Here is a 144179-nt window from a genome sequence, read left to right on the forward strand (position 1 = left end):
AGACATTCTAGTAATGGAATCAGCTTCACTCAAACAGTTTGTAAATATTAAAACTTTCTTTCAAAAGCAATCTGGAAGTTAAATCTTACACAACTGCTTAGCAAAACATTTTTGCCTTTAGCCTTTTAGACTGAGAATACAATATTAGATTTCTGCACATGAAATGTTGCTTATAAACTTTCCAAGTTTGGATATATTAGCTGTTGCTGGGAGCTTCTAGTGTTTTCTCTACCTTATCTTTTGGATCAACCATGGTATCTTGGGATTCTTTGCAGAGATGAAGAATATTCTCACTCTAAGTTTTAGCTTTTTGTTAAATCACGTGTGGATAAATTAAACAACTCTTCAGCTTTTGCCCTAGTCCATCTATACTGATGACTCCAAAAAACTCATTTATTACAATGTGTTGAAGTAGGATTTTTTTTATGGTCCAAATAAAATTGTTTTCAAGCTTCTATGGTAATGTGTCATCTTTGTCTATGCTACTCTTGCTTTTCAATCAAAATTATTACATCTCCAGGGACAAATAAATTTTTTGTCTCTTGGATACTTCTGGCTTTAATTTTTAGTTCAGTGATTCTTTTATTGTTTTGTTTTGCCAATAAATTTTAAGAAACAGAAGACTTAGATTGATATTCAAGCTAATTCACAACAGTCCGTGTATTGGGTTCAAACCTTCTTTACAAAGCTTCAGAAAGCTTACCAAATGAAGCTACAATACTATTTGCTAAAATAATAATTATATTCTAAATGTATGAAATGAAACAATAATTTATCAAATGGATAGTAACTGATATATAACATGTTTTGCTTCATTGTTGGGACCAATGAGTTGAAAGATGATTTGAATTTTGGGTGAGTTTCAAAGATGGAGAACACTGAATGAACAGGGATCATGCTTTACTGTTGGATTCAAAGAGATTGACCATGATTTTCCTCTTTAAACAATGATGAACTCAGTTTAAACATCCTGATGTTATCAAATCTATTTTTTCTCTCACTCTCTTTTTTCATCAAAGTTAAAAAAGTAGACTTTTTCCAGTGTATCCAAAATGTAAATTAATGCATAATGCACTTGATATCTGCTTTGAGTGTGCAGAAATGGAAGACAACTCAAAAATCTGTGATGAGAGAATTTTGGAAGATGACATTCCATTTCCTACAACCGAAACATAATGTAAGATGGCGATAGACTGAATTTCACAGTTTATAATACAATTTTCACTTTATTTTAAACATAGTTTGCATGTTATAAAAATACTGATCACAGTGAGCTTTACCAATTGTTATTGCTATAAAAATGAATGCAGGAACAATATTTTTAGTGGAAATAAATTATATAGTCATTCTTTTTTTTTCTTTCTTTTCTTTTTAAATCACAAGAGTAAAACCTCGGCTGTCTGTCACTGGTAGAAAAGCAGTCTTTGAAGAAGCCTTTTCACACGAGCACCAGTCCTTTCCTGCAGCTCTCCACACGGTTCAGGAAACACAGACTTGGGCCTCTGTTACCATGGCCCCACAGAGTCTTTCTGTGCATCAACAGTTCTATCGTGGCAACAGTTTTTCAAGACAGTAAAATGATGAACTGAAAATTGGTATGATCTTAGTTCATATGTGGTCTTTTCCAATATGATGGGACACAGCGACATACTTCTTCACTAAATGACATTCCCGGATCACAGTGCTTCTGTCGATTTGTACAGGGTCGTCTGTAACAACTAGAAAAACAGAGAGAAACACATATGGTGAAGACCAAGGTAGAGAGTCATGATGCTAAAAATCAGCTTTTATGTTTTTCTTAAGTTTAAACCCAGAAAAATTACTAACTTTATTAAAATGTGTTTGTAGCTTTATAAATGTTTAAGTGTGTGCTTATGCTTACGGAACTGTAGGAGAATGGAAAAGCCTTTAAAAACATGTCTCAGTTGCTGACATAAGAATGGAAAGATGAGCTATTGTGAGCAGTAGTTCTTTTGAAGTACTCTCTGCTTTGTGGATTAAAGTAACATAAAACAGAAATTGTGAAAGTGAATATTTAAGGTCTGCTGATTTCCTGTGATCACATAAACATGGCAACGTTCACAGAAGTCTGGGATGTGCATGGGACCCAGACTTCCAGGCAATTAAACCCAGTCATCTTGGCAGGACCATAGTCTTTGGAAAGCAGCCCCATCCACACTCTTGTGCTTTTACTCAGCAGCTGGCTGGGTAAGGGTGGGTAACTCTTCCTTCCCCACCTGTACTCCGGATGGGTTAGGGCCTTCTCCATCCACACTAGACTTCCAGATGATGGTAGTGGTGAAAAGACAAATTTCCCATCATTTGATTTTTGGAAGTTCTGCTTGCTATAGTGAATTTATTCTAGCTTTGTAGAATATGGAAGATGAGCAAGCCTCACTGTGTAATGGGTTAGACAGAAAAAGTGAAAGTGAACTAAAGAGATCAGTAAACCCTTCAAATTTAATCTCATTAGATATTGAAAGGAAAGCTTAGCCAATAATTTTTTTATATATTTTAAATTCTTAATGTTTTTCATTTTATCTTTGACAGTTTCTGTATATAATGTCTCCTGATAACTTTTTCTCATCTCCCTGCCACACCTATCAACTTCTAATCCTCTCTACTAGTCCCTCTCACACATTCCTGAGCCATTCAACCATTCATTTTAACCACGGCCAACTGAGTGATTACTAGTTTGGAAGTATCCAGTAGAGTAGGGGGAAGGATCGGTGAGAGGTGGGTATATAACTAATGGCAATAAGTCCTCTCTTCCTGAATCATCAGGAACAAAGAACTCGGCAGCAAGGGGCTGTGTCCTCCTAGCCCTTCCTCCATCCTTGCCCCACAAAGGTCCATTCTTGTGGAGCCAGTACGAGCATCTATAACCACAAAGAGCTCATGACTGTAATGGCTGTGCCTTTCCCAGGAGTCTGCAGCTCTTTGCTCTATCTTCCTAGCTCTTACATCCTTTCAGTCTTCATTTCTAGAATGTTCTTAGAGCCTTAGAGGAGGATAGTTTAAATGTCTTGTTAAGAACTTTTAAAATATCCATAATTATATAACGAATGCAATTTATTTATCAAAAAAGCATGCAGTTTTTAAAGGTCACTGACAGCTGATGATTAAAGCAGTAAAATGAAAATACATTCTGCCTTTCTTCACCGAAATAAATATTAAGAGAAATGTGTGTGTATATACTTTACAATTTTCTCTTTTGCTCCATCTATTTGATACCATAACCTATGGAACTTAGTGTGGTAAGAAAACTGGGCATACAAAGAGTTACAATATGTATAATAAGTCAGCCTAGGGATATAGTTCAGGACTGAGAGAATTGTTCTGTGGCCACTTGACCAGGACAACCAACTTCAACCTAAAGTAGCAGAAAAACAGGAAAAGAATTTAAGAAAGACGTGTCTTGCTTGTTCAGCAAAATATATGATATAGATATAGTCTACTCAGCAGCTAATTTTCTGTAGAAAATTTAGATGTCTGGCTAGTTAAAATTCAGTCTCAAAATATTCAAATTTGTTAATATGTACTAAATTCATTGAAAAAAGATTCAATGTGAAACATGGCTTAATGAGGTTTGCTGAAATATAATAGCTGTATTCTTTTGGATATAATACTGAATTTTGAATCTACCTTTTGGTAAGTATAGTAAAATTGGAAAATGTGTATTATTCAATTTTTTTTCCAAAAATAAGTATTAAGATTTATATAAGGAACTCTTCAACAATACAGGAAGAAAAAATTATCATCAATGAAAAACCTGGATTTAGTGGTGACCCATTATGCAGCAACTACAAATGACAGATCTTCAGAATTAAAAGTTAAAATAAGAACACAAACTCCTGAGACTCAAAGATTGTCTCTACTTAATGGGCACAAGGTTAATGATAAAGAGTCACAAGGATACAATACTAAAAAGAAAAAGAAAACAGCTTTTATCTTAGATGTTGAAAGGGTATTGTTTGCCCATGTCTAATTTGTGGATGGAAGAAGATATTCAACGAAAGAGAAAATTTATTGAAAATGAGGGCACTTAAATCTCATGTGCTATGAGAAAAGAATAAAACCAGAAAAATGGTGACATTAAACACACTGGTAGTTCTCAACCCATGGGTGATGGCGTCTATGGGGAGTCGACTGACTCTTTCACAGGGGTTACATATCAGATATCCTATATATCAAATATTTACATTATGGTTCATAACAATAGCTAAATTACAGTTATAAAATACAAAAAAAGCCAATTTTATAGATGGGGAGCACCACAACATGAGGAACTGTATTAATGGTTCCAGCATTAGCAAGGTTGAGAATCACTGTTCTAGATACATATGACAATCTTTACTGGATCTAGCAACTCAGATGCTTAAACACAGCTTAATACAGAGTCCTCTGCCAGGCTGTGGTCCCTTGTTAGACTGGAGATTGAAGAGAAGAGAAAACCAATGACATAGAAAGAGGAGCGACTCTGAGAAACAGTACGAAGTGCTCTCCGCATCAAAGTAAGAAATCTGTAATCTTCATAAACTGAGGGAGCAGGAAGCTGAGCTGAAGATACTGAGGTAATTTAAGCAGAGGCAAGGCTGCTGGGCCAATATCGAAGGAAAACAACGAAAACATGGCAAAGAGAGGTCTAGAAAACATGGCAAAGAGAGGTCTAGAAAACATGGCAAAGAGAGGTCTATATTAAACAGTAGTCATTGTATCTTCTGAGATGTCAGAGATACAAATTCAGACACAAATATAGAAAGTCTTTGAATCCAAGAACCTCATTGATGTTTCTTAATGAAAAATAGTAGAAAGCCATGCTGTAAAATAAAAATAAATGACAGATGTTGCAGCCAGTAACGACAGAGCCTTTTAAGGACATTTCAAGAGGTTTTCTTTTCCCACAGTCTTTTTTTTTTCTTCTTATTTTTTTGCATTGGGGGTTGTAAGAGAATGTGTATCATGTTTTGTTTGCTTCAGTGACTTTAAGACAAATGAAAAGTCCTAAACTCTTAAAACAGAAGTGAGTGATGGAACAGAAGAGATGACTGTGGTTATCTCTAAGTGGTTAAGTATTTGCTGCTCCTACACAGGGCACAGGATCAGCGTCCAGAACCCAGATAACTGACTTATAACTGTCTAACTCTAGTGCCAGAGATCCAGTGTCCTCCGTGGGCACCAGGCACATCTGTGGGGCACAGAACAGACATGCATGATGGTAAAATACCCATACAGGTAAAATAAAATACCATTTCAAAAGTGAATCTTGAGTAATTTTCAGTAATTTTGTTTTTAATTTGTCATTATGTATTTAGGTCTGTGTTTGTCTCTGAGTATATGTATGTGACCACAGATGCCAGAAGAGGGTGTTGGCTCCTCCTGTAACTGAAGTTAAAGGCAGTTGCGATCTGTTTGAGTACCATGTGCTCTCGGCCACGGAGTCATTTCTCCAGTTGTTCGAGTAACCTTTAACACGGCACAAATCTAGAGGCTTCTGAGAACATAGTAAACCTCAACTAAGGAACTGATTAGATCAGACTGGCCTATGTCCATGTCTGTGAGGCATTTTCTTAATGGTTAACTGATATAGAGCCAGCCCACTGTGGATGGTACCATCCCTAGACAGGTAGGCTTTGATCCTACAAGGAAGCCTAGGAGCAAGCCAATATAAAGTGTTCCTCAAGGTTTCCTCCAGTTCTTGCCTTCAGTTTCTGCCTTAGCTTCTTTGGTGATAGACTGCAACCTGGAAGTAAAATAAGCCCATTTTTCCCCACGTTGCTTTTGGGTATGGTATTTTATCACAGCAAAAGAAAGCAAGCTAGAGCATTTATCTAGTTCTCATTAAGAATTCAGTGTAAATATTTCATTTTCAGATAAAATTCTTCAGAAAATGGTGCTGTTGTGTTTTATTTTTAAGCTTTAAAATAATTCACTGGGTCGGATGGTGGTAGTGCATGCCTTTGATTCCATCACTTGGGAGATAGAGACAGGTGGATCTCTGTGAGTTCAAGGACAGCCTGGTCTACAGAGCTAGTTCTAGGACAGGCACCAAAGCTACAAAGAAACCCTGTCAAAAAAAAAAAAAAGATTCATTTGAAACATCTGGTCCTAAATTACATCTGAAAGTAAAATTTTTGAAGGCATCAGACATAGATTGCTGAATGCATTTCTAAAATATCTATCCTTTACTCATATAGGGGTCTGCTACATTAGTCTCTTGGACAAAGAATTAGTTTTGGGTATATTCTAGATTTGGTTTTGTGCCTTGATGTTTCTTTGTTGCCTTTGATATTACTCAACTCTCAGAGACCAAATGTACTTATGTAATCCTAGAATCCGTCCACTTATGAAACCAAGGCAGGAGAATGCTAAGTTCTAAGTCAGCCTGGCTATATAGCAAGTCTGACTCAAAGAAGCTAGAAACCCCACAAAAAGTCTAGTGTTAAGAAAGAATAGCACTGATTTAAGTAACTACATTTTTCCCCCTCTGAGGGTTTATAGTCTTCATTCAAATTAGCAGCTGCTAGATTGGGTTGAGATAAACAGCTCCTGGTTGAGAACACTGCATGTTCTAGAAGGGAATTAGGGTTGTTTACCTAGACTCCTTACCTGCATGTTTGATGGTGGAATTTCTTCCCTTTTAGGAAGCACTTCTGTGTGTTTTCTGTACATTCACAGGCACATTTCCCAGGATTCAGGGGTTGATTTCTCGGACAGGTTCTTTTACATACACACTGGCATGTGTTTTCATCAAATTCTCTGTTGGCTCCACATGAGTTGGGCAAAAGTTTGTTTTTACAGACACACTGGCACGAGTTTCTGTCTAGTTCTTTGTGGGGTCCACAGCTGGATGGTCGAAGCCCACCTTTGCAGACACACTGACAGGTATCTTCATCCAGCTCCTTGTTGGGTCCACAGACATCATGGAATCCATTGGTTGAGTCTAGAAAAACACACAACATATTTACTGGACCTTAGTAGTTCAGGATGTGGTATTACATACATGCATGCAAAACACCCTCCTTTTACGTTTTTCAATAAAGTAATGTATGTAAACACACTTTAAACAGAAGTTGAAAGTAATAGCAAAGGAAGTAGTTAATATCCTATTTTGAACTCATTTCAGTAAGTGATGTGCAGAATATTGTGAGCATTTAATATGAAAGTATGTTAATCAAAATACAGATCAGAGACAGACTGAAGTGTTTTTTTACTTACCATCCTCAGCATTTGAATAAAAGATAAAATCCTGCTGGGCCAGGCATCGGCACATGTAGCTATTCCACACATAGTTTGCTGGACAAGTTTTGTTGACTGCTTGACACCTTGGGGGAAGACAAATTAAACAGGAGCTAAAGAACAGTGTAACTAGCATGGAGAAGGATCATTTCTTTGCATGTACATGTTACAAGTCAAAACATGGTTACAGCAAAGCTTGAAAATACACAATAGAGGAGACAAACTATTAGTGTCTCCCCTAAAACTACCTCCACCTCACCTGCTTCACGCTTCAATCTGAGGTTACCCTTATAAGTTATAAGGCCTAAGAGGACTCTGGGCTTAACCTTTGTAAAGGCAAGTAGGCTTCTTTGTGTAATGACATACTGTTTTAATTTTATCAAAAATGCAATGATGCCTTCTATATTACTGTGCAATTTCCTTTACCAAATAAAGTACATATTTCAGGCAACTCTAGAGGTCATTTGATGATTTTTCTCTGGAGGACTTTTAGTTACATACAAAATTTCATGAAAACATGTAATATAGTTTAATTCTTATTATAATAGTTTAGGTGGCTTTCAGCTATTGCCTCACTAAAGAACTGCAGCTATGGTGATATTCTCATACAAACATTTACTGTTTTATTTCTGAAGTCTAGATCCTATATCTCTAATATCACTTGATTAATGTATAATTCCCACTTTCCATTCCACCATAAATATCCAAGAACACATTTGGGTTTTTTTTTGGTATGACTATCTCCTTCCTTCTTTTCTTTCTTCTTACCATCTTTTCTTTCCTTTGTCCCTACCTCCTTTCAATATTCAATATTTGTTTTAGAAAACATTATGAACAAATTGTCTTCATCATCGTCATCATCATCATCATCACTACTACTACTACTACTACTTTGGAAAATGACATTTAGAATCTATCATTTGGGTTTAATCATGTTCTGTGCCATTATATTCAATTTCTTCTAGATCCTTTGAGTCAAATGCAGATACACTCTGCATCCTCTTCTCCTGGTTAATGTTATCCAGAAGACACCTTTCCTTTCAATATTCTAACAGAGAGAGCATTCATGAACCTTTACTACTTATCACGGACACTGGTGTGTACATCAAAAGCAAATATTTACTTAGATATCACAAATCATTCATTTTAAAGCAATATTATAAACAACAGTATGTGGTGAAGAATGCTCCAAAATAACACAACACAGAAACGATCTGCAGACACCCTGAAATGTTCTCCAAATGAAGAAAAAACAGGCCGTGCTTTGGATGTTGCTAAGAAAAGTTACATAGATTATTCAAGGTGATGAAACACTGTTTCAAAAACATCTAAGAAGTACTATGAAACCACACAAAGAATTTGTTTTGGGCTTTCTTTTACAGAAAAAGCAATTCCAAATTGTGTGTGCTTGGAAGAAAGCCCTCACTATATAGTATACGGCTGGCTTTGGACTTCTGACCCTTGGCCTCCCCAGTGCTGGGATCACAGACTCACATCTCTATGCTTATCTTCTAAATCTGTACATTATAACCATGTGTACTGTCATTTTGAACATCACCTCTGATAATTTATCAGTGTTTTCCTTTCCAGCAGTCTACAGCAATTCCAAGGAAGGGTTCATTCATCCTTTTCAACACGGCAGCTTGTCTAAAGCTTCCCATATGTTTCAGTCTACTTAGGGAGTCCATCACAGAGAGTTTCTTGATTTAGTTTAAGTCTGACCTGTTAATCGCTATATTATTTGGTACATCATGGAAACTACAGTCTCTTGTAGAGCATGCAAATAGTCTAGATGATAACCAAAAAGCAAGTATATATAAAAGCAGTGATAATTGCTAGATGAATATAAACCTTTTTAACCGTCTTGGATGCTTTCAAAATGTGTCTTTTGGAGATACTATGATTCATGATAATTCATCAGAAATAAGCTGGGTTTGAGAACTAATTACAATTCACTGTATTTTTTTTCTATTTAAAATAAAATTAAACATGGTTTGCCACAGATATTTTCTGCAATAAGTATGAAATTTTAAGGGAGATAAGCATGTACACACTTTTAGGCAAAAAGAAGATAAGTTATGTCCAAAACCAACACAAGATAGCTAGGACTTTCAGTCCATATGTTTGACTTCATCCTAACAAATTCCAGTAAAATACTTGGGCTCCAACAATCTTTATACAAATAGTTGCTTGCTTTATCCTGTGTACACTACATACCTCTTGTTTTTAATATTAAAACTAAAACATATTTACTTATGTGCTAATGAGTTAAGACTATGAGAAGTGTGCTCATTCTGATCCATACCCCAGGGTGCCATTACTTTTCTATTATTTTTGTTTATATATTTCAGTATTTCTTCCTGGAAAACGACCCACCAAAAGTCAACAACAGGGCAACATGTTTAAACTTTGTTTGTTCACTTAGTATTTCTCGGAACATGCCAGACTATCCTAAAAAAAAAAAAGAAAAATCCACTTAATCCTAAGGGAAAATCTCTACGCACTCCATTATTTTGTCACTGTAGTGGTTTGAAGGAGGGGCTTCCTATAAGTCACAGATCCCTGGATATGCGGTCTCCATCTGGTAGATGCTTGTGGTTTCTAGAAGGAGTGCCATTGACAGCAGGTCCTGATATTTAAAAAAACTGATGCATTTTGAGTCAGGGTTCTAATTTCTGCATGTGGATCAAGTTCTTAGCTATTGCTCCAGAACCACACACTCCCATGATTCTCACTAGGATAGTAATGGGCTATTATCCTTGGGCACCGGAAACCCTCAAAGAAACTCTTTCTTTTTTAAATTGTTATCTTGGTTATGGTATTTTATCATAGCAATAGAAAAGAAAATAATAAGTCATTATTTTATATTTTAGTTTAATCATGAATATGCGTTGTTCCTGATAACTTTAGAGTATTTATCAATTTTATAAACAAATATCAATAATTTTGTATAGATATTCTATCCAAACTTTAGCTTTCTACCACAAAATAACCTTTAGTATCTTCTACACGTGGTGACAGGGCATATCATTTATAGGTGGACACATATGACAGTGATGACAAAAGAAAACATTCCTTTTTCATTTTGGTAAAATGTAATTCATCCTATACTTCTCTGATGTGGTATTTCACTACTCATTGGTTAGCTCTTATGTGGAACATAAAGCCAATTAAAGAGTCAAAATACACATTTTAATCCCAGCATGGTGGCATATGAAATGAATTCCAGCATCTGAAATTCTCAGGGAGATACATCAGGAGTTTAAGATTATCCTCCTGGACTATACAATAAGCTTGAGGCTAGCCTGTGCTATGTAAGAAAGCTTCTCAAACACACACACACACACACACACACACACACACACACACACACACACAAAATCAAAATAAAGTCAAAGCCATACATTCCTAGTGTGATGGAATGGCATGCAATAACACAGCCTATCAGACTTGAGTGTGGTAAAGATGGATTTCTACAGCTTTCTTTCAGTTACACACAGACACAAGCACGCACTAACATGCTCATACAAGGTCTCAGACACGGGTCCCCTCTCCCATTTATTTGGTTGCAGTTATCCTTTTTTATTTCAGTATAATATTTTGACAAACAGAGATCCAAGCTATATAAATGGCAGAGTCCCAGTAGTCCTCTCAGTTTCTAGCCCTGCACATAATGAAGGGTCTTCCCTTTTTGGGGAGCTTTGTAAGGTTTACGCCTCCATTTAAATATGTCCACCCAGGTGGATTTCTACCCTTAGTAGCCAAGAAAACAGAACCATTTCTTTCTTTTACATAGAGCTTTCCATTTTATGACAGAGCATTTTAAAAAATATAAATTTTAGCATATGAACTCCTTGTGTAGACACAATTGCAGAAATTTACTTTGTGAATGTTATACAAACATCCAGATATGGATTTTCATACTTAGAAAATACAGAGTCCACATACTCTGGTTGTGCCACCTCTTCTTCTTTTTCATGCTCATGTTGAACAAGAACAGAGGTTTTGGCAAACACTTTCAATTATATTATACTGGAATATTCTTGACAAAACAAACTTTGGAATAGTAACAGTTTGCTTAAAGGTAAATAAATATTTTGAATTCTATTAGTTTTAAAACCCAATTTAAATTTCTAAAATATATAAGAAGCTTCACACAGATAAGAAAATATTACTCATCATAAACATATTTTAATGTTGAAATCTGAAATTATGCTAGATATTACTGAATTAAAGAAACCAATATTTGGAGAAATATATTTTTATAACTCCTAAATGACACTCTCTCCTTCAGGTGTAAGAAGCAACAGCTTAGGATTTATAGCATACTATCCTAAAAAACGAGACAGAAACAAAAGTTTTAAATGTTATTATATTATAATGAAAAGAAGATATAGAATAGATAGAAGGATTACGATAAAGTGCTTATTGCCTTTATGTTTCAATCTTCAAGGCATTTTCATGCTGTTGAAATCGATATTCAAAAGTAATGAATGATTAATGTGCACATATACATTTTTATAAATAAGACATTTCATGTGCTTCATTTGCAAAACATATTACTTGAAGCGTACACTTTCTGCAAGGCATAAAATAATTTTTCATGTAGATCTATGTTGGGAAAAATGAGAGCAAATAAACCTTACTTTCTCATTTAAACAGAACTTGTAATTTTTATGAAGAATAAAGTTACTTTTTTAAGAATTATTTCATTATTTGTAAACTTCTGGTCATGAATTCGAGGATTTATGCATTTCTCAATGAGAAAAAATGGTGTATTCAATGCTAAAATCAATTTTATTAGTACATTTATATCTCTGAAATTTAGAAAAAATGTGTGCATTCTGGGTAGAGTAAATTCTAAATGTTGGGTCACAATTACTACTCCCTACACTTTGAATCTTATGTCATGCTGCCTCATGCGTGCATATTTGTGACTCATTTTCTCTATATTTTCGCACTGAGGTTTTGTGCACTAAGAGATCCTTGACTCTCCAAATCTATGCAAAATTAACTAAAATACACTACCACTTCTATTGGTATTTGATAGAAATGAACTGAAATGTTATGATTATTCAATAAACCAGGTGATTCAGCTACTACATAGTATTTTGCTAGGAAAAAAATAATACTTCATGGTTTAAACAATACTTCTCTTGACTGAATTTTACGGGTAGATCCATTCATGTCAAGAGGTCCTAAACTGAGCAAGTTAGACTATATATATTCTATAGCTACACAAACATATGTTCATAAATATTTTATAACTATGTTTCTATACGTGTAGGTATATATATTCTATATCCTTATATATAAACACAGCACTCAGGAGGCAAGGCAGGAGGATCTCTGTGAGTTCGAGGCCAGCCTAACCTACAAGAGCTAGTTCCAGGGCAGGCAACAAAGTGACACAGAAAAACCTTGTCTCAAAAAAAAAAAAACAAATCAAAGAAAAAATTAAAAAATAAAAAATAAGCACATATATATGTTCTATTTCTATATACAGAGAGAATACTGTAGAAAATGATAAACAGACATATACATTAAAATTTCAAAAAATAATGACCTATGTATATGAGGATTTTAAATTTGCAAAGAGAACATTTCTAGAACTTTCTAAAATGATTTCTTTTGAATTCTGATGAAAAATTTTTCTGATTAAATGGTTTAAGATTATGTCTTAATCAATTTAATGGGAGTATCCAATGTCTACTCTTTTATAAATGTTAGTAAATTATTTTTCTGCTTTTCTGTTTATTTATATTTAAAGGAAAGAAACAATGCATGACACTCAAGAATTCAAAGAAAAACTGGGCAATTAGAGCTGGAAAAAGAAAACATACTAGCTTTTGAGCTTTTAAGCAATGGGGTTGAAGATCTATTACAGATTAATGGACTAAAGACATTGCGTTCTCATGTCTTAAGTAAAAAGTTCCCTGGACTATGTATCCTCTGTTCTCTTTAGCAAAAATAAGAGTCCTCACAATAATGAAACTCTTAAATCCCAATAAATGCAATTTATTGCTATCAAACATATTTAGTGTTTTAGGGCCAACATTTTATAATAATTCAGGATCAAATAAAAGATGAATTATAACCTGTACTAAAATTTTCTATTTTACAATCCCCTTTTATCTTTCTTTTAAATTGGGCACTACCTCAAAAACTGCCATAATAAGATGATTGATTTCAAATAATAATTTGCAGTCATTTTATGATGCATAAATTACAATTCAAGATGCTTTGACTATATTAAACCTTTACATAACATTTATCAATAAAACTTCATATTCTATTTTCATATTTTTAGAAAAACATGAGAATTCATAGATAGGTGTTCACTGCTTCAAAATCACAGCCTTAGTCTTTTGATTATTTAATAGCATATTAATTTCATGGCTTAAAATCTAATTAAATCATCCCAATTTTGCTACTAGACTTAAATTTCCTTACATCTTCGTGCACAGTGCAGGCATTAACCAATTAAGCAATAAATTCACCACTAGTAACTTTAAGATACTTGTGCCTTTCCAGTCAGTGGTGACTCACACCTTTAATTCCAGTACTCAGTAGGCAGAGGCAGGCACATCTCTGTGAGTTCAAGGCCAGCCTGGTTTACAAAATGAGTTCCAGGATATCCAAGGCTATACAGAGAAACCCTGTCTCAAAAAACCAAAATACGTGTGTCTTTATATAATATTAAATTCTCTCTCTCCCTCCTTCCCTCCTTCTCTCTCTCTCTCTCTCTCTCTCTCTCTCTCTCTCTCTCTCTCTCTCTCTCTCTGTGTGTGTGTGTGTCTTTTTCTACCCTTCAAAGATTATACCCATCTATTTCTATTTTGTAGTACATTGATTTTCCTGTAGTATTTGCCATGGAAACATAATCAGTTTTCAATTTAACAGAATATAGTAGCTACGAAATAAGCAAGCTACATGTACATGTAGTAACACGATTACATCTCTAAAGCCATAATGTTAAGAGCACAAAGCAAATATGCTATCAAATTAACACAGAAGCAATGCTGACTGTGGTATTTGATGAGACAAATGCAGGGGAAAGGCTTTCATCTGAGCTCTAGGAAATGAATGTGGCCTTTGAAAGGAAGAAAAGAAAGAACTTACTTCAAGCTAAAGTCATAATAGAAACAAAATACAGAGTAGAGAAAGACCTTGTGATCAGGGAATTGGACTTTTTAAAATAATGACAAGAAAGATGACAAAGAGGAAGAATGGTAAGAAACTTGTGCACAATTCTTTGAGCAATAGAAAAGCACTATTCTTGCTTGGATAAATCAAACGATGTCTTTTGAAGCTTATTTACAATAGTGTGCAGGAATGAGGGAAAGAGTTGATATTAAGAGGCCAGTTTGTTGCTGATGTGCTAAATCCGATGTCCACACAGACTAGAGTGGATGAATGGAAGTGATGAGAATTAAATGGAGGTTGAAGATGGATCTCCCTATTCTCCAAGATAGTGAATCATAGTAGTGTGATAACTGCAAATTCTAAATTTCAAAAGAATATGAGGACTTTGTGATATGAAATACGGAGAAATGGAAGGGACTGAACTAATCTTTGGGTCTAAGACAGGGCTAACATAATTATATGGAAATAAGATAAGTGTAGAAAATTATTACAAAGCAAATACATGATCAGATCTTCAAATAAAATTTTGGAAACCATGAACAAAGAGATGATACCTAAAGTTCTCAGAACAGATGCTTTGTCTATGGAAATAGGGTCAAGAAATAAACAGTCCTCCAGGGGCTGCATGAATGAGATGAGAGATGGGCCCTGATGGTTAAGGTGGGTCACTTTCCTTGTATTACTATGGTTTTCTTCAGCGATATCTGCAAGATCTTTTCTTTTTCAAGCAAAGGAGGACAGATTTGTACTAATATCAGGCTATCACTGAGTTCCCCTAAGATGTCCCAAAGAGAGCCACTTTTCTGCCAAATTAAGTAGAGCAGTGCAGGAGAATTGTCTGTATTCTGTCAATCATGGGAAGACCACTCTTAATGTTGTACATTTTCTGTTGAGGCCCTGAAGGTGAGCATATTTCTTAATATTCTGTAGTCCAGCTCATCCATTTACCTGTGGTGCTGTAGTAAGTGTTAGAATATCATATTATTCCCTTGTATGTACCTACTACATCCACGAGGAATGATAAAGAACACTGAACTGCATCTCTGTTTGGGAGACTAAAGTTCCTAGGACTGAAATGACATAAGAAATATTCCAATGTAAGTTATTCAGTGTCCGAATTGATACTCTGCCCTTCCCTTTGATCAAATGATACTCTCTGCTATATTAAAAGACAAGAAAACAACTTGAGTGTTAAATGATAGTTTGGATATTATTTCAAGTAATATGAAGAGAAAATCCAAATAATCAGTAAGATTTCAATAGTCAATCTTTGCTGAAACAAGAAATAGGAAGTATGTTTCAACTTACATTTTAGTATATCATCATAATATGAATAGTTAATATTTGTTTTAAACTTAAATCATTAAGAATTAAATTTTTAAGCTTTAGAATAATTTCCAAGTGAATACTCAAGTTCACAGACATTAAATCAGTGTGGCTACTTCACTAGTTGTGTGAATGGCGGTGGGTTGTGCACCATTCTATAGGCTGTCTGTTTATGCTGTGAACGACCCTGTCCATACAATGGGTAGTTCAGTATAAATCTACTTTTATTGGATAATGTTTTATGTTTTGTATTTGATGATAAATAGAACAGTGTTTATAAAACTTCCTTAAATAAACTTGGATTTATTTGAAGATAATTTTAACTTAGGAAAAGGTGTAGAAAGACAGACTTAATTCATACTCACTGTGATAATGTTGCTGGCAGAGAACGTCTAATAATTGAATGAACTTGTCTGTAAACATCCAGTTTAGACATGCATCGGCAGGAAGTATGATTGGCAAAACTGATTGTGACTGGTTTGGGGCCTTGAGAGAGAGGCACTGTAATTTCAAACAACTACAAAGGGACAAAAAAGAAAAAAAATATTATATACATGCTACTAAGGACTTCTATGGTAAATGTTGGAGTCCACAAGAGTGCATGAAATTAGCTTGTTATGACTTGGTACTATGTAATATTGGCAGAGCTTCCTTAATGCTTTTAAAATGATAACAAAGTAAAAAAAAGTTTGCTCCTAAATACTGTCTTCCATCAGAATAATAAATATTTCAGATGTTTACACCAAATCACCAGCTATGGAGCATATTAAAAATATGATGACCAACTAATGATATAGTACAGGGGAGTGACAGACCAGTAAGTTCAAGGAAAAAGAATTGTTTCAGAGTCCAAGATTACTCAGTATCAAGGTCTTAAAAGCCTAGGAATTTAAAATGCAACACAAATTATCTGTAGTAAATATCTTCCTGACTTATGAGCAAAGCTACTGTCCACACAGCCTAGAAATGCTTAGTTAAGTCCTATTTTATGTCAACCACATCCATAGACATAAATTACAGTTATAAAACTCATTTCCATTCCAAAGGAAATTTCTTCTTGAAAGTTTTACACATCTCAGATCTCAAGAACTTACATTTAAAATAAAAACAAGCAATCCATTATTTTGACAAACAAAGCTGTGTTATTGCAATCTTGACAGACCTTATAAAAATGGAGCTGAAAATAAAGGAGGGTATGTTATGTGTTGTTGGACCAGAGTCTGAAGATGAGGTGCAACTAAGGTGTTTTCTGCATTCCTAGTTGATGGAGAACTATAGTTATCACAAAGGGATGGGGGCAAGTGTAACACATAAACTAAGCGGATTTTGGTTCTAAGGTTCATAAGCCAGCTTATTACTAGAAAGAATGGTAAAAGCAAAAGCCTACCCATTAGCTGCTCGCCTGTAAGACCTACTTATAGTAAAACAATGAAAGTTGGACTTTGTGTTAGTCTGTATTGCTTTAGCAGTCTGAGAAGTGCTTCAAAGGGAGAAATACCTCAGAGCTGTGGAATTACCCTCTGTTCCCTGGTTGTAATTTCACACCATCACATCACAATTACTGACAGTGGTGAGGGGTTAAACTACATTTGACAGCTTGGGTCACACATTAGGAAGACATTTTCACTGAATTTTCAAGTAAAAAAGTTATTTATGACATCATGGCTGAACCTGAATGAAGATCGTGTAAGGTGAAACAAGCCAGACCCAGAAATACAAGTACTACATTGTCTAATATGTACATGGAAAATAAAGTAACCAATGTCATTGAAATTAAGAGTAGAAATGACGGTTTTCAGAAAATGGGGAGGAATGATAAGCAAGGCTTCAGTTAGGAGGTAGTAAGACACTCTGGGGTACCATTTCACAGCGAGGGGACCACTTATAGTCATTGTGTATTGCATATCTCAAAAAGCAAGAAGTATCTTCAGTATTTTTGCAGAAATAACTTATAAATATTTGAGCACATAGGCTCTTAACCGGATTACACAATGCATACATATTTAAATATATAGTATACTATCAATATGAAATTCCGTTTTTAATGTAGCTATCAAAATAAACCTAAACTGAAGAAAAAGGATGTGTATTTTCTTTACTTGAAGGGTACATATACATTCAAAAATTCAACTATTTTCTAGAAAAACATAAGATATTTTTCTTAGTTTCCATATTCAAAAACTACATGTGTTTAGAAAGGTAGCTCAGCTTTTCCAAGAAATATAGTTTGTTTTTAATAATCAGTTAACCAAAGATATTGACTAATGTATTACTTCACAAGATTGCTATGAAAATTATGTAAAACAGTGTGCATGAATATGATTACGGATACAATTTGCTATAGAGATGCTATTATTGGCATAAATGCTCAAGGCTATGTTTTTTCCAGAATACTATGTATTTTTTCATAGATAATATATGATTACAACATGGCCAGAATTATGATTTTGAGCAGCTGTTCTCTGAGCATGCAATTGCTTATGTTTCTGGGATGAAACTTCTCATTTGATCTATAGATAGCTGTTTTAAGAAAGAATTTGATAGGTCTACATAAGTAACAGCTTATCTGTATTTTAGGACTTGCACTAAGCCTACAATAACAGTAATCAGTATAGAAGATGCCTAGGTTGTGCATCAAAATAGAAATTTTAATATACTTATAAATTACTTCTTTAATTTATGTGATATTGGGGACAGAATCTGGGCACCTGCATATGATCTGACACTGAATTGTGCTCCAGTTCTTAATATTTTTATAGTTACGTATGATTTTAATTGCATATTTTAATGCATCTTACATTTTAGAATGATGCAAACGATAGCAAGATCTATAAGTTAGCGATAAAGGTGCAATAATGGCTATAATAAGCAGATAAATACTTGTGTCTAGAGCTGTAGGAGAGATTTCAGTATGAAAGTTGTGAAATAAAGCGTGGCATTGCTGTGAAATGCAGTGAGATCATTGAGAATGGAAAGAGGACGAATGTAATAACAGGAACATTAATAGAGGAGGCAGAGACACGTAAATATCTTGTGAAAAGATAGACTAAGTAGGGGGAAAGCCAAAAGGGAATGAATATGCAATGGAAGCTGAGTCAAAGAAAGAAAGAAGAACTTGAAAAGGGTGCCTTTGGTTAAGTGTTGGGCAAGTATCTCCTAACCAGAGTGGTAGGGAATGGGTGGAGACTAGGAGCTCTGCAAACAGCTCTGCACGCAGGGGTTGGGCAGAAGCTGTATGAGAGGAGCAGAAAAGAGAACTGGGACGGGGGACAGGAAGAAAAACCAGTATGGCTGGAAAATGACTCGGGGGGGGGGAGCAGACCACTGTAGGATCTGTTGTTATTGGTTGCCTATTGCAAACGTTGACATTGCCTTACATGATGAGGCAGCACAGAATCCCACAGTGATGGAGAAGATATTTTGGAGATAACAGCTACATCAAAGGGTTGAATTGCCCTGCTCCCAAGCCTTGGCAGCAATATCTCTATCTATGATAGAGCTCCATCCACCCTGTTATCAAAGGGGGAAAGGGACCAGAAGGCCACAGTGGAAAGCCTCAGTAATCATGGTACCATTATTTCAACCACATAGATAATATTCACTATCAGCATCTCTCACATGTCTGGGTTGTATTTAGTAGCGAGAGCTTTGAAGAATGTTCTGGTAAGATGGAGGGCTGTTGAACTGTGAATTAATAAAGCACAGCCTTAGAAAAATAACATGGCTGTAAGCTTTGGAAGGTAGGAAGAGATATATAATGAGTATGTAGAGGTAGCAGGAGAAGAGGCTGGAGATCCTAACACTACAGAGTTGACTCTGCTTTAGGCTGAGGAGCTGTAATAAGTGGCCACAGGGGTGCTTTCGGGGTTAACTAAACACAAGGTGAACAATATCACAATGAACATTTTCACAATTCACTATGGCTAAGTAGGGAATGGGGAAGCTGAACTGAGTCCATTCAACCAATGGGGACAATTACGATGAAACAAGAAACTTGCATTCCAAAGACAAGTTTTTCAGGGGGCTTTATTCATTATGTAGTTGATTATATCAGTGACAGGAGAGGGATCCCAAGAAAGATTTGACTAACATGCCAAGTAGAAGGATTCTTAATACTTAAGTTTTATCCATCTATCAACCTCAAAAACATTGCCAATTATATGTGTGTATTAAGGCTAACTGTAACCATGCCAACTTTTGCTGTATACTCAAGAGGCTTCTCTAGTTTCCAATTTCCTTCTCTATTGCCCTGTGTGTGTATGTTGATGGAAATCTGTCTTACATTGTAACTTATTGTAAACGTGCCTATTTGCATGTTAATTTGTGATTTTTCAATAATTGATGAACTCGATATTACTTAGAGCGAATACATAGGCCTCTTTTCCTAATCAGATGATATGTGCTTTCAAAGCAGAAACTTTAAAAAACAAGTAGATAATCACTACACGTACATTTTAAAGATGCATGTGCCACTCTCTAATTAAATATATACACTCTTCAAATAGTTGGTTGCTTTTGTCTTTAGTCAATCCCTAGTATACAACAACAACCAAGAGCTTGAAGTTTTAAGGAATACCAGACATTGGGTAGAGTCTTGGAATTGCCATGTGTGAGTATAGCTTAGGAACAGTGATTTTAATCCTAAGCATCCATTCCATTATGTATAATATTATGGTGATAATAGTGATGACTAGTGATGAGTTTGGATTCTGTCTTCTCCCTGCTCCTTTTTAAAAAAACCATAATAAGAGATTAATGTAAAACTTTGTTGAATGGATTCTGATGTTTATTTTTCTTTATTTCTGCTTAAATTATTTTCCTTATTCCGATCATCAATAATTATTGATTGAGTATCTCTAAACTGGAAAGGTCCTAAGTGGAATTCCCAGATGATAGTCATCAATCACAATGCTCACAGTTAATGGTATTATTACTAAGAGTGAATGATGGCACACGTGTGTGCATGTACAGATACCATGGGAGAATTTTTAAGGTACCACATAGTTTCTAACAAATGCTCTTAGTAAGCAAAAAACTGCAGTGTAAACTTCATGTAAAGTTTCTCTGTCCATGAGAAATCTGAACAATTAACTACAATCATCTGTCAGTAGAGTCATGACCTATATAAAAATATTGATGTTTGAAATAGTAAGTGGACTCTATCATGCTTTAACACTATTCTCACGCTGGTGTCACGTTAATTTGCATTTTAATCCGTACCTAGCAGCATTTTTTATTCACTTCAAGTCCAAAGTAAAAAATTCAGTCATGGTGTGCAGAATTAAATAAGAGTCCCTATCTAGTGCGTCTATTTAGTAGGTACTAAAAGATAGCACAATCTACCTAAAAATGTAATGAATTACAGTCTAATATAAATAAATAAAACAGTTTTATGCTACAAAGAAAGTACTTCCAGAATAACACATAATATTAATTTATATCTGATTTAATATTTAAGAGATAAAAATATTTTTATGAACAGATGTTATATATGTTTACATGTTTGGTTTGGCTTTGGGATAGATCTTAAAAGGCATACATATTAAGAAGGTTTTCCTTAATGTCTGAAAATTGAAAAACTCCTGATTTTATATTCTGCCAATACGTGCTAAGTAAAGAGAAATGGGAAATATTTCTGACGTTACGTTCCCTGGTGTTATCTACTGGCATTCTTTAATAAGAATATGTAATGGCCAACTCTCACCAACAAGAATGGACTTCAAGTAAAGCACACTTTGGAACAATAGTGTTTACTCAGCATAGCAACTGCTGCAGATCAGCACTACCCATGTCCATACATCTTACAGGCTGGCCAAGAGAACGTGCAGAACTTCTTCGCTGGGAATAAGCTGGGCTACAGTGCATTACTAAACTCAACAGGAATATTTCTGGACAGAAATATAATCACAAATTGAAACTTTACAACCATCTTCATATCTAAAATATAATTCGCTTTTCCTCTAACTATCCTAACTTTTAGCACACTCAACATAAAAAAAAAAGGCTGTGTGGCTGGAGGCTGTAATAGCAATAGTAAAATCAGACTTAATATTACAAAACATTTAATTCCTAAAAAGGGGAAGAGATGAAAGTTCAAAGTTGAGGTTAGTGGTTATTCTTAGTGTTCCATTCAAAGACTGCGGAACATAGATGTTTCTGGAAGGAAAAGCAGAGAGAAGACAGAGTTTCTCAACAGACTGTCATGCATGAAATGCACACACTGGGTTACAAATAAACCCCAAATTAGGAGTTTTCAGATTACATGATAACATTTTAACAAAGCGATATTATTATTTGACCAAAGTAGTATTTTTTTCACAGATGTCTTTATTATTCTCTTCAAGAAAATAGAATTATTGCAAAACTTCCTGAAACTCTTTCTGGCCGAGAGCCTTTTCTTCCCATCAAGATAAAACCTGTTTTCTAACAACTGTACTTGCCAAATACTACCATGCTAAAGATACAAGACAAATAATATTTTAGTTATCAAATTCACAAATATACATGAGTTGAATAAATTAATCTTTCATATTACTGCAGCATGCTGGGAAGAAATGTTTCTAACTACAGTGCAAAAACAATAGTGCCCACTTTTATTATAAAGTTCAATTTTATACTAAGGTAGAAATGTAATGCTACAAAGCGATTATGATATCTTTTCTTTAAATATAAACTACAAAGGAATAATTTTGTCAACACCTATGCTTATATGGTTTCTTTTTTTCTTTTTTTTAACTTGTTTTTTCAAGACAGGGCTTCTCCATGTAAAAGTCCTAGTTGTACTGGAACTAACTTTAGTAGACCAGGCTGGCCTAGAACCCACAGAGATCTGCCTGTCTCTGCCTCCTGAGTGCTGGGATTAAAGTCGTGACCTTATATGATTGCTATAAAAATACTAAACATAAATTGAGAATTTTTTGATATGGAAATACAGTATTTTAAATAATGCTCAAAATTAACTCCTGTGGCCAGGCAGGTAGCTCTGGCTTAATAGTATCGATTATACAAAAAAGGCCGTTTCTTGAACGCAAAAGTCAGGCCTTTCAGTGAGATCCGTGGTCCTAGTTACTTTCTTTCACATATTCCCATCTTTAAAATAACATTTTGGGCAAATAGGAACATTCAGGAGTTTTTTACACCAAGCAACTGGCTTCAAAGCACCCACACTTCTTCTGTCTCTACTTTCATCTCTAAATAACTTTTACTTCCAGCACAAATTGCTATAGCTTTTGGTTTTATCGCCTAAATATACAACTTCACAGGAGAAAACACACTTGGAGAATGTTTCTGCAGGAGTTTAAGATGGCATCCGATCTGTATGTTTTTATGTTTCTATGTGTTTAACGGGGAAGCCTCTGAAACAGTTGGTATTGATTACTTCAGGTTGGAATGCTCAGCCCATGTGGTTTTACTTTGCAACTAGAAACTGGCTTCCTCATGCATTCTGATAACCTGCCCTTCACAGAGACCTATAAAAAAATTCTGTTTTTCCATTATAAAAAAATAAGCAACCAGAGCACAACACCTGAAGCCCCAGTAGTCTTAAAGTCTATATGACTCACACAGGTGACCTTGACTGCTCAAATATGTGTCTGAAATTTAACAAAACAAAAACTTGGGGTTTTTTGTTTGTTTTCTTTTATTCTAAAGAAATTTAGCAGTAAAAAGCTTTTTTTTAAGTTGGAGAGAAATCTTTACACATGCTCATGTCTAAATTGGTGAGGTTTTTTTTTTCGGAAACATTTTTTAAGTAGACGATTTAACAAACTGTATTAAAAAGCAAAATACATTGAGCCTTCCATGTTGCTCTTGGGAGTTTTATGCTTTATCCACTTGGGATGGCTCATCGAATGCACTTCCATAAACCTGTGCAGTCCTCATTCCTAACACTTGTACTGCTTTTAATGACTTTATGAATGTTTTATATTACAAGGTTAGTTTTAATTATCTGTACGTGTGTGTGTCTGGGGAGGCCTGTATATTAGAGAAGTTGGATCCCCTGAACCTGAAGTTGTAGGTCTTTGTGAACCACCAAATCTTGGTGCTGGGAATTGAATTCTGGTCCTGTATAAGATCAGCACTCTGAGTTATCTCTCTAGTCTCAGATACTAATAATCCTGGCCATATATGAAATCTCACCTGAACAGGATGTATATGTCACAACTTCCTGTAAAACACAATGGGATGCCACTCATTTATGTGAATTTAGGTCAAACTCATTGTTTTAGCCTAAGAAAAGCATAGTTTTACAAAATAAGAAGTCGTGGCTGAGACACACAATGAATGCTGATTTTACGTTGGTATTTGTTTTTCTCTTCTGAAAAATTAATTAGCTACTAAAAAGCACATTAGGCTTCACTTCAAATAAAAATTAGCAGCATGATGCTTTCTCACAAATCAAAAGCAACAGACCCACTAGACTTCACTAGAGAGAGTTCTGGTGCAACATGATTCTAATTATCTGCACCTTTTAGTGCTTTCAAATTCCTGAAACCAGCATGCCGCAAACTCGACCTCTGACCTGGAAGTAACATCCTTTCGCTCAATTATTCATTCTACTCAGCCAAGTGCTTATTAGCACGTGCCAAAGACTGCACTGTATTTTCTAGGTTAATAAACACACAGGTTTTGTTTTCCTGGAATTAAGGGAAAAGAATTAAAAAAAAAAAAAAACAAAACAAGAAGTAAACATATGGCAAATACGGCAGAGGATGTGATGACAGAAAAGGTCAGGTAACGAAAAAGCTATGGAATAACACAGCGCGATGTCAGGGAAATGAGGAGCCGGCTTCTCTGAGTGACTCTAAGGGCAAGCAGAGCCTCCTCGCAGGATGAATGGAGACTTGGGGAAGAACCCCTAAGGAGACGTTTCTGACGTGGTGCACAACGCTGAAATGACTGGCAGGTGAGCAGCCACGTGACCTGAGTGAGAGGAATACAAGTAGTAGAGAAGAGCAGCTCTTGAGGGCAGAAGCAATGAGAGATGGGAGCGGAGAGTGAGGGATTATGGTGGGCTTGGCAAATCACGTCTTAATGAAGGGAATGATAAAAGCAGTCAGCTTGCATTCTTTGTAAGGCAAGAAGACATGCTTCTCTGAGTAAAGAAAGAGGCCAACACGAGCCAATCAGTACACTGGGTAGATGCTGGCACGGACTCAAGAATACAGGGCTACTGAAAAGAGTTTCCCTCACTACATAATGTTGCAAGTATCTTGGAAGGAACTAAACATGGATGTGGGACAGCAGCTATTGGATTCATGTTTTTTGGTCCTAGTGAGAGAGAGATGTGGGCTACATCAGAGTGAAGACATAATCGGGGTTCCGGAGGTACTTGGAAGCTAAGTTTATTCGTGGAACTGTTGATTAAACTCTTCGTTAAAAGAATATTTGGCTTCACCAAACTGATGAGAGTGTGACAATAAAAACAGAAGGAAATGGGGGAGAGTGAGATTGACTTAGTTGCTTCACAGGCAGTCACGGGCATACTGCCAGACTTTCTAGGAGGAAGCCGAGCCACAACTTTAAGTATGGCTTATGGAAATCAGGAGAGATTTGGAATGAATCACTGTGAAAAGCAAACCCAGTAGATAGGAGACCATGAGTGTGCAGCTGGATAAGAGGGGTCTTTAGACAAATGTTAACTGATTCCCTACTATCTTAAATCGCCATGTTTCCACTATCATTGCACATCAAGATGCCTTTGCTGCTCTTCCCAGTTAGTGCGAAGGTATCTTTTCTGCTTTCCATACTTTAGTTTCCTCTCTTCCACATTTATCCGGTATCACGTTTATACCAGCATGTTATTATAAAAAACACGTCTAATGTAGTCATTCTCCAACTTAAAGGTCGTTCACTGAGCCCCATTGGTTTTAGAATTACATTATCAGATTCATGACTACCCTGTAATTTACCCTTTAGAATCTCCTACTCTAGTATTTTCTGACCATTTTGGTATGACCAATGTTCTAGGCTCTCTTCAATTCTTAAGGATCACCTAATCCCCTCTGTTCTAGTAATTTCACATATAACTTTTAGTTAGATTTAAAGATTAGCTTTGAACTGGAATGACCAGTATCAATTGAGGGAATAGTTTTACTTTCTACCACCAATGAGATTATCCTAAAATAGCTGGTATTGTTGGTCAGCTAAAGTGTGTATTCAATTAAACCATCAATTCGATGCAATTTTACATCAAGCATATCAAATCACAGTTTAAATTTTTGATAGTACCACTGAAAGTGATTATTTAACTTTGTATTTTGAGAACATATTTTGCTACATTTTTAAAGCCAGAGGCTTTAAACATTTAAAAGTGCTTGGTCAGTAAATGAAAATGGTTATTCTCTCTATTTTTATCTCTCTATGTATATATATATATATATATATATATATATATATATATACATGGTGTGTGTGTGTATGTGTGTGTGTGCAAGTGCGTGTACATATGACAGACATAGGTCAACCTCAGTCTGATCATAGGTCAACATAATACCTCCGAAGCCACTTACTGTGTTACTAGAGACAGTGTCTCTCACAGAGACCTGGGACTTACTAAGTTATCCTGGCTGGCTACTGAGCCTATCTCTCACTCCTTAGCAAAGGCAATATAAACCCATGTCACTGGTACTGGAGACTGAAATTAGAAATTACGCTTCCAAATTAAGCAATGTAACAACTGAGTTATCCCTCTAGTCCCCGATGATGGGTATTCTTAAAGTTCACCACAAACACGGCTATGAATAAATGTATACACAGTGCAAGTAGACATACATGTCCTAAATGCAGCACATATGCATATGATTGTACTGTCATGCATACTGTTTTCTTGACAAGACTTTACTATATGAGCAGAATTTATAATATCTGAATTTCTTCCCTTGTGAAATTGCAGCACCAAAACGATGCTCATTACATCTACTTCATTATCATGATGAAGATGATCATTACATTTACTTCATTTTCCAAATAAAACGTAAGAACCGTTCTACAGGAAGTAAGTCACTGCAATGGGATCAGAGGTCTATGCTCCTATTCCCCGGATCACTTAGAGGGTTCTATAGTAGAACTGAGGTAAGAAATACCTACCGTCTTGCTGAGGTAACCTGTGCTGGTGTTCATGCATTGCAGCCCCTCGCTGTTGCAGCAGCCCCCACATCTGTAGACGGACACACATGGAGGTTTAAAGAAGGTGTTTGTGGCTGCTCCAAACTCCTTCCCCACATCTATACACACCTCACGTGGCATGCATTGAGTCTTTCTCCACTCATTATCAATACCTGTCGAGTCATAGGGAAGTCCATAAGTTACACAGAAGCCACCAAGGGAGAAACAAAGCCTACAGCATTGGGAACTTACTCATATTTGACTTCAGATTTTAATATTTTGTATAAAAAGTTACAAAAACAACTGACTGGATCCTATGTGTCCCTGGGAATCGGAACGGACGGCAAGATTTAGCAGAATAGGGGAAGTTTCCTTCTAAAATGATTTCTTCAGGGAGGTAACAAAAATGAATTAAATTGAGGATTTAAAAAAATCACACCACTATCATAACACATATCTTTGGTTCTCCTTGCTTAAAAAAGGGAAATTTAAAGTATGGAGGCTTACAAGTTGTGCAGAAACTAAGCCGCGCTCTTTGCCTGGCATGTGGAACTTCTGTGGTCATGAAGCAAATGCAAACAACATGTTTTTGCTTTTCTTTTTAAACTGGCATGTAAATGAAAAGGAAACTATGGTCTTGGTGTCAATTCAAAGCTCATTTTCAGACACACTTTCCAACAATTATGAATAATGTCATGACAGTAGCTATGTGCAAGGCAAAGTTATTTTCTTCCTATGATGACTTGTAACCTAAACTGACTCTTCTTAGGAAAATCAGAGTTCTTAGCCCCTTCATGCTTTCCTTTGGACCTCTGCTTCCAATAAGATGTTGGCTTACCTGTGACATTATTGACTCTGTATTATATTACAAATGATGCCGTTCCTGAGTGTTGTAGTTTATTACTTCCATATTTTCTCTAAACATTTTCAAGGATAATAAATTATGGGTTATCCCACCATGATTCCCATTAATTTGTTTGGTTTTGCTTTAAACATACTTTGCAAATTGTATGTGTGTGGTAGGGTGCATGCCATGCACAGGCTAGAGAGAGATGTTGGGATATCTTCCGTTCTCTACCTTATTATCTTGAGATAGGTTTCCTCAGTGAATCAGAAACTCTGTTTAGGCTAGGCTGGCTGGCCTCTTAGTTCACAGGACTTCCCATTGTCTGTTCTCTACAATGCTGAGGTTTTAACTATACATACATTTACATAAGTGTTGGGCATTCAAATTCAGGTCTTTATGCTTGTAAAGCCAACTCTCTTACTCCCTGAGTTATCTCCTTGACCCTAATATCAAATGTTAAAACAGAGTAATATTTAAAACTAAAGAAAGCTTTTACTTAATTGGCCTGCCAACTCATATTATGTCATTTTATACAACATAATTTTGTGAGATATTATGGTAGATATTCATCTACTTCATAAAGGGAAACTCTGAGTCAGTTATCTCTGAGGTGAGAAGACAGCATGTAGTTTTCGGAAGGTGATGTGGATAAGCAACTACTTTCCTTTCATTGTTTCCAAGTGTGTGTGTGTGTGTGCGCGCGCGCGCGCATGCATGTGTGTCTGTCTGCCTGCCTGTCTGTGAAAATAGTGCCCTGCATCTTATGCACAATGGCTAAATGTTCTAATGTTCTAGCACAAAAGTTAAATTAAGCATATCCCAAAAAAGAAGGAAATTCATGCACTGCTTTTTCCTAAAATACAAATTTTCTTGAGATACAAACATTTAAACTAACCTAAGTTACAAAAATAAATTAAAACAGTGTAGAAAATTTAAGTATTTTCAAATGTTTGCAGTGAACTATTGTCTCAGTTCCCAAAATAAATATTTGTTGATATGTATGTGTCTTCTAGCTGTGAATTTCAAGAAAGCATCTAACTATGTAAAAAGATTTCCCAACGTGTTTTATTAAAAGTAATTCCACTAATTTTTATTTTTCATTATTGGGGGGGTTAAAGTATATTGAGCTGGAAGCAAAGGCCCAAACCATCATCATCACTGATGAAAGCACAAGGCTCTTCTTGCACTTTGTTGCCCATACTTACTTTTCAAGATCTCTGTGTTATAATGTGCAGCAGCAAATTTGACAGTGTCCCCTGTCCTTGTGTTGAGGGTAGGCTGCTGCCAGCCGCCTTTCCTCAGCTGGCACTTGTACATTTTCCAGTAGTCTGGGTACAGGACTGACATGAGTTCATCTACACTGGATACTGCCCGCAACTGCTCCTCCAGGTCTTTGCCTGCGAAAGCCTGTCAAGGAAAAGCACATAATCAAGACTTCACCAGGCTGAGAATTTAGGAAGACAAACTCAAAACCCGTCTGCTTTAATATGATAGACACTGAATCTGCTAATAAAAGTCTTATCAACGAATGCTGACTTGCTGAAATTTTTATGGTAAAACAGTTTATATTAATATTCAATGTCTCTGAATCAGCACAGTTAATCTGTATTTGGTTTTAAGACAAATATTGTGAATATGATTTTTAAAATGATTTTAATTTTTCTGTTGTATCACAGCTCTTTTGCACATTGACAAATTTGTTGGTTTACAAACTTACTCATGATCTTGATGATCATGATGGAGAAAACTACAAATAAAGCTCATGGAAACTTATGAACACCAGACTGACAGTGGTGGAGCCCCCATGGGACTGAAATCAGCCCTTCATATATGGGAGATAGTGGTGAAGCTTGGAATATATGATACCCGGAAATAGGACCGGGATCCATCCCTAGTGCATGAACTAGCTGATTGGTGCCCATTCCCTATGGTGGGATGCCATGCTCAGCCTTAATGTAGTGGGGCGGGGCTTGGTCCTGCTCCAACTTAATGTGTCAGATTTTGTTGACTCTCCATAGATGCTCTTACCCGTTTGGAGGAGTGGATGGGGGGGTGGACTGGAGTGGAGGTGGGGGAGAAGAGAAGGAGTGGGGGGAACTGTGAATGGAATATAAAATGAAATTAAAAAATAAAGTAAAATAAAAATTACTCACGTATATATTGCCCATCTACTATATATAAACAAAATGAGATAACTTTCTTCTAAAGCTATACACCAGCATCTATACAACTAGTCTTTAAAAATGTAGTCTTTAAAATATGTACCTATTAATTTTAATTAAAATATTAATTACATAACAGATTCTTGAAAGTTGGATTGAAGGCTGCATGACTGGTGTAGTGATAGATCACTTGCTTAGAATGGTCAAAGCTCTCGACTTGATTCCTAGCACTAAGAGAAAGGGAAACAGCTGGACCAGTTATGGCAGCATGACATAAATATTTGATGTTGAAGAGATCTTAGCATCACTGAAAAGTGACACAATATCGTATATAGTTTATGTACATGCTATATTTGTTTGAGGAAAACCTCACATATGACACAAAACTCAAGAATCAAAAGTTTGGAGATACAAAATGTTTACTGAGGGAGACAACAGTTATTAAGACAAAATGACTGAAGGAAGCTCATTCTATGAGATGACATCTGTGACAATAGCTTCTGAGAATATGAAAATACCAAGAGTATGTATGTCAAGACATAATGCTCGACCGCGGGCCGGGGCAGGCGGTGAGAGCAAAGGGGCGGGAGTCCCTTTGACTGATAGCCGGCCTGCAGCAGCTAAGACCGCAGGCAGGGACTCTTCTGACCAGCAAGGGGCTCTGATCCTGTGCAGGGGTAAGTGTGTGGACCGGTGAGGAGACACACAATATTCCCGCCATCCTTATCTCCCTGGCTACTCCAAAGGGGCAGCTTCCCCCAGCTAATCCCTCTCTCCTGCTACGCCATCCCAGCTTTTGGCCTCGAACCCTTCCCCTCCCCTCTCCCTTTTTCAGGGCTTAAATTCCTCCATCTCAGCCAGGGTGGGCACCACGGGTCTGGATAGGTGGTGAGTGCAAAGGGAAGGAAGTCCCTTTGTTCTAATAGCCTGCCTGCAGCTAGCTAAGACTGCAGGCAAAGTGATTCCTGGATAGCAAGGGACACTAATCCAGTAGAAGAAGACCCAGCGGAGGGAAGAGCCATTGGAGAGCATCTGAAGGAAGAGATGGGCAGGCGCCAAGGCAAGAATTCCTCCAACAATCTGAAAAACAACATGAAATCACCAGATCCCAGCGATCTTACGACAGAAGGACTTGAACGCCCTATTCCGGAAGAAGTGGAAAACAGTGTCATTATGAAAGCACTAGAGTCTCTAAAACAGGGTATGAATAACTCACTTAAAGAAATAGAAGAGAAATATAACAAAAAAATGGAAGAAATGAGTAAAGAAATGGAAGACAAATATAACAAAAAGTTTGAAGAAATGAGTAAATTCGTAAATGATACCCTGGGAAACCAAGAAAAAGCAATCAAACAGGTAATGGAATCAGTGCAAGAATTGAAAACTGAAATGGAGGCAGTGAAGAAAACACAAACCGAGGGCCGCCTGGATATGGAAAATCTAGGTAAACGAATGGAGACTACAGAATCAAGCTTAACCAATAGAATACAAGAGATAGAAGAACGAATCTCAGATTATGAAGACACCATAGAGAAAATAAACGCCCTGACCAAAGAAAACAGCAAATCCAACAAATTCTCATCACAAAACATTCAGGAAATATGGGACATAATAAAAAAACCAAATCTAAGAATAATAGGAGTAGAAGAAGGAGAAGAATTGCAGATCAAAGGTCCAGAAGATATATTCAACAAAATTATAGAAGAAAACTTTCCCAACCTAAAGAGGGATATTCCTATGAAGGTGCAAGAAGCATACAGAACACCGAATAGACTGGATCAGAAAAAAACGTCCCCTCGCCATATAATAATCAAAACACAAAGCAGTCAGATTAAAGAAAGGATATTAAGAGCTGCAAAGGAAAAAGGTCAAGTAACCTATAAAGGTAAACCTATCAGACTTACACCAGACTTCTCTATAGAAACCATGAAAGCCAGAAGGTCCTGGATAGAGGTACTGCAGAAATTAAGGGATCATGGATGCAAGCCCAGACTACTTTACCCAGCCAAGCTTTCGTTCACTATCAACGGAGAAAACAAAATATTCCAGGATAAAAACAAATTTAAACAATATGTAACTACTAATCCAGCCTTACAGAGAATACTAGAAGGAAAATTACATCCCAAGGAATCCAACACTGCCAACACTGGCTACAATAATTCAGACATCTAGCGACCCTTCACTAGCACAATTCAAAGAAGGAAAACACATACACTCTATTACCACCAAAAAAATGACTGGAGTCAACAACCAATGGTCATTAATATCTCTTAATATCAATGGACTCAATTCACCTATAAAGAGGCACAGACTTAGAGATTGGATACGAAAACAGGATCCAACATTCTGCTGTTTACAAGAAACACACCTCAACCACAAAGACAGCCACCTACTCAGAGTAAAGGGTTGGGAAAAGGTCTTCCAAGCAAATGGACCTAAGAAACAAGCGGGTGTGGCCATTCTAATATCTAACAAAATCGACTTCAAACTAAAATCAATCAGAAGAGATGGAGATGGACATTTCATACTCATAACAGGAACAACTCATCAGGAAGAAGTCTCAATCCTGAATATCTATGCCCCTAATGTAAAGGCACCCACATATGTAAAAGAAACTCTTCTAGAACTCAAGGCAGTCATCAAACCACACACGCTAATAGTAGGAGACTTCAACACTCCTCTCTCACCGATGGACAGGTCAATCAGACAGAAACCAAACAGAGAATTAAGAGATTTATTGCAGGTATTGAATCAAATGGACTTAACAGACATCTATAGAACACTCCAACCAAATAGGAAAGAATATACCTTCTTCTCTGCAGTTCATGGAACCTTCTCGAAGATTGACCACATACTCGGCAACAAAGCAAACTCCCACGGATACAAAAAAATATTAGTAACCACCTGTGTCTTGTCAGATCACCATGGATTAAAATTAGAATTCAACAACAATGCTACTTCCAGGAAGTCAACAAACTCATGGAAGTTGAACAGTCAACTACTAAATCACCCCTGGGTCAAGGACGAAATTAAGAAAGAAATTAAAGTCTTCCTTGAATTTAATGAAAACAAAGACACAACATACTCAAACCTATGGGACACTATGAAAGCAGTGCTAAGAGGAAAGTTCATAGCAATAGGTGCCCAAATAAAGAAAACGGAGAAAGCACACATTGGAGACCTAACAGCACACTTGAAAGCTCTAGAAAAAAAAAGAAGCTGATTCACCCAGGAGGTCTAGAAGACTGGAAATAATCAAACTGAGGGCTGAAATCAACAAAATAGAAACAGAGAAAACAATCCAAATAATCAATGAATCAAAAAGCTGGTTCTTGGAGAAAATCAACAAGATTGACAAACCCCTATCCAAACTAATCAAACGGCAGAGAGAGCACATGCAAATTAATAGGATCAGAAATGAAAAGGGGGATATAACCACAGACTCAGAGGAAATTCAGAGAATCATTAGATCTTACTACGAAAGTTTATATGCCACAAAGTTGGAAAATGTAAAAGAAATGGACATTTTTTTAGATAAGTACCATATACCAAAGTTGAACCAAGAACAGGTGAATAATCTAAATAGACCTGTTAGTCGTGAAGAACTAGAAGCTGTTATCAGAAATCTCCCTACCAAAAAAAGCCCAGGACCAGATGGTTTCAATGCAGAATTCTACCAGAATTTCTAGGAAGAGCTAATTCCTATACTCCTTAATGTATTCCATAATATAGAAACAGAAGAGTCATTGCCAAACTCCTTTTATGAAGCTACAGTTACCTTAATACCAAAACCACACAAAGACACAACCAAGAAAGAGAATTACAGGCCAATCTCACTCATGAACATCAACGCGAAAATTCTCAATAAAATCCTGGCAAACCGAATCCAGGAACACATTAGAAAAATTATCCATTATGATCAAGTAGGCTTCATCCCAGAGATGCAGGGCTGGTTCAATATACGCAAATCTATCAATGTAATCCATCATATAAATAAACTGAAAGAAAAAAATCATATGATCATTTCATTGGATGCTGAAAAAGCATTTGACAAAATTCAACACCCATTTATGATAAAGGTGTTGGGGAGACTGGGGATACAAGGATCATACCTAAATATAATAAAAGCAATATACAGCAAGCCGACAGCTAACATCAAATTGAATGGAGAGAAACTCAAAGCCTTTCCACTAAAATCAGGAACCCGACAAGGCTGTCCACTCTCTCCATACCTCTTCAATATAGTGCTTGAAGTTCTAGCAATAGCAATAAGACAACATAAGGAGATCAAGGGGATTCGAATTGGAAAGGATGAAGTTAAACTTTCGTTATTTGCTGATGATATGATAGTGTACATAAGTGACCCCAAAAACTCTACCAAAGAACTCCTACAGCTGATAAACACCTTTTGTAACGTGGCAGGATACAAGATCAACTCCAAAAAATCAGTGGCCCTCCTATACACGAAGGATAAAGAAGCTGAGAGGGAAATCAGAGAAACATCACCTTTCACGATAGCCACAAATAGCATAAAATATCTTGGGGTTACTCTAACCAAGGAAGTGAATGACCTATTTGACAAGAACTTTAAGTCTTTGAAGAAAGAAATTGAGGAGGATACCAGAAAATGGAAAGATCTCCCTTGTTCTTGGATTGGGAGGATCAACATAGTAAAAATGGCAATTCTACCAAAAGCAATCTATAGATTCAATGCAATCCCCATCAATATCCCATCAAACTTCTTCACAGACCTTGAGAAAACAATAATCAAGTTTATTTGGAAAAGCAAAAAACCCAGGATAGCCAAAACAATCTTATACAATAAAGGAACTTCAGGAGGTATTACCATCCCTGACTTCAAACTCTATTACAGAGCTACAGTATTGAAAACAGCTTGGTATTGGCATAAGAACAGAGAAGTCGACCTATGGAATCGAATAGAAGACCCGGATATTAACCCACAAACCTATGAGCACCTAATTTTTGACAAGGGAGCTAAAGGTATACAATGGAAGAAGGAAAGCATCTTTAACAAATGGTGCTGGCATAACTGGATGTCAACCTGTAGAAGGATGAAAGTAGATCCATACCTATCACCATGCACAAAACTCAGGTCCAAATGGATTAAAGACATCAACATTAATCCGTCCACTTTGAACCTGATAGAAGAGAAAGTGGGAAGTAGTCTACAAGATATAGGCACAGGAGGCCTCTTCCTAAGTAGGACCCTAGCAGCACAGACAATAAGAGAAGCAATGAATAAATGGGATCTACTGAAACTGAGAAGCTTCTGTAAAGCAAAGGACACTGTCAGTAAGACAAAAAGGCTGCCTTCTGACTGGGAGAAGATCTTCACCAACCCCTCATCAGACAAAGGTCTGATCTCCAAAATATACAAAGAACTCAAGAAACTAGGCACTAAATCTCTAAATAACCCAATTAAAAAATGGGGTACTGAACTGAACAGAGAATTCACAACAGATGAACTTCGAATGGCCAGAAGACACTTAAGGTCATGCTCAACCTCCTTAGCGATCAGGGAAATGCAAATCAAAACCACTTTGAGATACCATCTTACACCTGTCAGAATAGCTAAAGTCAAAAACACCAATGATAGCCTATGCTGGAGAGGATGTGGGGTGAGGGGAACACTCATCCATTGTTGGTGGGAATGCAAACTTGTGCAGCCACTGTGGAAATCAGTGTGGCGGTTTCGCAGGAAACTGGGAGTCAACCTCCCTCAGGACCCAGCAATTCCACTCTTGGGAATTTACCCTAGAGATTCCCTAGCATACAACAAAAGCATTTGTTCAACTATGTTCATAGCAGCACTATTTGTAATAGCCAGAACCTGGAAACAGCCGAGGTGCCCCTCAATAGAAGAATGGTTAAAAAAGGTGTGGAACATATACACGTTAGAGTTTTACTCAGCGGTAAAAAATAATGACATCTTGAATTTTGCATGCAAATGGATGGACATAGAAAACGCTCTACTGAGTGAGGTAAGCCAGACCCAAAAAGAGGAACACGGTATGTATTCACTCATAAGTGGATTCTAACCATAATTTAAAGGTATTTGAGCCTATTTTTCGTGATCCTAGAGAAACTAAATAAGAAGACGATCCTGATGAAGATTATTTAGCTATCCGCCAGGAGGTAGGAAATAGTCAAGAGTCCCAGGTAACCTTGGGTGCATGGGGGGGGTGGGAGGGTTGTTGGAAGGGGAGAGGGTTAGAGAGAAGGGAGTAGGGGAGGAATGGAGAAAGCTCGGTTGACCGGGATGGGGGGAAGGGAGGAAGGATGAATAAGGAATCAGGGAAGAATATATTTCAACTAAGGGAGTCATTTTAGGGTTTATAGGAAACTTGATTATATATGGGATCCCAGGTCCAAGGAGAGATCCCCAGATTGTTCTCTGGACAGAGGAGAGGGTGCCTGAACCGGCCTTGGCCCACAACCATACTGATGAATATTTTGCATGTCACCATAGAACCCTCATCTGGCGATGGATGGAGATGAAGGCAGAGAACCACGTTGGAACACTGGACCTAGCTCCCTAGGTCCAAATGAGAGGCAGAAGGAAAGAGATCGTGAGCAATGAAGGCAAGGGCACAGGAAACCTTCATCCGACGTTGGATGGCGATACAGATGGAGACCCATATTGGAACACCGAACTGAGCACTCCACAGTCCAAATGAGGAACAGAATGATGAAGAAAATAAAAAAAGTAATCAGGACTGCGAGGGATGCGAGCACCCACTGATACAAGGGGACTGATATAATGGGAGTTCACCAAGGTCTGTTGGACTGGGACTGAACGAGGACATGATCCAGCCAGATTATCTGAATGTGGCTGGCCCGGAGCCTTTTTGAAAAGCCGTTGACAATGACACTGGGACTTGCTTCCTCTGCATGTACTGGATTTTGGCGCTCCAGTCTGTTTGGACTCTCACCTTCCCTGGACCTGGAGGGAGGGGGGAGGAACTCGGGCTTCCCACAGGGCAGGAAACCCTGACTGCTCTGGGGGATGGAGAGGGAGGGGGAGAGGGAGTGGGGGGAGTGGGAGGGTGGTGGGAGGAGGGGCTGAAATGGAAACTTTTATAATTTAATAATAAAAAAAATAAAGAAAGAAAAAAAAAGACATAATGCTCACACACACATATATGTGTATATATATGTTATATATTGTTTGCCAATACATATGTTATATATATATATTGTTTGCCTATATATATGTATATATATATATATTGTTTGCCAATCAATCCTTAGTAAGGCTAGAGAATAAAACAATAATCAGATATATTTTTGAAAACTGCCAAGTGCAATAAAATGTCATAATGCTCCAATTAGCATCTAATTGTTAAATAGCTTCTAGAAAGCGAGGAACAGTGGGGGACTATCTGTGACAGGAATGTTTCTAGAGCTCTTCTCCTACAACTCTGCTAAGACTACAGTCAACTTCTGACCGTATCAAATCACAGAGACATGCAGAATAGGGTCATGTGTTTACTGAGCCAAGAAGAGCATCCAATGGGAGACATGTACAGAATATTAGATGGACTGTAAGTATATATATATATATATTGGATAACAACAAAGAAAGGAAAAATAATTCTTTTGAGTACCAGTGGCAGCATATTTTTGGGTTTGTCAAGGAAAATACCGTATTACAAGCTGATGTGTCTTTACACAAGCTCCATAAAGACAGCAAATTCACTTTGGAATCACTTTTTCCATATGTGTTTGTTCTGCCAAAGTATACATGCAAACTCATTGTAAGTCTGTCCATACATGAATGTGAACAAGTATTAAATAGAAAATAATTGATCAAACAGATTGTGAAAAACAACAGAAACTACAGAATGTAATTGATCACTTTACAAAATGATGACAGAGCTGTACGATTTAAACACAAAAAGGTACATAATATGTACATTAACACACATAATTATAAGATATATACATTTTAAACAAAATATACATATTGGGTAAATGTATACTGTTTTGAGTAAAAGAGACACAGCAAGTCTAGTTATGTTCTACAAATTGTAGGGTGAATTTTGTTTGGAATACACTTTGTAGTATAAGTTTTAAGTAATGTACAGACATAACTCTTAATAATCAAATAAAACTATCATCTGTAAGTAAATTGTAGGTTCTCAGATTAGCTCTTATAATTTCATAGAATGTGCCTTTGCTATAGTCTTTAAATTGTAAGAATCACTGAAAAGGACAGAGGTTATTACAAACAAATGGAATGAAAGTGAATTACAGGTTGAGCTATCCAGTCCCTTTACCCACTAGATGCTCATTACTGTAGTACATTTGTATGAATGACAGCCTTTATCACTGAAAGACCCAGATGATCTCCATCTTGGATTGAAAGATCCTATTATGTTGCCTATTATTAAGCTTCAACTCTTTGAGCATTATCTTACTTTGTGAAATGACAATCATGCCTATTCATGGAGTTTTTATGATGGTTCAAAGAAACCACTTAAAAAGCATAATGTAACTGCCGCAGACAGCAGAGGAACTGTCATTTGCTCCTCTTTAGTTAAAGTGAAGCTTTTACGCTGCTGTGAACACAGGTGCGATGTGGACTTTCTTCTGATATGACCCTTGCATTTTTATAATAAGTGACTAGCAAGCTAGTAATTGAGCACTGTTGGCTAAGAAGCGGCAGGTGTTCAGTTAGTATTTCAAGTAACAGTGATAGTGTACAGAAGACTTAAAATTATATTTGACCATCTAATTGTGAAGCATTCAATTTGTATTCTATTTTTGAAGACGTGAAGAGGCCTCAGCAACCTAGAGCAAGTGACACTCAAAACCCCTTCAAAGGGAAGAGTCAATGACATGAGAGTCAGGTTAGTTTTAATATACTCTTGAATATTTATTTCACTAATGTTGTCTAGAACACTTAGGTTATTTGCTTGAATATGTGTGGGTTTTGTTTTCCCAGAAATTCCGTACAGTTTAAAAGTGACAATATCTTAAAAGCAGATACGTAACTTGAAGGAAAGTTTCATGCAATCTAATGTAATTTTACATGTCAATGTGGGTGGATCACCTAGGAGATATTAGCAGTAGTCCCTGGATTACTGTTAGCATCTATATTAGCAAAGAACAACCCCAAAGACACCGTGTGAAACACGCAGAGGTGAAACAAACGTCAGAGAGAAGTTATCGACATGATGAGAGAGAAAAAGAGGAACAATTATCTCGGTGTCAACGCTAGCGGAACAACAATGCCAATCTACACTCCTTGGGATCACGTGAGAAGTAGCCTTTCACCTGCACTCCGTGTTTCTTCTGTTATGAAAAGCCGTAGGAGAAGCCGAGAAAGTCATGAACAAAGTGGGCTCTCGGGTGTGACCGACAACATTCTTACTCATTAGTCTTCCTTCAGGTGCGTTGGCTTGATTAAAGTTTGCTCAGGTGACTGGCAGGGAGAAGACATGATTGCATGTAGGCATTTCTATTTAAAAAAAGCCCAGGGGATTATAATAAATAGTAAGTGTGAAAAGCATGCTGAACTTGCTATGTTTTTTAGCAGTGTATAAACAAATGCCAAGCATTTGTTCAAACTGCTATCAAGTATATAGCATGTGTGTATAAACTGGATCTTTATTAATAACTGGATGGGGTTGAAACTCAAGGGTAAATCCATATATTGCAATTAGGAAAGCTTTTTTTTCCTCAAATTTAAACAATTACTAAGTGATAATAATCAGAAGTGATAGAAAGCGTAAGAGTCCATGAAAAAAGTGGTTTATCATTCTGTTATATTTTTATGAGAGCCCAAAGGTTCATATATAAATCTGATTGCTTACCCAATATATTTGTATTTTAGAAGTGGGTAAAGAAGAAGATAGCAATACATAAGCTTAAATGCTAAATGTTTGTATTTTAAGTTAGCCATGTATTATCTTTAATGGTGTATTATAAGTAGTAATTTGTATTATTTTACACAATTTATAAGATAGCAGATAATATCTTATAATTCTAGGTCAAAGTATCAATTCAATAAGAATAGAGTTTGACTAAACTACAGAACAGAAAACATTTTTCATATTATTTGTTATACACATCATTTTTCTGTCTTAAAAAATCAAATTATTAGTAGATGTCACCTACCACAGTAATCAAAGTCAGTTACTGACATATTGCTTGCATTGCTTTCTTTTAAATAGGATCAAATTAAATTATTAAATTAAATGAGTATTTAATTTACTCATCCACTAAGATAGCAAAAATAAATATAAAACAAAAATGTGTTTTATTTTTGCTATTTTGTCCTACTTAAAAATGGCATTTGCATAACACATGGAATTTTTCTCTTGGGCGAATGTATAAAAATTTAAAATTACATCCTAATATTTAAAACACACACACACACATACACATACACCACAGGAAAATGAGATTTAACATGAAATAATAAAATTCACCTTTTAAATCTTTCTCTGTTATAATTTATAACTAGAAAAGGCAACTCAAACATTATCCTAATGAAATGAATTTTGTAAATATTTTTGCAAAATCTTAACAAGTCCTTTCACCTAATGTCCTAAAGAAAGGGAAGAGTTGGGCTTATTCCACTCTCAGGCCACCTGCCAGTCAGGTCTACACAAATCTGAAACCACAAAAGACCAAAGATGGAAAAGCTTATTTCAATTTTAGTTTAGCGTTCATAGCTTCCTCTGGGAAGTTTAAATTTCTAAGTTTAATCTTAAATGTTGCATTGTAAATGTTGTAAATAATTCTCTAAAAAAGAATAGATGCTTTTAACAGTGATTATTTTTAAATAGTCTACATTTTAGTTTATTACATAGAGATATTAAAATATTGAATTATTTTCCTAATGAATTTTAGGTGATATAGTGAAGAATGTTTTATTCATTTTAAATGATGTTATTTCCAAGGCAACCTTCTGCTTCTCATGTCAGCTCTGCAGTCTACACAATGGAAAACAAGACACGTGAAAGACACAGGACACGGAAAGCTATTGACAAGACTTTTTTTCTAGAATCAAATTCCCATTGATTCTTCTTTCTAGAACAATGGCAAAATGATCTTGTAAATATTAATTCTTCTGTTTTTTTCCCCTCAGGTATGACTGCAAACATAGCATTAAACAGATGAAGGAAAAAAAAATGTTTTCAGCAGGTTTGATTCCTGTCCATCTAGAGACATTTGGAAACATCTCACTAGGTCTAGAGGTACCTTTGCTTTTCAGAACAATGAGTGTGTTCCTACTATCAGTAGGGGACAATGACCAAGACATCATTACACACGCATTTTAATGTCCTACAGAAAAATTGTCTTAGGGAAACATTTTAACACTGCTAATTTTAGGAAACACTGCAGGGGGCAGTAGAGGGCTTCATTAGGTGGGTTAATTTAACTTTATCTGATGGTGTAATGTACACGTCACATATTGCACTCAAGAACATTCCAGAAAAGGGGAATTTTTTTTTAATGAATTTCATTCTGTAAGATTCTTTGAAATTTGAAATGAATCAGTAGGTTTAATACCACCACCTGTTTTGGATTAGTGTGTATTACTCAGTGACAGGAGCACATTTCTGTTTTTACATTAAGTATTTCTTAATAGTGTTCTTTTGGCTCAGAACAAATAGCAAAATGTCTTTATTTATATATGGTATTCCTAAGTAAATACAAAATGTTGATTATTTCCATTTTATTGGTTATAATTTCAAAAACAAGCTTTACATCCTTGAAAAATGTGCACCCAACTCCTTGGGAGCTGGCTTCCTAAGGAAGCACTGGCAATGGGGCAAGCATGAAGACGTGTTTGTATCTACAGGACTCACATGAATGGGGAGCAGGTATGGTAACGGCCTGTAATCTTAGTCCTTCTGAGATAGATACTGGAATTAGCAAGCTCTGAGTTCAAGTGAGACCCTGTCTCAATGGACAGGACAGACAGCATCAGTGTCAATTCCCGTCTCTATTCTCATGCGCACACATGTGTGCACCTCACACACATGTCAACAGTCACGCGCAAAAACACACAAATAAATATTTAGAAATTTGTCTTAAAAATAAAACATGTAATAGGTTTTAAAACATTTATTTTAGTAACGTTTCTTTGATATGAAAAGGAACAACTGATGCTGAAATTATTTAGTACTAATTATAATAGCAATAGTACAATTTTTAAATTTTTAGTAAACATATTATATTCCATTAGAAAGTGACTACATCATGATCACAGAGTTTGAGGAACTTTCATAAACTGAACTTTTGTAACCCCAAACAGATGATCACAGAGCACACTGAATACATCCTAGAAGATTTCTTCATCATGCTTTTTAATTATAATAGTCCACTAAATGTAGCTAACATTATTCTGAGTTCTTTAATCTGGCTTTCACTTTGCTTTGAGTTTACCACAGTTGTATGCTGCAGTATGTATCCATGGTACTGGGTTTCTTTTCTCAACTTTGTATGTATGAAATTGAACCGTTCAGTAAACTACTGCAATTCTCTAGTCTTTATGCACTTGGGGACGGTACATAAAAGAAAAGAAGTTGAGGATCATGAATTAATCACATAATTAGCTGTTTAGATAAGGCCAAAATAAATGTATCAATTTACACTTCTGAAGGCTGTATATAAATTCTCTTGCTCTGTGTCTTCGCCAAAAAATATTCGTTGTTTTTTTTTAAATTTCCAGTCATTTTAATATGTATGTAATAATATCTCATTGTGGTTTAATGTGTTTGGCTGTTTGTAGAGTCAGCTACTAAAAGCTTTGTATTCACTTCTGTTAACCATCCTTGGTGCTGTTCTTTGTGAGAATTATAAAAATATTCTGGATAAAAGCTCTTTTTATTGTGTACCTCTGGATATGTAAACCACAGACAGATACTGTGCAAATCTTTTCACTCATTCAACAGTGATTTCTAGTGAACAGAAGTTTTTTATACTATCACCTGAATTTTTCAAGGTTAGTGTTACTGGTATATTTTTTTTAAAAAAAACATATAAGTCAGAATCATGAAAATTGTCTTTCTACATTATTTTCTAAAATTTTATTTTTAGGACAGTTATGAACCTGGAATTATAGTCCAGTATAGTGTGAAGCAGATGCCAGAATCCTATTTTTATATCTAATTTATCCTGCATCATTTATTCAAATCTCCATCACTTTGGCATAGAGCAAAACTGATCCCCTTCTCAGGTATTTGTTTAATTATCTACACCTATACTAACACAGACTGTTCAATTAATTACGTACTGTGGTGCTAGAGACTGAGCCCAGGGTCTTACAAGTGTGGATAAGTAAGCACTATACTGTAGAATACATCACCAATCCCTACAGTAGCTTTACAATGAAGCTTGATATTAAGTATACTATTTGGATTGTACGTGTGATTTCCTTATTTTAACAGCATTGATATCCAAATTGGTTAAAATTTTATTTCTTTTTCTTCTATCACAAATTTCAGTTACATTTGTTTGAAAAAAATAATACCTCATGTTCTCTATTGCATGAATCAGCAGGTCTAATGAAATGCCCAGTGTTTCATATATGGTATGTACTAAGGACTATTATAACTAAGAGTGTTGGTAATAACAGTAACCATCTAAGCACTATTTTAAGAGTATTCACTCTGATATAGCAAGTTCAACTTCAAAGCACTCTTCATTCCCAAGACCTTATAACCTATATTCTCTGCAATCTCATTTCCCCCAATCATATGTACATGTTAACTAAAAGCACACGTTGCCTACCTAAAGACATATGCTTAATACAGTATCTGCCGAAGATCTAGGTTTTCTTGCAGATCATATTTTGGCAAGCACACATGCATAACATAACACACAGCACAGACAGACAAACTCATTTTTTGATTCTTGGCAGTCACATGTACTGCGTGCATGACCTTTAGGGTTCATTTCCTCAACTGAAATATGAGGACAGGGGTAAAAATTTAATGTGATCCAGCCAAAATAAGGTATGTAAGTAGACAGATACTTATTTATGGTTTCCTAATTTCTTTAAAGTTTCTTTCCATGTTAACGATGTTTTATTAGTTTTGTTTTATGGCTGAGCTTGAACTGAATTTATTATACCAATCTATTTCATATAAATTATTGTTTTCTTTCTCCAATGTTTCTATTCATAAAGCAACATTCATTTATTTATTTATTATTCTTTTCACTTATGGCCCTCCATGTAGGGGAGTGGGAAACAATTATTTCTCCTTGTGGCAAAACATTTTTAGCCTTTCCACAAAAACTGAAATATACTCAAAGTTATGAAATACCTTGAAGAAGCTTTAAGGTTTATCATTACCCCAAAAGGGGCTTCTTTGAGCCCATTCAATCCTGTGAGGATGGAAAGTGGGGAGAAGAAAAAGAATATCTGTGAGGACACAGACCGGAATAACATATTCCATCTACTCAAGAGAATTAAGACAGAGCTCAAAAGTCTCGAGAATGAGAAGCCGGCCTGGTGTTCTGGATCCTTAGTGGTTTTTAAATGGTTACGTGATGCCTACACTTTAATCTAGGTGTGGGGATGATACACAATTTTAACAGCTTCCTTAATTCTACCACCTGTCCCATTTAGCTAAGCATCAGCTGCAAACAGTTGAGACATTCTTAAGTACCATACAACCCAGAGGATTCAAGGATTTACATGCCCATTTCTCAAAAGAACCATAACACACACCAAAGCTTACAAGGAAACAAAATGTGTTTCTCCTTCCTTCCTTCCTTCCTTCCTTCCTTCCTTCCTTCCTTCCTTCCTTCCTTCCTTCTTTCCTTCCTTCCTTCCTTCCCTTCCTTCTTGCCTTCCTTCCTCCTTTCTTCTTTCTTTCTTTCCTTCCTTGTTTTTTGTTTTTTCCATCTTGACATTCTCATCAAGTCATTAATTCATGCATGCATATATTCATTTATTCAACAAACATTTACTGCAGACCTCTGTCCTACCTGATGCCGTATGTAGTATGCACTGAGTTACAAAAATGAATGACAGTATTGCAGCCCAAAAGCACTCAAACTGGTGGGAAATTCAGATATATTGTGATGGCTGCATGATTCTGAATTATCTAAACTCATCAAACTGTAAAATTTAGGTTGATAAATTATATTATATATAAAATATGTCTCAGAATTGTTTCAAATAAACAAAGATAACCTCTGTTTATTATACAAAACCAGGAAGAAGTGACCATAACTCAGTCCTGGAAGTGTTAAAGGAGATAGCCAACAATGAGTGAAGAACAGAATGCATTTTACAGAAAAAGAAAGATTGTCATCTAAGGCAGGCAAAGTCCACATAAGAAATGTCCCGGATTAAAGTGATGGGAATGGTAAGTGACATTGGAAGCTACCCACACTTCCCTTTCTAGCCCTACGTGGCTAATCTTGAAGTCCATGCTTTACTTATTTGTGTGACACTAAAGGGGTCACGTGTTTTTTCTTCTAAAGCATCTTGTATACCCCTGAAACCCTTAAGCAGAACTATGATCTGTTCCTTAATAAATATAGTGTATGTATATGTATGTATGTATGTATGTATGTATACTACATGCCTATTCAGGGGACTTTTGGAATGTAGTCCTAATACATTTTAATGTATAGATAACCACAAATCTAATTATGTCTGTGCACAAACAAATAGTATACAGTGAGGTGTACCTTGAGAAGCTTCTATTTCCCATACTTAACCACTATCTTTGTAAAGAGTGAAAGACTGAAACATGCTAGTTAGGCAGCCTCCACATTTAATAAAGTATTTTAAATAAACGGCAAAAGAGAAAAGATTATGAAGTAACCGTTTTCTACTGAGTGACTACAGTGTGCCAAGGAATGTTCTAGGCATGTTATACTGGAACAAAGCCTCTCCTTTGGTGCAGTTTGTAAGCTAGATATTACATATGTTTATTTTGAGAACTAAGAATCCTAAATAGCAGCTTCCCGAATTTCTTCTTTTCGAGGAACTTGCAAATCTTAAGACATACCTGTTTTGTATAAAGGCGATTAATTCCAGACAAATTCTCTGTAGTTTATGTGCTTGTGTCTAAAGGATTCCAGATTAGTTACTAAAGTGTCAGGGAGAGGAATTTGTTGCTATGAAACAATGTTGAGGAAAACAAAGTTGAATTATTTAACCAGAAGTACTGCATCTAAAAACATAAAACTTCTCTTTTGTACTCTCACCAACTCATGAGCCGTTAAATTACTTTCTATGACTAAAACCTGTGCAAGAACTTATTTCAGAAAGGCAAACTATGCATTTTCAATTGTCTTTTAAAAAATCTCTTCACTAGCGTTGGAGAGATGGCTCAGTGGTTACAAGAGAGTTATGCCCTCCCAGAAGACCTAAGTTCAATTCCCAGCTCTCCACATAGGAGAGCAAACGACTGCCTGGAACCATAACTCAAAGGGTTCTAACACTCTCTTCTAACCCCGAGAGCATCTGTATACACACACACACACACACACACACACACACACACACACACACACACACGTGAATGAATGGATACACAAATAAAATCCATTAACTCATCGTCTTATATGATGACACTAATTTGGTTCACAGTTGTATTTTGCTTCTAGAATTTGTGGGGGAGGGTTGGAGGGGGAGAAAGAGGGAAGGAGGGAGAGAGCGAAGGGAAGGAAGGAGGAAGGGAGAGACAGAGAAGAGGGTTTAGCAGTTGATGGTTAGATTATGCGGCTATATACATTTTAAGGAAGCTGGAAAAGGAACTATTACCACTATGTCTAATTCATCATTAAGTTTGCCTGAGGTCAGTTCACTTAGTGAGCTCTGGGAAAAGTACTTACTCTGGAAAGCCACACACACTTCCTTATCACGCCAGGATTCCCTAGATCCCTAACTGCTTACGTTAAGAACATCACTAAGCCCGTTCCATTACTCAATGCCAAGGCTGCTTTAGGCAATGTCTTCCCACAACATATTTCCTCATTTCATGCTTTGTGCAGTTAGACTTTCACAAGACTGTCGGCAGGTGTGTCATTGCAAATGCTATTATTTGTACAGGAATAGGAAGGAAGGAAGCATTCCTTACTAACAGAAGATGAAACTTTAAAACCAAATTCTGTGCAGTGATAAATATTTGCTGTGACCTTCCTAGTCCTAACAAACTAGAATTTAAACAAATGAGTATGGTGCTAAAAGCTCGGTTGATCTTTAACACAGGCATTTCTACCTTTCTTTAGGATAATGTAAGTGGATGAGTCAAAGTTTTCATTAAATAAGGGAAGAAAACTATTATGTTAATGAAATTTGCAATCAATATTCATTATTTAAACATTAGATTTTAGTTTAAGAATAATCCTAGGCCACATTTTCTTTCTCGTTTAAAATCTTGACCTGTGGAGGTCAAGTTAAGAATTAAATATTTACATTCTGCAATGCTTTGTGCCAATAAGCAGAATTCATGTTTAAAGTTTCACTAGAGGAAACTATCCATTTAACTGAGCCAGCAACTTTCAAACATTGCACTCTCTACTCCTGTCTGCTATTAGCTTCCTGACCCTAAGATACAACCAAAGCATTATGGAGCTCAGTTCATCTGATTTAGCTGGTAAAATTCCAAACTGCATATTTGCTAGTATTTGCTAGGGACAGCTCTAAATGAGCAGTATATTTACCAAACTGGATTTAATTTCAAGATAACTGAAATGAATATTCTTTATTCTTCTTGTCTGTTAGACTATTCCTAAGACAACATTTGACTTGAGAATCAGGAGAAGAAGGGAGAGGAGGAGGGCGAAGAGAAGGAAGGTGGTCAGGAGAAGAAGAAATAGGGAGAGAAGGGGGGAGGAGGCAGGAAGTTAGGAGAAGGAGAAGGGAAGAGAGGAGTAGGGAAAGGATGAGGGGAAGGAGGAGGGAGAGACAGGTGGAAGAAACCAGCTTATCTATCTAGCAGAAAATCATGTCAATATATTTGCTGTATATATTCATTAATACAATTACTATTTATTGGATATTTATGTGAATGGATCTTTTTATGTCTCTGGAGGGCCCACATTTCTCAATAGGTAACTCCAATAGAGAGGGGAATCTAGGGCATATACACCGAAGCCATGTTCACAAAACTAATATGTCACTACTCTCATCTATCTTTTTTGTTCTGAAAATGTGGTATTCTTTCAATTTGAATGTATAAACAGCTTTAATAATCTCTACTATAACTAGCTCATGCTGACAATTAACTGTTAGCAAGCTGTTGAGCCCCTATTCAATAGGTCTTATCATTGTGCCTTACCAACATTTCCTCGAAGAACCAAAAAGTCATAGTTTGAATGTTAACTCCCCCCCCCGTCCCCCCAATGACACTGTGATAGTATTGGGTCTCAGGAGGATAACCTTAGAAGGCATTAGAACACTTAAGTGGTGGGATTCAGTGGGAGGTTCTTTAGGTTACTGGGGACAGACAGCTAGCAGAAGGAGGTTGTGTGACCTTGACCCTTTCTTGTTCTCTTTTCCTCCAGACTCATGATGACTTGGAATCTGGCTTCACTAAACACTCATGGCATGGTTTGCTGCCTAAACACAGGTCCATAAGCACCTGTTGATAGACTGGAATCATCTGTAAGCCCAAAATCAACCTTCTTTTGTTATAAGTTAATTACCCCAGTTATTTGATGCAGTGATGAAAATCTAACTAACAGGGTTCTTTTCCCCCGCTGCTTGAGTTTAGAGAGAATCTCATCTCCTTTCATGGGTGGTCACCTGGGGTATTGGATCAAATCTCACATTTCCCAGCAATTCCTGGAGCATATCTCATCACCTCATCTGACCTTCAGCAAGAATCCCACTTCCAATTCTTTCTTTTTCCTTTCAAGAAAACTAATCAAATGCTGTTTCATTCTTTCCAGAGGCCATTAACGCCGCAGATGTCGGCATCACTTCTGTCCTTATCAAAGCAACTTGTAACTGTTCTTATTATTGGGAGTTCTACACACACACACACACACACACACACACACACACACACACCAGCTTACAAATAATAAATACGAGCATACAACGAAAATATCAAGCAGATAAAAACACTCCTTAAATCCATATCCTCCTTCTTCCCTCTCATAACTTAAGTGTTTGGAAGGACTCCTGTGCTGTGCTCTTTCTTGCCAGTCAGTGTTTCATCTGGGTTCTTCTCCCCAGAAGTCCACTGGAACTAGCCCATGGGTCACTGTGCTGTTTTCCATTAAAGCCATGTGTGTGTCTGTGCCTCCTCGAGGCCATATTTTTCTGCTATTTTCTCTCCATCCGTGTCTATTATTATCTCTGACCTTTGCTTACTTCCCCCATATATAATCTCTCCATTTGGGCACTAAAGATGCAGAACTATTTTGCCTCGCATCCTCCTACTTCCCTTTCTTAGTAACGTCATCTATTCTTGACTTTCCCCAAATAATCTGTGTCTGAAGATGAAAACGTGTACATTCAGCTCCAAAGTTTGTCATTAGATTTCTCAAGACACCACTTCTAGCATCTAACATAGAGGTCTCTAACTTCCCCCTCAGAATCTTTTTTCCATATTCACAGAATTTACTAATCTGTACTTTCAAGAGCCTGAAAATTAGATGTTATCATTCAATCTTATTCCAATGAAATCTATCAGTAAGTCTTAAATGCTTTGTTACTAAATTCTAGCAATGCCATTCCTGTTTGCCATGAAATTCTTGATCAACACAACCATCACCTCTGCCCAGGTCACAGCATCAATCTCAAAACTGGTCCATCCTCTTGCTTTCCTAATCCATGCAACTGGCTTCCTACACAAACCAGCGAAGTCCTTATTAACGCTTTCTTAACAAAACCACTTACCCAGCCGATTTGCTGGGTAAGTAACTCACCCTCATATTTAAATAGACACTAAGTCCTCGGATGGTCTGGCTCCAGCTGATGCCTCAGTTTTTCTCAACTGCATATACAACCCTCTAAACTTCATTTTAGAATAGTGATTCTCAGTCTGTGGGTCGCGACCCCTTTGACCAACTTCTATCTCATATATATATGAGATACATATATATATGTATTATATGAATTATATACATCATAATTCATAAAAGTAGCAGAATTTCAATTATTCAGTAACAATACAATAGTTTTATGGTTGGGGGTCACTACAACTCGAGAAACTATATTGAAAGGTCACAGCATTATAAAGACTGAGAAGCACTGCTTTTAGAATTTTAGCGTCTTACAATCCTTAAGTTTACTTTAAACAAACAAGGCAAAGATCTCTTTCATTCCATAGAATTAGATTATCCTAACACTATATATGGCTGGTACCTTCTTGTCACTAAGGGACAACGTAAATGTCAAATTACCACTACAGACGTCCATCTCAAGTAACTTGATATCCCGAGTCACAAATTTTATTTTACCTGCTCTTATGTCTTTCATACCACCTATGTCACTGTGAAAGCATCCTCACTCATTGTTTCTTCATGTGCTCTCATTTACTCCCCTTCACACCTGTTCTGTTGCTTCTAAGCACCTCTAGGAAACAGTATAACGGGGTGCAGGTAAGCAGTAGCTTTTCATTTGTCACATCATGAAATAGCATCACTGATGACTTTCTCAAAGCCCTATAAAAGTAATTAAACGTAATTTCATTAAAGTTGCTCCAAAAGTAACTGCTTCTACAGTGGTATTTAGGCGGGTTTCCTTTTATAATCTCAATCACGAATAGAGAAAATAAACATAATTTCCTTCTAAGAGGGAAGATTGAATGAATATTTGTATTTCAGCCAAGTTCTTCACCATGTTGGTACTGTAACTTTCCAACTAGGCTAAGCAAAAGGAAGAATAATAAACACAGAAATTTTATGTTTTTTTATCTGATTTTTTAAAAAATTTCCTTTTAAACCAACTAAAAAGTAATGTGAACACCTCACTGTTATAAGAAGTTCTATAAGGACCATTTAATATAATGAAAGAAATATTAATTTCATCTCTTTCCTGAAGACCTGAAACCTAAAGTCAGAGAAGATGAAGTATCACCTGTACTGCACCAGTGCTGATACATAAAGTCTTACTGGGTTGTCATTTATGCCTGGTCCAAGCCTCTTACTGGCTAATGGCTACCACTGACTACTGCTACTACTTGTAGATAACTAACCCCATTTTACCTGAAGCACAGCCTAGCCTAACAGAAAATAAAGACGAAAAGCATGTAAGGATAAAGGTAGTTGCAAAAGTACCAGTATGGAAATCTACCAAACAGGACTGTGGAAATGGAAGGAAGACTTGTTCTGCAGACATGAGGGCATAAGGACCTGAGTTCTGATCCTCAGACCCACATAAAAAGTATGGCAAAGTTTGTCCATGTAACCCCAGTAATGGGTGGTAACAAACTGGCAGATCTTTAAGTTGCCCCTACTAGACAACCAAGATCAAAAGTGAGCTTTCCAGTATGAGATCTGTGTCAGGAAGGAAGGAGTAGAGAAAGATCTAAAGCTCTGTTCTTTGCACATGCATACATAGGGGGCACATAGCAGTACAGTCATAATCATGTTCACGTACAAGCACATACAAGTACATCCATCTTCCAACACATTGGTACCAAATTTCAGAAGTGCACCAAAAGATAAAATTGGGAGTCAGGGCTTTGAACTCAGTGTTGGTAAATGTAATTTGTATAGCGTTTGCTTTGTGAAGATAAAATATCAATGACATCTCTTTCTAATGTGTTGACTCTTGTGCAAGCCTTACATAAGCAAGGGCAGTCACAGGCCTTAACAAAGATAAAGTGATGTCATACAACATCTTCAAATCTTATAATATTTTTCCATCACTTTGTCCTAGTCTTAAATACATGTGTTGCATTAAGCGCTAAGGTAAGGGCTAAGACCAGGTGAATTACAAGTGAGAAATTGGGCGTTTGCCATGCAAGTACGGGGGTCAAATTTATACTTCCAGTACCCAAAGGTGCAGTGGTATGTGCTTTTAATTTCAGGACTAGGGCTGGTCAGTGGGTGGAGAAAGGAAAACCAGTATGTGTGTTGGGGGGTGGGTGGGATTCGGTCAGTCATCCTAGGCAAATTGATGAGCACTAAGCTCTATACGAGATATTGTTTCAAAATATGGATAAAAATTAGGTTCCACATGAGATCTGAGTCAAGGCAGTAAACCAGGGAGCAGAAATGAAAGGCACTTCTGCCATGTAAATGACTGTAGATTCATGCATGTGCCCTCTAAGCACACATGCTCAGATCTACACACACATGAACAGAAAATGTGTGAATAAATAACTTGAAGTGGAAGATTAATCTTTCAGCGTCTAATAAAACATGACAGTTTGAATGCAGGCTTGCAGCTTGGATTTGTTCCAAATCTACTAAAATTAGAGTAATATGTTAAAATCACAGAGATAAAAAGAAATGAAATCACGCCACATGATTAATTAATTAATTAATTAATTTCATAATTAATGAAATTATGCCACATGTATAAGAGTATAATTTTTTTAGGATGAAGATTATTAGGTTTACCCATGAGAAAAAGCAGAATAGATGTGCCTACTTAGGATAATGATTAAATGAAGAGGGATTAAAAACTCCAAATATATAGTTCTATTCACACACTAGCTACTATGCAAAAATGGAAACAAAGAGGCAGAGAATAAATTGGTAGATTGATTAAGGTTTAATTAAAGATCAAGGTTGCCTTCATATTTCCGAGATACTATCCTAATTCTATCAAGCAAAACCGTTTTCCAAATCCTACGTGAAACCGAGAAATTTGTTCTGCGGGGCAAACCAAAACTCTGATCTTAACTTCAATACAGCGTGGAAACTACAACACTTACAGCACCAAATGTAATTTCATCTTCGTGACTTTGAACTCTTTGCAACTCTGACATGACATCAAAAGCAGAACTTTTCAAAATAAGAATAAGTTGGATTAACCAAATAATTACAATTTTGTTCTTCAATGAAAAGCATAAAGAAAAATAAAAGACAAAGATCAGTAAAAGAGCAAGTATAGGCAACAAGCTCCTTAGAGAATCTAAGAGAACTTAGAATATCTAAGTTCAATAATGGAGACCCACATGACAGAAGAAGAGAGCTTGTCTAAAAATAGTCCTCTGACTAATACAACTGAGCCCCCTGCCTCTCTCTCACACCCAAATACACACACACACACACACACACACACACACACACGTGCACACACAATAAATAAATAAATGTACTAAAATTTAAAGAGAATTAAAGACAAACTAAAATCGTGAATAAAGTATGCATAAAATATCTGATAAAGAATTTATAGAGAATATATGAATTTTTCCAAATAACCCTGTTTCAAAAATAGAATACTTGAACAGCTATCTTAGCAAAATTATATTCAAATACTTGATTGTTATGCTTTAAAAATGATGAGAGATCAAAAATTCAATAGGAGCAAGCTAAATAAGTGGAAAATTATCTGAAAAAAGTATTTGGAGAATTGCATGTGTTTGCAAGTATGTATTAACTAATCATTATGTTATATGCCATATCTCATGTTGAGGGGTCTAACATAAAATGTCTATGTAGAAATAGTAACATAATATTGAGCCATAAAATTTCATAATAATAATGTTACTAAAGAATTAAATAGCATAATAACTATGACTTTTCAGTTAAGCAAAATATTCAATGAATACACTTTGAAATAATGAATCATACATTTTAATTTTTTACTTTAAATGACTAGCAAATCAAACAAAATAAGCTTTTTAAAGTCATCTGTGGCTGGAATCAGTTCTTGCTTTGGAGGAGAGAGATTACCTTTTAAGGTATTTCTTTCACTTTTAAACTATTCACTTATTTACTTGACTATTTACTTAGCAAGCCTTGCAAACCTGCTTTTAACTCTCTTGCATTTTAAGTAACTATTATATTTTAACTATATTATATTGCCTCTCTCAGCATTTTCTTCTTTTCCTTCATCTTTTTTCTGTCATTTTTTAGAAAGTACATATTTTGATGGACCCTGTTGATTCTTGGAATCTGTTTATAATCCAATCTGTTGAGAAATTTTTTCCTCTTGCTGTATAATGCTTTCTCTTCTCCTGGATTATTTCCTGTATCATTTACTAATCATTTCCTTAAAGTTAGCCAAATATGTCCACCTAACATTTGCCTCTTATTACTATTTATCTAAACCAGAATTTAAGCATAAATAAAAACTTGACTTCAGTTATTAACATGGCTAGGAATTTTAAACAGCATTCCTGTTTCATTGATTTATCAACTAATTAGCATCAAAAATAAAATTCCTGTTGTTATTTCACCAGAATATTAATTATTGCATGCTTTTCATAATTTAAAATTGTTTTATTTTGTATACACAAAGCACAGTTAATAAAATAACAACAGTATTAAGTAATTCATATTTGTAATAGGAAAGAATGGGCCACATTTTGAAAGTGGGTCATTTAACTGTCCTATCATTTAGCCATTAAAAAAAGAACAAAAGAAGAATAGAAAAAAAGGCGTAAATTAGCATATGCCACGTTGAACATTTTTTACATTTCAGCACTTTGTATTTTGGACAGAGGCTTTTGGAAGAAATTTGTACAGAAATTAAATTCCTATTTTTCTTTATTTGGAATTAGAAGAAGAGTTCAGTGTAGAAAGGAAATTCTGAAACCCTAGTTTAATAGTTTAAAAACAGGCTTCTGAACAGGGTCTTTTTAACAGGAACTGCAAAGTTTACATCGAATTCAAGGAAACTTAGTATTGACTTCCCAGGGTGAGGAGAGATTTTACTGACAGCCAATAAATACCACTGTAAAGAGATGCCTAGCATTTGAGTGTTTTAAAATTCATCATTTGGAAAGATCATGAAATTGTTTTAGTATGGTATGGAAAAATATTTAAAGTGGGCATCATTAAACTGTGACATATACATAGCCTTTTATAAATCCTAAAACACAAAAAGCTTTGGAAACTGATCCACCTTAATTGAAATGAAGAGACCAAATGACAAGAAAGAAGAAAAAAAAAGTTTTTATAGTCACTGCTTACTGCTAGAGAAAAAAACATCTTTTGTCTGTGGATATATTTACATTAATTTTTACTAGCAGAAAATTCTTTAAGGGTTCCAAGTCTACGTTTTTACTAAATAGGGAGAATCATTTTGGAGAAAACAAAAACTATAACTAACACAAGAAAAAAAATAAACAACTGAATGGTTTGGACAATAATTTTGAATTACCTTGCTCTGAGTCTGTAGAATTCACCCACCAATTAAACATATTTACATAATGATGTCACCATATTTTACACAAATATCTGTAGTTCAGTTCAACTGTTTCCTTTTGGCTTAAAACTAAAAATCACATTATTTTTCTGTGCACCCAAAATAGAAGCAAAGAGAAGAGTCTTTAGATTATGGCCACTGTTTCTTGGCCATTTGGATCGCATCAAATGTGAACTGGCCAGAGCACATAATTTATCTTTCACTGACAGCTGTGGAAATTGAGTAAGTTGTTTAGTTTCACTTTGCTTCAATTACTTCTATTCTAAAAAGGCTGGAATCTGCTTCGTGAAACCCTGTGATGATTAAAAGGCATGTCTTAGTAGAATTCAGTATAATGCTTGGGACACATAATAGACATTCAGTAAATATTAAATAATTATCCTTGAGATGCCTGCCAAGAACTTTAAAATTTAAATATATACACATACAAGGAATGAAAGACTTGCACATAATCATTCATTTCAATGAAAATATTTATCATACTTATTTTAAATGTTTCTCTTTTGTAAATTTAGTATTTTATAATCACTAAGATGTTTTTCATAATCCTAAATTTTCTCAAATAACAAATACAAAGAGACAAAACAATGAAATATATATTTATCAATAAGCTCCTTATACAGAGAGGCGTATCTGATTTTATATTTAAGGATGCTATTTAAAATAATGATCTTCTGGGTCCAAAATTTTAGGAATACTTAAACAAAATGTCTAATATATTAGTGTGCATAGATTTTAAATTGTTATGCAAATCTAGAATTCATCACAAAATATGTGGTAACAATAATTTAAAAGACCACCCACTTTGTCACATTAAGTAGTAAACATTCTTAAGTCAAATGTAAAATAACATTTAAAAAGAAAAATAAACCAGTATGAAAATTAGTTAATTGAAATACCAGGATTATATAATAAGGTTATGCAAAAATATCCTTTACAAATGTCTTATAATAGTTATTTCACAAAAAGGGTTCTATTTAAAATGTATCTGTAGATTTAATCTATAATTATTCAAAAATTTTTAAAAATTTATTTGAGAGTTCATGGAGATTTGAAAAAGACATTTCTTTAATTGATAAACAAAAAACAAATATTTCAACATAAGTTAATATTTTGAACAGATCCATTATAAGAAGAATTTACTTGCATAACTGTGGGATTTTTTTTGTCAAACAAAACCTGTATTAGAAAATTACATCAATACTTCAAATATTTCATGTTTCAACCTTGGTCCTACTTCAGAGTATGTTTCTTATTTTTTTACAACTCATACATGAAGAAAGCAATAAATGAGTATAATCATGCCTTATTAACTTTAATAGGGATTACGCCACCATCTTTGGTGGCTTAATTAAGGTTGTTTGATTGTAATACATCAATAACGTATTAAGTAAAAAGTAAATGTTATGTGATGTCTGCTTGAGATGCTAGGATCTATCTAGTGGTGCACATTCAGAGCTTGAGAAGAGAAAAGACAGAAATCACAAGTTTGAACCTACTCTGGACTACACAGTGACTTTGAGGTTAAGAAAGACTGTTTCAAAAGAAAATACTTGTGAACATTTACAGCAGTCTAGAAACTCTAGAAGCCACTGGAAAATGGTGACAAGGTAGAGAAAAAAGAACCCAGTGACATACAGACTTAAAGGGAAATACTAGAAATGGGTAGGTTAAATGGTATGAGGGATAGAGGGTCTGGTAGAGAAGAGAATGAACACAGGGAGTGATAAATAACACGAAAGATTTTTTGGAAAGTTAGTATGAAAAACTACCACTACAGAAGTGTCCTAAAATATAAACATACACACATATAAAAAGAATTTAAATTAACTTACCCTAGAGTGGGTAACAATGCTCTACTACACACCACAGATTATAAAATAAAAAGTACAGTGCTGGAAATGGGCAATCTCTACTGGAGTTTTTGACCAGTGAGGTCCCACCAATCCCCCAAAAGTACAGATTCATGTTATTGCTCATCCTTACACTGCAGAACTTTATTTGAGTCATAGAACATGCATAAATCCAGCTGGTGCTGAAACTGAAGCTTCTATCTCTACTGGCTAGCTTTCAAAATGCTGGAAGGTGCTATGACACCACCGGAAGAGAAAATTAATCAATAGTATCGAGCTGTGAACTCTGCGAAGTACAGTAATAGCACGGTTGGCAGATAAGCTCAGTGGTATAAAAGTGACACAAATGTCCTGAGTGTAACAAACTACTTCCTGATTACACTTAAGGTCGTTTACAAGATGGAATCCATACCTGGCACCATGATTGGGGCACAGAACCTAGGGCTAGACAGATCAAAAGCCCTAGGAGAGAGCCTGCAACTGCTACTCTGCTAACGGGACATAGCATTAATCCCACTCCTGATGACGTCTCTTTACACTCACAGATTAATGCATCCTTCATACCTCAGCGGAGAAGATTCTTTTCAGTAGATGGCATTTAACATAGCTCACCAAAGGGCAAAGAATAATTGGCTATGGAGTTCTCAGCCCTAAATGGACATCTATGGCACACCTCCTCCAGCCAAGACTCAGAAATCACTGTAGAAGAGTAGGTTAAAAAAATGTAAGAACCGGAGGTGGGAATTACTATAAGGAAATAAGAAAATACTGTTTTCCTGAAACAAAAGGGCAGATGTATAGTCAACATTGTGATGGCAAGCACAAGTCAACTGAAATTCAAGCATGGAAAGAGGAAAAAATCAGGAAAAAATCCTACCCTCAGATAACGCGCTTGACCATGGATAGTTTTCAGGAGACAGGGAGGTAGTTTTCTTTAAGTGCATGGTATTGTACCCTGTCACTTGGATTATTTTAATAAAACTCTGACTGACCAGTAGCCAGGCAGGAAGTAGAGGTGGGTTGACAAGAACAGGAGAATTCTGGGAAGAGGAAAGGCTCTGTCTGCAGTCGTCACCCAGACCAAGAGGAAGCAAGATGAGAATGCCTCACTGATAAAAGGTACCAAGCCACGTGGCTAACACAGAACAAGAATCATGGGCTAATTTAAGATGTAAGATTTAATAAGAAGCCTGAGCTAATAGGCCAACCAGTTTATAATTAATGTAGACCTCTGTGCATTTCTTTGGGACTGACTGGCTGTGACCAGGCAGAACAGAGAACGTCTGTCAACAGGCATGGACCCTGTTGTGGAAGAGACTCCAGTACATTGCCACACACCCGAGTACACAGCCAGAACTAATTGAACTGGATGAGTTTTAAAGAAGTGAAGATACAAGGCTGGGTAGGTATAGAAAAGGGGGTGAATCTATGAGGTGTTGGAGAAAAGGAGTGAATATGATCAAAATATAATGTATAAAATTCTCAAAGAATTCATAAAAAATACTTCCATATAAAGAATCAAATACAAGGCTTTAAGAGATAAAATTTCAAGGGCAGGGTGGCTTGCCCTCTCTTAGGACTGGAGGGGGGAAGGGTGTGTGGGGGGTAGTGGGAGGGAAGTGGGAATTTTCATTGGTATTATTTATAAAGTAATAAAAAAATAGATGGCCAAATTTGAAAAAAGAAATAAAATTTAAAAACAAAATAAATGAATCATACGCATGAATATTATAAGCCAGGCAAAAGAGATTAATAAACTAAAGCTTGCCATTAGGAATGTTTTAAAATCTTTTAAGAACAAAAATAACTAATCAATTGATGCTTTCAAAATGCCAGTCTAATACGAAGATATACTTTGAAATTTCAGAAACATGCGATGGACAAATAAGTCATAGCAAACTCTGTGCAGAGTCCTTTCAGGGTCGAAATTCAGGCAAGTACCTAAACTAAAAGTATCAAAGGTTTCATATTACATCTGAAGGTCGAGGACTCATCCAGTGAGCACCAGACTCTGGGTCCCATTTCCAGAACCACAAAAATAGAGAAATAAAATATGTCACTCACGGTTGTCACGTTATAAAACACATCATGTAACATTTAAGTGCTAACTTTTCAGGTTCCACCTGTTTCTGACACTCAATCCTTTATTTATAGCTTGACACAGCAAGGTTAGTTTCCCAAGAAGTCAGCCCCCAACTCATTTCATGAACAGTAGGATAACAAAGTGGGTCCTCTCGAGGCTTCACCTGATTGTGAGTCTGGGGGAAGAAGCTGTAAAGTCAGTTGGGGAACATGATTCAAGCAGAAGCTCAAGATTGTCTCAGAACATGGAAATAAGACCCTTCAATTGATTCTCATAGAGGCACTTGGATAAAAACTCAGCCTTGCCTAATAAAACAAATATTTATTTATTAGACTTATCGATGATTCTGCTTATCTGTATATATGGCATCATTCAGACGTTTTAGAATAATAAAAATAAATGCTAATAGAAATCATAAATTAAATACACAAAATTATCTAAGCAAAAGTAAATCATCTTGGCCATGAGCTCAGAGATTTATTTTTTGTGAAACAAGAGACTCTGCAATCAAGAATAAATAGCAATACTCAACAAACATTTGGTCATATTTAGTGGTTGACGCATTACTTGATGAGGCTGAAAACAATTGTTTAAATCTGATTAAAGAAAGAAAAAGGAAAGGGGAAATCAAGCTGAAAGATACTTTTACATTCTAAATTTGAAACACCATCGTCCAATATTTCCTGCATATTCTTTATTCCTTGTCACCTGAATAAACAGGTCTTTGTTTGCAGTCTAAGAGCTCTGGTTTGTTTGCCTTTCTATTAAACCATTGTTTTCTAGTAACATTATGTAACATATGGGGAGTTGTGTTCAATTGACTTCAAGGCCTAATATTGGAGCAAGAAAAAAGTGCTTGTGCTAATTCCAAGTGATTTAATTGTTAGAATAATGACTTAGCTTATGTAAATCACTTTAGTGCCCTAGGCAGCGGCAGCTGTGTAATCGGCAGTGATGAAGATTGCATTGGGAGATTACACAGGCACATTAAAGCTTGAGCAATCTGGGCTGGAGAATCCACTTTGGGGATTGATTTATCTGCTATGGTTATCTTTAGTATCAGAGTCATTGGGAAACTGCCAGAAGCTACTGAATTATGCTGTGGATGTGGTACCTCGGACCCTTAGTTACTAATTTAAAGCTAATAGAGTACATGGTGTTCTATACAATCTACAATATATTATGCTGTGGCTAGTAAAAAATAGATAAGGTGTAACCTTTGCATGAAAATCTATTTAGTGCATGTCATGAATTAAAATATTTGTTTTAAGTATTGCTGAATGGATTGTTCATGAGAAAGAAAATAACCTGGACTGAAACCAAGATCTGTATAAAAGAAGGAAAAGCAAATTATATCTATCCATTCTACACAATGTCTTGGCATTTGCCATTTTTAGAAAAAGACACTGAATGGTAGACGATTAAAACAGTTATCTCTAATCCCTTCCTTCCTTTCCACTTCCTTCTACATGACATCTATATGTATGACTTAGGAGCAATATCAATGATTTGGAATTACAGGCATCTTAGTTTAAACTCTCCATCTTAGAAAATTCTTAAATCTACATTTAAATAATATCGGCAGTCATTTTAAAACTCAACTTTATCAGGTTTAAATGTGCCTCATCACAAAGATCTTTTCAGTCATGCTGAGTACTAAACACATGGTACACATAATGGCCAATCACTGCTGTAACATATTCCCTTAGGAATGATATTTAAATTGTAAAATTGTGCACTGCAATTCTTTTCCCAGTCAACTCTCTTCAAAGCTCTCTGATATTTGCAAAGTAGGATTTGCCCACGATGACATGAAAGGTCAAATATTAAGCTTATCTCATAAAATAATTACTAGGCTAGAACTGAGCCAGGTTCTAGAGACAACAGGATCTCCTGTTGTCAAGTATCTCCTAATTTCAGACAGGAGCAATACTGAATTAAATACTAATATTAAAAACCCGGAAACAGATATTGGGGTTAAACCCGAAAATCAGAAAAGCAAAGGAGTCAAGCCACTGGAGAAGTCTTAAGTCTACCAAGGCTGGGTAACTGCAAACTATGCAGACTAAGCACACTAAGCCTCTCTCTCCATCCATTTTGTATCCACTCTAGTGCCGGGATTAAAGGCATGACTCGCTAGTACTGGGATTAAAGGTGTAAGGCACCTCCACCTGGATTTGTTTCAGTTTCCAGCTTGTGTAGCCCCGTGTGGCCTTGAACTCACAGAGATCTGTCTGTCTCTGTCTCTGGAATGCTAGGATTAAAGGTTTGCACCACCACTGCCTAGATGACCTCTAGTGGTTTAGCTTTGCCCTTCTGATCTAATTTAAGCAAACTTTATTTATTAAAACTGAAACAAAATATCACTATACTGAATTACCCTGATAGCAATGGAGGTGAGTCAAAGTCCAAAGGCGAGCTCAGTGAATGCTGGCATAATGGCAGGAGAAGAATTAACACTGAAAGCCAGATATACTCAACAAAAGAAGAGCAACCCAGCGAAGCCAAGAGACTAACAAGTTAGAAGGAAACAGCAAAAGGTAGACAGGACAACTCTGCAGACCACAATGGGAGACTCTCCCTGTACATTTCAATGTGTGTTTCCCTGGGGATGCTTTCCTTGGAAGGACTGAAGGCAGAGCAGAACATTGAAGTTTGTCTTCAAAAATATCTATTTTTACGTGGATAATACACAACAGTCAAAATATTTAGGACAAGAAAATCCCTAGTAAATTAGGTGGCTGCTGATTGGATGTTTTCCTCATTAGTAAGAATTTATAGCCAATAAAAATTGTACTACAGAATCATAAAAAATGGTTAAGTGGCTAAAAGTCTTGTAATGACAAGAGATTTAAGATGGTATTCTTCATGTACAATCATGTGATTGTTATATGCAAAAAAATGTGCAAAATTTAAAAATAAGTTTTATAATCTACATAAAAACAACCCATATTTTAATCACATATATATGTATATATGCTATGTGTATTATAGTATATACAATAATGCTTTTATAGATACTTATAAACATGTCTGATGATATAGATTGTAAATAACTGGCTTAAAATTCATCAGGAAAAATCAAAACTTGTTTATCTATTTTTATACAGAATGAAAACTATATTAAGGCATTTAATGAAGTATGCTATTTATTGAGTTTTAAAACATTATCCTACAGCTAAAGAAATATAACCTTTCTAAATCCTTCATAATATTAAGTAGAAAGTAAATGTGGAATAAATATCTTTTAACCAGTGGCCTCAAATCTCTGTCCTATGCTTAATTTTATTTATAATTAAGTTCACACAAAGACATCCAAGTTTGGATTTCCAAATCCTCTAGTCTCCCTTATGAAAAGGGAAAATAGCCACCATCATGGAATTGTAGCTGATAGAAGCAGTGTTTTATGTTTATTTGCTTCTGCCATGTCAGGATTGATTTGTTTTTGGTGTTAACTACTGAACTCATGGCTTTGCTTCATACTAAGTGCATGCTAATTCTAAGCTAGGCTTCCGGTCTGTTACTGTGTTTCCAAGGCCATAGTCATGTATCTCAAATGCACTACCTGTCTCCGAACTTTTCATGTTTACAACATTAATAAAATTTGAGTGTAATAAAAATATCATTCTGAGAATGAGTATCTCCTTATGTCGACAATGTTTGGCTGCAATTAATCTTGCACATCCATTTCCCAAAATCTGCTGATTAAATATGAATATGAAGTCACTGGCCATGAAATTATTTTAATGAAGCCAATTGTGGCTTATTATCATGTGCAGTGATCTGGGTTCAATCACTGGTACCAAAAAGCAAAACAACAACAACAACAAAAAAAACCCAACAAAGTCAAAGTCAATTGCATAGTTTGTGCCAACTCATAAACATACTTTATTGTTAATGGGGCCTTTGACAAATGAAATTTGCATTAGAATGTACAGGCTGATCAGAGCATCTGGAGAAGATTGGACAGCCTACACATATTTTAAGGAGGAAACCCACCTTGTATTCTTATAAATCCAACAATGTTCATGACTAAAATTTCCTTATGACATTTTCTAAATTCTAAATTAAGAAAAATGACTTCATTCTTTAGGAAACTTAGGTTCAGTTGGGAGGCAATATAATAGATTATATGTGCAAAGTTCAGTAAAAATGCCCCCGGGCCTCAGGGCATCCTACAGGTGTGCAGCAGCTGCCACAGCCTAATATTACAAATGAAACTTTCATCTTTAGAGATATGAATATTTTTATTTTTATCTTGGCCAGAATCAGGGCTGCTTATTAATACATGGTTATTTCAGACACTTCAAGCTAGAGCATGTCAGAATACATAAGATGAACCTGAAGTTTAAAGAGAAGTTAAGTTCTGAATAAGTTACGAAGTTGTAGAGGAAAAGCACAAACTCTCTTCCATAATGTTTTTCCTCTAGAGTCTGCACTACCTATCCAGACGATCTTACAGTATTTGTGCAGTTCTGAAGTGCCCTCATATCTCGGGCGGTAGTGCGCTCCTGGGTAGCTTCTGTCTGAGTGGACAGTTTCTGACAAGCTTCCGCCACCCACCGGAAGAAACAAAGTACAGATGAAGACAGTGACAGAAGGCCCCGAGTCATACACTAGCCACGATCCTTATGAATGGCCAAATGTCACTGTTTCTTTGAGGACTGAAGACGTTTTATCACTTTTGATACGAGTCACCCAGTTACTTGCCTGCATGACCACTGCTAAGGTCTTCCTTTTAACAGTCATTCTAAAGCCTTTGTTGAAAGTGAGCCCACACAAACACATGCTGCTTAAAATATATAAATTCACATCCTTCGCTTTAAACTCTGACTTATGAGTCCTTGACAATTTGGTGGGCGAGCATTCCGTGTGGCATGAGTCTCTACAATATTCTGTCTGCAGTGCACGCTACCCAAAACTGTGAAGAACTACGGGGTTGTTTATGGGCTTTGCTGCCAGGCTATGGAAATTTTAGATGTGGTTCCAGGGACAATTGTGTAAACAACAGTCTCAATAAACGTGCACACAACCTAAATATCCTTGTTTATCAAGGACTCATGGGAAATCGAGTGGAAAGACCTAACAAATTTATTACAAGCCATACATATGACATCTTGCTAAAGCTGTGCCATAGCCTGCCTGGGTATGACCTAGGCCTTTGACACATGCCATATGGTGTCCAATTGTAATTGTGACTGTTGTATTTCAAGACAATGGGATAAAAACAGCTACAAGACAGACTGCCTAATGTGTTATTAATGGCACTGTGGATACACATGCAGCATGGAAAACAAACAAAAGATGTATCATCATTTTGCATGCACTTATTGTGTTGACCTGCAGAAGACATGTTTTCAATTACTCAGTTTATACAATCAGAGTCAGTGGACAAAGACAAAAACCTCAGTTCAATGTAAGAAATGGTTTCCTGAGATGCAGTTCTTTCTAATCTGGAAGTTTTCAGAAATGTAACGTAAAGGGGGTGAGATCAACATAACAAAAAATATGTAACTTGTGAGAGACAGTAAGAAAGATATCTGGCAGATTAATTTTTATTTCTTAGTTCCTTGAGTTTTTTTTTTCCCCACCATTTCAATGTGACAAGCAGAGGGAACAAAAATACCTTCGGCTCTGCCTACTTTAGATAAACCTGTGCTGCCCATTCTTGACCTAGACTCTGTCTAGAAGGAGGGAAAATTAATTCATATCAGGCTAATAATGTCTGCCTTTTGGGAAACTCCATTTACTAAGAAAAAACACATGATACGTTAGTACCAGAAAGTCAAAAGCAAAGGATGACGGGGAAGAGGGGAGAAGAGAAAGAGAAAGGCTAAGGACAAAGAGGAAAAAAGAGAAAGGAGGTATTTTGCTGAGATCTAGAACACCAGGATCCTCCCAGCACAGTGTGTGTTGTTTATTAGCTTCCTGTGCTCTAACATACAAGAGAAAGAAAATTATCCATACCAAATATTTTCAAAAATGTGACCACCCATCATCATAATTCTCAGATTATCTTGTTTGAGTTTATTATATTTTGGAAAGTTGTACCAGTTAGTGTGGTCTATGTGCAAAACTTAAGGCTGAGTCTCATTTGGGTGATTAATCCTATGAATTCCAATGTGAGGTAAGTAACCATGAAGAGGTTGGTTGTCATATTGAAATTCCCAGTATCAGAGAAATAACATGAACCACCATTGAAATTCTAAGCAAACACCGAAATTATCAAAGGTCACCATGCATTAGTTATTCATGGAAATTCACAAAAGGAAAGCGGATGCCAGATGCAGATAAACTTTTGTTTGCTGGGTTTATTAACCAGATGCAGAAACTTACTGCCTGAGTGCATAGATACCGCAGAGATATGCACTTTACAAAAATGCAGATAGGGAGATAGACAGCCTCACTTGACTATGCAAAATGCCACGTGATAGCGCATATTGAACAAGTGGCAGGCTTCTGCTTCATGTTTCCATTTACATAATTCAAAGCTTTGACATCATGGAAATATATCATGGGACCGTATCCTGTTACATCATGCATAAGGTTTAGCAATGTGGTTTATATAAGCATTAAAAATAGAGGCATGAGGAAATGAGATGCCCTTATAGGCAAGTCAAGATAGATGTGAACTCACGTTGAAAACTGAAAATGTTCTTCTTTAGTAGGTCGGGGTATAGCAAATGAATTAATTATAATTATTTGTTGATGTCAGTGTTTTTTTGAATAATTAAGAAAAGTATAATAAGGCAGAAGCAAATGATGTAAAAATGAAAACAGCATTTTAAAAAAATACTATAGTCCTCATTCAAAAAATGTAAAGAATGTACTTGGAAGACCAGTGTCAGAAACAAAGATTAGATGCCTTAAGTTCATCATACACGTAATAACCAAGGTGTGCTTCATTAAACAGATTCTAGAAGAAAGCAGTTTGGGCCCAGCAATAATTATTTTCTTTGACAAATCTTGAATTTACATTAATATTTTTAGATTTATGTTTGTATTTATATGGCTGTGTGGATTATTGTACACCACCTGTGTGCAGTTGCATGCAGGTTAGAACGGCATATCTAAACTCCTGGAACTAGGATTGTTGGCAGTTTTGAGCTGTCCATTGTTGAGTCCTGAGAACGGAACACAGGTCTTCTATAAGAGCAATTAGTGCTCTTAACTGCTGAGTCATCTTTCTAACCCAGACTAATGTTTTTTAAAGACTACAACAAAAATAAAAATCAATATATTAAATAAGCTGAGATGGGTAGAGTCATTTAAGATATTTTCAGGATCATTTAGCACATGTATCAGCACTTCTAAAAATTTTAGACTTTATCAATACTACATTAAACTAGCTCCATATTAACCCCACATCTTAGACATCATTGTCATAACATCTATAGCATTTCTTTTAAGGTGAGAGAAAGACTTTTCTGTATTTTCTGTATAAATTTTCTGTATAAACAGGTCATGAGTAACTATGGAAGCAAAGGATATTCACCATAATGAAAGGCAAAGCAAACTAACCCAGAAGGGAAATGAACAAATTTTGAAAGAGACTATGGTATAAAACCAAAATTCAAGACAAATGAATAGGAGTTAAAGGTACTTCTCAAGAGAGAAAGCAGCTCATGTAGGAAGAAAATAGGCAATTAATGAAACAATACAAAATAGAGATTGATCTAAGCAACTGGGAAAGTCAATCATATAAAAAGATGAACACGAATCACAATCCCAGAGAACTTAGACAACAACGAAGACCCTAAGAGAGACATATGTAAATCTAATCTACATGGGAAGTAGAAAAAGACAAGATCTCCTGAATAAATTGGGAGCATGGGGACCTTGGGAGAGGGCTGAAGGGGAGGGGAGAGGCAGGGAGGGGAGCAAAATGTAGAGCTCAATAAAAATCAATTAAAAAAAAGACAATGAGCAGAATAGAAGTAAGGGACTGGGGGGAGAGGAGGGAAGGGAAACTGTAATCAGGCTGGGAAAAATTAATTGATTAATTAATAAAATAAGAAGATGAATTGTCATTTTATTCTTAAAGAGAACACTGATAATGCATAGCCATCCTATGATAATCTAAATTCTGTGATCACATTAAACACTAAAAGCATACAGAAGTCAGGGCAATAATAGAGATATCAAAGAGAGAAAAAGAAAATGTACCTAAATATAACCAATCATCTTGACAATAAAGAATATTCCAGGGCAGTGGACAGTCGTCCAAATACTGAAACCCAGTTTCTTTCCCTGTAAGATCATCAAAAGATCAAAGACCTTGGAAAATAAATGCAAAGAAAGAATAGCTGAAACATACACTCTGTAAACTAAATGTGGGTTAGTCTTTCAGATGATTTTTGCACATAATACCAGTTAAGTATTAACACAAGATGAAATAAAATTTAGAAATATTAACTAATCCAAAATATTCCATGACAAGACATATTTCTTTTCTTTAAAAAAATTAGCAAAAAAAATCCCAAATAGTTCTTTTAAAAATTTTGAATAATACTTTTTCTGAAAACTTATGGAAACTTGCAATCGATCAGTAAAAAATGTATAATTACTTAGAAATTTAAAACAGCAGTTGTGGTGTGTAGGGTGGGTGCATGATGTATGCATATGTTGACATGATTATATGCATATATGTGCATGGTCGAGTGCATGTACACGGATGCATGTGCATGGGGAGACCAGAGGATAACATTCCATTCTTCATTGGTGGTTCTTCACCTTATTTTTGAGATAAGGTTTTTCCTCACTGAATCAGGATCTCACCAATTAGGTAGTCTGGCTGACCAATAAGCTCTGAAGATCTACCAGGCCCCATCTTTCACACAGCCCAAATGCTAGGGTTAAAGACCCCATCACTATGCCCGATGGGTGCTGGGGATCTGAACTCAGTCATGTCTCCAAGCTCGGACAGCAAGCATTTTACCTGCTAACTCATCTCACCAACCTTAGAACTAGTTGGTTTTGATTTTTATGTAAGATTAAATTATCTGTTTTGAGGAAAATTAAATACATTTTCCAGGAGAAAGAGAAATAAACATAAAGAAAAAATACTAAACAAATTAAACTTGTCCTTATTAAAAACCATGATGATAACATAGGCACATATTTAATCCTAAGTACTAAAATAAAACCTGAAGGTGAATGTTCATCTAATACTCTAGCAGATCACTAATAAAATAGATTTAGCATACATTGACAATGAAAGTATTCAGAGTTTGTTCTAAAATGAGTAGCAGTGTAAACAATGACACATAAGACAAAATTACATTCACTTTGAAATACAAGAATTAATAAAGATAAAGCACATAAGATAGCTATTTAGGAAGATAATATGACACTACTAATATCATCAAGAAAAAATGTAGTACATAATATAAAATGCACAATATTGTGTTCATCAGTACACTATATAGTAAGAAGTCAGTCTAATTACAAACCTAATTAATATTGTATATAGCCTTCATAGGAAGCAAGCCTCTAGAAAGATTTCAGTATAAAGTTCAACACAGAATTAGCAGATTTTTATCACAGATGTGTATGTATGGAAATGTGCATACAAGTCAAAAAGTATGTCATTTCATATACACTTATGAAGTCCTGAAACATTTCAAACTATTTCAGATATCAACAATCTGTGGAACAAGTAATTTGAACACAGTGCAGAAATACTTAAATAAAATCTACTACAAAGAGAAGACAAAAAGAAAAGAAAAAAACCCTCTGTAAATGTTTAGAAAAGTAACCATAGATTATAGAGGAAAACTCAATGCAGATGGGAATGCAAACTGTTACAGTCACTTTGGAAATCAGTATGGCGATTTCTCAGAAAATTAGGAAACAACCTACCTCAAGACCCAGCAATACTACCTTTGGGTTTTTACCCAAAGGATGCTCAATTGTACCACAAGGACCTCTGTTCAATTATGTTCATAGCAGCATTGCTTGTCATAGCCAGAACTTGGAAACAACCTAAATGCCCCTCGATCAAAGAATGGATAAGGAAACTGATACATTCACACAATGGAGTACTACACAGCAGGAAAAAATAATGACATCTCGAAATTTGTGGACAAATGGATGGATCTAAAAGACATAATATTCAGTGAGGTAATTCAGACCCAGAAAGACAAATATCACATGTATTCACTCATAAGTGGCTTTTAGACATAAAAAAAGCCTACAATCTACTACAATTCACAATCCTAGAGAATCTAGACAACAAAGGGAACCCTAAGAGAGGCATGCATGGATTTAAACTACATGGGAAGTAAAAAAAGACAAGATCTGCTGTGTAAATTGGGAGCATGGGGACCATGGGAAAGGGTAGGAGGGGAGGGGAGAGGAAAAGAGGGGAACGGAGAGAAATGTATAGCTCAATTTTTAAAAAGGAAAGGAAAAGAGAAAGAAAACGAGAGAAGGGGGAATAAAATTTGAGTTTGATAATGAAAGTGTCAGTGCTTCAAATCTCTAAGAATGATTTTAGGATGGAAAAACATAATGTATTTATTAAAAGCTAGAATATGGGAAAGAAATCAAAATTTTATTGAACTAGGGTTAAAAATGATAAAAATGTATTTAAATAGGAAGACTATTCACTGGGACAATAACATTAACATAAAATAGTCAAATATAATATAGGATCAAAATAACCTATTTTAATGGAATACAAAGTAGGCAGTTTTCTGATGAGATTAACTCAGAATTGGAATTTACACAGAAAGAATTTTAGGATTAAAAACAGGTAATTATGTATAAAGGAGATAGTGAAATTCATAAGGGAATGAAACTATGAGAATTTGAAAACATACATAGCCATTTTTTCTTTAAGAAGATTTAAGTAAAATTAAAGAATATTTGGGTGGTTATGGTGGCACACGTCTTCAATCCCAGCAGTTGGGAGGCAGAGGAAGGCAAATCTCTATGAGTTCAAGGCTAGCCTGGTTTCCAGAGAAAGTTTCAGGCCAGCCAATGCTGTCTCAAAGAGAAACACTGTCTGTTTGACAGAGAGTCTCTTTGAGAGAGAAAGAGAGAAAAAATATTTTAACAGATAATTTATAAAGTATGAATATATAAAGTGATTAATAATTAATAGACATTCTATTTCATTTGGAAACAAAAATGTTCACTATAGCAATGATTGAATGAGTGAAATGTTTGAATCAGCCTGAATACCTGTCTTCCAGAGAACATCTAATCATGAATTTTACATCTGATTTCTACATATTCAGAAAAGTTCTGGATATCAACAGAGTTTGATTTCTAAAGTAAATCATTCACTATCCTCCCCAACACGCACACACACACAGACACACACACACACACACACACACACACACACACACACACACTATCCCCTCATCACACCATATTGAATACATGTGTGATATGAGAAAATCCAGAAAGGTGAAGGATCTGAACATATGTGGTAAAGCACATGCTTTCAGAGAAAGCTCCGGATCTGGAATCCTAGATAATGTGAAGGAGGGGGATGAGATCTATACAGACCATTCAGCAGTCTGCAAATCTGTCACTTATTTTTCTTAAAAAATACACACATACACACACACAAACATATATGAATAAGATTATTCTGAGTATACTTGTACAAGTCTGGGTGTGTGAATGCACAACTATTTTTACATATGTATGTTTAAGTGTGGTGTGTAGGCATGAGTATATGCATGTTTGCATTCATATGCTTGCATATGAGTGCATGCATGTATGTGTAGGCTTTATGTTATCATGCATATATGTGACATATATATGGCACACACACACACATACACATATGGCAACATAAGGCTAGTTGTAAGAAATTTTAGTGTGACCGTGAAGGCTTTGGGTCTTTGCCCTCTTCTATATTTGGGATATGTGACAAAAGAAAACCAAACAGATGGATAAATATCACACCCCATACAATTCTTTTTCTACAAAATATAAGAACTACAATATAAAATAATTACTAAAATACTAGTAATATGACTGAAATTTTATATTAAAGTATGTTTAAATTCCTGACCTCTAATTTCCTTGGAATTATTCTCAACACTAGAAATAAACCTCTAATAAAATCTTTCCCCTAATAAAAAGTCAAACTTATGATATAAATGTGCACATTTTCTTTATCAAGGGTTCTTCTCACACTTAACTCGGAAACATTTGCCCCACATAATTGAAATTTTAAAAAAAGCATAATACAGAGACTTAATTTCCAAGCGCATCAGCCATGCCATTTGTTTGCAATGTTGGTCACTGTTAGAAATGTTTCCTTGTTTGTAAGACGATACCAATGTTCAGGTCCTGGTATTATCTTAAGAACAAAACTACAACGTGAGGCACGTTTTTTGTTCAGTCATGCTTACTTATAACTTAATGATGGAAATAAATACAGAGAAACAGGTCCAAGACAGTTTGTTAGAACTGCTAGCAATGAAGTGAAATCCTTAAGGTGGTGAAGCTTTGCTTTATCTATATCCTTGTTTCTCATATGCACATATGACCCCAGCGAGATACTTCAGGGCTGCAGCAGTGGTACTCCTACCAGCTGAGTCGGGGGGATGCTGTTGGAAATTAAATTGAAAGTTGTGCATTGTTGTTCTGTTTGGGGCTGACTTTGGGGAGGGACAGGAAATGGCAGCGGGTGTCAAGAATGAGCTAGAGTCTACATTGTTAAACAAGGAGCAGCAATGCTGCATGCCTCGGGCTTAAGAAGAGAGAAACACCTTATGGAATTCATTAGCTGTGTGGATTCCTCAGCCATGACTCTGTGGCAGCCTGGAGGATTGCAACAAAGTTGTCAGCAGGCAGCTCTTTTGGTCACTGGAATCTAGGGTGACCCTTTCATCAGAGATCATTGGTTCTTGTGTGTGTGTGTGTGTGTGTGTGTGTGTGTGTGTGTGTGTGTGTGACCCAAAGGCATCTTTGTTCATGTTAAGATAGATGCAAAGAAGAGAAGAAAACACACACAACCATTTTTACCAACGTTTTTAAGCAAAGCTAAAATTCAGTCTTCTAATTCTTCCGAAGTGAAAATGTGTTCTGTATCTGAGGTTACTGCATCCATACATACATAAACCATGCTGACTTACATGATTTACAAACACTCTACTGAGAACTACGTAGCATAGTTTCTATCTTTTGAATGTTTGACTTCGGGGATGACTTCTACAACTATCACTGTCTGAGAGACAAACAAGATGGTTTGCACTGCTTTGTCATCTGCAATGTATTTTTAAGATGAATTATGCAAATGAATACAACGAACTTCCAAAAGAAAAGTTGCTGTCTTCATATTCCTGATGTTGCAGTTAAAGCTAAGAGAAATGTAAAACTATCTGAGAGCTAATGTAGAGTAACTAGGAAGAATTTTAACCCACTGTTACTTACATTTCAAATCTCTTCCTGTAGCTTAGCTTTTATAACTACTTGAATATATACAGAAAATGGAAATGCTGCCATACTTTTAAAACCGCAATTCTTTATACTGTTTTCACTTGAGGAAAGAAGACTTTATATCTCTGTGTTTGATTAGGAAAAATAACGGTTTCCTGTTGCTGCTAGAATAAATTACACAAGGAGAGTTGCTTAAAACAACACAGATGCATTATGTTACAATGTAGAGGTAAGAAGTTAAAAATGATTCTGTTGGGGTCAATGTGTGAATGGGGCCTGTGCTGCAGTCTACAGAAGGATCATGTCTTGCCTTTCCAATGTCACAAAGCTGTCTGCACCGCTTGGCTCATGGCCTTACTGCCTCCAAGGCCAGCCATGATCCGAGGAGTCTGCTCCATCTCATTACTCTGAAGCCAACTCTCTACCTTCTGTATCGCACTTATAAGGACCCACATTACCACACTGGGCCCACCCAGAGGTAGCAGGAGACTAGGGTAGGGAGGAAGGTCAAAATTAGAAGATAAAAGACATCATTAGTCAAGGAGAATGACAAGAAACCTCTTTGAACAAGCCAACACACACGGGACAGCATGTGAGAGAAAGACCAGCACTAAGCGAATGAGCCATAAAATATTATAACCCTCTCTGCTTGGAGCCACTGAGCCTCTGATCTTTCTCCCAGTTCTGACCTATTTCCTTTCTTGGGAATGGTTTCTTTCCTAATAACTTGTCTTTCTTCACCCCTATCCATATATCCAAATTCTTGTTCCAGGACAAAAAAAATGTAGAAATACCAGAAGGTACTCACTGGACTCCATTCCACATCTACAGCACAGATCACAAGTTTCTCATCTCAAGAATCTTAACTTAGCAACATCTGCTAGTGCAGAGTACTGCAATGAAGGAAACCATTCATTATCTAGGTCACAGCACATGCTCATCTTTATAGGTCATTATTTAGTATAATACAGGTGGGTTTGAGTTATCAGAAGTCTATGTAAGCCAGGAATGATGGGGCACATCTGTAAACCCAGCAACTGAAGAGGCAAAGGAAGGCACATTTCTGTGAGATCCAGTCACGTTGATCTACACAGTAACTTCCAGGACATCCAGGGCTATATAGAGAGACCCCCATCTCAAAACAAACAAACAAAATCTGTCAGTGTGGGATGAGGGTCAATAAGTCAGGGAATATAGAAAGGTTTAGTGTGTTACTGATACATCCTGAGGAAGAGTTATAACGTTCTCTATGTATGGAGTGCATGATCATAGCACAAATACTTAGTAACCTGGAAGACTATGAGTACCACAACAGTTTAGGTTACATAGTAACTTCACCATGTGAGTGTGCGTGCATGTGTGCATGCGTGTGCATAACTTTCGATAGTACACCGGCAATTCTTAATACAAATTGCCTTATTATCTACATCAATGTATATATTCACATAAAAGCCAGTATACTTAGAATACTGTCCACATTCTAATGCTACTGGTGGGTTTCAGTACCTCGTATATTTGATTTTCACTTAGTTACTCTCATCTGCTGTCCCTAATCAGTTGTAAACGTACACAAATGCATACAGGTTACCACACATATGGGGAGTTAAAAAAGTTAAGAAGCTGCTTCCCCTAGTATGTTAAGGTCCTTCCAATTTCAGTAAATTCTAGTCTACTTTCCATCACCAACATCTGTATTTTATTGTTTGAGTGTCTATGTGCTGCCTAACGTCACAATGCCCACTTACAGGAGAATGGGCATTTGGGGGATTAAAACCCCTAAAACAGCCCTTGATTGCTTAGCCAGTGACTAACAAGAATTCGTGAGTAAATTTACATGTGTTCATCTGAGTGCTTTACGTTAGGATTACACCCAGGCACGTGTTCTGTACTATCTTCCAGAGTTCACCCATAGAATTAGCTTCAGCTTCCCTTAGTGTCAATCCTTTCTGATCCTGTCCCACTTTGTCATCTCCTTGCCAGTTAACCTAGAATCCCTCCCTCAGAAAACTCTCCCTTCAAATAAGTCTCAAAGTTTACTTCTGGGACAGAACTAAACTAAGTTAATCACAAATATTTATAGGTAGATTCATAACTGATTGATACGCCATGCAACTTCTAAAAATCATACACGCATATGTGATTAGATTTTGGTTCATTCTTCTTTGCTTGTCTGTTTTGTTTTTGAGAAACAGTCTGGCTATTAAATCTATGCTGGCCTTGGTCTGGGGACCCTCGTTTGCCTCCACCCCCGCACTGCTGAGATTACTGACCTATGACCCCTCATCTTATCACTGACTTTAAAGGGAATAGCTTTACTGGAACTACATCTGCTCTTTTGTGGAGCTCAGCATGAACCTAGGGCCTTAAATATGCCTGGCAAGCATGCTACTCAGATATTCATACTGCCTTAGTCCATATTTAATGTTATTCAAATCTTGGCAGTTGCTAATCTATTAAAAAAAACAGATATTTATTTAGAACATAGTTTTGAGGGTTAAAAGTCAAAGATCAGACAGTACACCAGGGGTATCCTGTGAAGGCCTTCTGGCTAAGTCACCCCGTGTGGCAGATGGCTTCTACATGGCAGAGTTCAAATGGGAAAGAGGGAGGAGAAGAGGGAGGAGCCAGCTCACTGTGCTACAGTGCAGCCTGTTCTTGTGGAAGCTAAACCATCCTTCCAGAACCATATGAGCCTCTTCCATGAGTAATTCTCACCTGAGCTAATCCTCCCTCAGTTTTTAACAGTGCTGAGAACACACTCTGTCTGTCACATGACACTTATATAACCCTAGGAAAATTCTTGACTTTAAGATCTATCAAATCATAATAATGTCATTAAACTTAAAATAGTATTCCACGATCTTATAAAAAGTTTACAACAGAATAAAAAAATTACTAAATGTTTATAGACAGTGTTAGAAATCCCTTTAATCTGTGGGTGGCATGTGCCAGTAATCCTAGCAGAATCAGCAGAGTTACAAGGTTACACAACAAGTTTCAAGCCAAGCTCAATTATACAGTAAGACCCTCTCTCAAAATAGAAAAGAAAATGATATGACAAAGAGAATGAAGAAAAATAATTTTCACTCTATATTATGAATATTCGGCTATACACAGCTATGAATGGGATTCTTCAAAGCGTTGGAGGTTTTTTTTTATATAGAGGGAGACAATGTCAATTAGGAAATAAGCAAATAAAGAAAGTAATAATCAAAATTATGCTGGAAACAGAGGACCATGGTAGGAACTGTGTCGTTACTTTGGAAGAGAAAAAGAAAGTATACCCCCCGAAGGAATTGACATTGAAGCCAGACCCTCAACAAAATGCAGATCCAGCCATGCTCATCTAAGGAAGAACATTCCAAGCTCTCAGAAAAGAATGCGATTACAAAACAGACAGAAAGAAAAAGCAGCATTCTTCTGAAAATGGTGTATGTGGCAGCATGGTGGAAATATAAACCACAGAAGTACTTAGTGGTCAGAGCAGGATGGGTTGCATTATACTCCGTGGTAGCGTTATCTAGGGATGGTGTTTCTTCACATTAGAGAAACATTCTGTCTTCCGTGGACAGATTTGACTTGAAGACGCAAAACAATGAAGGGGGAGGAGGAGAAACGGGACGCGAAAGAGAAAGAAGAGGAGGAGAAGAAAATGAAGAAGATAAGTCAGATTTTTGTCTGCAATCATGAGAACAGGGTATAATACTAACTCAGTCTAGAAACAGCAACAGTTGAAATGCAAGGAATACATAGAGTTTAGACACATTTTAGAGAAAGAGAAAAGATGACTTACAGATAGATTACTCAAGGGTTTAGGCAATAATATTAAATGAAAAAAATCAAAGATTTTAGTAAATCCATTTTAATTAGACACACACGCTCAATGTCTGACATATAGGAAGCACCCAGTAAATGAAATGATAACCACACACATACAGGAAGAGGATTAAAATACAGATCACTTAACTGAGAAACAGGGTGAGTGTATGCTAATAGACAGCAAAATAAGCTAATGGATGAAACAATTATTTCTTAACATATTCTCTTTTTTTCTACATGAGGATATCCATATTGTAGATCCATCTAACTAGGTTGTTAAATCTATAAAAAATCAACTGGGCAGTGTTGGCACATAAACAGGCAGTTCTCTCTCTGGGTCTGATGCCAGCATAATCTACAAAGAAAATTCTACGACGGCCAGGGTTGCACAGAGAAACTCTATCTTGAAAAACAATACAAAATAATCAAACAAAAATCTAAGAGAAAGCCACACATATGACAGTAGTCCTCAATGTAATACATGCTAATTGCAAACTGAATAGATCATAATCACTATGAAAGTTAGAAGATGTGAGATCCCTAGATCTGTGCTTTTATGATATCACAAAGCATTTTATTCAAACCAAAAGTTTGATTTGTTAAAAACTATAACAAGTAGACACAATCAAAAACAAAGCTTTACTCCCAACAGAAGAATATTGATTCAATCATAGCAACTGAATTCTAATGGGAATTCTAAGTATACATTAGAGAGATTAATGAACCCAAAAATGCTATTTTCAACACACACATATAGCAGGTACTCACTAGTAACATTTACAATTATTCCACATCATCTTGTGATCAATTTTAAATGATCTCTTTCTTCTTCTGAATATATCTTCAATTACCTTTCTTCATAGCTTCCTCGGTCTAATTTTTTCACATGTCCTCAACATATAATTATTTCTAATTTTGATGGGCAACAGTTTCTTTAAACAACCTGAAACTATCACAAACCAAATTATTTGGCCCCTTAGTATTCTTTGTTAGGACAACTTACATTCAGAAAGTTCATAGAGTCAATGTCTTTTGGGAAATTTTCATCTCTTCTTTTCATTATTTTTTTTCATAGAGATGAATGCACAATCTCACTGAAGGTTTTCTGTGTTTCATAATCTGAAATGATGTAGTTTACATCACAGCATTTTCTTTGGTAAACATCCATTCAATAACATAGGCTTGTTTAATACAGAATTCTAAACAAAAACGGTCACTGACATGGAATGCAGCGAATGTGCAAGTGCATCATTAGTGGACAGAAACTAGGAACGCATGATTACATCGCTGAAGGCTCATCTTAGTGGGCAAATCTTCCAACTGTCTCTGATTTCCTTCATAGGACTTTTCTTTCTAGTCATCCTGATTTCTGATGCACCTTATTGCTTTGCTGCTTTACCAAATGAACATTAGAGCTTTAACATACTTCCTAGGACGAAACTTGCATTTAGATGAACAAGTACCAAGCATCAATCACGGCAGACAGTCGTGAGCATCAGGGCATGTACACTTTCAGTCTTGTCAGTTGGCACTAGAACACTTCCATGCTGACAAAAACTAAATTAGATGTGATTATCAATCTTGATCCATGTCGGGAAGGATATAAGCTGCATTTGTCAGTGGATTCCCAAGTCAGCATCATTTTGGACTTAATGCTTTGCTTGGGTGGGTAACTTGTTCCCAGGAAATGCATTTTTCTTCCAAATCTAGTTGTTACTGGCTGTAGTTTGCAACTTAGATGCAAAGACTGAGCCCTTTCCATAATGGCTACTTCTTAGCCTGTGCAGTATTCAAATACCAGACCTTATTGCTATCTGTGTTGTCAAATGCTTTTTTCTTGGAATGCTCAGGGTCAAGTGCTTTTTGACATGGCCACTATCAAATGATCACTTTAGAAGCCAACCAGGCTCCTTCTACACATTTATCTTCAGTTAGTAATTGTTCAGCTCTTTTATAGACTCCTGAGCTTTTCCCATCCTGAACAAGACAAATAATAACAGAGTTAAGGTACTTCTTGGTCAGTGAAGCATGAGGCATACAAGCAAGAAGACTTGAATTCAGATCTCCAGCGCCCACGTGAAAAGCTGGGCATGGTACCTGCCTGTAATTGCAGTGTAGAGAAGACAGAGACAGAAGATCCCTAGGGTTTAAAGCCCAGTCAATCTCTCCAGTGAGATCTCGATTCATTGAGATACCCAATCTCCTGAAATAATGGGGATAGCAATTGGAGGGAGACAGCAAGTAGCAACCTCCGGCTTTTGGCTTCCAAAGTATGGGTAAATACATGGACACCTACACACACACACACACACACACACACACACACACACACACATACACACACACACATATCAGAGTTGCAATCACTTATCTATAAATCAACTACACACACACACACATCAGAGTTGCAATCACTTATCTATAAATCAACTACACACACACATCAGAGTTGCAATCACTCATCTATAAATCAATTATTATTGAAATACATTTAAATGCTTAAATGTTTCTGGAGAATTTCCTAAAGTAATAGAACTTCCTGCTAAGAACCTGCATCCCCGTTACCTGCCATAAAGAAGAAAGCTAGTGAAAATGGTAAAGACACAACTGAATCACAAACAGTTGTAAATACACATGAAATTAAGATAACTTCCTGGAAAAAATCTTAACACCATAAATTGTAGTACAGTGTAGTATTGTGAGAATAAATAGCCCTTATTTGTTAGATAATTAGACAAGACTAGAAATCTTCTCCTGTGTTAGAAATTCTTGGATTTAATCCATTAATTCACATAATTATGAAACCCTTTTTTCGAAGACATCATTTAGCTCCCATGGCTTTCTTATCATGGTGTAGCATGAGTCTAATTAAATCATTTTTCCCTTAGGTGTTTCTAATTGTACTTTACCAAAACTACAAGAAATTAAGTACTATTAATATCAATGTGAAATAGTTTATATTTGAAAATGAGACTTGTAGCATTTTTATAAGACTAGAATGAAAATCTCTGGTGTTTGGGATGTCACTAACAGTCACATAAGAGAGATTCTTGAGGGCATGGAGAATATGTATGATGAGAGAGTAAACTTGTTGAACACTAAAATGAATCAAAATAAAGAACATATAAAATGATTACTAATTGAATTTTTAAAATCAGGAAACAAAGTGTTTAAGTACATGTACATAGGATTAGATGAAAATAAGTCAATGAAATCTTTCGACAGGCATAAGTATGTTTTCAGTAGTCCCAGAGTGCTGACAATACCCACACTGGACTTTCAAAACCAGAAAGAGGTACGGTATTTAAAACTTTTGTCTCTGAAGTGTATCTACTAAATGTCAACTCCCAGTCAACAAATGTGGATCAAACCAGCCAGAACCAGCAAGGGCTCCAGACAAAACGCTGTAGCATGTTGGGATATAACTGAAGTGACCTGCTTTAATTTTAACTGACTATCAGAGGTTATACAGTGTTCTATTGCTGTGAAGAGACACCATGACCACAGCAACTCTTACAAAAGACAGCACTCAACTGGGGCCGGCTTACAATTTCAGAGGTTTAGTATATTCTCATCATGGTGGGGAGCATGGCTGCATGCAGGCAGACATGGTGGAGAGGTAACTGAGAGCCATACATCTGAATCTGCATGCAGCAGGTAGAGACAGTGACACATCGGTCAGACTTGAGCATCTGAGACCTCAAAGCCTGCCTAGAGTGAACACTTCCCCCAACAAAGTCACACCTACTCCAACAAGGCCTCATCTCCTAATAGAAGCCTCCAGGGGTCATTTTTATTCACACCACCACATCAGTGTCAGTCAGAAAAGAAAGACAGGAGTATTCGAGGGACAACTGTCTAGGGTTTTCTAAAGCTGAAAAACTCATTAGACTTTTTGATTCAAGAACTGCTACGAATTTCACAGATGCAAAAGGAGATGATCCTAAGAGTTTAAGTAATAATAGCATGCATTCAAGTTCATGTTCAGCAGCAACTGGATATAGCTCTGCAACAGATTGATATTAAATATGAAAGTAGAGAATTAAGTAATGAATCTTGATTCCAGATATAATTGATATAATAACAAAATACAGTCCAAATGGAAGCTTTAGGGAGGTATCATTTATGACAGGAGTGACAGGATGAACAATGAGGAGAGAAGATGCTGATGCAGACAAATATGCAAATGAAAAAACTCATCTCAATCCCTTTCCTTTGCCCTGCAAAGACAGTTATGGGGGACTATAAATATTAATGTGAGAGCAAAAATAATCGAGCTTCTAGAAAGCTGTTTTCATGAAACTGGGCATACACAGTTTTCTTTTTTAAATCACGACATAAAATCCAATAAAACAAGAAAGAGAAAAAACTAGGTATTAAAATTTAGAAACTCCAGTTTTTAATTTCATTGCTATCATTCTTTAAAAATCTTGTTTTAAGCAGAGAGCCATCCTAGGGCCTCACATAGAATAGAACAGAAATGCAATATGATTTATATCCTCAGTGATCATTATATCTGCTTTGAGATTAATATTCTCTATAGACTATAAGCATAGACCCCTTTAGACATTGGCATTCAGATCAGAGACTCCAGTACTTGGGAGAAAGTGGCAAGACCTTGGAAATATCCTGAAGTCTGAATCAAAAGGACTAGATTGTTTGACAATTTGAACATAGGGTGAAAATGAAATAAAGGAAAATTACATGAACTTCTACTTAAATAATTTAATTTGGGGAAGTTGAATGAGTTGAAGAAAGCCATGCATACAGCAAATGTTACCAAGAGTGGGGAGTCCACTAACTTGGTTCTGAAAGTCCTAAACATGATAGAGTAAAAATATCAAATAAGGAACTGATCGTATTCTAAACTTAAGAAGGTGGGTTCAGACAAAGATGGAGAATTCAAAAAAATTTATAAAGTGAGAACAAGAGTTCTGAGAGTGAGTAGAGATTTAAGTAAACTAATCAAATAAATAAATAAAGTAGATATATAATAGAAATATTACCATATTTAAAAGGGGAAGGGAGTAAGTAGATGACTGAGCCAGTAAAGTGATTGGCACACAGTGTGAGATACTGTGTTTAATCCCCAGTACCTAGATAAAGATATGGCATGGTGGCTTACACTCAACCGCAGTGTTGGGGAGACAGAGACAAAAGGATGCCTAGGGCTTGGTTCTCACCAGTTCTAGAAGATTGTCCCACTTCAAGTTCAGTAAAAGACTCTGTCTCGAAAGACAGATGAAAAACGATTTTTAAAAAAAAGGCATGTGATACTGATCTCTGGTATTCACACTAGTGTGCAGTCACACACAGACACACATCACACACACACTGATACACACTAAAATATAAATGTGATATAATGAAATAGTGATATAATGATCACTGAGGATATAAATCATATTGCATTTCTGTTCTATTCTATGTGAGGCCCTAGGATGGCTCTCTGCTTAAAACAAGATTTTTAAAGAATGATAGCAATGAAGTTAAAAACTGGAGTTTCTAAATTTTAATACCGAAAGAAAAACAGTAAATAAAACAAATAACAACAAAATAAAACTTAAAAATGTTTGAGTGTATGGAGGGCAGAGCCAGGATGAAAAATAGGAAAAGGAGCCGGGTACTGGTAGCGTATGCTTTTAATCCAAGCACTCGGAGGCAGAGGCAGAAGGATCTCTGTGAGTTTGAGACCAACCTGGTTTACATGAGCTAGTTCTAGGACAGATTCCAAAGCTACAGAGAAACCCTGTCTCAAAAAGATAAGAAAAAAAAAGAAAAGAAAAAGAAAGGAAAGAAAAGGAAAGAAAAAAATGGAAAACGTAATTAGTGAGGTAAAACTGTGTAACTAACGAAAAAGTTCAGCAAGAAGAATGGAGTATTTGCAGATGCTGCTAAAGAAAGCGGGAGGGTTATTACAGTCTTAACTTCTCTCTACCTGGACTCACCTCCTCTATCCGACTCCAACTCTCTAGGAGGCAATACTTCTCTACCTTATTTTTGAAGGCTGCTGATCAACAAGAGACAACCTTAGACTATAGGGACTATTGAAACTATTTGAACTATTCAATCCTGAGCAATTTAAATCTCCTACTGTTGCTTTGTCCATAAACATATCGATAAAGGCTGTGGTCGAAGCTCTCTCCTCCCTACTGATCACTGCCACCTGAACAAAACTTAGCACTTTCTCCAATGCATGGATTAGCATAAGTGTATTTTTATAAAACTCACATAGAAATCTAGTCCTCAGTGTATTGGTGTTCGGGTATAGGGATTCTGAAAGGAAACTAGGTCTTGAGGGTGATGCTTCATGAATGAGATAATTACATGTCTTGATCAAGGTTTCTATGGCTATGATAAAACATTATGACCAAAAATATCTTGGGGAAAAGGAGTTTATTCAGCTTACAGATTCCAGGCCATTATGAGAAGTCAGGGCAGGAACCAGGCAGGAGCTGACAAAGGTGTCATGTTTCTTACTGGATGCAATAGCTCTGTTCTCATATCTTGCTCAACCTCTTTCTTTAGACACCTGGACCACCTGCCTATGGGTGGCATCACCCACAATGGTCATGGAAAAGTACGGCTTACTGGTTTGCTCTTCCTGACTGGTTCAGACTGCTTTCTCAGTTCACTCTGGACCATTAGCACAGAAGTGTTAAGAACCACTGTGGGGCTGACACCATCCCAATCAGTAATTAAGAAAATGCCCCACAGGATTGTTTCGGCTATCCGGGGTTTTTTTGTTTTTCCATATAAACTTGATTATTGTTCTCTCAAGGTCTGTGAAGAATTTTGTTGGGATTTTGATGGGGGATTGGATTGAATCTATAGATTGCTTTCGGTAGAGTTGCCATTTTTACTATGTTGGTCCTCCCAATCCAAGAGCATGGGAGATCCTTCCATTTTCTGGTATCCTCTTCAATTTCTTTCTTCAAAGACTTAAAGTTCTTGTCAAATAGATCTTTCATTTCCTTGGTTAGAGTTACCCCAGGATACTTTATGATATTTGCTGCTGTCGTGAATCTGATACCTTTAAATGGATTCCGCAACATGAAGGGCGTTGGTATCTTAAAAAGAGTTACTTTTATCTATATCTCCTAAATATGTAGCTAACAAACACAGATAGCATTGATAAATGAGTGCTTGGAAGATCTTCCTTCTCTCCTGTGGGCCATGATAGGAGTGTAACTGATGTTTTTCTGATTTCCCTCTCTGCTTCTTTATTCTTCATGTATAGGAGGGCTACTGAATTTTTTGGAGTTGATCTTGTATCCTGACACATTACTGAAGGTGTTTATCAGATGTAGGAGTTCTTTGGTTGATTTTTAGGTTCACTTATGTACACTATCATAAGCAGAGGGATGGAGGTGACCAAGGAAGTCAGGACCGCAAGGGGTGCATTCACCCACTGAGATGGTGGGACTGATCTAATGGGAGCTCACCAAGGTCAGCTGGACTGGGACTGAACGAGCATGTGATAAAACCAGACTCTCTGAAGTGACTGACAATGGGGGCTGACTAAGAAGCCAATGATAATGTCACTGGGATTTGATTCTACTGCATGTATTGGCTTTTTGGGAGTCTAGTCTGTTTGGATGCGCACCTTCTTTGACCTGGATGGAGGGGGAGGACCTTGGACTTCCCACAGGGCAGGGTATCCTGACTTCTCTTAGGAATGGAGAGGGAGGGAGGAGTGGAATTGGGGGAGTGGGAGGGAAATCGAGGAGTGGAGGAGGTGGAAATTTTTAATAAATAAATAAAACAAAAGAAATTAAAAAGCAAATGCCCCACAAGCTTACCCACCAGAAAGTCTGGTAAAAGCATTCAATAACATAAAGTTCCCTATTCCCTAATGACTCGATGCTACATCGAGATGGCATAAAGTAAGCCAATACAGAACTCTTATGATAAAGGAGGAATAAGAGCAACTAGTTGCCCTCTCTCCTTTTCTGTATAAGGCCACAGCCAAAAGGTGACATGTATGGTCAATGACCATCTTGATCTTGGACTTTCCAGCCTCTAGAACTGTGAACAATAAAGTCCTGTTGTACCCAGGTCTCATTGCTAAGGTATTTTGTTACAGGGGCTTGAACAGAATAAGACGTCCTGTTACCATGTATCACAGAATATGATCCCAGCCATCTCTTAGATCAGTGGTTCTGAACCTTCCTAATGTTGTGACCCTTTAATACAGTTCCTCATGTGCTGGTGACCCTCAACCATAAAATTATTCTCATTGCTACTTCATAACTGGAATTTTGAAACTGTTATGAATCGTCATGAAAATATCTGAGATGTGGGATATGTAGTCCTTGTGAAAGAGTTGTTCTACCCTAAGGGTGTCTCAATCTATTAGCAAAGAACACTGGACTTGTTCCTTTCTGTGTCCTTGGATGACAGATAGTGACTTAAAAAAAAAAACAATCTGTTACCTTCAAATGGATTCTGCAGCATGAAGGGCATTGGTATCTTAAAAAGAGTTACTTTTATCTATATCTCCTAAGTATGTAGTAACAAACACAGATAGCATTAATAAATGAGTGCTTGGAAGATCTTCCTTCTCTCCTCTGGGCCATGACAGGAGTGTAACTGAAACTTAGGAGGCTAACAATTGATAGGCACTGGAGAATAAGCCAATGTTTTACTGGAACTGAACACATGCATAAAACTCTGGTTTAAATGGACTTCCTTGCAATGTGGGAAGAGCAATAGTTTGAGTAAAATGGTCCATATGAACCCCAGCTCGAGGAGATATTTTTTGGGAGATTTGGCAAACTTTAGAAGGTGGGTCCTGTATGGAGGCAGTTGGCCACCAAGGGGACGTCCTTGGGATATCTTGATCCTAGACTTTCTGCCCCTCTTAGCTTCGCTTCCTGCTTGCCATGAAGTAGGTACAACAGGATTCGCCAAATGCTTCCTCTGCCAGGATGCTCTTCTTCACCAAGGGTCTAGAAACATGGAGCCTTATTAAATCATGAGCTAAAAGCACATCTTTCCTCCCTCACATGGTGTGTATCAGATACTTTGTAATGACAATGAGAAAAGCATATATTGTTTTACTTTTCAACAAACAAAAAGATGTACTGTTTGTTCAGTTTATAGTCAAGGAAGCCAGACTTAGTAGGTAGAAAAACAACGACATTAACAAAAAACCTAGGTCTGACTCCCAAATTTATGTGATTTTAACTATCCTATGGTCTCTACTAATAGTTCAAAATATAATGATTAAAGGTAATATACTTGAATTATTTGGGAGTCAAATTTAAAATCCCACACTTAATAAAAATGTTGTTTACCTAGTAACACATACTTAATAAATTCAATAAAGAATACTCTTACAATGCTTGATAAGAAATCCCTGTTAGAAAAAAGTTCCTCAGGCAATTTTCAAAATATCGGGCAATTATATAGGATTATAAAACAGTAACTATGGAAATTAAACTAGAGTAAATGCTCAATCTCTTGGTTGTTACTTGGCTCCTATCCCTTTTATTGCAATGATCTCAAAATACTTAGAAGAGTTATACCAACTACAACCAGGTCCACTTCTCTCTGAAGCAACTGAGTAGCCTGTATAAATACTATTACTTAAAAGTAAGATTCTATGTTTGAAAAAGACCTTTTATTATTTGAAAAAGCATTTTATGATATCTTTGGCAATTATATTTGACTTTTTGAGACTTTCATTTCAAATTTGGCAAGTCATTTAGGATGAAAAACATAAATTATACTATTACCCAACCTGTTATTATGGAAACATTTTAAGATAATAGTCACCAGAATGATCCTTAAAAATATTTTCAGCAGTTTGATTTGATTACCTAAGAAGTCACTTTTGCAAAGTGACCTGGCATTTCCAGTGATGACAAATGGTGTTGCCATGAGACAGCAGAGCAAAATAAAGCCCCAAGGTAAAAGCACATTTCATGTTTCAACATTGGTATTATCTACTTTTTGGGGCCGCATCTCTAAAAGGAATGACTGAGCTATTTTAGAAGCCAACTCGCTGTGCAGTAGTTTTAATAGATTTCAGTTTAGAGTTTAATTAAAATTATGGAACTGTGCTGTGGCAGGTGAACAGTGAGGTTCGTCATGATTCTTTTCACATGTGATTACCACGTTTATGTCCACAAAGTGGCTATTCTCACTGGATGCCACAAGTTCTCATGAGAATCACACAACATCCTCTTACTTCATACTGTGTGGCAATTAAAATAACTGATAATTATGTGAGTATTGTCTCTCTTATAGCAATCATTTATTTAGCATCTTTCAAATCAGGAATCAATGTTAAATGTAAACTCTAATGTGGACAACACCGGAACCATCAGCCCATTTGAAAGTCATCCTATGGAAACAGTTCAAAACATTAAGGACACATAATCCAATTGCAAGTGAAAATTCAAGTAATGTCAACCAGTCATAGACAAGACACATAGTTGATGTAGGTGTGTCTTGTTTCTATGTGTTGCTTTCACTGGTTAATTAATAAAGAAACTGCTTGGCCTGATAGGTCAGAACATAGGTGGGTGGAGTGGACAGAACAGAATGCTGGGAAGAAGACACCTCGTGGTGCTACACAGATTATTAGAAATTGGTTAGATCAATCTGTAAGAGTTAGCCAATAAGGGGCGACAGATAATGGGCCATGCAGTGTTTAAAAGAATACAGTTTCCGTGTAATTATTTCAGGGGTAAGCTAGCCGGGATCCGGGCGGAACGCAGTTGCCGCTCTGTTCCTTCAACACATAGTAAGGAAATTAAATGAGAAAATGCTCAAATTCCAAATGTTCTTGCAGGAATCGATGTTTTCAGCTCTAGCTTAAATGCTTTTCCTGTCCAAGTTCCATTACACTTAATATGCTGTCTATGTAGTGAAAATGTGTTTTACATATTATGATTTAGAATTAGAATAATAGGAGCGGAAGAGATGATGGCGCGACACTTAAGAATTTTGTTCTCAAAGAGGTTCTGGGTTCAGTTTTCAGCACCCACATGGTGGCTAGCAACTGCCTGTAACTCCAGTCCCAAGGGTCCTGAAGCATTCTTCTGACCTCCAAGGGTACTAGGCAGTAACATACAATACAAATATACATGCATGAGGACTAAAACAATCATACACTTAAAAAAATCTAATTTTTAAGAATTAGAATCATGAAATCAATAGGGTGAAATAACAAGGATAACAAGGAAATAGATAGATGTGTTCCTATTTTTCATTAACATCACAAATGCACTAAACACATTTTTAAGCTTCTGGTTTTCTTCATTTTTTTTTTTTTAGTTGGTAAATCATAGAGTTCAAAAGAGACACACATACATACTGTTGAACACACATGAAGAGTTCCATAGTGTCGTACCGGAGCCAACAATATAGGATTCCACTTGAGAAGAGGAACCATTAATTTACTCCCAGGAGAGACAGCAATGCGTGTGTACCTGGGGTGGTATAGCAGTGCCAACAATGTAATCAAATACCTGGCTTGAAGATTCACCTTTTATTTTGTGCCATAATCACATAGCACATGGCTGTGATCTAGCATCACAGCCCACTTTTCATAAAAAAGCTCAGCATTTTGATTGATGAATGCTGGGTCATCGTCCATACAGTAAGCAAGGAAAGAAAACTCTCAGGGAGAATCAATACTGGAAATTTTTCTGCTTTCACCTTCATGCATAGAAAATAAGAAAGTGAAAGAACTCTGACTATCATTATGTTGCAAAAACTAATAAAAATATTTACCTAATTTGATTTCATGAAACCTCATTGTTTTAGTACTTTCTGAGTGCTATAATCTTCCCAAAATTTTTCCCTTCTCTATTGTGCATCTACTTTTGACACATTAAAATTAGTGAGTTCAAATCCTCATCTGTATGAATATTTCATGTAAAAATGCTTTCTGCAAATTAGGTTTTAAATCTTTTGGACATGCACAGTAATATCAATCTTACTAAAATCCCAGTGTTTTGGAAACATTAACCTTGTAAGCAAATCTGAAAAGAGTACATCAAGATTGTAAGCCACAAAAAAGTAAAATATTTAGAAACCAGAAAACAAGCAACAAATACTACCAGTATTCTAATTAGATTCTATTCTCCATTGCTTCCTTATAAGGAACATTTGAACATCTTTGAAGTCACTGAGTTTTTGATTCTCAGCAATTAAAGATGGTTAAAAAAATAATTCTGATCAAAAATTATTTTGAAAAGCTTTGTCTTTTTGTTGAGGTATTTCCACCCCACCACTACCCTGCTCCTCCATTTATACTTCCTTGCAATCAGCTATAATGTTATGGAGACCTAAAAGTCACTGCAAACATGAAAGGGGAAACACAGTAAAGAAAACCACACTCATGGTAAAATGAACAACTGAAAAAGAAACTGAAGTCCAGAACCTTGGCAATATATGCCCGAGAGAAAATCTATGCTGTACTGTATCTAGGCCACCCATGGAGGTTGTTTGGTTACTGTATAGTTATAAACTCCATCTTTTTCAGCAACTAATTGACTGATAATCTCAAAAATATTGTGTAAAATAATTTGAGATTGAAATAAAACTATTTTACGGTTTTGCCATTACTATTAAAAGTTCTTTCTAGTATCAAAGAACAGGAGTATAGAAGAAAGCTTGGAAATGAAGTATGACCATAAGTTTCTGTTTCATCTGGTCCCACAGTTGTTCAGTTTCAAAAAACACACACAGGCTTATATTGGTTATACACTGTTTGACCTGTTTCTCAGGCTTATCATTAAAAAGTTGAGTGCACGGGGGTGGGGGTGGATGTAAGGGGAGATGGGTAGAGAGAAGGGAGAAGGGGAGGATTTGGGAGAGTTTGGGGGAATGGGATGGGTGGGATGGAGGAAGGGTGGATATGGGAGAAGGGAAGTAAATATCTTAATTAAGGGAGCCATTTTAGGGTTTGCAAGAGATTTGATTCTAGAGGGGTTCCCAGGTTCAAGGAGAGGTCCCCAGATTGTTCCCTGGACAGCAGAGGAGAGGGTACCTGAACTGGCCTTGTCCCATAGCCACACTGATGAATATCTTGCATATCACCATAGAACCTTCATCTGGCAATGGATGAAGATAGAGACAGAGACCCGCACTGGAGCAGTGGACTAAGCTCCCATGGTCCAATTGAGGAACAGAAGGAGGGAGAACATGAGCAAGGAAGTCAGGACCACGAGGGGTGCGCCCACCCACTGAGACGGTGGGATTGATCTAATGTGAGTTCACCAAGACCCGCTGGACTGAGAGTGATGGAGCATGTGATTAAACTGGACACTCTGAATGTGGCTGGCAATGAAGGTTGACTGAGAAGCCAAGGACAATGGCACTGGGTTTTGGCACTACTGCATGGACTGACTTTGTGGGAGCCTGATTTGTTTGGATGCTCACCTTTATAGACATGGATGGAGGGGGGAGGACCTTGGACTTCCCTGTGACTGTGCTTATGACTGGAGAGGGAGGAGGAGGTACGGAAGGGGAGGGAAAAGGGAGGCAGGGAGGAGGTGGAAATTTTTAATAAATAATTTAAATAAATTAATTAATTAATTAATTAATAAACAAGCTATTACTCCTTGACCCATAACTCAGATCTATGTTGAGCCATATGCCTAGGTACCTTTTCTCAGTGAGGCATTCTTATCTTGTTTCCTATGAGTCTGGCTTTTGCCTGCATCTCTCTCTTTCCTCTTCTCAGAATTGTCAATGTATGGTCACCCTGCCTATACTTCATGGTTACTCACCAATCAGTGTTTTCTTAACTTAATATGAGTGACAAATCTTTTCAATGTACAAGAGCATTCTCCCACAGCAAAGAAGAGCAAGGAATGTAGAAGGAAACTGTTGAAACGCCAGAAGGCAAGGAGGAAAATGATAATGAGCGTACTTGATCAATGAGAAGCAGCCATTATTGAAACTGTGATTGACAGGGCATCCCGTCAATCATTCAAAGACTGTGTACAGTTAGAGGATTCTGTCAGTTAGTCACTCAGCAACTGTGTACAGTTAGAGCATCATGTCAGTCACTCAGCCACTGTGTACAATTAAGTCTTCCTGTCCGTCACTAAGCAATGGTTTACAGTCAGAGCATTTGTCAGCCTCTCAGTAACCGTGTACACTTAGAGCATTCCGTCAGTCAGTCACTCAGCAACCGTGTACAGTTAGGGCAGCTATTTCAAAATTCATGGAGTTTATCAAATATTCATAGCAAACAAAGTGTAGACAGCATATAAAATAAAAGAGCATGAAACTAAAACTTTAAACAAAACAGTCAAGAATCAGAAAAAAATATGACCAGTCTTACCAATTAAAATGATATAATTTGCCAGGTGTGTTGCACATGCCTTTAATCCCAGCACTCAGAAAGTAGAGGCAGAGACAGATAGATCTCTGAGTTTGAGGCCAGCCTGATCTAGAGAGCAAGGTCTTTGAGAGCCAGGGATACGTAGAAAGATGCTGTCTCTAATATTTTTTTGAAAAAAAGATTGATTTCCCTATTTAAGCTTAGTAAAAATGTCATTTGTTGATATAGATTATGTCTTGAAAGGACACATCAGAACATGTTTTAATTAACATTGCTTCTTATACCTGACTAGATTTATATTCTGCAGATTGCCAAGTAAGAATATCTTAAAAATTAATTGCTCCTGCTTCAGACCAGGACAAGCTATGGAGCAATTGATCGGATTTAAATAATTGATACTGTCAAAGTGCCTCACCATAGAAAATATGTTGCATAAATGCTGCCGACTCCAAGGAAGTCTAACAAACAACCAAATGGGAAATGATCTAGCAGAAATGATTTTAGACACATATCCGGGAGTTACATTGAGCAAATCTAAGCCCAAAAGAGAAATAAATACATTGTAGGTAAGAAGCTGATCAAGATTCAAATCTTGAATAATTTTAGCTGTACTGCCATCTGGCCTGTACTATTTAGTTCCATTATTTTCTTAGTTATTTATTTATAACTTAAAAAAATAATTTAATTGAAAGAAATGCACCAAGTCTATAAGCAAACTATTAGAAATATTATATTAACATGCACAATATTTCATTTATTATGATATTTTCGACAAAAAAAATGATAACTTGAAACCCTTAATCAGTGTAGAACTGTTTGCACACATTTGGGTGTACGATGTGCAGAATGGTTTGGACGAAAAGAACTCTGCAAGTCACCCAATCATGTTTTTTATCACCTCTAGACATTCCTTTGAGTTTTAGAACTGCAGTTAAAACAGTTATGTGACATCTGCAAGCCGTTGCTGACAGATGTGATAAGCTTGTAAGTCATAAACTGGTATACCCAGCTGTTTTACATTTCAATGAGCATTCTTTCCTAAGGTCGCATCTCAGGACTGTGATGACACATTCAGGGTTCCCAAGGCCTATAATCAATCACTAGTTCTGAATAGTTCAGATGTGTTAATTATTCATTGATCTGAGGAATCTTAGGGAAATATTTTCTTCAACATCGTTTCTTTTCAGTTTCAAGACTTCTCATCCAATTTTCCTCTCTAACACCTTAAAGAATGCCCCCCTCTATCCTGTCAATTTCCAAGCAATCAGAACTAGAGTAGGTTCTTCTTTAGGATACAAACACTTCTTTACAACTTTCTTTTTTATTATTGAAATCATAAATTAATTGCATTTATCTGTTTCCTTTCCTCACTACAAACCTTCCCATATATTCACCCTAGCTCTCTTTCAAATGCATAGTCTTTTTGCATTATGTTTTATTACTTGATTTATGTACATACATATATATTCCTAAGTATAAGCTACTTAATCAGTATAATTTTAATTATATATGTTTTCAGAACTGACCATTTGGTATTGGGTAACCAAGGGTGTGCTCTTTCCTGGAGAATATTATTTCTACATTCTCAGCATTCCTTAGTTGCCTGTAGTTCTTTGTATAGGTTTGAGACCTTATGGGCTTGTCCCTGTCTTCTTTGGCATGGTCCTCATTTCGCTCATTTTGGGATTGTCATGTTGGTGATACTTTATGAATGTATTTTCTGGTATTACTAGGGCACACAGTATCACCACACATTCGGGACCTGGTGGTTCTCGCAATCTTTCCACCCCTTCTTCCACAATGTTCCTTGTATCTTAGCTGTGGGAATGTTTTGTGGATGTATCCATTGGGACTGGGCTCCACACTCTGCATTTTGATTGGTTGTGGTTTTCTGTAGCAGTCTTCATCTGTCACAAAGATATTTCTTGACCATGAAGTCTTCCAAATGAGAGAGGCAACCAATAATTTTACCCAGTGATGATTTCTGAGTCATAACATCAATGGCCAACATGAAAAAACAATTCTAAGGTTGCACTAGGAGTGGCATGCACAATTCAATGATAACCAATTACTCTCGAATTAGACTTAAGACCTCGTCAACAAGAGGAAGTCATGCCTGGTGCTGGAATCCTAGCTAATTACTTAGTGCTAATGAAGTCGTGGATATTGGAGGAGAATCTATAACCACTAATTTCCAAAACCAGCATAATCCCTAACAGTTTAAACATTTAGCCTTGTACTCAAAGATAAGTGTAATCCTCACTCCCCATCAAGGAAATAGTTAGAATGAACAAAGAGTATGGCATTACCAAGACATACAACCTTTATTTATTTGAAATCCACTACTGAGTAAGACATCTTAAAGCATGCACAAAACAGAACTATAACATTTTTAAAGTATCCACCAGCTGAATATAGAAATTAAATTACAAAGATAAAAGTTAGTCTAACTTCAAGGGTCAATATATTCATGACACCATGTGTTAACTTAGAAATGCAATCCTTCATAAAAGGTTTATGTAGTAATTATGAAAATCTTGGTCCACCGAAATATAAAAATTTTAATTTTCTTTTGACATACAGAACAATCTAAAATTGTAAAACACTTTCTGCTTTGCAAAGAAGAAAATAGTTCCTTTAGCAGAAAAGTGATTAAAAAGAAAAAGCAGATAAGCCCCTACTGCATTTTATCAACTAACCTCTGGCAGTACTTGTTACAAGTTACTCTGGGTTCCATGACCTAAATTAATTAGGTTTCAGCTATGAAAAGTTCCAATTATTTCTTTGAGTTGCACAAACAAATTGAATCAGAGCTGACAGAGCTAGGGCATAAAATACAACATATGATCAGTTCTAAGAAGAGAAAAAAACCAACACATTCACGTCCTGAGATAATTCCTTTTTTGCATTTTTTATTTTATTACTTTAAAGAAAATACCAATCAAAATTCCCACTCCATCCCCTCCTCCCAGCCCCCTCCTACTACCTACACACTCTCCCAACCACTCCCTCCAACCCTCTAATCCTCTCTCCCTCTTTCATCTTTTAAAGTAATTTCAAGCCTACTTAAAATATTTAATTGAAAAATATCACAATGGAAATAAACATAATGTAAAAAAAGTGTTGAGATGTACTATAAGAAGACTTACTACTTGGTGTCTCATATTTTATTTTTAAACAGTGACTCTTTTGAAGAAGGATGCTTAAAAGAAATCCCACACTAGCTCAGAATTGAGAATAATAGATGATTATTTATTTAGGGTTAGACTCACAAATCACAATCCTCTGCTGGAACGGAGAACAGCAAGCCACCAAATACCACAGTCGGAAAAAAGACCAGACGTGTACTTAACATTGGCATAAAAAAGAGGCCATGCATAAGTGGGCTGGTAACTTGAAGGCTACTGGTGGTAGGAATTCCTACAGCACTCTGTCTTTGAGTATCAAAGACCACATTGTCCAATAGGATACCTTGCTTTACGGTCAAACAGTATACTCTAAATTGGAAGTAATTTTAACTTTCTTACAAAAATCCTGGCATGGTTACATATCTTTTCCTACATCACATAGAAAAGAACAATTTATTATCAATTAAAAAACACAGGACCTAGAGTATAGCAAAGTTCTCATGGAAAAAAATTAATTAAAATGGTGACCGCTGCCAGGTGTGATGGCACACCTTTAATCTTAGCACTTTGGGAGGCAGAGGCAGGAGGATCTCTATGACTTCTCTGCCAGCCTGGACTACAAACTGAGTTCCAGGACAGCCAAGGCTATTACCCAGAGAAACCTGTTTCAAACAAATATTCATATAAATATGTTTATGGATATAAGATAATATATATATATATATATGATGTTATATATAAGAACTTCAGTAAACTTCTAAGGTAAAATCAGGCAGTTTCAGAAACAGATAAGTCATTGATTTGGTGTGAAATCCATAGCCACTATATTGAAATCCAGACTTAAGAGATTTTGGTGGCCTTTTATTAAAGAATTAAAGATTTTTTTGTATTTTATTTTATTGTTTTTTTGAGACAAATTTTTTCTGGAGTTTTGGAGCCTGTCCTGGAACTAGCGTTGTAGACCAGGCTGGCCTCAAACTCATACAGATCTGCTTGTCTCTGCCTCCCAAGTGCTGGGATTAAAGGTCTGTGCTACCACTACCACTGGAAGAATGAAAGATTTTTAAGGTGTGCCCTTATGTAGAACTCAAAATTCAGATTAATGGCAATTGGGAACTTGGCATTTTACTGAGCTATTTATTAACACTCACCTATTGCTTTCACAAAGTAAAAATCTACTTTTTATATACAATACAAAATAGCTCCAGTAAAATGTATAGTTCGTCTCAATATCAAAATTTAACTTGAGTGCATAAAAATTTTAATTGGTAAGGTATTTTAAGTCACATTGAGAATTAAATTATATTTATCTGCTTAATTTAAATTTGTATTGGTCTGAGATCTTATAAAGAGGAAGCTGTGCAGCCCCAATGGAATAAGTGTAGCTATTACCTGAGGCACATCAGGCATATTCTCACCACAGTGCACACATTTCACAGTAGTGTCATAAAATCTCCATCAAGAGCAGCTTCAGTACTTATAAAAATGGCACAGGAGAGCCAAAATTGAATTTTAGAGTGTGTCAGCTCAAGAAGGATTGAGGAGCTTTAGAAGCATGTCCTTGTGCGAGACTGCTTTCCACAGGCTGATAAAATACTCAACACTTCAAGGATAAAAGCGTTATTTGAACTCACGGTTTTCAGGTTTCAGTACATGATCACTTGGCTCTGTCATTTTGGCATTTGGTAAAAACAGAGTATCATGGTGGGTGGTATAGAGTACTAAAACCTCATGGAGAACAGGAAGTGAGGAGATTCTAATATCTCCAAGGGAATGGCCTTAGTAACCAAATTTAATTCATTTTCATTAGACCTCAAATCCTCTTCCCAGCAGCACGAGCTACAGGCTGGCAACCAAATCACAATAGAGGTAGAAATGATGAAGGGAAAGGAGGAGGGGCACATGAATCAAAACGGAGTCACCTCAGTGTAAAATGTAGCATTCACAGAAACAACACTCCTCTGTTATGACTGCGGTGGCGGTTTGAACAGCCTCCATTGGCTTATATTTTTGAATACTTCGTCCCTACTTGGTGGAACTGTTTGGGAAGAATTATGAGGTATGGCCCTGTTGGAGGTGGTGTGCTAGGAGGATAGGCTTTGGGGTTTCAAAAGACTCCTGCCTACCCAGTGTTTCTCTCTCTCTACCTAGTGGTTGTGGATCAAGATGTGAGCGCTCAGTCATTCCTTTACTCCTTCATCAAGGATTCTCATCTTTGAAATTCTAAGCCAAATTAAATGCTTTCTTTTATAAATTTCCTGGATCATGGAGTTTACAACAGAAAGAGAAAAGTAACTAAGAATGTGAACAGTCAAATGAGTTTGGAGCCAATCGGTTATACTGATCTTAGATCTTAAATTTCTCGTAATTAGCTCACTGTCATGTATCACCATGACTCAGTAACATAGTGATGCTCTACTCATGGAGATGATCACAAACTTGTATTTTTCTAGATTAGAATTCATCTCTACCACATCAGGTATCATTACTGGCAATGTTAAGAGAGGAAAATCTTACATTAAAACCTATGATTTCATTATTTGCTTAATTTGTGTATCTAAAGCGGCTCTAGACACCCTGGTTTTAAGCGTGATTATCATGACATATGAATGATTTTGGCCCAAAATTGTAGTTTCGCATGGATAATCACCAAAAAATAGAAGAAAGTCAGGAGACTCAAAGAGAACAAGCAATGAATCACTTTCCTCTCAAAACTAAAATTTGGCTTTAAGACAAAAGGATTGGTTTGTTTTCCTAGGATGTCATTAATGTCACGACCTATAAGCAAACATGAATCTAAGTAAGTGTTCCATTTTCAAAACAGAAACTTGGAAGAGAGATTTAAAAGGAATAAATTAACTAAATACAACAGACACAAATAAAGAAAATGAATTAAAAATATTCCATTTAGACAATGATACTGTAGTAAAGAGAACCATGGTGGTTTCAAACAAACCCACATCTGGTCCTTGATATTAACTGACTACTTCCAAGATTTTTTTTTTTTTGAGTGAGTGGAAATAGCAACGCATTTTATAAATTATAGGAATTCAATTACGGGACACAAGGCAGCCATGGGGTCACTCATGTTAAAAGAAAAACAAAACACTTTATTTAAGATTCCAATATGATTTAATTTGTCAAATGTATCCATGTGGTGGGGAGGGACCTGACTTATGTTGTAAAGAAAAAATGAGAAAAAGCAACATTTTCTTGGTGAAAGGCTATCAACACACCTTTTTAAGTTTGGTAACTGTGTTTGCCATTTCTGAAAAGGTGGCACAAATTTCACACTACTTGCTGAGGGAGTAGGTCCCTATATGCCTAGTTAGTTCCCACAAGGGTGATCGATGTGCTATTTGTCTCTGCATGGCACACACTCACACATTCTTTTGCTCTGTTTGGTTTCCTTTTGTTTTTAAACTCTTCTAGTATCTTAAAAGACTAGGCTCAAAAATATTACTGATTTCATGAAAATTTTCTCTGCATGGAAAATAAGATTAAGCAAACAATATTATTTGTCGATTGTGATTTGCCCAAAAAAAGCAAAATAAAAGGAAGTAAACAAGGTGCAGCAGTGGAAACGCTGTCCTGAAAAATAAAAAGCTCAGCAGTATTTAAGAAAAATAGTCTAATAATCTATAAACGAAAAAAGTCAATATAAGAAATTATTTTATGTATAAGTCTAAATCTGAATGTTGTGAAACTTCCACATAAGTGCTTTGTTCAGTTAAAATTCTAATCTTTAAATTAAAATTCAAAATTAAATTTTTAAAAAGGTGATACCAGCATGCTTGTAGACAAATGTATGTATAATGAATTGTCCATGTGCACATCTATTTATGTGCTGGATGGTTACTGTGTTCTGTTGGGAAGTATGATTCATAGCTGCTTGAAAGTCCTAAAACATGGGGATCCTAAGAAAATGACTAGGTTCAAGATGATATTGAGAGCTTAGAATTGTACCTTCTTCTTTCTTGTGGCCTTTTTTTCTTTAATTGTTGTAACATACATATATATGTATATATATACATACATATTTCTAAATACATAGATATGACCTTCTTAGTCTGTATGTGACTTGTATGTATTTATTTTCATGGCTGATCATTTGCATGTAAAACCAATTGATGTCTTTTTTTTTAATTCCTTTTTTCTGACCACTCACGTTCCTCAATGCCCAGCAACACACATTATTGGACACAAGGGAATCATGCAGCTGGTAGCATTGACTGATGACCTAATATAGTGGTCAAATGAAACCAACTATGGTAGACTAAGGACATTCAAAGCACACAGGTAAACCAGAAGTATTGATTCCATGATTTATCTAATGGACAACAGGCATGGTACATCCTGTACCAACTGCCATACAGGAAGACAATTGCAAAGAAGCAATGAAAGCTCACTTTTCCTAGCAAATCCACAGAAGCTTAGCTGCTGCATGCAATTTTCACTGAGTTTTCTTTACACTTCTTCAGTGAAATGCTTTTAATATTTTAGGCATACATACTAACTTAATTTTAGATTTATAGATTTGTCAACATAATTTTCTGAGAGTTTTAGATGCTCACACACTGAAGTACCATATTAGCATATTTTTAATTAGCATATTCTGTTCAAGAGTGTTTTTTAGATTTGTTTTGTTCTTAAGACAGGGTCATGGTCTGACCTAGATAAACTGTATGTATACTACGGTTGTGATGTTTGGTGTTCTTATAGGAATCCTAAAAGTGAGAGAGGGTGCTGTTGTCTCTGACTCTTTTGTCTGCTTTTGGGACCCTCTTTTTCCTTTTCCAGCCTTAATATGAGGGGGTGTACCTAGTCTTATTGTAACTTGATATCCAGATTTAGTTGATATTTCTGGGAAACCTGCCCTTTTCTGAAGGGAACTGGAGGAGGGGTGGATAGGGTGGGGGAGCAGAGAGACTGGGAAGAGAAGAGGGAGGGGAAATTGTGGTCATGATGTAAAATATGAGAGAAGAATAAGCAAAAAACTAGTAAACAAATACTTGGGGATTGAACAAATAAAAATATATTTAAAATTTTTAAATATTTTTCTAAAAGGCCAGGGCTGTCACTTCCAAGGACAGACAAAACTCAGGCACCCAGAACAGGTGAAAACATGTTATAAGTACCACATGTGGGGCTTTAGCCTGAACAATTAACACTCTTCGTACATAACTTCTTAGAAATTATGACAATTTTTAATACATTTTTTGCAATAAATTTCTTTTTAATGTCCTAGATAATCAGAGTTACTCTGTATGCTCGTGACATAATCTATGCTTTGATTTTTTTTTTCCTTTAGTCAGAAAGCCAAACCATTGCAGTATAGAACGCTAACCACAGAGGCCAGTCATAGTGTTAATCCATCCCTCTCGCCATTACCTATTATTTCTCTACTCTTAAAACCTCAATGATATAGTGGGAAACTTTGCTTTTATCTTTTCCTTACTTGTAAAGAAGCTAACCCCTGTTGTCCTACACAGAGTAGGAGGCACTGGCAGGGTATGAATGTGGATAGCCACGATAAGGATTCAGGAAGTATCACAATGCCTCTACCCCTCTCCATTGCTTCATTTTCTGTCCAAACAGTTCTGTTCTTGACTGTTATGTGAGTGCAACAAGTTTCAAACAATCAGGATGACTTCTGGACACTGTTCTTGAAAGTTCAAAGGAAGGTACAAAGATTCTACCATAGGGGAAAAAGTAAGGTTGTGTCCAACTTTCACCACTTAAGGCCATATACTTTGTGTGAAACAAAAAGGGTCATTTAGAAATCAAGATATGCCCAGCAGTGGTGACTCACACCCTCAATTCAAGCACTTGAAAGGCAGAGGCAAGCAGGTATCTGTGAATTCAAGGCCATCCTGGTCAAGAGTGCGAGTTCCAAAAACAGAAAGAGAGAGAGACAGAGAGAGAGAGAGAGAGACAGAGAGAGAGAGAGAGAGACAGAGAGAGAGAGAGAGACAGAGAGAGAGAGAGAGAGAGAGAGAGAGAGAGAGAGAGAGAGAGGAGGAAAGGAAAGGAAAGGAAAGGAAAGGAAAGGAAAGGAAAGGAAAGGAAAGGAAAGGAAAGGAAAGGAAAGGAAAGGAAAGGAAAGGAAAGGAAAGGAAAGGAAAGGAAAGGAAAGGAAAAAGAATGAAAGGAAGGAAGGAGTGATGGAGGGAGGAAAGGAAGGGAGAGAGGAAGGGAGGGAGGGAGGAAGGAAGGGAGAGAGGGAAGGAGGGAGGGAAGGAGGAAAGGGAGGAAAGGAAGGAAGGAAGAAAAGAAGGAAAACTAAGATACAAGGTAAAATGAATACCAAAACAGAGTCTACCGAACACCTGTAGATGACACATACCCCATCTTTCCAACCTACCAGGGCAATGTTCATACAAGAAAACAGTAAAACAATGAGAATTCATTATACAAAAAAGTATTTTATGTAAAAATCATACAAAAAAGCATTTGCCATGAATGCTCAATAAAACCAACTAATTGAAAACAGTCTCTGTTTGCATAAACTGCAAACTCTGAATGAGCAATAGGAACTGAACATTTCCATTGCAGAAGAACCAATTTCAAGCCTAAAGTGTTTTGTTGTAAACTTTAGAATTTAAATATAAATCAAACTCATTATCATCCCTTGCTATTCAAAGTTCTTTGCTGAATCCATTTTTCTTCTGTCTTGCAATTATTGAAGACCAATGTTTTTAAAGTTTCCTTCCATCTATCCATTGCTTTTGACTTTGGCACTTTGCTCACTTCATTTAATCTAAATTCCACATGTACTCTGCTCCGATATTTTGGAAATATATGTCACATTCTCCCAGGCCTAACTTTTCCTACCAGTGAAAGATTCCTTTTCATTTAACCTGGCAGCTCCAATTATCAACAGTACCTTAAATCCCAAAGAACATAAAAATGAACCTTCACTTCTGTAGTAAAAGGTCAGGCCAGCTTATAACAAGAATGTACACCCTCCAGTAATAAAGCAATCTTTAAAAGATGACGGAATACATTTCTGGAAGTTTCAGAAGGGGTGGGTCTCTTGTTAACTCTGGTTCTTTCTGAGCCCTCTGATTGGTGAAGGCTTGTTAGACGTGAAAAGTCACCACCTCATTTTTTTCACAAAATCATATTGCAAATTTAGAAAACATATTAGAAATTCTTGCAAAGGCCCTGGCTAAGCAATTGTTTTTTTCAATATTCTGGCAGCCAGGACATTTATGCACTATGCATTGTGGCAAAAGCCTGGGGCTAAAAGAGAATTCCTCACCCCCAGATTACATAGAGTTCAAGAGCAACCTAGGCTATGTGAAACCCTGATCCAGAGAGACAGATAGACAGACAAGCAAGCAGACAGACAGGCAAGCAGGCTGACAGAGGGATATTGTCCATCTATGATCTACTTTTAGTCAAAGGTGTGGCAAAGGTAAAGGCTGGAAGAAGGTTCCTGCTCATTCATAAGTAAATGTAACTAGTTTACCATAATGGCTGGAATGCTTTCCTCTGCGTTCTTGCACAATGATACAATCAGCAGAAGAAGTGCAGATGGATTCTGAAAGGAAATAAAAGCACGAGTCCTGGAGCTGAAGAGATGGCTCAGAGGCTAAGAGCACTGGCTATTCTTCCAGAAGTCCTGAGTCAATTCCCAGCAACCACATGGTGGTTTACAACCATCTATAGTGGGATCTGCAGGCATACATGCATATAGAGCACTTACATTTAAAAAAAACAGAAAAAAAGAGCATGAGTCTTCACAGCCCAGATGCTTGGTGAAACCATTATTATAAGATAAATGTTGCAGGGGCTGGAGAGATAGCTCAGAGGTTAAGAGCATTGCCTGCTTTTCCAAAGGTCCTGAGTTCAATTCCCAGCAACCACATGGTGGCTCACAACCATCGGTAGTGGGATCTGCAGGCATACATGCATATAGAGCACTTACATTTAAAAAAAACAGAAAAAAAGAGCATGAGTCTTCACAGCCCAGATGCTTGGTGAAACCATTATTATAAGATAAATGTTGCAGGGGCTGGAGAGATAGCTCAGAGGTTAAGAGCATTGCCTGCTTTTCCAAAGGTCCTGAGTTCAATTCCCAGCAACCACATGGTGGCTCACAACCATCGGTAGTGGGGTCTGGTGCCCTCTTCTGGCCTGCAGGCAGACACACAGACAGAATATTGTATACATAATAAATAAATAAATATTTTTTTTAAAAAAGATAAATGTTTAAAGGTTTACTTTTTTTATAAATAGGAAAAACAAAACAAGAAACTGTTCTTGAGATGGAAGATGGCTATCAGTAAAATGCTTGTTGTGAAGGCCTAAGGATCTGATTTTGAACCAGAGTATACACATAAGCCAGTCACAGCAGAGTTCACTTGCAACCCAGGGAAGAGGGGTCTGGACTCTGAGACAAACAACCTAGCCAAACCGATGAGCTCTGATTTCTGTGAGAAATACCATCTCAGAAATAGTACAGGTTGAGTCAAAAGGACACTAAGGTGGACTTCTGTCCTCCATGAGTATTGGGCACGTACTGACAAACACCTTCTGCACATCCACACGCACACATATACACAACATCAACACCATCTCATACGCTAAGACTAAAGACTGATATTATTCCTGGTTCAGTAACTTATGTCTTTTGCTTATCATCCTTCATATAACATGGCAGCCATCTATGGAGATGACGTGAAAAACAAAATACCATCAGATTATGAGTCTAGAGTGACGAAAAGAATGCACAAAGGTTCTCAGGGTGGTGAGGACCATTATTATTCGCCCTTAGTCTCAATGTTTAAAGAATTGCTGGTATCTAGAGGATGGTGTGTATGTACAGCAGCTAGGGCAGGACCAGCACTGGCACGGAAAGAATCTGACATTCCCCACATGCTCATCCCCTTGTCCACAAGACCCCAGTTGCAGCTGAGCCAAGCATCCAGGCTGCAAACAAGGTGACTATATCACGCCCACAAGAGCTACAGCCCTCAAATCTATGACTCCAAGCTGTCAAATCAGTGTAGGATTGTAATGAATACTACAGACCTAAAGAGGATGCACTGCAGTCAGAAACTGTTTGCTAAGTCAGTTCTTATCGAGTGAGATGAAAAAAAAATGGTTATCAGGAAATCATAGTTGAGAATAAATATAAAGAAGTGAAAGCCAAAGAAAGGCGAATTGAGCGTTTTGGATACAAATCTGTATGTATCCAGGATTATCAGAATACAGTTCAAGAACAGAGTTAGAGGGAGATTTCTGAGCGCTTGTGAGAAAACTCCAAGAAAACAAGACAAGAGTCTTGTGACCTCAGTTTCTTCAAAAACATGGAATTTTTCTCAGAATATATTTTCCTGCTTCTTTCAGGTGTAGTGGATAGAAGTGAGTTTATTTCAGGTTATTCACTACAAACGGCTATTGTTATTTGTTTATATGCATGTATGGAAAAACACATTTTTGCCATGTGCAGCTTGCCTGTCATGTGCGGCTTGCCCTTGTGACTGTCCACTTTACTCATGTGACTCCTCTTAACCCTCAGAGTATAAATTGTCTGATGCTCTGTATAAAGTTGGCTACTGCATGAAACTTCAGTTACCCTCTTTGGCACCTTCTCCCAGGTCCCACCACCGTCAGAGCAGTAAACACAGAATGGCAAAAACCAGAGAGAAGAATGAGAAAAACACATTATTATACTTTGAGCAAGACCAAGCTGTATGACTCTATGTCTGTCCTTAGATAGTAGCTAATTCAGAAAAGCGGACAATAATCCAATCCCTCCCTTATACAAACCTCTGCCTTCCTCAGAAGAGACATCTAAGAAGTCAAATTGAAGACTCTAACAGAAGTTGAGGTGGGATGAAAAAAGGAGAAGTTAACAGCACCTTATTCCTAATTCTAGAATTCTGATACTGAGGAAGGGGGGAGCTTCCTACCAAGAAGTTTATAGATAGGAGAACAGAGAAACACAGAAAAGGTTCGAACTAAATGACGACACATCATCGCTATATTAACTGTCTGTTTTACTTGAATAAAGTTATGTTTTTATGTGTTAAATACAATCTAATATATTTTAACTTTTCAGAGAGATTGTAGCAACAACTGTCTCAACTTTATCACACGCCGTATATCCTACTGGCCCGAGACAGTCACTTCCCTTTAAAACAGAGGCTCTCAACCTATGGGACGCAATGCCTTTGGGAGTTGCATATCAGATATCTTGAAAAACAACAACAAAATTACAGTTTTGATGGTTGGGGGCAATCATAACAGGAGAAACTGTATTACAGAGTCTCAGTATTAGGAAGATTGAGAACCACTGAAGTAAGAGCTTACTTTGAGGTTTATTTTGCTTTTCCAAATAAGTCTTATTCCTGCTAGTACCTTAAGTGATCTGTGGAATTATACTGCTACCCATGCTCTTCTATGAAATTGCCTAATTCTACAAGTGGAAAATAATATTGTCCTATGACTAAAATATCGAGGTCAGGGCTAATTTCTCCTGCTCCTTCAACTTTCACAGTAATCAATCCCCAGAATGATGGGTCCATCCTCTGGGGACAGCTGCTTCATCATGTCCTTGTCTCTGCCCTGCTGGGGCAGTGCATGGCTCTCCATCTGATGCATCTCTTTGACTTCTTAATTAGACACTCTTCATTAATCTTTATGACTTTTATTCAGTCTTAGGATTGATTTCAATGGTCTGCTTATTATTTGCTGAGATCATAACTAACCCTTCCCCCATGACTCACAGTGTTAAGTCGAAACCCTGTAGGTTGAGTGAAGAAACAAAGCAAGCAGAATTCTGGCTATCTAAACATACCGGGACTCAGAAGAACTCACTGTTATCTATATAACACCCCAGCTCCAAACTGCCCTATTAGCCTTCTCATGTCTCCACGCTATCCTGGACAGCAAGTGTTAAGTCTGCTGTTGATGAACTCATCTATTAAAAATGCACAATCCAATAGATCACAGATTCTAGATCATGTAGCCCCCAGAGTCTCTTCAAAACTTCAGAACATATACAATGCTAGTTTCATAATAATCGATAAATTTTATAATAGATAAAAATTCATAATTTCAAGTTTATAATAATAGATAATAATTTACCTTGACCTTTTCATCTCAATGGTAAACTACTTTCCAAAAACAAAGAAAAGCACCATGCCTTCCAAGATGACCTCTGCCTGACCTATTTCACAAATTGAACAACTACATGATGATCATGATAAACTCTAGTGAACTTAATCATCCATATGCACCATGTAATAATTTTATTGAGAATAGAAATGACTTGGGATATTGTTTCAAATCTGTATTCCTCACCAAAGCCCAGAGATTTACTTGGGATCAGGTTAAAAGAGAAAACAAAGACCTCTAGGGAAATCTGGTGCATATGGTACCTTGAAGAACACTGCCATTGATTTAGTTGACAGAATAAATAATAAACTAAAACACACAAAACTATATAAACCTATTAAAATTGATAAAAATCTGGTCTATTGTAAGCCAAAGTAAGTAAAGACGTACATATTTGCATACCTTGTTTCAAGAACAATTTAGGAAAACATGAAATTTGGGGGAGGAGAGTTCTAGAAGGAGTTGGAGTGGCAAAGTGGAGGAAGGAGATATGAGCAAAATACATTGTACACATGAATAAAAAAACTCAAAGAAAAAATAAAAACATTGTATTTAAAAAGTTTGATAGCTACCTAGAAAGACAAATATGATCAATGCCTTGCTCAGCTACTATTGGAGAATCTTCTTCCTGCAGCAGATGGGAGCAAATACAGAGTCCCAACAGCCAGACATCATGCAGAGAAGGAGAGACCTTAGAACACTTGGCTATAACTATGAGTCTCCATCAAATCCCTTCTCTCAGGGATCAGGGAACACTGCAGAAGAGGCAGAAAATTTGTAAGAACCAGAGGGAATGGAGGATGCCAAGGCCCACCGGTGGTCCCTAAATGAACAATGAACAAAATACTCATATGAACTCACAGAGATTGAGGAAAGCACGCCATGTCTCTGTACTAGATGGGGTCTTAGACCTGAAAGAAGAAATGAACACATGGCCCCATCCCTAACCCAATAAAACAAACTTCAATTAAGGGTGGGCTGCATGCCCAGCCAAGCATGGCTAACAGAAAATGAATTCAGTGGCATCTTTGGAGGCCCCTTGTCTCATAATGTCCTGTCAAGTCTTTCTCTTTCCTTTTCTTTCTTTCTTTTTTTTAATTTTATTTGTTTCTTGTGCCTTCTCTTGGGCTCTTTCTCATCTGTTTGTATGGTTTTTGGATTTGTTTGTTTGTTTGTTTGTTTGGTTGGTTGGTTTTTTGAGACAATGTCTCTATGTAGCCCCACTGTCCTGCAAGTAACTCTTGTACACCAGGTTGACCTCAAACTCACAGAGATCCACCTGCCTCTGCCTCCCAAGTGATGAGATTAAAGATGTGTGTCACAGCCAACAAGCTCATTTTTGTTTTATGTATTATAGTTCACTTATTATCAGCTCATCAAAACCTTCTGTTGTTAAATAAGAGACAAAGTGGAAGTGGAAGTAATTGGGAGGGGAGCTGCAATCAGGATATATTAGGTAAGAAAAGAATATGTTTTCGATAAAAGAAAAAAGTTTGATAGTTATAGTTTATATGAGGTAAAGTCTTCCTTCTGGCTTACTTTTTCCCATAACCCAATGTCTTCCTTAAAACTAAATTCTTCCATTCCAACTCAGCAGAGTCTGGTCCATGCAGACGAGGAATGCAAATTATGAGCTACAGCAGTCAGGTGCTTTTTCCAAGGTCAACAACAGCCATTAGTTTGATAACAAGTCTGGAATATTTCTTTTTATGCCCACAGTATCCAGTTGATTTAGTTTTCGGACACTGTCCTGTTTGCATTAACACCCTTCAGAAAATGATTTAGGACTTTTCATTACGTCATACAACCATGAAAAAAAAAAAATAAACATCAGAAAGAGGAACCTACTTTCCATTATCTGCATAGCCTTGGGTGCCACAAGGAAGGCTGGAAGTCGAGCTTCCTTCATAGCTTTTCTATATTTGTGAATTTAAAAAAAAAGCGACACAGGTAGCTATGCATTAACAACACTTTGTATGAGTTAATACTATGTATAATTGAAACCTTGTTTTTATCTTGGGGTTTCCTTCAGGTTCTCCACTGCTTGAAGGGAACTGAGGTGCTTGGAAATGCCACTAGGGAGAGACATGGAGTCTCTTACACCAGTGCTTGGCTCACTGTGTATACTGTGTGCTGTGCACAGCAAGGGCACAGCAGTTTCCTGAAGGCATCTGGAAAAGAGGCTGTCAAGGTCCCCTTCACCCTAGGGAACAGCTAAGTACACAAGTACACTGCCCCTGAAACTCAAAGACACAAAATAAAGTTTCCTCCTACAGATAATAAAAACCATATCCCATACCAAATATCAGTACTGTTTCACCATACAGAATTTAAGAGGTGATTAAATATAAAAAGAAACTTTTGCAAACAAAATACATAGATTTTTCAGAGGAAAGGAGAAATTTAAGGCATACAAATGACGATAGCCTTGAAAATTAAAAAAAAATTAAAACTTTTTTTTTTTTTAATCCTGCAGCTCTCTACCTTTCTGGAACACACACCTGAGCCCTCAGACGTACATACACACATTTGTGCTCTGGTACAGTCATGCAGGACTGACTCGGTGATAACTGACTATTGTGTGAACTATTGGCTTATCAGAAAATGTTTCTCATTTTACTCAGTGCTAAACACTTCCCTACGGTAAATCAAAGTCAGCTATCAGAGGCAATGGAGATGTTGTCTGAGTAAGCCATGCCTATGAAGGTTGAAGACTCAGAAAGTGAATGGGTCTGGCCAAACTGAAGGACTCAAGTTACAAGAAGTAGTACTAGGTTCAGAGCTTGATTTTGGTGGTATTTTGAACAATAACTTTCTCATCCCTATAGTTACACTAATAAGTTTATGTTGAGCGTTACGATTCTCACAATGAGCTACAAATTCTGATATTTTTTTCCCAAATGTAAACACAATGGTAGTTGGCTATCTTAGAAAGTAGTCTTTAGTCGTGTCCGTACCTAAGCGAATCTCAGACAAAACCCAGGGAGGGGGATTTGATCTCTGCACATTCTGGATGAGTCCCCCAATAAAGTCAGCTGCAAGTTGAGAGGAACACACCCCTTGCCTTTTTCCCACTGGCAGTCAGCTACAGTAAACCACTTCAATCTGCTCCCAGCCAGAGGGGCTTCGCGGTGCAATCTTCTTCAGGAGCTCAAAACTTTAAGATTTACAGATATCCTTTAGAAGGTTCCAGTGAGAAATACACAAGAACAAGGTAAGATAACTTCTTTTGAGAATCAGAGTGTCTTCCAAAGTGTCTTTACATGTTTAGGAAAGGAATTTAAAAAAAAAAAAAAACCTCAAAAACAAAATAAAACAAATTGACCCTTCAGTGTTTACTATATCATAGCCAGAGTTTAGAAATGCAGTTGCTCAGGTTGGGGAAAAGTCTCTCTTGACAATGATTTAATAGAACCCAATCTCTGTGACATCTTAGATTTGAGCAAGTTCAAGTTAATCCTAAAATCTAAAACCGCCAAGCCTATTTACTGAATTTACGTCCACTTTTTCCAAACTAGTTCCCAGAGCCTAGGGCTCCCGCTATAAACACTCCAGGGTCAGAGAGCTAAGTTGTCTAATCACACATCACAGAAGCTCTTTGGAGTCCAAAGAACCAGCCAGGAAAAGAAAAGAACACTTCCCTACAGCAATGAACTCTCTCTGGAGCTTTGCCATTGGGACAGGGTGCAAGCTCCCCTGTTGGCACTAGGACACCACTCTGAAAGAGAAGGCTCCATCTGTGTCACAGGACACCTTTTTGGGCCCCTTCACTCCTTTAAGTTGCTTTCCTTTCTAGTAACAGTTTTTCCCTGAAAAAGAAGGAGAAACTTTGCTCCAAGGAAGCATGCACCAATCTCTCACTTTGGATCCAAAGGTTAAATAAATAATTATGCACACACTCTCCACTGCAGGTTCTCTGTACACCCAGCAAGCCAAGCCCACAGTCCAGGACTGGACGCTGAGGATCCTCAGCCCAGCCCGGCTGGGTCCGCGCACCTACCTTGACCTCGCCCCCGTCGGGCTCCGCTTCCGAGAAGCCCAGTCCCGACTCGAAGGCGGCGGCGGTGGCGGGCGCCTCGCGGGGACTCGGGATCAGCGCAGCGGCGAGCAGGGAACACGCCAGAGCCAAGAAACCCAACAAGTGCATGGTGGAAGGACCGGGAGCGGGGAGGCCGGTCCGCTGGCAGGCGCAGGCTGGGGCGCGGGGCTGAGGTCCTGTCCTCTTCCCAGTCCCGCGGTTTCCTTCGGGGGACCCCCCTGGGCGAGCGGATCCCGGGGACTCCGCAGCTCCCAACTTTTGCCCTCCGATATGGCAGCCCGCGCCGGGGAGAGGCGCCGGGTGTCAGGTACGAGGCTCACAGGAAACCGGACATCCGAGCTGCCCTCGGTGGCGGCCCGCGAGGTGAAGCGAGGGCGCCGGGGGCCGGCTCCGCCGCCCGCCGATCGCGGTTTTGTTTTGGCTTTTTGCAAAGAAGGGGAGGGGGGGTTGGTTAAGCCCAGTCACCCCGAGATGTTCCACTGGTCCCGAGGAGCCCGCGGGTCGCTCGTCCCCCTCCTCCCTCCCCTCGTCCGAAGTGAAAGGAACCGGGCCGCGGGAGCCGCGGGAGAGGCGGTGGCGGCGGCGGAGTCGGGGGGCGGGAGGAGGGCGGCGGGGCGCCCGGCGGCGGCGAGGCCGGCGAGCTCCCGGGCGCTCGAGTCTCCTGCGCGCGCGGGGTCGAGCGGTGGCGGCGGCGGACGCAGGGGCAGGGCATGACTGATGCGCCCTCTGCCTGCGCTTATGTGAGAGAAAGCGGCCGAGGGAGGGAGCGTGCCGAGCCCCGTCTGCCCTCCCCTCTCTTTCCCTCGGAAGCTCGCTCCCTCCAGCCTCCCGCTTTCCTCCAGCCCCACCTCCATCCTCTTCTTGCTTTCCCTTTCTCTCCCCTTCTCTCCAGACTCTGCTGGGAGGGGGCGGCCAGAGGCTCAGGTTAAGTCTGGGGACTGGAGCTCTACCCTCATGACCAGTTTTAGAGGCCACATGACTGAGCTCAACTACAAAAAAATAGGGGTAGGAGGTTTTTTGAGGGGTGGGGGCGAGAGTACAGTGGGTAAAAGGAGATACAAGCTTTGAACCCTGAGGTCAAGTCTTAACTCTATGCATTCTTTATCGTTAGAGTCCCCAGGAAGTTTGGAGTCAGTCTAAGAGTTATAAAAATCTTCCAAGAGAAAGTCATCACTATGGCAGAGAACTTTGGGGACATGGAATAAGAAGTCTCATCACCACCACCACCGCCTCCACGCTTTTCTTTGTTGCTTGAAGTAAGAATGCAGGGCATCTCAGAATACAGGTCACTCTGTTGACATAGAGGCTAGATTAGTGATTTTCAGAAAGTTCTATGTTTCTAGATGAGCTGGAGTCTTCAAGGACACTTAAAGAGACACACCCCAAAAAGTTTCTGCAAAGCTTACCTTCTATTTAAAAGAAAAAGTCGATGAGAATGTGACAATTTATATGATGAAAGAGCCATCTGCTGTGGTGCCTTTGTCCTTTGGCAAAGCACCTAGGGACTTTGTTGTGTTACTGGAGACTGTAGTGGCTTTCCTCCTTGGGGCTGGTGGGCATGTTGCAGAAGTTCCAGTTAAGCAGTTTCAACTGTATTCAAAACATAAAAGGTCTTGTTAATTTAATAAAAAAAAAGAACTATATTAAATACACTAACATATAAAATTGTAGATTGAGGGAAGACTTTTCCTTGTGATTCAAATCCTAAAATATGAAGATCTCCAACATTTATACAAACACTCAAATACCCCTACAAACAGGGAACACTCCGTGGTATGCCTGAGCATGTTCCCTTTACTGAAGACCAATGTTTTTGAAGTTTCCTTCCATCTATCCATTACTTTTGACTTTGGCATTTTGCACACTTCATCTAATCTAACTTCCACATGTACCGTGCTTGGATATTTTGGAAATACAAGTCACATTCTCCCAGGCCTAACTTTTCCTACCAGTGAAAGATTCCTTTTTATTTAACCTGACAGCTCCAATTATCCTCATCCATCATGCTAAGTTTATGTTCATAAAGTACACTGTTCAGGACATGGCTCCATACTTAAACTCCTCCATTGAAGCATGCAAGAAAAGGGTCTTCCTTGTCCAGAGCATAAGCATTTGTTGACATAGCCTTGGACCAAGTTTATTTTCAGGCAGCCAAATCAAACTCTTGATGCAATGGATGCTTAAAGTTGACCAGATTTCACAAGAAATCTGCATGCATACTGCTATTTAGTCACGTCTGCATAGCTCTGCCTTTGTGTCAGGGTTGCCTTCCTGTGCCCTCACTTGTGCTTTGTGATTTAACATGAGGAAGTTCCACCGTGCCACAGTCAGCCCATCACAATGTGTTGAAATAACTTGAGACCTTGACTTGGTCAATACATTCCCCTCTTTCAGTGTTCTTGTTGCTGGTGTGTTTAAAGAACTTATCACAGTTATCTTCATATCTTAATGAAGTTATAGGGATTGGAAATCTGAAGACAGGCTGGACTGGGACTCAAGTGGAAATGGAGTGCCCTTGTAATCTTCTCCCCGTGCAGTGACCCTCGACTGTTATTGCACTTGGAATCACAAGGGGTGGCTGTAAAAACAGATGGTCGGGCACACCATCAGAATTTACGGCACTCTGGGAAAAGACTTGGATGTCAGAAAGCCCACATTGAGAACTTCACACATTTCCAACAGCCTCAGGGTGTAGCATGGTATGAATACCATAACATCGACAAACTCAATGTGTGTCAAAATGTATTAGTGACAGGATTTAAAAAAATCTTTAGCGCATACTTTCTCCATCGAAATATAGTTAACTTCCTACTGCTGTTGCTGTTTGAGGCAAATAAAGTTCTATTTAAATAAAAAAAAAATGCCAGTAGTCTTTCAAAAGAATACAGTAGAGCTGGCAATAGAGCCCAATGTTAGAATGCTTACCCATCATGCTTGAAGCCTAGGGACTCAAAGCAGCAGCAGCAGCAGCAGCAGTAATAGTATCATTTCTTAACAGCATACAATTTAAAGAATAAGAAGTCTTGGAAAGTAAAATGAAAGACTTTCTGGGGATTTTTTTTTCTCAACTTAACACCTATAAAATTATATGAACCATTAACAGATTTTTAAGTTTAAAAAAGATTATTTTTACTGGGTTTGGTTTTGATTTCTTTTTAATTGGTGACTTCCTCCAAGATCTTTTAAGACCCACTGCTACCTTTCTTTTAAATGTGCTTCTAAAGAAGGTGTGAGGGGCATTTTACTATTTGCTTTATTTTGTTTTCCAGAAAGTATTACATTGTTAGTAGACACCAAGATGAGAGAATTGGGTAAAAGTTGGACGGTTCCTACAGTTTGTTGTAGCCATTGGGTTTCAAATCTTTTTGGAAGACAGTGTGGAGTAGGAGGGCCTTCTTTCTATGTGTTACTTTCATTGGTTAAATAAAGAAACTGCATTGGCTTTTTGATAGGGCAGGATTTAGAATAGGTGGAGTAGAATGAACAGAATGCTGGGAGAAAGAAGCAAAGTCAGGCAGACGACATGAAGCTCTGGCCCCGAGATGAACATAGGTTAGAATCTTCCCGGTAAGCCACGACCCCATGGTGATACACAGATTACTAGATATGGGTTAAAGCAAAATGTGAGAGTTAGCCAAGAAGAGGCTGGATATAATGGGCCAGGCAGTGTTTAAATGAATACAGTTTCCATTTAATTATTTCAGGTAAACTAGCCGGGAGCCAGGCGGCAGGAAACAGCCCGCTGCTCTATTTACTACAACAGTGTTTGATGGCAAATAACAATATATCTATGTTTGCATCTTATCAAAGTATTTTTAGCCTCCTCAGAGCCAAATTCTGTCATCTATCACCTTGAGAGTCCATCAGAGTCAAGTGGTAATGATGCAAGAAAGGAATTTTCAGTATGGCCACACGAGGAAGATTGTAGGCCCTGTAGTAGATTGTAGGCCCTGTAGTAGAAGAATTTCAGGCTTATACAGAATATGAAGAAAAGCCTGAGACAAGAAGTCTAGTCAAACAATTTTAATCAAGCTGGTGCTGTGTGTTCTTTATTATTTGGTTTGTTTCTGCTTGGAGGGGCTGCTGCCAAGGAAAGAATTGTTACTGCTTGAGAAGTCACTTCACTTTGCCTTGGTTCCTTTCCCGACCGCCCCTGTTTAAAGTTGGGGACAACCCTGATTTTTATTTTTGAGGTAATGGCTGCCATGTGGGGTCACTTTTTGTTTCCATCCCTAAGAACTGAGAAAACTCGTCTATATGATTTACTGTTTGGAGATCTTGAAACTATTGGTATTTTTACCCTTGAAAAGGGATGAGAGATTAGTTTTTAGACAGGCACCTCTTACGAGCTTAAAACTTTTATACAGTACTTCAGAAGGACTATGGTCCAGGCATAAGAGACAACTTCAGCCTCAAGCAGTGCTTTCAGCAGATGCAGCCTTTATGTGTCCTCGATACACTGTGCGTGCTCTAACTTTTGTTAGATTCTGCCCATCTTCTTTATCTTGACCCACATCTGATTCCAATTAGTTTCTTGCTTTGTTGGTTTTGTTTTGTGGTTGTAGTTCAAACTTTTCTAATTGAATGAAAAAGTCATTTCCTTCTCATAACTCTAGTCTCTATGGAGTACAACTTAATATACAATTTTTGGCCACAGGTGATGTGGTGCATGCCGTTAACACCAGCACTCGGAAAGCAGAGGCAGGAGGATCTCTGAGTTTGCTTACTTTTGTATTAATACTCTTCTGTTGCTATGATGTGAAATCCCATGACTGCAGCAACTTATAGAAGGAAGAACTTATTTCGGTTTATAACTTCAGATGAATAAGAGTTTATCATGGCTGCAACAGCAAGAAACCAAGAGAGCCCATCTTTAACAGAAGCATGAAGCATAGATAGCAGGATGGAGGTAGGAAAAGGCAATGAACTCTCAAAGCCCAACCCTCACCATGGTGACATCTTGCTTCCAGAAAGACTGTTCCACCTAAACCTCCCCAAACAGCACCACAAACTGAAACAAGTGTTCTGATACCTGAGGCTATGGAAAGCAAGGTCATTCAAGCCCCCTCATTCCACCTTCTGGCCTCCACAGGCTCACGATCATTTAATACATCAAAACGCATTAATATGTCAGAAGTCCCATAGTCTTAACAGTTGTGACACTGTTTAAATGTCCAGAGTTCCTTCTGAGACTCAATGCTGTTTCTTAACTCTAGCACCCTATAACTTACACACTTCCATTATACCAGGGCACAGAATACACATTACCATTCCCAATGGTAGTATTGAAGGAATAGTGAGGAAAACAGAAACAAAACAAAGCCACACCCAAGCAGGGCACATTTCAGATCTTGCCACACCATGTCCAGTATCAACAAGGGGTACATGACTCTGCCCCTCCAACTTTTCTATCTCTTGTGGTCTGGTTCCAGTCCTGTATGCAGATGTTTCAAGGATCTGGTATCTCTAACATCTTTGGGTCTGAAAGCCAGGATTCACTTTCACACATTTGCATAATGACCTCTGGGGGTCCCCTTCATACCTGGAGTTGTGTCGCATATTGCCTGGCCTCAGTGGCCCTCTGAAAGCAAGGAGGAAAAGTTCATGACCCATTCGCTGGCATATTCCCCATCCTTCTAATGTCAGTACCATGTAAACAACGCCACTGACATCAGATAAAGCCTGGGCTCTGTCTGGACCATAGCTTCTGTGTGCTGACTATGAGGAAATACTCCCCAAAAGATGTCTTCTCAATAATGTTGGCCTGATATTAATGACAGCTGATTCCTCAGCCCCAGCTAACCAGCATCTATTGTCCAGTAAAGCAAAGGTTTTAATTGAACAGCTCTTAAGTCCGAAATATCAAATAAAGGGCTCTAAGAGAGTCTTTGCCTCCCTCTGCAACTTTGCAAGCCGGTCCTCCATTGTAGGCATGTCTCTTAATGCTCTTGTCTTCCAAGACCCTAGAAAAGTTCATTCAGCTCTGTACACTCATTGCCATTCTCTATCCCAGGGTTCCAAAATTATTCCACAGTGCTTCTGAGAAGAATAACATGGTCAGATCCACCATGCAATTACTCCACTCTCGGTACCATAATCTGCCTTAGCAAAAGATTCTGTATAAAGGGGAGGGGTCTGTAAAAGATGAGAACTAATAGAACAAATGCATACATACATACATACATACATACATACATACATACATACATGTGTGCATATTATATTTTGGATTTATTAGACTGACTTACAGTATGTGGTCTGAAGAGTCCAACTATGGTTATCCCACACTGGAGAGGCCCCAAGCCGTTCAGTTCAGGACCCTCAATGTCTCATTGGCTCCTTCTGGTGCTGAAGGCCTGGTCAAGTCCAGGAGAGCTCCTGGTCTTCAGTCTACACTGGAGTTGCTCAGAAGTGGGTTCTAAACTCTGTGAAGGAGTGTCCTAGAATTCCTAGCAGCAGGAGAGATGAACTTTCCAGGGAAAATGAGGACAAGCAGTTAAAAGCGCAAATTTTCTTCCTCCATGTCTTTGTATCCAGCCGCCACCAGAAGGTGCTGCCCATATTTAGGGTGGACCTTCCTGCATCATAATCTGATCAAGAAAAATCCTCGCAGAAATGTCCTGCAATTTATGTCTCAATTGCTTCTAGATGCAGTCAAGTTGACACCCAAAATTATCCATCATAGTAGCTTCAATTAATTTTGATATTTGTCTTTAACTAAAAATGTGTTTGTCTTTTATCGCTTGAAAAGAGAACTTTAGCTATTTTATAATTCTCTATGTAGTTAGGTTATAAATAATGTACATTTTTAGAAATACAGTAGTATTTTCTTTGTACCTAAATGGTTGATTATTGTAACTAATTTTATATATGCCCTATTTGCTAGAAATGAATTTTTGAGCTTCTTTGGCAATATTAAAATCATACACGGGGCAAATTTTAGAGCTCTCCAGTTATACTGGTCTTTATTCCTATTTAAGACTGCAGATTTGATTAAATTGTTTTACTACTATAAACTTCCCAGTTTAAAATACTATTTATTCCCATTAAAATCATAGTCTGACAACCAGGTATAAACATGAACTAATAAAATTGTAACCATGCCCGCGTGACTTGCTAATCTCTTCTAGAAAGCTCTGGTCTGATAAAGGCAAGATGGTGATAAAACAGCTAAAGTTTAACACTGGCTTCAGGAAATGCCCACAAATCAATGTACTGATGAAAATAATGCTTTCACCCCAACAGGCAGTCTGATTATCATAACAGTTGATATTTCAAAAGCCTTTCTTGTGTCTGCCAATGCTATAGAAATTATGTCACTAGCCCTCTGCCCAATCCCCCTCAGTTCCTCACTTCAAAAGCTCTATCTGGAAACTTCTGGAGTTCTACTCCGATGTCCTTCAGTTTTCCTACCACTGACAAGCTGAGACTCTGAGAAGACTGGTTAAAGCTGTTCCCCAGCATGACAATAAATCCTGCGGAAATGCAACTTTTGTTTACTGGGAGAGCACCCGCTGTTATTTGTGAGGTCCCACTGAGATCATAATAATATCCCCTTCATTGCTCAAACCAAAACCCCCTAATTCAGAAATAAATCAACCCCCTGATGACTTTGAATGTTCTTGCTTGGAGATTTTTCTAGTTCCCTCTAGATTTCAGTAGCAATTACTTTTTATCAAGCTACCAAGTGCATGGTGACTTTGTCTCCTTGGACTCCCTTTCAGGGATGCTTTGATTATCTGATTGTATTTATCACACTTATCCCTTGAAGAAATCCGCTGCATTTCTGACAACATTGTCTTTTGTCACCGCTCTCTTTGTCCTTCTCCTTTGGGAGTGAATAACAGGAAGTTCACAAGAAAGAGACTAAGTGTAAACCTTGTTAAACCAATTCCTTGAGCCAGCCCTGGGGATCAGACATGCAGACATTGTCTCAGACTGACATTTATTGGTCAGACTTTCTCAAAGGCTTTATCAAAAGTTGACAAGACTTTCAGAGGTATTGTTTTGCCCATGAGATGCTGACTTTGACAGTTTCTCACCAGTCTTTTTCCACTTCTTAAAGCTATGAGTTCACTGGTTATGCCCTTAGATTCTGTAACCATTTGTTGGAGAACTCAGTGTATAAGGTTCTCAAAAAATTATTTATCAATCACTGCAATAAAATGATATGAAAAGGCAATTCTTTTTAGTCTCAAGTGTGTTTCTATTTTTTAAGTAACAACAATAGATACCCCGAGTTTCATAGCAGAACTAGAAGCATTAAAATTTCAATGAAATTCTAAATAAAAAATTTGGAATTTGTGAGCCAAAGCAAACAGAAGGAAGGCTATCCTGGAGACCTGGCAGAGGCTCTCTCACACCTCTAGAAGCATGCACTTGTAGACTTGAAAAATCACTTGGTTCTCAGCTCATGTTACCTCGAAAACCTGCAATTCAGAGAAACAGCAAATTTGAAACACAAGGGAAAACTAGAATCCATGGAAAGGGATGCATGGTGAGAGTGATAGGAAAAAGAAAGAGACAAGGGAGAGTGGTGGAGAAGAAAGAGAAAATCTGAATACATATATGTTGTTAGAGAAAAAATTAATCAACTAAAAAAGTTTTCAACTGGAATCTATAATCGAACACAGCCCTCCTAATTGCAGATCTCTAATAATTTTCAGTGAATGAAACCAACAGAAAAACAGCCAAGGGAAGAGATCAGTGTCCCTGTAGCAAGTGAGTTGAAGCAATTTCCCATATACCCTTGAACCCCCCACAGAGAGTCTCAAAAAAGTAAAGGATTGCCTTGTACGTTTTTGTCAATACCGGTGCTGCAAACTCAGCCCAAATCCTCACCACTGCCACTCCTTCCGAAGAATGACTCGTCTCCCGGTGTTCCATCTGCCTTCACTTTGATCCTGGCCTTGCCCCTTTGAGACCCTCAGTTGGGAAGATTGTTTTTGTGTCACTTTGCCAGATTCTCTTCACTTAACTATTTTTCCATTAGTTCTGTTCACTGAGAATCTTTCGAGGTCTGTAATTAGGACTGTGTTCCATTATAGATTTTAGTTGAATCTTTTTTTTAGTGGATTAATTTTGTTCCCTAATAACGTGTATGGATTCATGAAGAGTAATTGTAACAACAGCAACAAAACTGATGGAGATCTGTGCCGTTCTCGGGACTCTTTTCTACCAACCGCCAGAGCCCCTCAGCGGAAAGCTTGCAAAAACATTTTAGACGATACGATCCTCCAAAGGAGAACAAGATAATCTTTCTCTTTTTACCAATATTGGTGGCAAATTTTAATAAGGCTATGGGAATGTGTGCCATGGCATGTCTCCTCTGTGTTAGTCTGCTTGTGATACACTGTAAAGGTAAATCATGAACCAAGAGCCCACGTGTCAGAGAATTTTGCACACTTACCATAGGTTTTCCTTAGAGATTCTTTGCAGGCAATGTTAAATCTAGAGCCGTATTTGCTCCTTTCCAAAGGAAAAGGAAAGTTTTATTTGCTAAGATAGTGTGATTCTGACAAAATAAATAAATAGATAAATAGATAAAGACTCCCTGATTTTAAACTTCTTGATATGAAGGATTCCAGCCTGTCTCCCAGTATTGACTCAGTTATTAGAGACATTAGCAACTCCAATATGCTATTACCACCACCCCAATTATCTGGAAAAACGCAAAAATATGGAAATTATTATATTAAAACTAAAATCAGGGGTTGAGGAGATGGTTCAATGGATAAAGCACTCTTTTTTTGTGTGGGAGAACGAGGGAGTTAGGATGCCTAGAACTCATGGAAATGCCTGCTAGATATGGTGGTCACAATGCATTCCCTCCACTTGGGGGGCAAAGGCTGATTATTCCTATGCAAGCTGGCTACCAAGACTCCCTGCAATTGGCAAGCTCCAAGTTCCGTGAGAAACTCTATCTCCATAAATTAAGTAGAGAACAATAGATGGAAAAACCTAATGTCAACTTTGGACCTACACACACGTACGCACGCACATACATATGCTTACATATTCATGCACACAACACGTAACAATAACAGCAACAAAACCCTCAGGTCACAGCTCATTTACTCTAACCACATGACCAAACCATCTTCCCTTTGAAAATAAATATTCTCTTCCCCTCAAATATTGAGATCTATCTTAGTTTATTTTCACTGGCTATAACTGAAGACCACAGTTTGGTTAATTTATAAAGAAAAGTTGATCATTTATCTTATGGTTTTGGAGTTTGGGAAGTCCTTGAGCATCCTACCCATTCTTTAAGGAACTTCCTCAAGATCATAAAGGGCAGAGAACGACAAACATCTAGATTAAAAAAAAAAAAAAAGCTGACTGATTCAAGTCTCTCTTCCTCTTCTCGTAAATCCATTAATATTATAAAGAAGGGATCTTTCTGACTTTGCCTGGCTACACAGAGCACAACAAGACATGCATGGTTCGTCTTAGCATCAACAGTTAGGAGTTTCATTTCCTCTGTGTTCTCTGAAGTTGCCTCCACAGAGTTTATTCTAAAGACTTTGTCCTTATGAAAAGACTGCATAGAAAAGTCCCTGGAACAACACTGGGCCTGGGCCACACTGGAGGGAAACAAGAAAATTTTGACTAGAACTCTAATAAAACGAGAGGCTATAAACACTGGGACTAAGATTTCCCGGCTATATAGACACAAGATTTGAGCTACTGGCAAGCAGATTGCTGTTGTGTGAGGAGATTTACAGTTTGAAATTCTTGACAATTCTCCAGAAGCAAACAGTCCTCAGAAGGAGAGAATTTCTACCACAGAGCTGTTTCTAGAGGGACCTTGCAGGACAGGGATCCTGCCATACAACATTCCAAGGACTAGTACCCAAAAGACAGTGGGGCCAGTGGCCATCCTAGGATGCCTGTGTTCTTTTCTCATTCTTCCTGGCCTCCTTTCCTCCCATGTCCTCCTTTCTCCCCTAAGATACAATATCACTACAGACTCAAAGGTTCTAGGAAGTTAGTGATTTATATGTTTAGCCTGCCAAAGTTCCAGGTCTCTATCTTTAGCGTTGTTTTCTGTGTCCTTCGTCGTTGCATGGCTCAAACTTTTAGAGTCCTGTGCACAGCCTGAGCAGCATGAGCATTGAAGTTCAGCATGAACGTTGAAGTTCTGATCTGCACACGTTTTTCTGCAAGTGCTACCAGTCAGTTCCTATAGTAAAATACTCAGTTTTACTCACAATTGTTTAAAATCATTCTCTCCCCCCACCTCACCCCTCCCTACAAAGGACATACAGGACAGGTAACCAAGAATCAAAACCCTCTAGAAAGAAAGTTTCTGTCTCCAGTGAAAGCAGCTCAAGGACCCTCTGTCAGAGATAACATCTGTAAACAAACTTTCAGGGAAGAAAGGGAACAAGAAACAGATGGTTTGAATTTGAGACCTGCCTGCCTTGTATTTACAAACCTTCCAAAGGATTGCAAGCCTTACCGCTTACTATGGCGGTAACTGACTGTCTATCAGCACTCTCTTATGTGACCTTTGGCGAACCCCTATTTGCCACATGTGAGTCGTGCAAATAAAGCATTAGTTAATCCTGGTAAACATCTCCAAAAAATGCCTGAGGTTTAATAGTCTCCCAGTAAACTTTCTATTGAGTGTGAAAAATAATTACAAATTAATGGCTATTATATGCCATTAAGGATATTTTTCAGGTTACTGGTGGAGGGTTGTCAATGACATAGAAACTACAGGTTGGATTATTTTTTAAGAAAAGGCACTAATTTGGCTCCTAACTCTGGAAATCCAAGGTTGAGAAGCACAATTGGTGATGGCCTTCAGGCTGACACAGTTCCAGCCTGCTATTACACAGGTTACAGCAAGAGACAAGTAATAATACGTGTGTTTATTTTGTATTTCTTTGCCTTTTTATTATTTATTTATAAAGTCTTTAGGACAAGGATCGATTAATCACGGAGGCTCCACCTTAATGCCCTTATCCAGGCTTAATCATCTCCCCAGGGCCTTCTCAACAAACATCATAGATTAAATTTCCACTGTTAAAACAACTCACGATAGGAATGGAATTTCAGTGCAAGAAGCCTTGAAGGACATTCCTAAGACCTTTCCAAACCATAGTACTTAGCAAATGTTTGAACAGTGACCTTATGGTTTGTTCCTTTTCCTCCATTCCCCTCCACAAGTGAAGAGCTGATCAAAATGTTTATATTGATCTTTGTTGTCTTTATCATTAGTGGAGAAAAAGTTGATTATACAGAGATTGGATTTTACTCATCAATATTATCCTCATGATATTTAGCATAGCAATTTATTAAATTTAAATAGAGGTTTGTATGGGGAGACAATTGAATGGGTAAAGGGCTTGTTGTGCAAACATGAGCACTTGAGTTTGGATGCCCTGCACCCACACAAAGGGCAGATGCAGCAGTACATGCACTATTCCTCTAGAGCTAGGGGAAAGAGTACAGGTAGATGTTCAGAGTTCTCTGTCCAGTTGATTTGGCTGAGACAGAAGTGTGGGAGATCCTATTTCCAATGAAAGAGATAAAGTATAAAAGGGAGACAGCTGACGCTGGCCTCTAAGCTTCCTGTGTGTGCTTGTATGTGTATGCATGCACGTGAATGCATACTTGCACATATGCACATATATTACACACACAAATACATTCAAATAAAAGTAAATAAGGTATTTGGAACAAACATTTTCTTATTTATTATTTAAAAGCTTTCTTATGGCCAAGTGACACATAATAAACTCCACATACCTAAATTGAATAACTTACTATATAAAAAACAAAACAAAATTATTGGTAGCTTATTTCCTAAAGGTAGAACGGAGGGTGATATTTTTGCACTACGCTTACATCACTGAATGTTCTTTTATAAATAGCACATATTATGTTTTAATAAACTTTTGGGAAAATAAATGTGTGTAAAATTATCATATAGAAAAACTCCTTAATGTAAGCCTGTATAAAAATTACTAAATGATCAATTACTTACTAAAAACTATTTATTTTGCAGAAATTAACCAAGATAAGAGGAAATCAAGAAAGAAATAATTACAGAGACCAATTAAGAGACAGTAGAGAATTAGAAAGCAACAGGTGGGAAAAGAGTCTTCTACATTTTCTAGAGAAACATTGAAATGGAGGTAGTGAGGAAAGACACAAGGAAGGAAGAAAACAAGTTGGATCTGGGTAAAAACACAGAGATGTAAGTAAGGTAATATAAGGTAGCATTTTGTGGTAACAGTATGTTGTTAGAGATACCCAAAAACAAAGAAACACTTCAGATTGAGTGTCAGTTTAGTTTCAACATCAAAGGGGCACATTAAAGTGTGTGTGTGTGTGTGTGTGTGTGTGTGTGTGTGTGTGTGTGTGTGTGTGTGATGGCTACTATTGTCATGTGACAGAGTGTGGAATCACCTATGAAACAGATGTAGGAGATTTCTGTTAAAAAAAATTCTGGATAGGCTTAACTGCGGTAGGAAGAATAATGTTAAAACGGGATGGGCACATCTTTAAGTAGACTAGAGTTTCAAACTAGGTCAAAAGAGGGCATGTGGACCAGCAACTTCATCTCTCTCTCTCTCTCTCTCTCTCTCTCTCTCTCTCTCTCTCTCTCTCTGTCTCTCTCTCTCTTCCTCCTGACATTAGGTGTAATGTGACCACCAATGGATTGTATCTTCTCTCACTCTCTCACTCTGAGCCTAAAATGGCTCTACTTACTTTAAGTGGCATATATGTCTGCTATGTTCAGGCTCAACAATGAGGAAAGTGGCCCATATACACTAAAGGTTGAATTTTATCATAATAAGTATCAGAATAGAAGCTTGTTAAGAGACAGAAAAAAAAACAGGTATTAAAAGTAGAGAAACAGAATCAAATTATCCTAATGAGAACTTGAAGACAAACGCCAAGATTATAAATTGATTATGTAAGATTTAACGTAAATTAACCTAATATGCCAATGAATATTTGAGTAACTGAAGTAGCTTTGAGTTACTGAATCTGTGTGAGGTACAATTTTACACCGATCACCTTAGTCCTTCCCAGCTATTTGATGGTAGGCATGGGAATTGCTGCTCCTTATTTATGGATGACAATATGGGCGGAAAATGCCACAATTTAAATTTATATTCTAAGGATTCATATATTTATTTCTAAAAAAGTCTTGTGTTTTCAGGACACATTATATAGAAGAAAGCAACAAGAGAAAACGGGGAATCAGAAGAAATGTTTGAACCTGGGACCAGTTGAGTTCTGAACAGCATCAGGATACATAAAGAAACACAGTACCACTTCTGTTCACATTCAGGTCTTTGTCATTGTTTTGTATTGGCTTTGTTTTTGTCTACCCTGAAAATTTCATTATTCTTGAATGCTGATGGAATTTTCTCTCTCTTCCTTCTTTATTTCTTCATATTATTTTTACACTTTATTAGTTCATAGTACATGGTTTGATTATATTTATCTACTTCTTCAACTCTTTCCCAATTCTTCCCAACTGGAAGTTCATGACAGAATATATTTAATTGTTTTTTTAAAAAGTGGTTATTTTGGGATTTTATAACAAAGTTTTAATGTGCATTTTTAACAAAATAAAATATATATAAATTATGTCTCAAAACTAGAATAATTTATAAATATATGTCATGTTTTGGATACATAAAATCTGTGAAAGAAATAATAGGAAGTACCTCTTTTACAGAATGAACACTGTAGACAATATTATAGATAAAACATCATAGATAATATTACTTACTACTTGTGATGAACAGGTAATTGATAATATACATGAATAATTAAAGCTATATTATATTCTTATGCCAATCAATTTATAAGTAAATATAATATTTACTTTCACGGAAATTCATAAAATAGTATTTCAAAATGGTGGTCATATGAAAGAACTAAAAATTCTGACTTTTTATATGACTAATTCATGTAAAAGACAAGCTGGTTAATAAATTTCCCTTAGACATTAATCTTTCAAAATTATTCATGAATTTCATGACATTGATTTTATGCTTTTAGCATAGACCTTTCTTGCTTTTTTTCCTATATAGACTGACATGCAAAATTCATTCAGCAATGAAAAACACCAAAGCCATATAGATGTAGTATATACAGATTCTTAGAAAGACATTCTGTATTAATGTCATTCTAGAATTAAGATATGTAAGTATTTTGCTTCAGAAGTAGCCCAAGGCTTTATAAAACACCATTCAGAAAAAGTACCTCCTACATATGTCCAGTGGCTATCAAACTGTGGTCATGATCCCCTTGGGGGAGTCGAATGAGCCTTTCAAAGACCATCCTGCAGATTTTACACTATTATTCATAACAGTGTCAAAATTGCAATTATGAGGTAGCAACATAAATAATTTTGTGGTGGGGGTCACCACAATATGAGGAACTGTATTAAAGGGTCACAGCATTAGCAAGGCTTACAAGCACTGGTCTAAACTGACTATATAATGTCCAATATAAATTGTATCTTGTGGGGTTCTCTGCGGAAAACAAGATCTTTGCAGGTTCTCTGTCTACAGCTGTGCTCTACCAACTTTCTCCTCAGAACATAGATTGCCTGAGCACTTTTAAAAGCAAGGGTGGTGTTTCCTACTTGTATCCCAGCACTTAAGGATGACAACAGGGGAGTCAGACCTTCAAGATCGGGGGCTTGAAGCTAGCTTGACTTTGTGAAACCTGACTTCAAAAACTCTACCAAAGAACTCCTACAGTTGATAAACACATTTAGTAATGTGGCAGGATACAAGATCAACTCCAAAAAATCGGTTGCCCTCCTATACACAAAGGACAAAGAAGCAGAGAGGGAAATCAGAGAAACATCACCTTTCATAATAGCCACAAATAGCATAAAATATCTTGGGGTAACTCTAACCAAGGAAGTGAAAGACCTATTTGACAAGAACTTTAAGTCGTTGAAGAAAGAAATTGAGGAGGATACCAGAAAATGGAAAGACCTCCCCTGCTCTTGGATTGGGAGAATCAGCATAGTAAAAATGGCAATTCTACCAAAAGCAATCTATAGATTCAATGCAATTCCCATCAAAATCCCACCAAACTTCTTCAGAGACCTTGAGAGAACAATAATCAAGATTATATGGCAAAACAAAAAACCCAGGATAGCCAAAACAATCTTATACAATAAAGGAACTTCTGGAGGCATTACCATCCCTGACTTCAAACTCTATTACAGAAAAACAGTGTTGAAAACAGCTTGGTATTGGCATAAGAACAGAGAAGTCGACCTATGGAATCGAATAGAAGACCCGGGTATTAACCCACAAACGTATGAACACCAGATTTTTGACAAGGGAGCTAAAGGTATACAATGGAAGAAGGATAGCATCTCTAACAAATGGTGCTGGCATAACTGGATGTCAACCTGTAGAAAAATGAAAATAGATCCATATCTATCACCATGCACAAAACTCAGGTCCAAATGGATTAAAGACATCAACATTAATCTGACCACTTTGAACCTGATAGAAGAGAAAGTGTGAAGTAGTCTACAAGATATTGGCACAGGAGACCACTTCCTAAGTAGAACCCCAGCAGCACAGACAATAAGAGAAACAATGAATAAATGGGATCTACTGAAACTGAGAAGCTTCTGTAAAGCAAAGGACACTGTCAGTAAGACAAAAAGGCTACCTTCTGACTGGGAGAAGATCTCCACAAACCCCTCTTCAGACAAAGGTCTGATCTCCAAAATATACAAAGAACTCAAGAAACTAGACACTGAAACCCTAATTAACCCAATTAAAAAATGGGGTACTGATCTGAACAGAGAATTCACAACAGATGAACTTTGAATGGCCAAAAGGCACTTAAGGTCATGCTCAACCTCCTTAGCGATCAGGGAAAGGCAAATCAAAACCACTTTGAGATATCATCTTACACCTGTCAGAATAGCCAAACTCAAAAACACCAATGATAGCCTATGCTGGAGAGGATGTGGAGTGAGGGGAACACTCATCCATTGTTGGTGGGAATGCAAACCTGTGCAGCCACTGTGAAAATCAGTGTGGCGGTTTCTCAGGAAACTGGGAGTCAACCTCCCTCAGGACCCAGCAATTCCACTCTTGGGAATATACCCAAGAGATTCCCTAACATACTACAAAAGCATTTGTTCAACTATGTTCATAGCAGCACTATTTGTAATAGCCAGAACCTGGAAGCAGTCTTGGTGCCCCTCAATAGAAGAATGGTTAAAAAAGGTGTGGAACATATATACATTAGAGTTTTACTCAGCGGTAAAAAACAATGACGTCTTGAATTTTGCATGCAAATGGATGGAAATAGAAAATGCTTTACTGAGTGAGGTAAGCCAGACCCAAAAAGAGGAACATGGTACGTATTCACTCATAAGTGGATTCTAACCATAATTAAAGGTCTTTGAGCCTATTATTCGTGATCCTAGAGAAGCTAAATAAGATGATGAACCTGATGAAGATTATTTAACTATCCGCCAGGAGGTAGGAAATAGACAAGAGTCCAAGGTAACCTTGGGTGCATGGGGGGGGGGGTGGGAGGGTTGTTGGAAGGGGAGAGGGTTAGAGAGAAGGGAGTAGGAGAGGAATGGGGAAAGCTCGGTTGACCGGGATGGGGGGAGGAGGAAGGATGAATATGGGATCAGGGAAGAATATATTTCAACTAAGGGTGTCATTTTAGGGTTTACAGGAGACTTGATTATATATGGGATCCCAGGTCCAAGGAGAGATCCCCAGATTGTTCTCTGGACAGAGGAGAGGGTGCCTGAACCGGCCTTGACCCATAACCATACTGATGAATATTTTGCTTATCACCATAGATCCTTCATCTGGCGATGAATGGCGATACAGACGGAGACCCACATTGGAGCACCGGACTGAGCCCCCCAAGGTCCGAATGAGGAGCAGAAGGACGAAGAAAATGAAAAAGGAAATAAGGACTGCGAGGGATGCTATCCCACTGATACAAGGGGACAGATCTGATGAGAGTTTACCAAGGCCAGTTGTACTGGGACTGAAAGAGGACATGATCCAACCAGATTTTCTGAATGTGGCTGGCCTGGAGTCTTTCTGAAAAGCCATTGACAATGACATTGGGACTTGTTTCCTCTGCATATACTGGATTTTGGGGATCCAGTCTGTTTGGATACTCACCTTCCTGGACCTGGAGGGAGGGGGAGGAACTTGAACTTCCCACAGGGCAGGAAACCCTGACTGCCCTTAGGGACTAAGAGGGAAGAGGAGAGGGAGTGGGGGAAGTGGGAGGGTGTTGCGAGGAGGGGCAGAAATGGAAACTTTTATAATTTAATAAAATTACTTTCAAAAAAAAAACCTACAGCAAAATAAACCATTGTATTTCTTATATTTTAAATGTATCCTTATTTTGTGAAGTCTTCCTGTGCCTTTTCTAAGCTTTAGCTTTTGTGTTTGGGTCTATATTGCTTGATATATCTTCAACTAAATTACGAGTTTGTTGGGGTAAGATTTTAGTTCAATGAATTCACCTTTGTCTATTTTTTCCCTGTTGACTGTGTTTGGGTGTCATATCTGAATAATCACTGCCAAGGTATATCAAGAAATTCTACCTTTTTTTCTCTCTCTCTCTCTAGGAATTTTATGGTTTGACATTCTACATTTGAGTCTTTAATCACCTTTAATCACAGATTAACTTCTGGTTCGGTCATGGTATAAGAATTTATTTCAAAAGTTTAGGGGTTAGAACTGAGGTTAGCAGAATAATGTCAATTACTGTGTAAGCTAAAAAAAAAAGTTAGATTTTACTTCATTCCAAATTTGAAAATCTGGGAAGATTTGGGGCTGAAATTTATTCCAAATATTTTATTCCAGCCAACCATCATTTACTTTAAAGATTATAATTCTTATCTTTAAGTTGTAAGACTGATTTTCAAAATCATGAAAGTATAGAACCCTGGCTTTCTTCTTCAGTATATGAAAGGAAGAAAAAAAAGACTGATAAACTGAAATCGTTTAATTTTTTTGACCACCTTTTTCACAGAAATACGAATCACAACTTCAGGTATTGAGGCAGGTTTAAATTTAAAATATTTTTTTGGATATCTTAGAGAAAAATAAAAGAAGTCCATGAAAATAATTTCAATTTTTAATTTTAATTTATGCACGTGTGTGCTAAGTATTCCAATATATCTGAAAGCACTTCCAAAAACCCAATATAAAAATAAAATTATTAGATAATTCATTTTTATAATCACTTATATTATGCTACATATTTGATATTTAGTATATTTTAGTATTAGAGAACATTTAATTCAGATACCCCATATTTCAAGTATTTGATAGTTATTACAATCAAATGTCTACCATGGACAATATGGTTCCAGATGACAACTTTTCTACCTAAGAAGTGCCCTCCACACTATCTACCCATGGTTCTTTTTCTCCTGACTGATAGACTAAGGCTTATTAATGATTTTCCCATAACTGCTGTTTTGTCTTTCATTGTAATTCTGATTCCAATCTTTATTTAGATCAGCAATTCACTTCTTGATTCTCAGTACCTTGGCCTGCTCCAATCAAGTGAATTTTGTCAGTCTGCTTTTGTCCCTTCACTGTTAGAAACACACCATGGACTTCATATTCAAATCTAAAGTATATCTCAGACTATAGTTTCTTATTTAAAAAAAAGAAAGAGAGAGAAAACGAGAGAGGAAAAAACGGAAAGAAGGAAGGAAGGGAGGGAGGGAGGGAGGAAGGAAGGAAGGGAAGAAAGAAAGGACCATCTAGATTTCTGTTCTTTGACCAAATTGAAACTCAGACATCTTCAAGTTTGTTGGTTAATTTTTGTCAACTAGACACAAACCAGTTATTTTGAAGGGGGTACCTCAGCAGAGGAATTGCCCCTATCATTGTGTATGTGGACCTATCTGTGAGGTATTTCTTGCTTAATGATTGATGTGGGAGGGCTCAGCCCACTTTGGACAGGTGGTCCTGGGTTATACAATAAAGCAAGCTGATCAAACCGTGAAACCAATCCAGTGATCCAGTTCTTTCTCAATTTCTGCTTCTAGATCGTATCTTGAGTTCATGTCATGGTTTCCCTAGATGACAGGCTGTAACCTGTAAGCCAAGCAAGCCCTTCCCTTCCTAAATTGTTATTATTTAAGATGTTACTGAGATGGAATTATGTCCCAGTTCCCTCTAATATTTCCCATGTTTCTTACCCAGTTCTTCTTCTTCTTCTTCTTCTTCTTCTTCTTCTTCTTCTTCTTCTTCTTCTTCTTCTTCTTCTTCTTCTTCTTCTTCTTCTTCTTCTTCTTCTTCTTCTTCTTCTTCTATTTCTTCTTCCACGTCCTCTTCCTCCTCCTCCTCCTCCTCCTTCTTCTTCTCCTCTTCCTCCTCCTCCTCCTCCTTCTTCTTCTTCTCCTCTTCCTCCTCCTCCTCCTCCTCCTCCTCCTCCTCCTTCTTCTTCTCCTCTTCCTCCTCCTCCTCCTTCTTCCTCTTCTTCTTCTTCTTCTTTGTTTTATTTGTTTTTTTTTTAAGACAGGATTTCTCTGTGTAATAGTTCTGGCTGTACTGGAACTTTATTTATAGACGAGACTGACCTCCAACTCAAAGAGATCCTCCTACCTTTGCCTTCTGAGTGCTGGGATTAAAGATGTGCACCACCACTGCCAAGTGTAGCTTCTTTTTCTTTGATTATTATTATTACAAACATAAATGTGTATGTGCATGTGTGTGAATACACAAATATGTATATATCTTGAATATAAAATATGCAAATACAACTTGTTGAGTCTATTTTTGCTGTTGTTGTGTTCAAGGTTGGCTATTCTGCATTAGACTACTTTAGTTGGTGGTTTTATCACAGCAGTCTTGAATTAAACTAGGATCTCATTTGAGATAGTTTATTTTTTTTCCAACCTCATCTATTTATTGAACACAGACCACGAAGGTTCAGAGAGGTAGGTCTGAAGAAGTTCCAAGATACTGGAGTCACACAGAAATAACATTGCCTCTGGTGCTAGGCCATTCCTCTACAAGGGATGCTATGAACTGATCTCTTTTTTTTTCTCCTGAAATATGTTTGTATTTCACCTGTTCTACTTCAGTGATATTCTACCTGATAGGAATAGGTCCAGCTAGTCTCAAACTTCAACATTTACATGTGCCTGCCTGTGTACACATTTCCCAAGGGATTTCACCTACTTCAATGATGTTAAATAATGTACAGTATCAGCTCCAAAGCTGACCTTTCCAGTCATTTGCTGTTCCTTAGCTCACACATCTCTTATTCTCACTTATTCTCTCTAGCTTTTATGGCCCTTTCCATTCTCTTGAATGGCATTAATTTCTTTATTATCACATCCAACAAGCACAAAATTTTATTTTCTTCTAACAATATTATCCCTTCATTCTTCCAAATATATTATTTAAATTTAATTTCTTAAAAATTGTGGTGTGTGTGTGTGTGTTAATATGGGTATATTCAAGTGAATTCAGTGCCTATGGAAGACAGAAGAAGGCTTAGATGCCCTGGTATCCACCTCACGTGAGTGCTGGGAATTCAACACTAGTTCCATCTCCAAGAACAGTATGGCCCTTTTATCACTGAGCCATTAATCCATCCCCATGCCACATGTGTAATCAGTCATTAAAATCTAGTCATTCTTTTGCAGAAATTTCTCTTGAATTCTTGTTTTTTCCTTTCTGCTCAGCATGGATCACTTCAGTGTGTGACATTAGACTAGCATCAGTCTTGGCAATGTTTGGTCTATATTGCAAATGACTTGCTTTCACTGTTTTACTCCCTTGAAAATTATAATGATAACAGTTATGCTTATAACATAACTCAGCTCTCCTCTGCCTGTACTAGAAGTTTTCCCATGCATTATTTTCGAGAAAAATACTATTTAGAATATTTTTCAAAGAAGTCAGAGATGAGAACCATAGACAAATAAAGGGAACTACATTTGATAAGTTGGGTACAGGGCTCATGCACCTATTTTTCTGAATAATAATGTGCATTTTATGTATTCTACAGTATGTGGCTTTTTAGTGAAGCTCTGGGAATAAGAGAGAGTTGTATATTCTTCACCCTGATGTGCAGATGCTAGAACAATCTTGGCTCTGTCTTCAGCTTTTCTATCAAGAACTGTGAGCCCCACTTCTATCACGATAAACTTGTTTATTTTAAATTCTCAGTTCTCTTCCTTGGTAAACATAAAAATAATTTTCTCTTCTTATGACGTGAGATTATTTCAAATTCTGCTTATTCTCCCAAAATACTTTGATAAACAGCTGTTTCAAATTTCTGGAGAGAAGGAAATCATAGATTCATAAAAAATAGTGTGATTATATCTGTCAGTGCAATCTTCCAAGCTCCTTTTCCTGTCTTATTAACTGAATTATAAACGTGGCTTAAATGGTTGTGAAAACAAACATCTAATTTATAAGACCTTATTTTGTACAAAAAAAAAAAAAAGAGAAACAATGAAGAACGAAAGATGTAGCAAAAGTAAAGAAGATATATTAGGGGCTGAGAGATGACTCAGTGGTTAAGAGCATTGCCTGCTCTTCCAAAGGTCCTGAGTTCAATTCCCAGCGACCACATGGTGACTCACAACCATCTGTAATGAGGTTTGGTGCCCTCTTCTGGCCTGCAGGCATACACACAGACAGAATATTGTATACATAATAAATAAATAAATAAATAAATAAATATTTTTAAAAGCTTAAAAAAGAAGATATATTAGATAAAAGATTATAAAGGTTGTGCCAAAGATATAGATATTTTTGAATTCTTACACATTTCTGTTGCATGAAATATGGACTAAGTTTCTCAATGCCGTTAATTGCTCTTGGTTAATAATTTCCATTAAATTGAGAATAATAAAAAAATGAACAAAAGATTTATTTAAAAAATTTCTCATGCAAGGTGCTTGGAAAATTTGATGTATGAGCAGAGTAGACTTTCTGAATAAAAGATTGTTTCATTTTGAATCTTAAAAACCCCTAATTGAAAATCTGTTTTGGTACTTTATGAGTAAGTGCCAAGGAGCAAAATGTAGCAGTTGACAAAGGATGTTGACGGTCTTACTCCTGTGTCTTCATAGGATACAGAAAAACCTCAAGATGTGCCTGAAAGCGCTGGGAAAATTTACAAAGACAAAAAAAGGGAAAAAAAAAATGCCTGTGAAAGAAGTCATCAGGATCTCATTTCCTCTTTTGAGGAAATACCAACAGAGATTAGTAGGCAACAAAGGGTGCAAGGTTCTCATGGGGGCGGGGGGGGGGGGGCTGTCATCCTGTAAGAGGAGGAACCGACACTTGTAACCAGACACAATGCCAGGATCTCAGGATTCCCGCTTGTTGTGAAGAAGGACTCAATAAGGAAACCCAAACACCTCTGCTTAATCCCTGATCTACTTGCCCAATATGAAGACCTAATTTATGTTTTGTGCCCATACTGTAAAGGTAGGATCTCAGGTGTCTGGAAATATGGAGTAAGTGTTTCTGACTGTAGCTATGGAAACGGAAGAACAAGCAGTTCCACTTCTGCTTCTCTTCTTCCACAGTTTCCTTTCAAAGCTCCTGCTACACTAGCAGTGACAGGATGCACGGAACAGAGAAAGCATCAGATGTACTTTCTTCCCATGTAAAGATGATTCTTGCTCATACTCGTCTCTTTGAGGCGTATGAAACAAGTGCTGTTTTCAAGAGAGTTTCCTGATGCTTTTTTCTGTGTCCATAGTTCTAGACTTCCCATGGATCCTCTGTGATGTGTCCACTTGGTGACATCTGCTCAAGAGTAATCAGAGAAAGTCTCTTGTCAGTGTGGTATTACCAGCAAGAGGGTGTTTTTTAATGGCGATGCCACTAATACGAAACCAATAAAGTCTGCATTGTATGTTTAATACTAGTAGGTAGGTAATTGAGAGTATTCCAATACTCTCAGAGTACCATCAGAGTAATGTGGTGGTACATGCTATTATAACAACACTTGGGAGGTAGAGAAATAATCATAAATTCAAAGTCATTCTCAGCTACATAGAAGTCTATCCTGATCTACATGAGAGCCTTTCTCAAAACAAAACCAAGTACGCACACAGAATCAAAAACAAAGAAATGTATTATTTTGGTTTTGTAAGTGAATGTAGCTACAACATAGGGCTGTACAGATTTCCATAAGATAGGATTCCTTATTGTACAGGACTATTCTGTTTATTATTATGAACTACTCTAAAAGGAAAAACATGCTTACCTCAACAGAGCAAGCTGAAGAATTGGCTAGATATACTTTCACACTTATCTGAACAAATTAATCTAAGCACTTGAACTGAGAAATATAATTTAATAAAATAATTGTACCAAGTTTAAGAATAAATACATGTGGAATTAGAACAAAATCTGACAAAATTTTTTGAATATTAGTTCAGCTATCAATGTTATTTTACATACAACTGATTAAATTTTTAATGTGCTTAGAAACTAGTTTATACACACATATATCATTCATTCCATAAGCAAGCATGTTGTTTTATTAAAAATTGAATATTAAATTCTACATTGAGGACTGGGAATGTAGATTATAGGTAGAACACTTGCCTCTAAAATGTAAGATCCTAACCTTAATCCACCATAACTACAAAAAATAGAAGGGGAGTTAAAACATAAGAAACAGAACAAAAAACATATAGACTTTTGCTTATTAATTTAGTTAATATCCTAAAATAAGAGAGTCTTATCTCAATAAAAAAATGACTTTTTCCAGTCTCAATTGCACCTCATCTTTTAGCACCATCTTTGTAATTATCATGCATATATAATTTCAATATTGGCCCCCAAATAGTTCTAGTTGCAGAAAAGGCCATATGTCTGCCCTCAGGACCTATTATGTGCAATACAGCTAACCAGCCAAACATGAGAAGCAATATTCCTGCCTTTTCAATGGCTGCTCTGTTTTATTCCTCTGTTCCCAGAGGAAATGTGTACAATGTTACCTGCAGCCCGTTACAAGCCTATGTGTCACCCAGAAGCTCTAGGCAGGAATCTAGGGCATCCTCTGCTGAGCCATGATCAATCTGTGTTAGTCACACTTTGGCTAGGTCACTTCCCACATGGGTAGCAGTACAATGGAAGCAAGGAAAGAACCAAATTCCTGTTGCCTTTGTTCTTGGAGTCTGCAAGGGAGAAAGAAAAATGGAATGCTTGGTTCAATTCTGTTTAGCCAAGATCAAGTAAGGAAGGCTAATCTTGGATTTAGACCTTTAACTCTCTTTTATCCTCTGTGTTTTGCTTGAGAGTTTCTTTAAAAAGAATGGGATTGTACAAAGTGATTCTTTAATGATAAAATACAATGGCTCACAATATACCTATCTTGCAATCATCACCTTAGCTGTTCAGAAAAGGTGAATACTGTAAGACTAATGGCTTTTCTTTTACTTGGCGTTAACAGTCATAAGGCATGACACTTTTGTGGCACATTTACCAGTTTATTTACAGGGACTGTCAAAAGACAGCAACAGTGGGTAGAAATAAGAGAAAAAGAATATATCCAGAATAAAAATAAGAAATAGTGTGTTGTCTTAATATTTAATGCCATTAGCTGTGTTTCAGAGTAGTTTGAGTCTTGACTCAATTTTGTTTATTGGTTTTGTGGGATATAAACATAATTCCTGACTGGTTGGTTTCTAGATCCAAGGTTACCGGCCGTGATTCCCAGTGGCACTGCTGTTCCACCAGACATCCGGAAAGCCACCAAGATAACATAGAACTTAAGCTCCATTGAGCAACCGAAAGACATTGTTCTTACTTCTGAGTTGTGCATTTTTCTATGCAACATAGGTAAGAAATAGTTTCCATGTGAACTTAAAAGATAGAGATTCCCCTTTTGTTTGTCTCTTTGTGCTGAGGTAGATGTCATTGTTTAGCTCAGGCTGTCCTTGAAGTCACGTGCCTCTTGCCACAACCTCCCAAATACTGGAATTACAAGAATGTGTCATTACACCTGCTGATGAATGACTTTTCAAAGTCTAATGACAAAACTAGAATCAGTAGCTCACTTCAGATATTATTAAATCCTCTTTCAAGGGTCAGTGTCCCCAAAGTGAATCAGAGCTCAGTTTCAAATATAGATGGAATTATTTCTTCTCTTTAGAAAGTGGGGAGGGGCATCTAACATTAAAGTATGGGATGATTATACAGCAGGACAAACTAATTGAGCAATCTGGGGTCAGCTGATGGATGTTGAATTTTGGCTCTTCGTTTCCAGCTGAAAGACAAAAAATATGTTGTTCAAGTGGTTTTTGTTTTGCTTTTTTTTTTTTTCACTTCAAATTGTTTTCTACCTAATGCAAAGTCATAGAACTACATTTGGTCATTTTGAATTAATATTGTAGAATGTTTAATTCAGTGCCTGGAACAAAGAGCACTTTAAGTGTTAACTAGCAAATTCAAATTTAAAAATACTTAACTTCATGACATCTCCAAATTGCACCAGGAGTAGATTTGCATATCAATTATTCTTCGACTTAAATCTACATTACTTCCAATGGTTGTGATCAGAATAGGATTTAGAATGGGTTGTCCCAAGCTGTGGATGTTGGGTATATTGTTCTGGGGTCAGCAATTTGTGATACAGGAACAGATCAGAGAGGCATTTAGGTAAGGATAAAAGTCAAAGGGACACTATGAAAAAACCAGTGCAATGGTTAAATCTCAATTGTCAACTCACTGGAGAGAATCCTTTAGGAATGCCTATGGAGGATTACCTTGCTAGATTCATTGAGGTAGAAAACCTGTCTGTAGGGGGGTGGCCCAATTCTCTAAACTGGTATTCAGGGCTATGTGAAAAAAAAAAGAAAGAAAGAAAGAAAGCTGAGCCTCAGTATATATAGCTGAGAATGCAATAGGACCAGTTACTCTAAGATTCCTCAGTCTTCGCTTGCCTACCATGATGGACTGTATTTTGAATCAAAATAAACTCTCCTTTCCTAAAGTTGCTTTGTAAGGGTGTTTTATTACAACAACAGTAACGTAACTGATGAGTAGTGAGGAGAAGTGTGGAAGAATCTATAAAACTGCCTGGCTACCATGGGCCAAGTCTCTGGGCCTGGGAGAATAGCAGATAGAACCTCATCATAGCACTACAGCAGCTACCATGGAAATTGCTAGGTCCTGACATAGTAAGCAGGTCAGACTTCTCATCTCCTCCTGTAGCTTAGTTGGATCAAGGACTTCTAGCCTCTATTTATGGCAGGCACCTATGGTATGAGATAAAATTTGAGAAGAATCCCCAAATTACTTTGATTGTGAACATGGATCTTGTCTGTCTTGCTTTACTAATGCCCCCACTACAAGGAATTTGTCAATACACGGCTATATTAACTTTTGCCAGCGTTCTGTCATACCATTGGATTTCATGATAGCTATGTTTGAAAATACTTGAAAATAAAATAAAATTTCCAGTGGGAGAATGCCTGAAATAGAACAGAAATATGCTGGGAAACTCAGAGGCAAATAATTTGGGCCCTTCATTTAATAAATCTGTTTCAAGCCACTGTATAAATCATTTGATTTTTCTGAGAGTTATAGAATGTTCTCATGGGAACGTATCATAGGAAAAAGTGCATAAATGTATAAAAATGATAAGTAATTAAAACAAGCATCCACAAAAGCAACTGAGAAGTCTTTATAATTCATAAATATATATACTCCAAAAGTAAAAGCATACTTCTTCGTAAGTTAATGCTGTAGTCATGTTCCAAAGTAATTTAGGATTTCACTCTTGAGTGTAAGGAATTATGTTGACAAATTAAAAGTAACATTTTAAAATGAATAATTTTATCTGAAGGTAAGATCTTTCACAAGATTTTTCACCTGGTTATTTCAGATATTTGATCTTATTTTGAAGAGTTTGTTTTCTTCATTGACTGCAGAAGTAATATATTTCCAACTCAAATAAAGCCACTTCTGTGTTTCCTATTTAGTCTCAAAATTCAAAATGATGATGCTTACTGTAGTTCTTATTTTCAGTTTCACCCCTTGATGGCAAAGAGATGAAGAGATAAACATGTGGGTATAGCTAGACAATTTGAGCCACAGGATGCAATTAGTGTCCAAGCCCAGGGTAAGATCCCTGTCTCTCACAGTTGATGTCACGGAAAGATTGAGAAAAGGAACAATTACATTTCCTGTGTCCTCTCAATGACTTCTGACACCAACTACATAGAATTGGGCCAAACGTCACAATTCAAGGATACACTCTTCTCCAAGAAAACTTGCACCCCATGCACCAGCTGCTAGTTTGGATTCTCCGGACCACTATCATTCTTGCCAGCTGGCTACAAATTTGGGAGTTCCCACTGCTACTTCAAATTTGATTTGCTAGGCTGACTCACCAAAACTTAAGAGAGTGCTATACTGATGGTTACACTTTATTATGACTACAGGAAATCAGAACCATCCAAATGGAAAACTTCACCGAGAAAGATCTAAGAGAGGCCCAAATATGGAAACTCTCATTAGCTGTGAACGTGTGGACTCTGTGAACTTGTAGACCTTACTATCCTAATATGTGGTAGCACTCATAATATCAACAATCACTGAAGCTCAACTTTTTCTCAGGGCTGTCATTTTGTTCGGGTTCCATTACATAGGCACTGGTAGCTGATTCAATGAACTTGTTCTTCATTCTCCAACCTCCTCCCCTCTATGGACCCTAGGCTGATATCACCTAGCATGAAACCCTTACTGCTTATGGATGCAGCAATTTATCCAACGCTTGGATATAAAGGTAAGTAGAACCAGGAATCCAAAGTCATTAAAGGATTGATAGTAAGTTCAATTCCAGCCTTGGCTACATGAAATGTGACTCAAACAAAAGAGGGGGGAGAAAGCAAGCAAGCAAGCAAGCAAGCAATCAAGCAAGAAAGCAAGCAAGCAAGCAAGCAAGCAAGCAAGCAAGCAAGGAAGAAAGATAGAAAGAAAGAAAGAAAGAAAGAAAGAAAGAAAGAAAGAAAGAAAGAAAGAAAGAAAGAAAGGAAGAAAGGAAGGAAGGAGAAAAGAAGGAAAGAAAGGAGAAAAGAAGGAAAGAAAGAAAAAGGAAGAAAATAAAATAGTATATCCCCATAATTACAACTTTGGTGGTTGATCTTCCTGATAATTCTACCCCAATGACTCACTCTGTTGACATAAATTATCTACAGAATCAGCATATATCACTTTAATATCATAGTTAGCAAAAATTATCAGAGGGCAGTATTACACATAACAAGGACACACTAATTGTTTGAGAAAGGACAAAGACTTACAGGCTTTCTTCAATGGGAACAGAGAGCAGTTAAATTTCTTCAGCACGGTCCCACCCAATTAAAAGTCTCTGAGCTCCCAGGGGAATTAATTCAATATAAAAGATATATGTAAATGCGTTTCTACTAGTAGTTTTCTATAACTGTCTTTTTGTTTCTTTTGTGGAAGACCCTAAAACTAAGGTAAAAACTAGATAACAGATAGAAGGATTGATATAGGACAGTGCTGCACGGTCAGTGAGTTCTCTGCTGCTCACATGTGCTTCTCAATCAAATCAACAAAATGTCCTACTGTTGCTTTCCTTCTATCTGTTAAAATCAGATTGATCTAAACGTATTAGACGAAAAATACAAGACTAATAGTAACAACAGCAACAAATAGTGGTTTAAATATATAGAAAAACTGGAATGATAGAGACTGGGTTAGTTGGTCCCTCAGTGGATCAAGAGCCTTACCTTTCTCTTATTACTGTTGCTGTTGTACTGTGTATTGTACTTATTTTATAGTAACTCCCGCCCCCCATAACCAGACCAGCCATGGAGAACTTCATCAATCTCTTCATGAGGAAATTTGTTTTTCTCATGGTATCAAATACCTCCTAAAGACCTCACTGCTTCTCAGTATTATTACGTTGGGAGGGATCGAGGTTCTACTAAATTTTGATGGTGATTAACCATATTCAAATCATAGTAGTTATGCTCAATTGGAAAGCCATAGCTGTATTCCAGTATATTTTATAAGAAGAAAGATTTTAGATCAAGAATTTCATTTTTTTCTGCTTTATGGAATTAGAAAAGTAAGGATAAACTAAAACCAATGCAAACAAAAAGAGGATAACTTAAAAAGTTTGTTGTGGAAATATAAAATAGAGAAGAGAAAAATGACAGGAAAATCAATAAGAAAGTAATTAATTTTTTTAAATGATCAACAAAATTGGCAAAATTTACCTACACTTACCAAGAAAAGAGGAAAATATAGACAACTCTGAAAAGGTATCAAAATTAGTCAAGATGAAAGGAAAATAAAAGACCTACAAACTATATAATTGGCAAAATTTCCACGTCAAAAAATTTAGCAAGCTTAATACAGCAGCATATCAAAAGAAGTATATGCAAATCAAGAACAAGTGAAATTTATTTTGAATATAGAAATGTGTTTTGGTGTAAGAGAAATTTCTCTGAACAACAGGGAAATACATACTCATCTCTGAAGACACCCACATATTCACACACAAAAGAGTTGATAAAAATCCAAAAACCTTTTATACAAAAGCAAACCCAGGAAACTAAAAGGAGAAAAATTATCCCCAATTATTAAAAGGGTGTCTGAAGTCTGAAAACAGGATCTATGACAGGTTTACTAACAGACTATGTAATGATGATGCTGAAAAAGCTGCCCTACAAGAAGACACACAGCATGAATGTTCACATTTGCCACTTCACTGTACTAAAATTTTTCACCGGTGTAACTTAGAAAGAATTTAAACTACACTTTTAAATACAGAAAACCCTGAAGAATGCACACATGCATATGCGTGTACACACACACACACACACACACACACACACACACTTCCTAAAGATACAATTTAAACAAAACAACATGATGCAAATTCACTACACGCATTTCAATGTATTTCTATGCGCTAGTAATTAACAGATTAAAAGTACTATCTTCAGTTACTTACAATAGTACCCCAAGTAATAAAATGCTGGGTTACAGAAGCATTTCAGATTTGTAAACTCAAATTATAGAACACTTGAGAGAGTTTAAAAGACTTAAAAATAGAAGTCCTGTGTTAAAAGGTTGATGGCTTAATGATATTAAAAGATCAAACCCCTTCAATTTAAGATTAAAGTCAATCTTTATTAAAATTCCAAAAACATTTCAGTAGAAATGGAAAAATTGGTCTTAAAATTCATGATAAATTTAAAAGTACTCTAAAAGCCAATGTAATATTGATACAGAATAAGGCAAGATAACTCATACTCTCTAGTTTAAGAATAATAAATCTACATTGATAACTAGCATAAGGATAGATATTCAGATAAATGCAATAGAACTGAGAATTCAGAAAGGCACCCACATATTTCTAGTGAACTGACAGGTAATTGTACTGACAGCACTATTTAATGTAGAAAATATAGATAGTGTTTTTAACAAATTGTCCTGGGACAATAGGAAATCTTGTATCAAAGAATAAATGTTGACTCTTACCTCACACCATATGCAAAATCTAGCCAAACTCAATACATATATACATTTAAAACTTTAAAAATTATCAAAAGGAAAAATTATTCTTAATCTTAATGCCGTTGGATTAATGTGAGTTGGGCAATGACTTCATTAAAATGATACCAAAGGTACATAGAGCCCAAGAAAAAAACCAACAAATTAGACTCATCAAATTAATAACCCTTGTCCAACGAAGGACACATTAAGAAAATGAAATGGTTATGTTTACAGTGAGAGAAAAACTATAATTATTTCCCACTTCACATCCAAGAAGATAATAACCAAATGGGAGGAAATATAGGCATTTTTTGAAGCTGCTGAGAAGTTAAAACCCTCATCCATTGTGTGTGGGAATAACATATAAACATAAAGGTCCTGTGGAAAACAGTGTTAACACTCTTTAGAATTTCAAATATAGAGTTACTACAAAATCTAGCAATGTTGCTCCTTGATATATATCCAAAAGAAATGGAAACAGGGATCGAAACAAATGTTTTATAGAAACATTCAGGACACACAATTCACAACAACTAATAGGTAGAACTAACAAATTATTCAACAAATGGCAATGGAATTTCTTAAATTATACAGAAATATTTAGCAAAAAAGAGATGAGTACTTATACATGCAGTAACATAGATGAACATTGAAAATTCTTATTTGTGCTACAAGTGGAAAAAAGACAAAAGATAAATTGAACAGTGTATAATTTTGCTTATAGATCCTCTTTAAAATTGGCAAGTTTAGAAAATCAGTTTTAAAAAAGTCCAAAATAGTTCTTAAGCTAGGAGAAGTAACGGAGAATGACAGTACTATATTTTGAGTACACTATAATTTGCAGAAATGATATTATTTATTACATCATTTAGTTGACGTACTCATTCATCTTGTGTGAGCTTATTACATCTATCTATCATTTATCTATCTGTCTGTCTGTATATCTGTGTCTCTCTGTCTGTCTATCTATCTGTATATTTATTTTTACTGTTTATGTGTGTCTTTGTGTGTGTGTGTGTGTGTGTGCATGTGTGTGTGTGTGTGTGTGTGTGCATGTGAACCCATGCAAGCATATCATGCAGTGCCTGTGGAAGGCAGAGGACAACATGTGGGAGCTGGTTTTCTTTTTTCACCATATGGAGCTCTGGGATCAACCTTGGGTTGTCAGACTCAGTGGTAGACATGTTTTTAACCATTTGAGCCATCCATACAACCTAGGTTATATAATTTTTTATCTCATTTAAAATACATTCTGCACACAAGAGAAAGGGCTCTGCACCCTATCTGGCACTACACTAGAACTGACTTTCTTGTCTGGGGCACAGGTGAACCAGCTCTGAGAATGAGAGAGCAGGAGAGCTGACACCATCCCTCCCCCTGATCTGCCATGTGGTGGCATGGGTGAGGAAAAGATGACCTTTCCCCTCTGCCCCTTGCTACCTTCAGTAGACAAAAGAACTCACCCTGGGGGGTCATGAGAATGAGAGAACTAGCCCTGTCTCTCAGTAGTTACAGCACAAAGGAGAGTGAGTCTCGCACTCTGTCTGGGCAGCATACTAGACACGAACAACACAAGACAATGACAGAATATTCAAGAGGAGCCCCAGTGCGAGCTGAGAGCCCATTATCAGTGGTGTGGCAGAAACCAGGGTCCTTAAGACAGATCAATGACTTGTGGAAATGAACACTTGTAAGGAAAGATAAATGGAGTAAGAGGTAATATAGTAGAATAGAGGTAGTATAGTAGCCACACTACTATAGGTTCCATGACAAGATTCTTCCTCCTCCTCCTCCTCTTCTTCCTCCTCCTCCTCTACTTCTTCCTCCTCCTTCTCCTCTTCTCCTCCTCCTCCTCCTCCTCCTCCTCCTCCTCCTCCTTCTTCTTCTTCTTCTTCTTCTTCTTTTCCTTCTTCTTCTTCTTCTCCTCCTCCTCCTCCTTTTCCTCCTCCTCCTTTTTCTCTCTCCTTTTTTGTTTTCTTGGTTTTGTTTTCTATTAAAATTTGTTTTGCTGTTGAGGGATTTGAAAATGCAGAGCATGGATTTGAAAGGAGATGGAGGTAAATGCAATTTGAATGCATGATGTGAAATCCACAAAGAATCCATTAAAATATATATGTATATATACACATACATACATACATATATGGTTAAAAGAAAGTTTTTGGCTTTGGGTATTCTATCTACAACTTTGGCCCCTTCAGTTCTATCTTCAATTACACTTTCTTTGTAACAACTTTTGAAAGTAGATTTACTTTCCAAAAACCTTTGTTTAAAACTATGGATGTCAAAGTATTATAGTTTGCTTTAATCAACTTGAGATATTTAAGACAGACGAGCTAAACTTGAAAACGTTATTGAAGAATGATGACTTTATTGGTCAAGTGTAAGGAAAATGATGATCTGCTAAATTTGAATCTATTTAAGCTGATCTTGTGAAGTTTTCCAGACTGGCTATTATATAGTACAATTTCCGCAAGGCTTCTTCCCCCTGCTGAAAGATCCACACAGCCTCCTTCTCCAGTTTCTGATCAAAGCACTCCACTTGACAACATTCACAAAGTGAGCAGGCCTGTGCGTTCTCCAGGAACACCTTCTGGCCTGGAATGTCAGTGAGATCATGTCATCCTCTAGTGGCTAAACTTAAAAGCTGCATTCCAAACCTGGAGCCCTTTGAGCGTAGGTTGACACACTCGGTCCCACAGTGTTCCATACTCATTTCTAAGATTCTATACTCACAATTGTGAGCGCAGGAAGACAACGGCAAGCTGTTGTGTATAAACCCAAATGCATCTAGATGTATATGTGCTGTAGTGAGCGATATCCTACCGGCTCCTTGTTGGGTACTATATTCCCAGTTACTAACCTAAACAGTCTTTATAATCTCTTGCCACTTTCATTTTACTTTATGGTCTTGGTAGGTGGAGGTCACCATGACAGTGAAACTATGCATAAAGAGAAGGTAAATTAAATAATGCAATATGATTACACACATGTGATTGAATACTTTTTTTTTGTTTTTGGTTGTTGATTTTTTTCTAGTTAACATATTTGATTTGTATTTTATAATAGTCAAATGTGCAAATATTGTTAACCTATTTACCAATATCCTCAATTACTTTCTGCTACTAAATAATGGTTTCTAGGTGTTGAAGTATCAGGATAAGTTGAATTAATCACCAGACTTTCAACTGTTTAAGAATGCCTTACCTGTCTTTGATTCTTAAGGTCACTGAAAGTACACAGTAAATATTTGTGGAACAGAAGTAACACACTCTTTAACTAATTTATCTGTTTGACAGTAATAGAATTTCACATATTAGAACTGCTCAAAACTGCCCGGAAAACAAAACCGTGTCTTGAGGAGCAGTTTGCTTTGTAAAGTCCGCATTAACGAAACTCGACTCTGCCTTTTGTCACAGCTGGGCACTGGAACGCTGCCCTTTAAGTTTCAGCTCCGCTAATTCCCCTAGTAGTTTCCCCGGGAAAAGGTTCTTCTTTTAAGTCTGGCGATGTGCTATAAACACACTCCTGTTTATTCCAGCTAATGAGAAACAGGCTGTCTGGAAATGTGTCTCCGAGGAGAAGGCCGAGGAAATCTTTAGGAATACTGCTCTCCGGGTTGACTGAAAAGGTAGCACGTGGGATTGCATTGTAAGCAAAACCTGTAGCTGATGTTATATATCAAGCTAAAAAAGATGTCTAATTAGGTGTAAAGCTTCCTTGGATACACCAGCTTGGGCTTTGTGGTAAGAATGGGCAAAAGTGGTGA

The 144179-nt window shown here is 37.1% G+C and overlaps 1 protein-coding gene across 1 annotated transcript; it reads right to left on the minus strand.

Moving 5' to 3' along the window:
• Positions 1-1206: 1206 nt before the first annotated feature.
• Vegfc (vascular endothelial growth factor C) lies at positions 1207-109566 on the minus strand. Its single transcript, XM_048455778.3, has 7 exons — positions 108837-109566; positions 28870-29071; positions 26800-26990; positions 16077-16228; positions 7219-7325; positions 6610-6943; positions 1207-1718 (listed from the first exon to the last, which is right to left on the minus strand). Exons 1-7 carry the CDS (start codon positions 108981-108983, stop codon positions 1604-1606), a joined length of 1248 nt encoding a protein of 415 aa, XP_048311735.3. The 5' UTR covers positions 108984-109566; the 3' UTR covers positions 1207-1603.
• Between the last annotated feature and the right edge of the window lie 34613 nt (positions 109567-144179).

This window comes from Myodes glareolus, chromosome 23 (genome assembly GCF_982192425.1).
Source record: "Myodes glareolus chromosome 23, mMyoGla1.1, whole genome shotgun sequence".
NCBI lineage: Eukaryota > Metazoa > Chordata > Mammalia > Rodentia > Cricetidae > Myodes > Myodes glareolus.

Excerpts from the sequence above, each read along its gene's own strand:
- Vegfc (XM_048455778.3), bottom strand. The coding sequence starts at position 108,983 with ATGCACTTGTTGGGTTTCTTGGCTCTGGCGTGTTCCCTGCTCGCCGCT. Across the intron at positions 16,229-26,799 it reads CAGGTTACCTCAGCAAGACG|TTGTTTGAAATTACAGTGCC; the intron begins GTAGGTATTTCT and ends GTCCCTTTGTAG. Across the intron at positions 6,944-7,218 it reads TTATTCAAATGCTGAGGATG|ACTCAACCAATGGATTCCAT; the intron begins GTAAGTAAAAAA and ends GTGTTTTTCTAG.